This window comes from Papaver somniferum, chromosome 8 (genome assembly GCF_003573695.1).
Source record: "Papaver somniferum cultivar HN1 chromosome 8, ASM357369v1, whole genome shotgun sequence".
Classification (NCBI taxonomy): Eukaryota; Viridiplantae; Streptophyta; class Magnoliopsida; order Ranunculales; family Papaveraceae; genus Papaver; species Papaver somniferum.
In genome coordinates this window covers 150,592,004-150,736,182 of record NC_039365.1, presented here as the reverse complement: position 1 = coordinate 150,736,182, position 144,179 = coordinate 150,592,004, and the positions used below count along the sequence as shown (strand labels likewise).

Here is a 144,179-nt window from a genome sequence, read left to right as displayed (position 1 = left end):
AAAACCCTAATTAGCGTACATAGCATGTAGTATGTGGTGGGTGGTACGTTTGGCATGTGCACTTGGCATGCCTGTTTGGCATGTGCGCCTGGCATGTTTGTTTTTGGCATGTTTGACATGCCGTTAGCATGTTGGCATGGTTTTGGAAAGCCAACTTGGTAGGGTAACCTTTTGACACAATTTCCACCCTTTTTAAAGCTGTGGCAGGTTTAAAGCAACTTGATTGGTCAATGAAAGCAGGAAGTCGTCCAAGCATGGGCGTGGCCACCCTTTTGGTGCGCGTGGCGAGTTTAGTGAGACCTGATTGGTCGATGGGAAATAGGGCCGGCAAGTATGGGCCCAGCCACAACTTATGTGCGTGTGGAGAGTTTAAGGCGACCTGATTGGTCAAGGGAAATAGGGTCGGTTTAGGATGGGGCGTGGACAATGGAAAATGGCGCCGGTTGGCCTAAGGAATGGCCACGCCTCTCTTTGTTGCTTCTCCTATCCTGTGGCTCCTTGTTTTCTGATCCTGGGAAACATTTTGCATCTTCTAATCCATGGCGGATTAATTACCTAGTTTGCTTAGACTTAATTTCAACAAGCAAGGTCTGATATACTGCGCAAGGCACAAAACCCCTAACTTTTGCAATTTAGTCAGGATAATTAATTGAATTCCATGTGTTGACACAAAGTTCTTTTAAGTTCATTGCCAGAGAGCAGCATACTTTCTGATTGAATACCTTATGCAAAGACCTTATCCTTGATACTCGGAAATTCGTTCTACTCTTCTACGAGTGAACACAAATCGTCATGCCATATCAACATTAAGGGTTCAGCCGAGGAACATAGCGCAGAAAGCATTCATAGAAACTTATATTAAGTGAATATAGGTAAGGTGCCAAAATTTACAGAATATCTGGGATTGTTGCTACATGCACCATTCTGGGTAAATTTCATAAGAAAATATTGAGTTGCTCAATGAATGTGCCAGTGAAGAGGTTGAATCACTCATAGCTCCCTCTCTTTGCAGAGTGACAGCATATTAAATGCAGGATTTTACAATTTTAGCCCTAAACTAAAAGCCACCATCAACAGAATCGTAAACAGGTAAGAGCTGAAAGTTACCATTTTTGTAGACGCTATTGTGAGCATCTTTATTCCATGATTCATTGTTTTGTTGAATCATGTGCTTTGTATGAATGATGTGCTGAAGTAGAAATATTATGCATTTGTCACAGGCACTTTGCAAGAATGACTGACTCCCATGATGACACTTCCAGAGACGATGTTTCCAGAGATGACATCTCTACGGATGCAACTTCAAGAAATGGTACTTCTGGGACCTCTGAGTAATGGTGAGAGATCCTGGTTACTTAGTATGATTAATACATGGATATTTCTTTGTGTAAGAGTATAACATTGACAGAGAAGCACGCCAGATGGGCTTTGACCAATGTGTTACGAACGTTCAAAGGAATAAACAATTAGTCGAACAACTTTAGGCTCATTTGGATTACACGTACCTGAATGGTCGTGAATATATGTTTCCTTCCTCTAACTGAGCCTCGTATGAAAATCCGGGTTATATTGGTTTCTGGACCCAGCAACTTGAACGCCTTCACGACTTTGTAATAGCTGCTCGGACTCCCTCAAAAGAACCTCTTACTGTTGAGATGGTCTCCGCTCGTCCGAGATTGAAATATCCGTAGGATGGTCTTGTTATGAGACCTCGGATCGATGTGGAATACTTAGAAATAGCAGTAGGTCTTCGGGGTGGAGAATCCAGAAGTAGGGATTATAGAATGATATCGAACACTGTGAAGTCCCCGGTTGTTTCTTTGGTGAGTTGTTAGCGTTCCCTATACCATGATTTTTTCTTGTCCGTGCAATTAGGATCATGAAATCAATGTATGTTACTTCATCTCAGAACTTTTCCCCATCGAGCCTTGAGGGTCTTCAATTCACTGCTGCTGAATAAACAGTCTCTGAATCGAGCATTGAAGAAGAAGTACCCCATTGTATAATCGTTCATAGCACTCCTTGAATGAAATATTAATAATTATTGCTGATGTATCCAGGAGGAGATGTCGTGGTGATTCCGGCAATATTGATCCTCTGAATGGCTTAGAGACTCCTCAAGTAAGTATTCCCCTATACTTTCTTCATAGAAGTATGAAATTGATGATTTGGGGATGAATAAATGATAACCCACATGAACGAATGAGAAATTTTGCCGAAATACTTCACCAGAAAAATCCAGACTTCAGTCTTTCAGTAAAAACGTTGTAAAATCTTCGTCCGATGTAGGATTTTCGCGATCTACCCATGTTTTTTCATGTCCAGGATATTTCCAATCTTTGGAAGAGAAAATTTTTGAGTTTTGAGCATGTTTAGAGGATGAAATAGTCGAAACAGTAAACTTCCAGGAGACTTCCAGAAATTTTTCAGCTGGCATGTAGTCCAATGTTTTGGCCACATCTCTTTGCTTGTTCATCCAATTGATGTTCATTTTTAATATGTTGTAGAGGACATCCATATGAAGAGAATGACATATAACTCAACCTTATATTTTTCACCAATTGTTCCCAACTCGCCTCCTTGTGCATGACAGTGTAAAATCGTCTCAGACGAGCTTGTTGTAAAACGCCCCTGTTGTGTCTTTAGACCATTTGCTTGTGTCTCGAACGCTTGATGAAGGATTTCAATGCCATTGATTAATTTTAATCTGAAACCCTTGGTTGATACATGATCCTGGTGCTTGCAGTACCATTTTTTGTTTCTGTAAGTCGTAGAAACATCACTTCTGAAACCCTGGTCACGGGACCATAATTGAGGTTGCTCTCAAGAGGGGATGATGTAATGACCATGGTTGCATGTCCCGCTGGTAGCATTCCTTTTATGATGAATGATTAGCACAGGCGAGTCAAGTTCCACGGGTCTTGGACTTGTGAAATTGATTGTCATGATCAGTCCCCAGTATTTTGTTAAATCTCTCCCTTCAGTTTCCCCTTCTTCTGGAAAGACCTAGATAGAGGACCCAGGTAGAAAAATTGATGTCAAGACCTAGGTGGTCGAAGTTGGAGGTTTTTTTTTTTTACTAGGTGCCGAAGTTGGAGGTACCTCTATGAATAAGTTAGTGGAAATACCTGGTGTACACCGATCGATTGTGGAGGTTATGAATCCGGTCTAAGAATTGTTGCTTGCATGTTGTATGCTCTGAAAGTTGTAGGAACCTCATACGCTAACGGAATTCAGTGCTTGACCCCAACTTTTGAAGCTAAGAGACTGAGGAATCATTGATAGGGTGTAGAATACATCCTATTTATTATCTATTGTTTATGCTTTCTCTGCTATTTTTCATGTAAATTATGTATTTTACGCATGTTTTTGAGTTATTAGGTATTTTAGAGTTGCACGAAGGAAAAGAAGAAGAAATCACCCAATTTGTGCGAAATGGGAAATATTGTCATTTCATAGGCGACTCATTTAATGAAGAATTTTCTAGACTCATCTAGACTCATGGGTTTGAATAATTGGGCTTGGATTTGGAAAGAGAAGATGGAAGATTTGAGAAAGACTTGGATTTGGAAGTTGAGCTACAAAGGGAAAGTGGTGTTATTATGGAATGAGGATTCTATTCCTAAGAGGATTGCTAGGAAATTGAAGCCTATAAATAGAGAAGTTCTCTACACAATTTTTACACACCTCTACACACACAACACTTCTCTTTTCTTAATTCTTTGTGTGAACTCATTAGCATGTGTAGCTAATTTTCTTATTGATTAAGGATGAATTCCTAGTTCTTGACATGTTTCGAGTTTTGTTTTAAATCTACTTTGAAGTTTTCACATGATTATCGTTTGTTTTTACTAATAGGAATGTTTACACATTCATGGTTGATTGATAGGTCGTTTAGGATGCATACTAAATTGATTTGTTAGTTGATCTAAAGCTAGTGAAAGTTAGGGGATAAGTAATCGTTTCTTGACTCTTTACACAAGTAGCAAACACGAGACCTTGCGCAGGGATTCCGTGGAGCAATTGTGTGTGGAAACAACGTTAGCAAGTAGACCTTGAGCTAAGAGTCTAACTACTAATATCAACCTAATAAATTCATAAATCTTAATGCGTTTAACTAAATTACATCTTGAGTGAGCTACTACTAGGTGGCTTGGTGAATAGAATCCGGTAGTCGAGAACTTCCGTATCCGGTGATACTAGGGATTTAGGAGTTTAGCACTGAGCTAGATGCTTTACCTACGGTTGGTGATAATCTGTGACTAATAAAAAATGGAAAAGAACATAACTTGAATCATTGTTTTGAAATGAAGAAGGATTCCTTAGTATTGTCTCTCTTATTGATTTTCCTTTATATTTTAATTGCTTTGTTTATTTATTTTACTTTATAAAATCTAAAACCCCCATTTGTGACATTATAATACAACTAAAACCTCTTGCTCCTCGTGGGAACTAACTTGACTACACTATATCACTTGTTAATTAGGTGGAAAAATATTAATTAATTTGTTGTGGTTACGACACGCATCAAATTTTGGCGCCGCTGCCGGGGAGCAGCGGAGCAGCTTTAGTTGTTTTTATTTTCGTTTTATTTTTGTTTTTAACTTTGTTTTCTAGATTTTTTATTTCAGGCACCAGTTTTCCATGTACGGTGGACAAGATCAAGCATATTACAACAATCAATACGGTTTTCAACCTCAACATTATGGCAACTTCCAACCATCTTTAGGATACAATCAAAACCAATCTTTTGGCTATGATCAATTTCCTACAAAAATTTATGGATATTCTCATACATATCAACATCCTTGTAGTAGGTATGTAAGTCAAGCACCAAGGTGGGATAAGTCTACTTCTAATTGGATTCATTCGAGTTGTATGCAGATTATGAAAGAATTGCAAGATATGCGACAAATACTAGACCAACTTGACCGTGATAAAAAGAACGTCGCACAAACCAATTTCTGCAACACTTTTTCTTACCCGACTCTGGATCGTAGTTATGATCATTCACCCATTCAAAAGGAAGAGTCCTGGGAAAGAGAACCTATTGTAGCCAACGGTGGTAAGCGTGTGAACGTCAAGAAACTTGCACAGAAATTATACAAGTTGGAAGATGATGGAACCTCGGAAGAGCTTGTCGCAGAAATTAGTAGGACCATTCATATGGAACTTAAACGACGTCTGGATAAAGGTTATGTAACCGATGAAGATTCTTATTATGGTGAGTCTGAAAGTGAAGATGATTGTGTTGAAAAGGACCAACCTTTGGAGACTTTTGATGACGCTAGTGTAGCTTACTCGAGCCTTGATCTTAATAATGATCAATTACCTATTCAAAAGGTAGAGCTTGAGGAAGATGCAATTAGTGCTTTTAAAAAATTCTTTAGGGAAAGAAATGAGTCCGCGGTAGTGTATGAGCGTTGCAACAAGGATAAAGTTATTCCAACTCCGGATCATAATAACGATCCTTCACCTATTCAAAAGGAGGAGATTGGGTGTGACTTACCTATTGTTATAAACGGTGTAACACCCTCACAAGATCTTACAATTTATACCGATAAAAATCATTTTAGTGAATGGCCCGATTCAGATGATGAGAATGTTGAAGAGATGATGCTATATTATGAAACCAAATTCATTGATTTTGTGGAAGACCCAATTGAACTTGCCAATGATTTTAATGATGCCGAGACTTTGGTTAAGTTAGAAAATGACGAAGAATGGTTGCAAGGTTTGATAGAGGACCACGATATACAAGAGGTAAATAGTTCACTTGAATTTTTTAAGGATGAAGAGGATTCCGTAATACAAGATAGTGTGCAAGGTTTGTCTAACACTTTGCATATTGATTCTTCTCCTTTACCTATTATTGGTTTAAATGTATGTGCTTCGAAAGTATTTTTGGATGATTTTGTTTCTATCCACCAATGGAAACACTTGATGCTAACACTATGCAGGTTTGCCAAGAGGAATATATGGAAGTTCCCAAATTCTATGTTCTTTATGCACTTCCGAGTGTGGACAAGACTAAGTGTGGGGGAAATTTCTATCGAGAGATAACATTATTATTATTTTCTTGTGATAACATTTGTATGGAGTTATTGTTTGCAAAACAGGTACTATGGGTGGATCCCAAATTTTCCGATTGTTCGTATATGGGGACTGAATCTTACAAGAGCCAAGTCGGGCCGTCGACTTTAAAACAAGCGCTTAATGGGAGGCAACCCATAGGTTTTGTATTTCTTATCCTTTTGTTTTTTTTTTGTTTATTTATTTTTTCTTGTTCCACATCATGTTAGGATTTCCCACCTTTACTTTACTTGGACGATTCAATTACATTGAGGACAATGTAAGGTTTAAGTGTGGGGGAGTAATTAAGCATTTATTTAAAAAAAAAATTGCATAAAACCTCCAACTTGTAGAGATTTTAGAGTCACTGGCATACTTCTAGGTATGTTTACATAGAGAATTCTGACCGACATAACTGAACTTGGAAGGGTTAGGGAACTACTTTCAGATTTCTTGCTTGTTAGAGTGTTAAATAATGGATTTAATCATGCCGGTGATGCAGATTAAGAGAAGGGAGAAATGCATTATTAGAGTTGCTGATCAATCATTAGTGGAGACTACCCTATTTATATCATGCGAGGCGCCGACCAGATTTCTTTATAAATAACTAAAGAGCTTTCTTTTGAGTGTGTGCCACCGTACGTTAATTCCGGGTAGAATGGTGAGCTACCCAACCTCACACCAATAGAAGCACTACTTTTTGATCTCTTGAGTGCTAATTTTGTCAATCATGAGGGTGACGTCTATAGATGAAAGCCTCCTTATTGTAGTTCGTTTTGCAGTTAGCACCATTCTCTCTCTCGACAGCAACGGATCCATAGAAACACCATCATCATCAACAAGGGAGCGACATCAAAATCTACAAGGAAAGTTGAAAAAGTTCAAGGTTTACAAGCAACGGAACAAGAAAAGAGCAAATTTCATATCCAAGTAAAGCAACTAGACAATGAGCGTAATTTTATATCCAAGTTGAAGACTTGTTTACAAGAGCAAAGAAAAGCAAAAGGTGAGAATTATTGAAGTTTATGATTTCGAGACGATACAAGTTGTGAAGAATCAAGCGGTAAAGTAGTTTTCCCACGGCCATGGTTTGTTTTTATTTTCACATTGTTTTGTATTTTATTTCTCTTGTCTCTAAAAAAAAAGTAAATTGAAAAAAAAAAAGTGAGACAAGAGAAAAATTTATCATTGGCGTGGGGAAGGAAAATCTATAAGGAAGTTTCAAGCGACAAGGATTTTGAGGAAGAAAGTTACAAATTGTCAAGGAATTACGAAGTTCGAACATTTATCATCAATAGTTGAAGACGACGACCAAGAAGATGAAAACGAGGAGCGAAGACGTTTCTATTGGATGTCGTGAGAGTGGTGTTATCATAATTTGCAATCGGATGTGAAGGTAATTAAGTAATCTCATCCTCGATAATAGTGGTTGATTTCCTTTCTTAGAGATCGTCAGAAAAATGGTTTTTCAAAACGTTAAAAGATGTGGGTTTTTAAAATATTTCGGAAGTTGTCCTTCCCACCATTCAACGTGTTGCGGGAATTCTCTCTTCATTCCTACCTGCACACATGTGAGAACCATAAAAGTACGTCCTTTGAGTGCAATTTCATAAAACCCTTTTTGGTGAGGCAGAAGTCGAGGAGAAATGCTTATTGATCGCTCTCAAACATGCGTTCTCTCATTATGGTGTGGTTATTTCTCACTCAACATTTAAGAATGAGAATATTTTCTTTAGTATTTCTAACTTCTTATTACTAGCATGCAGAAACTCTATGTCCTCATAACTCTTTGGATGCTTGGGACGCTGGAACGCTTTGAAGTTGTAAGTTTTAGTTTGATTTGCTCGAGGACTAGCAAAGTCTAAGTGTGGGGGAATTTGATAGGGTGTAGAATACATCCTATTTATTATCTATTTTTTATGCTTTCTCTGCTATTTTTCTTGTAAATTATGTATTTTACGCATGTTTTTGAGTTATTAGGTATTTTGGAGTCGCACGGAGGAAAAGAAGAAGAAATCACTCAATTTGTGCGAAATGGGCAATATTGTCATTTCATAGGCGACTCATTTAATGAAGAATTTTCTAGAACCATCTATACTAATGGGTTTGAATAATTGGGCTTGGATTTGGGAAGAGAAGATGGAAGATTTGAGAAAGACTTGGATTTGGAAGTTGAGCTACAAAGGGAAAGTGGTGTTATTATGGAATGAGGATTCTATTCCTAAGAGGATTGCTAGGAAAGTGAAGCCTATAAATAGAGAAGTTCTCTACACAATTTTTACACACCTCTACACACACAACACTTCTCTTTTCTTAATTCTTTGTGTGAACTCCTTAGCATGTGTAGCTAATTTTCTTATTGATTAAGGATGAATTCCTAGTTCTTGACATGTTTTGAGTTTTGTTTTAAATCTACTTTGAAATTTTCACATGATTATCGTTTGTTTTTACTAATAGGAATGTTTACACATTCATGGTTGATTGATAGGTCGTTTAGGATGTATACTAAATTGATTTGTTAGTTGATATAAAGCTAGTGAAAGTTAGAGGATAAGTAATTGTTTCTTGACTCTTTACACAAGTAGCAAACACGAGACCTTGCGGAGGGATTCCGTGGAGCAATTGTGTGTGGAAACAACGTTAGCAAGTAGACCTTGAGCTAAGAGTCTAACTACTAATATCAACCTAATAAATTCACAAATCTTAATGTGTTTAACTAAATTACATCTTGAGTGAGCTACTACTAGGTGGTTTGGTGAATAGAATCCGGTAGTCGAGAACTTCTGTATCCGGTGATACTAGGGATTTAGGGGTTTAGCACTGAGCTAGCTGCTTTACCTACGGTTGGTGATAATATGTGACTAATAAAAAATGGAAAAGAACATAACTTGAGTCATTGTTTTGCAAAGAAGAAGGATTCCTTAGTCTTGTCTCTCTTATTGATTTTCCTTTATCTTTTAATTGCTTTGTTTATTTATTTTACTTTATAAAATCTAAAACCCCCATTTGTGACATTATAATACAACTAAAACCTCTTGCTCCTCGTGGGAACGAACTTGACTACACTATATTACTTGTTAATTGGGTGAAAAAATATTAATTAATTTGTTGTGGTTACGACACGCATCAATAATATGCAAAAAGAATCATTCAGTTTGGAGATTTCTAGGGCAGTCAATGATGCATGCACATTCATAACTTGTAATCCCGTGCAAATTTTCAGATTCCATAAACATTAGTGTGAAAGCTATATCTTTCTGCTCGTATGTCCGATTCATGTGCCCTTTTGGTATGTTGTAGTAGAGACATAGACGAACATATTTCATTAAGGAAGCATTGTCCCGTTCCTCGCCCATTGGTACTTTTTTGTAACCCATGGCCTAAAATGCATTGTATCTCATTTGTAGAAGCGATGAGAACATCTTGTAGAAGACTTTTGCTTGTGCCCGTCTGTCGTGCAAGCTTCGGGAAGACGCTCATGTTAACATGTTTTCATGTCTACACATATTGATGTGAATCATTAGTTCTTTGAGAAGTCTACTTCATGTGTAACACTTCAGAGAATGATTAGTTGATGAAGCCATGTCATGAGGATGTTCCTCCTGAGACCGTTGTTGATGCTGAGACCATGGACGGAGTTCCTCCAGATACCGAAAAGGCTAGAACCATGATTATCGACATAGCCTTTGCTCCTCCATCCAGTGAGCCTTTTACATTCACGATGGGTTGAGCATCCCTAAAATGAAGGTGCGCGGGGATTTCAACCTGAATTCTCTTGAAAAGTATGACTGTGAGTCGACGTTGTTGCGGTAGATAGAAGCATCAGTATTCATTCTAGATGTGATTGGTGAAGAAGTTCCTCAGTCGTGCAGGGGCTTGTGATATAAAGAGGTCCCGTTTGATGACGTTTCATGGAATCACATCAGGTTGCAATGACTTGTTGTGTGGACAACATTTATTGAAATATATTTGAATCGATTTCTCCAATAAGATCAAGTACCCAGTGTATGTTGAAGGACTTTGTAGCGTCCATTGATGAATGATGTTGCATCTGCTTCGGAAGTCTTATCATGGGATAATGAAGACTCATCGATTGTAGTTCAGTTACACTTTGATCGTCTTGATGTTGAATCATCATTGAGATATTTTTGTTGAAGCCAGAGACGCCATTATCGAAGGTGTACTCTTTGATTGGGAGTACAATTTGAAGGATTCTTAGATGCTTGAGCATTGAAGCGTCATATCCCTTGAGCATGTCTTAGGTTTGATCGTCTCGGCCCCAACTATCTTCTGTTGATTTAGCATTCCTCTGATGATGGGGTTTCATGCTCGTGCGGTCGAAGCTTTCTGACTTTGTGGCACATATGGACACTCATGCAATGTTACAGGAGGATATCCGAGGTATTCTTTATCATACTTGTTAATCATCTCAGCAATAAAATTTTCGATGAGATGCTCAACTTGAAGAGGCTCCACATTCAACCTTTTAGTAAAATATTGCTGAGGTGAGACTAACCACTCATAGCGTTTGGTGAGTGTTATTAGCAAGATTGAGTCCCTGGACCAGGGTAGCATGTTTGAAAGTTGATAATATGGACGCATTAGGGGAAATAATACTTACCTGAGTGCGGAACTTTTTGATGAAAGCATGCGCATTTTCTTCAGGTTTTTGCATTAATTCCATCAAGGCTTTGACTTCCTCCATATGCTCGAATGATGGAGTATCCTCTATTTCTTCTGAATCGGAGCTTTCTTCAACAGATAAATGTGCGATTGAAGATGTTGGAGTTACTTTTTCAGCATGAATTCATGTTCGTTCAAGGATCATATCATATCTTGGGTCCTCCCTAATTATGTGAAATTTGGTTTCTGCCCAGGTTGAACCAGTTTTCATCTTGAGAATGATGAAACCATATGCATCCCTGGAGACTCCTTCATGATCTCTAACTGAAACAGGAGCATAAGTGGCTTCTTGTCGGGTGATGCCTGCAACTCTGAGACATTGACCAACGCTCGCTTGAATTCATTTCCTTTGAGGTGGACTGTGGTGAGAAGTCCCCAGTCGTACATCTCCTTGTCTATTGTTGGATATTCAGGGAGTGTCTCCTGAATTGCTAGACATTTCCCTGACATGATGTGGTTCAATGCCGCAAACATATCAGTTCTCTGAGATTTTGACAGGTATAGCAACTCACAGACATGCTCAATCAAGGATTGAACTGCTTTCTTGACAGCGGTTCAGAGAACGTGAAGGTCCTGATCGGAAGAGGACTTCTGTGCACCCTTTGAGTCCCCAGTTCTCCTGAATCAGCCTTTTCATTGAATATGCATTTCAAAGTTCTGCAATCACTTGTTGGAAAGACTGATATATCTATGGAAACGGCAGTAGCCTGGATTCTCCATTTCCTCTTCTGTCGGCTCTCTCCTAACGGGAGGTAGTTTGATTGCACCGTCTTGAATCCAGACTTCCAATAACTCGATCACCTCTTCAATGGGAAAAGGAAAGTCTGGTTCTTCCTGGTCATTTTGTTGATGCTGAGCAGGTGCCTGTGTGTTTCGGGCCTGGTTGTCTTTCCTTGGTGCTTTTGTAGGATGGGATGCTAGTGGAACGTTCTTGTGTTGTTGCGCCTCAGCTTTCCTTTTGCTTCCTTCAGCAACATTCATGGAAGGTTGAACATTGTACTGTTTATTGATTAGGCGCCTGGTGGTGCTACTTCGAGTGTCTCGCGGCTCTTCAGCTTTTGCGGTTTTTGTTCTTTCCAGCAAGGCTGGAGCAGTGGTTGCTGGACGCTTGGCCGCCTCGTGAAGCTCTGAAAAAGTTTGGAATCGCAGATTCTCTAGTAAAGCTCTGTAGACAGGGAACATTCCATTGATGCACAAGTCCACTAATTTTTGTTCTGTGACGTTCATATCGTGACAATCCAAAGCTTGAACTCTAAACCTCTTCATATAGTCGTTCGGATGTTCATTGTTCTTCTGAGACATTATTCCTAAGTCATAGAGAGTAATCTGATCGAAGACGAAGAAGTATTTCCTGTAGAAACCATTAACCATTTCTCCACAGCTAGCGATGCTCCCTGGTGCAATGTTATTGTACCATGTGTATGCTCGGCCTGTCAGAGAGTTTGAGAATTCTTTCAGACGGACAAAATGGTCGTGTTCATGCTTGCCTGGTGCTTCCAAGAATCGAGAGACATGTTCTCGAGCGTTTAACATCGGAGAAGTGTAGCCTTTTTGGAGAGGGGTTCTCTACGTAGAAGTAGGATATGGAGGTTTATGACGATGGACAGATGGTGCATTGTCTTTTCCTCGATCCTCCATAAAACCCTCCAGATCTTCACGAGTGATGAAACAGGCAGGCTCCTTTATTGGTGGGTTTTCTGCAACTTTGTGTACTTCATCATCATAAACTACGTGGACTGGAATAACTTCAGGATCAGCAGTTGAATATGTCTCTTTGGATTTTCCTTTCTCCTGAGTTTTTTCTGACATCTTGTCAGTAAGAGTCTTGAGATAATTGCATAACTCCTTCTGGGTGTTAGCCATGTCAATCTGATTTATGGCAAGAGTTTCTTGCACCTTCATGAGATCACCTATGGTAGGTGGATTTCTTATGATTTCTTCAGGAGACCTGCCGAATAGAGGATTGTCTCTGATGTTGGTTTGCGGAGGAGTGGTATCGCCAGTGTCGTTGTTGGAAACAGGAGTAGTTTCTGGAGTACCACCATTGTTGCTAGTGTTAGCGTTGTTTGTGTTAGGATTTGTAACTGAACCTGACCTAAGATCAACCATTTTGTATAAGTTGAGATTGCAACCGAGAGATAAATCTCCCACTGTGGTCACCAATTTGTAGATGGGGAAAAACGATTTGTTGGATTTTTAGGAAAGTGAAGAGATGATCGTGCGGACGAGACTCCTCAACTGATCAAACTGCTTAACCTCACACATATGCACTGCATGGGAGTGCTTTGAGTTCTAGAGATCAATCTGTTGGACTCCTGCCTAAACCAATTCAATGGACGTTCCAGAGTCAATTCGGTCACAAAGAGGGAGATATGTTGATCTGTAGGAGGGAAGCTGAGAATTTTGTGGGATCGATGATGATCAAGGATTCGTGGATGTGTTGTGGGTTTCTGCAAGTTGATGAACTGCTGAGTTCTGGAAATAAGTTTCAATCGAGAGAATTGTTGTGTAGACGAATGTTGTTCTCAGTCATCAATTTTGGACTTATTTATATTGTCAGAATAGTGAACACATTGATCCCAGTAAGTACGACGGTTTCTTGAGTGAAAGAATGGGAATGTGGGAGATCGTGGTAAAATCAGTTCCACGTCGTGTGGAGACTTGGTTGATCGTCCACTCACTACTTTGCTAACTCCCTCAACTGCTTTCACGACTTACTCACATTTCTCATCGTGGATGAACACACGTGTTGTAGGCTGCCATACCAAAACCCTAATTATTATCCCCCATGTGACGTGATTGATGTCTCATGAACGTGGAGTCTGCAAAGCAGACGTGTATTTGATTAGTCAGTCGTTGACATGATTAGACGGTGAGTCTAAGTTTTGTTGAATTGAGCATGATTGACGAATGCTCAGTGATTCATGGATTGAACATGTTATAGTTCTTGAATGATGTTGATATTGCTCGTCTGAGCTAATATTGTAAATTCGATGAATTGTTGAATATTGAGTTGAATCAATATTCGGCAGTAAATTACTGAATATTGATAATTAGATCAATATTCGAGCATTTGAGCGAGTATTGCTCATTCGACAAATTACTGAATATTGATAGTTGGATCAATATTCGAGCAACTGACCAAGTATTGCTCAATTCTATAAATTACTAAATATTGATAGTTGGATCAATATTCAAGCAACTGAGCAAGTGTTGTTCAATTCGATAAATTATTGAATATTGATAGTTGGATCAATATTCGAGCAACTGAGCAAGTATTGCTCATTCGATAAATTATTGGTAACGTGACCCAATAAAATATTAATTAAAATATTGTTAGCTGGATTGAATATTATATAATTAATCAAAAAGTTGATTGCTGGGTCAACATAAATTTATTAGTGTTTGAAATTGCTCAAAATCATGATTTGCAGAGCATTTGTACGAAACCCTAATTTTTGATCAATTGTTCGTCAATTGATGATTACTGAAAATAGGTCACTGAGTGAAGGAGGGACCGACCACATGGGATGATGGATGACCATGTGGTGCCCAAGTGCTTGCATGAGTGTGCACCAGCGTCCTTTGTTGACTGGTTGGTGAAAGGATGATTAAATACTGGTTTAATCATTTATTAGAATAATTCTCGTTTGAGCATAGATAATAAAACCTAATTATGGAAAAGTGAAGGACCGTCCAAGGGAGCATAAAAACGACCCTTGGTGGTGTGGGACCAGCTGACGGTCGATTGAGAAAATTCCAAGTTTGTTGGAAAGAGTTTGGACCCAATATGAGCAATTGAGCAATTAAGTTAGAATTGTAAAGATGTGTGGGACCGGCTCCTTGCAATCCTTAGGGCCGGCCTTGGTCGGTCAATGAGACATGCCCGTGTCACCATAATGTCCATGTCTCAGTCCTGAGAGTTTTGGTATTTTCTGGTGTGCGTTTGAGAAAGATTTTGGATTTTCAGAAGAGTTTGATCTTTGACTGAAATTCCTGATTTTGCTCGAATGAGAAAGTAGAACCTTGCTCGTTTGATCAGTATTTTGAGAATATTAAAATAATAATAATATTTTCGTGAATAGCCTAGTCGGTCATGCGACCATTTGACTTTTTGGCTTTTTCATGGTTTGAGCAATATTTGAGAAAATATGTAAAACCCAGGGTTTTTGCTCAAACGGAGGAGTTTTATGAGATGATGAAATAATAATTATGAAAGACAAGGGATTGCAAGGTGTGGGACCAGCCACGGCTAGGGAATGGTCGACCGGCTAGGTGATCCGGTCCCATGACGACTTCCCCTATTTTATTATTTTTCATCGTTTGAGGAAAATATGGAGAAACCGTGAGTTTTGCTCAAACAAGGAAAGTCGGTTGAAAGAAGGAGTTTTCATGAGATCATTAAAATAATAAAATAAGGAAAAATAAAGGAAGAGGCTTGGGGGCCGGATGGCCGGTGGGTCCGCCCTTAGGCGCCTGTTTTTATTTTTTATATTATTTTCTCTCTCCTATTTTCTGTAGGATTCCTCGTTTGTCCATATTTTTGAATGCTCATTTATGAATTTGGGTGCTCGTTCGTGCATCATTGTTAAGAACACTTGCACCATTTTCTTGGGGATTACTTGGTGATAGTCCAGACGCCCGATTGTTGAGTAATTATTACCAATTCATGAAATTCAGCGGAGAATGATTCATGAAACGGAGTAATAATTATGAATTATGCATCTATTACTAATCCATGAATCCAGCCGGGGAATTCAGGGAACGGAGTAATGAGATATAATATATTATTTTCTAGGAATTCAGTGGACGAATGTAGCGCTAGAATTAATCTATTGTAGAATCGAGATATGAGATAGTTGAAGCATCATACTCGTTCTGAAAGGTGTATAGTCAGGGAACAACGTGCAACGTCGACGTCCTGAAGGCGTTTATCCCTATAACAAACAATTATGTCTAGAGAGCCGCCTGAATCTATACACGGTCTCTCTACATAGTCATGGAACAACGAGTATCGTCGACGTCCTGAAGGCGTTAAGCCCTCCAACAAACAATTATGTCTAGAGAACCGCCCAATCGTTATTCTATGTAGAGGTGGGTCTCTCTATGTAGTCATGGAACAACGTGCAGCTTCAACATCCTGAAGGCGTTAAGCTCTCTAACAAACAATTATGTCTAGAGAACCGCCCAATCATTTGTTCTACATAGAGGTCATGATGAAATGTGCAGCATCGAACGCTCAACCGGGAAGGCCTTTCGAAAAAAATATTCATCATGGCTCTGAGAGGAACGCTCACTCAGTCAGAGTTCGTGAAATGGTTCACGGATCATAAAATATGAATCGTCACATGCATTCCTGAATCCGGGTCAGAAACATGCAGTATCATGATTTTACGATTTTAGCCCTTGTCGAAAATCCACCATTTACGATAGTGATTCTTATCAACAAAAGGTTTCCACTGATGGAAAAATTGAAATACCTTCACCAGCAGTTAAGATTCGAAGGAGAAAAGTATATTAACCTCCAAAACCAGCACGCATGAATCCGGGTAAGAACGTTCCTTATATTTGTCATTATTGCGAAAATAAAGGTCACATGGAAAGGAGATGTCATTTTCGTACAAGGAACGAAAAACTTCATCATATTCTTGTTTGGGTGTCAAATGAAGTGATTAAACCTAGATCATATGTTAAGGATAACACCCTTGACATTACGGGTTGTGAACGTCCAACCTTTAAGGCAAAGGAATCATTGCTGTGATAAACCTAGATTTTCCTATAAACGTTATACGAAGCTTCACAATTGTAATGATTATGAAAAGGATAACTGTGTAAAGACGAAGACGAGATCTGATGCTCCCAACTGGAGAAAGACTAACTTGCAAAAGTAATAGTCAATCCAATTCTCTTTCGATAGATCTAGAATAGAGTAATGGGAATAAGGTTTCGGTTGTTCCTATACACACTTAGAAGTAGGTTCATAAGAAAGTCAATGATGCTTTGAGTATGAAAAGGAATGATCTCCTAGAAAATTCCATGACTATGGAGAATGTAGTATCCATGATGTTGGAAGTTAAAAAGTTCTTTGGAAATATGAATTTGGGTATGAAAGGTTCTATAAATGATCTCTTTCATGATAATTCAAAAGTGAAACATAAGAATCAGTGGAAGAAGAAACGGGATAAGCCAAAAACTATAGATGGTGAAAATTCCATAGTTGCGGAAAAGTCTGTTTCAGTCACTTGTGGTGAGAAAGACATCATTCACCTAAACACAACTTTATTGTGTTGCAAGTGCATCCTCACCAAGGAATGCTCTGTTATGTATACGGTGAGGGAAGCACGAGAATTAGGGCGTACATATTGTGTTATGTAAGATTTTGAATCTTTGGCAAGGCTGAAGAATTCGATTGGATTCCTATAAAAGGGTATGTCTATAAACTTAAGCAAGATTTATGTTTTTATTATTTTCTTAAAGTATTTGTAATGATCCATGTACCTTGTGTATCGTGCATGTCTACCTAACTTGATTTATGTTTAAGGTTTTTAAATGTTTAGGTTTGAAAACAGTAGTTCGGATGTTTGGCCTTCATGGTACACATACCAGGTCTGCATACCATCATTTAAAATTAAAATCCAGGGACTTCAGTTCGTATCCTGTTTTGCAAACATCTCCAGATCACAAAATCTGTTTGCGAACTGGCTTGTAGACGTCGATATTCGGTAAACTTGTTTTGGGCGTACTTCTTCGTCCGAATTCAGAATGACCTCATTCTTTTAGCATTCTCTTCCTATTTGAATTATATTCAAAATGGTGATGAGAATTCCTGAATTTGGATGAGTTAAGGTTGGTCTTTGTCCCGTATTTTGTTTTTGAGTGTTTTGCTCCGTTTCATCGCACTTGTTCCACTTCTCTTGGACTTGGGCACTTGGATTTTTGGAGTACTTCTCTTCCAAGCTCATTTGTAACTTTTTGCATTTTGTTGGTTAATAACAAAAAAAAAAGTTTAAGAATGGGCAGTAGTACATGTTACTCTAGGATTCTTGAATGTTCACAATCCTCTTATGTGAACTACAGTGCATGGTCGATAATGACTTTGTATTTTCTTCTTTGTTAAGAAAATATTTTTATACGCCTTTGATAGTCATTCTTAGTGTAAATTCGTGCGAAAAAGATTGATTCTACCTTATAATGGCAAATCATCTTGTATGTTCTTTACGAGTTTGTTTCTTACAGGTTTGTCTCTTCGTTTTGTTATCTAGGAAACTTCTTATGGGAATTATTCTTATTTTTAAAAAGGATAACTAGGATTTGGAATAACAAATATTGTGATTACACATTTCTATTGCCAACGATTTTCATCTTATAGTGTTTTTAGATTTATTTATTTAAATTCTAAGTTATTTGGAAGAAGATTTTGCAGTATTAATCTTTATTGGTTTTATATATTGCAAAAATATTTTATGGGATATGTGTGTTTACGTCCGTGAACTATGATTATCTCATATATGTTCAAAAGTTAAGTCTATTATGTCTTTCTGCAATATTGATTAAATATAAAATGAACTTGTTAGAGCATTGCTCGGTCGAACTCGCATGCGTTGCTATCTCAAGCATGTTTGTCAATGTTAGTGATCAAAACTATAAGTCTTGATTTCTAGTGTATTATAGCTAAGTCTCGGACTAGGATAGAAAGTGTAATTGAGCTCAAGGACTTCATGGCGATTCATCATACAAGTAGAAGAACGACTCAAGAAACCGGTGGAACTTTGATAGGGTGTATAATACATCCTATTTATTATCTATTGTTTATGCTTTCTCTGCTATTTTTCTTGTGAATTTTGTATTTTACGTTTGTTTTGAGTTTTATGGTACTTTGGAGTCATACAGAGAAAAGAAGAAGAAATCATCCTAATTGATGGATAAAGGCAAAGTTGTCATTTCATTGGCAAACGCTATCTGGAGCCCGGTCAAAGGTTCAGGGGAAACTCTATCTGGAGGAGTACTAGACACAGACCACTGTTGGCTTAGGGCACTCATCTGGGGTGGTTCTTATCTTGGGTGTCTGAATCCTGCCCAAATCATCCCTAAACCCTATATTGAGAGAAACATTTCTCTTGTTCATTTATTTTATCAGCTTCACCTGAAACTGAGAGAGGTGACAATGGAGGCGCAGCCAAAGCATAACTGAGAGACAAAATAATTGAGGATAAATGATGAGGGATGAATAACAGAAGAATTAATGGTTCAAAGTTATTGAAGCTGGTGAATTTCATGGGTTGATGGTGCTATTGAAGGTGATTTAGGGTTTGAGAAGCAGAAGGAATCGAGGATGAAATTGAGATAGGTTTCCTTCAGTGAAGATGATGAATCCAAATCGAACAAGAACTGCAGTCAGAGATGATGATATTGAATATGGGTATACTCGATTCGAGTTTGTGTTGATTAGAGAGAATGGTTGTTGTTGTTGACAGAAAGAAATGGATTTGTGCTGATGTTTATGGGTTCGAGTGAATGTAGACGATGGGGCTTGAAATTGAAGAAACGAAGAAATTAGGGTTCATCTCTGCAATTGAAGAACTACACTGTGATATGATGAAGATGGGTTTAAGCTCAAGTTGAAACCATAGGACGAGATGACGTTCATAGCTCATGGAGAGGAGAAATAAGACACGCCTGTTGTTGCAATCGATTAACAGAAAAAGTTAGGGTTTGATGTTGCCAAGAAATGGAATTTGTGATGAGTTGCTGTTTTAATTGAAGCTAATGGCATAATGGGTTCGATTTGATTTACAGTGATGAGATGCAGTTGTTGTTGGTAGTAGTCTGAGAAGGAAATTTATTGAACTGAAATTGGGGTATGTGTTGCTGTTGAAGACTGATGAAGGTTAAGACAGGGTGGTGATGTGCTGAGTTGATGGTGGTCGCAGGATGATGTTGATGGTGCAGCTGTGGTTAATTGAGGTTGTTGTGCTGATAAATTGCGAGAATGAATGATTCATTAGATGTATGCTAGGTTCTTAACAGGAAAAGACCAAAAAGAGGCCTGAAAGCCGGGAAACGTCCTGTAAACAGCCGAAACTCGGCCGGCTTTCTGCAACAGCGAGTTAACTCGTCAATCGGCTATAAAACGATCTGGGGCGTTGACTGCGAGTCCGATGATTGAACCAGCCTCTAACTCAGTTGAGTCAGAGCCAGTAAGATTGAGCTGACTCGCCTAACTCCTTCCCTTGACTCGAGTGACTAACGGAAGACCGTCAGTTTGACAGTTAAGTTTGACGGCACCTGACAGAATATTCTGTGGACGTAGAAGAAGATTCCAGCGACTGGCATGGAGATTTCTGGCGCCGTATTCCGGTGGTACCAGTGAAGTTCCGGCGACTCAATTAATGAAGAATTTTCTAAACTCATCTAGACTCATGGGTTTGAAGAATTGGGCTTGGATTTGGAAAGGAAACTTGGAAGATTAGGAGAATTGGACTTGAAATTGGAATTAGGCTCAAATTGGGAAAGTGGTGTTATTATGGAATGAGGATTCTATTCCTAAGAGGACTGCTAGGAAATTGAAGCTTATAAATAGGGAAGTTCTCCACACAACTTATACACCTTCTACACACACAACACTTGTGTTTTTGCTTGCTTTTCAAAATTCTTCTTTTAATTATTTGTGTGAACTTTAAAAATTCTCCCTTTAATTATTTGTGTGAATTTCAAAAACATGAGCAGCTAATTTTCTTATTGATTGAGGATGAATTCCTAGTTATTAACATGTTTTGAGTTTTGTTTTTAAATCGACTTTGAAGTTTTTCACATGATTATCGTTTGTTTTTACTAATAGGAATGTTTATACATTCATGGTTGATTGATAGATTGTTTAGGAGGCCAACTAAATTGATTTGTTAATTGATCTAGAGCTAGTGAAAGTTAGGGGATAAGTAATTGTTTCTTGACTCTTTATACAAGTGGAAAACACGAGACCTTGCGGAGGGATTCTATGGAGCAATTGTGTGTGAAAACAACGTTAGCAAGAAGACATTGAGCTAAGAGTCTAACTACTAATATCAACCTAATAAGTTCATAAATATTAATGCGTTTAACTAAATTACATCTTGAGTGAGATACTACTAGGTGGTTTGGTGAATAGAATCTGGTAGTCGAGAACTTCAGTATCCGGTGATACTAGGGATTTAGGGGTTTAGCACTGAGCTAGCTGCTTTACCTACGGTTGGTGATAATCTGTGACTAATAAAAAATGGAAAAGAACATAACTTGAATCATTGTTTTGCAACGAAGAAGGATTCCTTGATCTAATCTCTCTTATTGATTTCAACTTAAACTTTTAATTGCTTTATTTACTTTCTTTTATTTTTAAAATCTAGAACCAATCCCCTCTTTTTGTGACAACTAAACAACTAAAACCTCTTGCTCCTCGTGGGAACGAACTTGACTACACTATATTACTTGTTAATTAGGTAAAAAAATATTAATTAATTTGTTGTGGTTACGACACGCATCAAACTTCTCGACAAAAAGATATGTGAAGACTTGAACTTATCTGTTACTCAAAAGTCTATCTACTCTATCTCCTACTCTTTGAGACAAGAAGTCGTATGATATATATATATATATATATATACTTGGATTATACACATTTGGTATTTTGAGCCGAGTATACCTCGCCTATCTATATCTCGAAATATGTGTTGGTAAGCTTTTCGCTTCGATCAAGTTTATCTTTACCATGTGACGAAAGTCATGATATGTTTCAATCATCTTGAAAATTGCTTTGACGAGAAATGGTGTAACAACTGTATAACGTCCTCTAAGAATGTTTCAATGATTGAAATGAGAGTTTAGATTATATAACCAATGGTGGGCATAAACATTGTTGTGGAAACACATTTATGTATAAGTCCTATTCCTTGAACCAAAGTTTGCGAACTTTGTTGATCAAGAGAACCGGAAGAATGGCATGAGCCAAGTCCGCGAACTGCCGAAGTTATCAAACCCTAGAATTTCTGCTGGAGTTGACAAACTACTTGCGTGAAGCTAAGTCCGCGAACCGGAGAAGTTCTCATACCCAAGAATTTCTGCTGGAGTTTGTAAACTTTCCACGGTAACTTAAGTCTGCGAACTTGAGAAGGTTATATATCTGAAAATGATTTCTGAACTTAAACTTAAAAAGACTAAGGAATGCAGTTTGCAAACCGTGGCTATAAAAGTTCATGAACCAATTCAAGTGAATCAAATCATCTTTGCTTCAATTGTGTCTTGTGTAGTTCATAAGATTTCCTTGCAATTGAACAACTCTCTAACTAGTTCATTTGAAGTCATTTGAACTAGTTATGATGAAGAAGGACATGGTTGATATGAAATGCTCATATGGCTAACCTTTTGGTTAACTATTGTTGAACCAACAAGTGCATATGTTTGGGTACGGTTAACAAACCTAGAAGTGTGTATTGTCAAGTGTGTGTAACAAGCTAAGTTTTCTATCTAACGGTTGAGAAATATTAGCTTGAATCTAAATCAAGTTTTCATCTAACGGTGAATATTTAATGCTTTGTTACTAAGCTAACATTGATTGCAAACCCTGATTTGAAAGACTATATAAAGGAGACATCTATTATTGTGCAAAACTAATCCCCACACCTTACGTGTGATACTAGTTTGCGTGCTAGAGTCGATTCTCCTTTAACCTTTGGTTTTCTTCTTCTAAAACCAGGTTAACGACTTAAAGACTTCATTGGGATTGTGAAGCCATACCTATACTACTTTTACCGTAGTTTTGTGATCTGATCTTGCATCTTCTATCGTACGAGTACAATCAGATTGATTGGATTGAGATTGATATCTCCGATAGGCAAGATATAAAAAGTAATCACAAACATCTTCGTCTCATTGTTTGTGATTCCGCAACATGTTGTTTCGCTACCATACGATTAAGATTGTCGTGAGGTGATTGATAACTCTAGGTTGTTCTTCGGGAATATAAGACCGGATAATCAATTGGTTCCTGTTCACCTTGATTATTATCAAAAGACGGAACAAAACCTTTAGGTTTTATATGTGGGAGACAGATTGATCCTTTGATAGACTTTCCTGTGTGAGACAGATTTGTTCATTGTCAAAGCCTGCGATTTTGGGTCGTAGCAACTCTTAGTTGTGGGTGAGATCAGCTAAGGGAATCAAGTGCACAGTATCTTGCTGGGATCAGAGGCGTAGGAGAATAATTGTACCTTGGATCAATGGGAGATTGATTGGGGTTCAACTACAGTCCAGTCCGAAGTTAGCTTGGAGTAGGCTAGTGTCTGTAGCAGCTTAATACAGTGTGTGTTCAATCTGGACTAGGTCCCGGGGTTTTTCTGCATTTGCGGTTTCCTCGTTAACAAAATTTCTAGTGTATGTGTTATTTCAATTTCCGCATTATATTGTTTTATCATTAGAATTGAAATAATACAGGTTATGCGTTAGATCATCAATTAGAATAATCCAACCTTTGGTTGTTGATTGTCATTGATTGATCCTTGGATATTGGTCTTTGGTACTATCCAAGTTATTCCTTGTATTTGATTAGAACTCGCAGTTCTTTCTTGAGTAAATCAAATCAAGAAGAGAGATATAAACTCGTTGATATACTTTTAATTGATTGAGTCTTGTTGATTCTCTTAAAAGTATATTCGAGTTTGTCCATACATATTGCTAAGAGAAATATTGGGTGGTGTTGTTAGACCCCCGCTTTTTCAGAATTTTTGAAATATTCAGCAGTATTGATCTTTCCCTGATCCACTTTTATGCGAAAGTATTGTATGGCTCCGTAAGTTTTCTAATGTTGAGTATTTCCGATTCAATTAATATATATGGTTCTTTTGTGGTTAATTTATTCGAGTTTATTGGATATAAATTCATGTTTCATGTAATTAGTTAATATCCAAAGAAATCCCTTTTTTCTTGTAAAAGTAAGGTCGCTCATGTTGTTTTTTCGGGAATGACATTTTATGGGGGAGAGTTCTTAATTGAACTTGTGCTTAATTGCCAAATCTTTGTGGGGAGTGCGGTTGTGGAATATTGTAGGAGTTATCTTGTATCTTTATAAACTCCTTGATGAATACACTAAGTTTCGACTATGTGAAATCATCAAAACCAAGTTGATATGTTCTCTTTTAGTCATGAATAATCTCTTTGAGAATTTCATTATGATCCCGCTAGTTTTCGTACCTTTGCCAATTTATATTGACAAAAAGGGGGAGAATTATTTTGTAGTTTACACTACATACATATGGTTTACGGAACATTATATATGGGGGGGTGGTTTTCATTGTGAGATGAAATATTGATTAAGGGGGAGTGATACATGTCAACATAGTATTATTGTCAAAGTTGTGATACAATTGAACTTTGATGTTGTGTAATAATACTATAACACTGTACAACAATAATTGAGAATAACAGTTTTCTTTTTGTTATGGCTACCGATTTCTTCAAAAACTATGGTGCTGAGTTGAACACGTTCAGAATCACTGAAGTACTTGGAGTGACGAAGAATTCAAGGAATGTTGAAGAACCAAGGAAATCAAGCATGTTGGGTGAGAAGCTACAAAGTTTATTTATTTTGTAATCCATATGTATTAATAGTTTTATCACTAAAGTTGACAAAGGGGGAGATTGTTAGAGAACTGCTCGGTCGAACTCGCAAGCGTTGCTATCTCAAACTTGTTTGTCAAGTTTAGGTGATCAAAACTATAAGTCTTGATTTCTAGTCTAGTTATATCTATGTCTCGGATTAGGATAGAATGTGTAGTTGACCTTTAGACTTCACGGCATTCATCGATTGAAGACGAAGATCTAATGAGGAGAGCTTGGAGGAACTTCACCAAAAAAAGGTATGTGGATACTAAAACTTATCCATCACTAAGAAGTCTATTATATTATAACTCCCATTGAGACTAAGTCGTATAGCTATATAGACTTTTACATTATACACATTTGATATTTAGAGCTGAGTTTAACTCGGTTATCTATTTCTCGAAATATGTGTTGGAAGATTTTTGCTTTAGCTACGTTCATCATTATACTTGACGAGTTTAGTCGGAAACAATTTATTTGTTGGAAACTAAATAATGAGTCAAAAGATGATTATGTGAAAATTGTCTTGCAACATCTTACCTGACTTGTGTGAGACAGTCATTTGATGTCGACTCGGAATGTTTCGTATTTATCATTCGATCACTTGAAAATTACTTATAAGCTAATAGTTTGTGTGAGACATCTATTGTCATCTTCTAAGGATGTATCAATGATTGAAATGGGAGTTTAGAACAATTAACCTTTGTCTGGATATAGCACAGTATGCATACCAATATGCAAACTGTTGTAGTATGATTCAAGTATGGAAACCAAGTTTGCACACCAATATGCGAACGGTTTTAACTGTTAAAGTCCGGAAACCAAGTATGAATACCAGTATGCAAACGGTTCTACCTGAGTTAGGCCCGGGATGACAGTAGGCATACCGGTTTGCAAACTGTCGGACAAGACCAAAATTCGGAACATAAGTTTGCCTACCCGTTTGCAAACTAAGTGGCTGAAGTTCTAAAATCGGTTTAGTATGATTTCATACTCATGAACAAATACATTAATAAATTAAGGAATGCAATCTTTGCAAACGGTGGCTTAATGTTCATGAATTGATTCTTGAATAAGTACTTTGTACAATCATGAATCAAAACCGATTTTGCTTCAATTGTGTCTTGTATACTTCTATGAAAATATAAACAATTGAACAACTCTATGAGTAACACAATTAGATTCATTTGATCTAGAAGTGTTAGATGAATGTGGTTAAGACAAAAGTGTTCATATGGCTAACTTCGGTTAACTATTGTTGAGCCAACTTAATATACAAGTTTAGGTACGGTTACCCGTAGCTAAATGAAGGTATATTTCATTTGTGTATAACAAGCTAAGACCATCTAACAGTGGAAAGATATTGATTTTGTTTTAGGCAAACTTAGCTTGAATCTTAAATCAGGTTTTCATCTAACGGTGAATATTGATTGCTTTGTTTCAAAGCTATTGATTTGAAGACCATATAAGGGAGAACTCTAGTAACTGGAAAACCTAATCCCCAGACTTCTGTGTGATACTAATTTCGGCTAGAGTCGATTCTCCATTAACCTAGGTTTTTCCTAAAACCTTATAGGTTAACGACTTAAAGACTTCATTGGGATCTGAAGCCAGACCCAACTATTTTCTCTGTAGTTGCTTGTTCTGATGTTACGTGTTCTATCGTATTGAGTACTATCTTCTCTAATATTTGCTCGAGATTTATCTCTGATAGGTAAGATATAAAAAGTAATCAGAAATCTCTTCGTATCATTCTTTGTGATTCCACAATAACTTTTTCTACTACCATATAGTTAAGTTATTGTGATGCGATTGATATTTCTAAGTTTTTCTTCGGGAATATAAGACCGGATTACTAATTGGTTCTTGTTCACCTTGTATCAAAAGACGGAACAAAACTTCATAGGTATATCTTTGGGAGATAGATTTGTTTATAAGTCTTCGACTTTGGGTCATAGCAACTCTTAGTTTTGGGTGAGATCAACTAAGGGAATCAATTGCGTAAAGTTCTATTGGGATTCAGAGACGTAAGGAACGCGACTGTACCTTAATCGGTGTGAGACTTGGTTAGGGATTAACTACATTCCATTATGAAGTTAACTTGTAGTAGGCTAGTGTCTGTAGCGGCTTAATACAATGTGGTGTTCAAATCCGGACTAGGTCTCGGGGTTTTTCTGCATTTGCAGTTTCCTCGTTAACAAAAATTTTGGTGTCTATGTTATTTTTTTCCGCATTATATTTTTTTATATAATTGAAATATCACAGGTTGTGCGTAGTTCAATCAATTGGTATATCCAACCTTTGGTTATTGATAGAAATTGATTGAAACTTGAACATTGGTCTTTGGTACCGTTCAAGTTATTCCCATACCAATCAGTTCACGGATTTGATCCTGTTGATCTGTTGATTGATTTGAAAAATAGATATAACTTTTGGATATCTTTACTTGATTGAGTCTGACTTTCTAGTTGATTCTCTTAGAATTACATTGGAGTTAGTCCATACAAATTGCCGAACGAAATACTGGGTGTGGTTGTTAGACCCCCGCTTTTTCATATTGTTCAAAGATATTCCTTAATACTCAAGGTGGGATCCCAAACCGAAATGTTTGAGAATCTTTTGAGATTTTTGAATGTATATCTTATTGTCTTACCAGCAAACATAACAAATCTATGTAAAGATATATTAGTTAAGCGCTAGATAATATCGAGTTATCGAAGGAAGATTTCGGTTGTACAGTTTGATATTGGTTGGAATTAAACAAAACCGAACCTAGGTGCTTATTGCATATCTTGAAAATATTTTCGGTGATGGAAATTCCTTGATGTCCAAACTACCTTGTTTATAAATAGTAAAGTTGTTCTTCTTACAAACTTATCATGAGGCAGACACTTTGTTTTGTAGTAACTGTTGTAGATTACTAATAGTATTAATTGTAATACTATCTTGGATACGAGAGTAACCTAATTAGGCGAAATCTCTTACGCCCTCTAGTTTAAAGACTTCTTTGGGATCAAGAAGCATCTACTAGTACCATCAGTGGGAAACTAGAATCTGCATTGTTTTTTATTTTCGATTATTAGTTTGATTGACTAACGATTGTTAACTCTTGATTGCACCTAGTATGGTTATTCTTGAGAGCCTTTTCTTCTGACATAAGGTCACTCAAACTAGATCAAGAGATTAGCGGTAGTTCAGATATGACATTGACTTTTGATCATCTACTGTTAACAGACTACGTTATGTGCGTGATCGATCATAAGTTAGAATCAAGCTTTATTATACAGGTACAGAAGACAATTAAAGACAAAAATAATATCTTATTAGTTTTGTATCTTTCTGACTTGCTTCATGCACAAGCTTGATCGAATTGATCCTACTAGATATCGTTTATCTTTGATAGGCGGTTGATTGACTAGTCGTATTTAGATCGACAACATTTCATTTGGTGGTACTCTTTAGTATCTGAATCCGGTAGTTCTATTTGACTTGATCGGGCTAACTTTTTAATCCATATCTTGGAAGATCTAACCCGACAAAGGAGTTTAAGTGAGTTTCCACATAAGAGCCTTTGTCAAAGCTCAACTATAATATCTCCGATTAATTTCTTTAGATAAGAAGAGTTGTTACCAAACATATTAGTTTTTTACTATCTGGAGGAAGATTTAAAGGGTTGTGTGCTTCAAATCTTCAAATAGACTGAAAGAACTTATTGTTAGAGCACTGCTCGGTCGAACTCGCATGCGTTGCTATCTCAAGCATGTTTGTCAATGTTAGTGATCAAAATTATAAGTCTTGATTTCTAGCCTATTTATAGATGTCTCAGACTAGGACATAGTTTGTGTGGTTGAGCTTAGACTTCACGGCGCTTATGACTTGAAGACGAAGAAGTACTAAGGATATCTTGTGGAACTTCATCGACAAAAGGTATGTGGATACTTAAAATCATTTATCACTTGCAAAGTCCATTTCTACTCTATCTCCTATATTGAGACATAAGTCGTGTTACGATATAGTTTTCTCTATACACATTTGAGATTTCGAGCTAAGTATATCTCGCTTACATATTTCTCGAAATATGTGTGGTAAGCTTTCGCTTCGACCAAAATTCATCTTATATCACGAGAAAATTTCCGAGTAACATCTTACATGGTTTGTGTGATACAATCATTTGGTGTAAGACTTGGAATGTTTCGATAATGATTATTTTAATATCTTGGAAATTGCTTTGATGCTAATAGTGTGTGAAAACGGCTATTGTCGTTATAGAAGAATATTTCAATGATTGAAATAAAGAGTTTAGAATCTTGTAACCATCTTTGGATATAAGCATAGTGTGTTCGCACATTAGTGTATAAGTCCAAAACCGGGAGCCTAAAGTATGCATACTTGTGTCTATACAAAAAGGTTGTAGGAGACTGGGTAAGTATGCGTACCCGTATGCATACTGGCGGAAGTTCACGTCCGTGAATTTCTCCTGAGTTTGAAAACCAAAACCAAACTCATCCGGTTACCTAAAGTACGCGTACCCGTACGCATACTGGCGAAAAGTTCACGTCCGTGAATATCTGCTGAGTATGAAAACTAAAACAAACTCAAATCCGGTTACTTAAGTATGCATACCCATTCGCATAATTAAGTGGTTACTTTCTAAGATCGGTTGTACATGAACCAAAAACATTTATCAATAAGGAAAGCAATCTCTGCAAACCGTGGCTATAATGTTCATGTATTGATTCGAGTGAATCAAACCGATTTTTCTTCAATTGTGTTCTTGTATAAATCCATGAGAATATAGCAATTGAACAACTCTTTAACTAGTTTCATTTGAGTCATTTGAACTAGTTATGGTTAAGATGAATAAGGTTGATATGAGATTAATCATATGGCTAACCTCGGTTAACTATTTGTGAACCAACATGGTGTACACATTTGGGTACGGTTACATAAAATTAAATGAGGGTACATTTCATTTGTGTGTAACAAGCTAAGTTCGATCTAATGGTTGAAAGATAATAGCTTGGTTGAATCAGGTTTTTCATCTAACGGTGATTATTGAATGCTTTGTTACCAAGGTAACTTGGATTGCAAACCCTGATTTGAAAACTATATAAAGGAGAACTCTAACAACTGGGAAACCTAATCCCCACACCTCATGTGTGTTACTAGTTGCATAACTAGAGTCGATTATCCTTTAACCTTAGGTTCTTCTCGAGACCCTGTAGGTTAACGAATTGAAGACTTCATTGGGATTGTGAAGCCAGACCCAACTATTCTTTTTGTAGTTGTGTGATCTGATCTTGCTGTTTCTATCGTGATTGAGTGCAATTGTAAAATTGGCTTGAGATTTATATCTCCGATTGGAAAGATAGAAAAGTAATCACAAACACCTTCGTCTCATCGTTTGTGATTCCACAATAACTTGTTTCGCTAGTCGATTAAGTTTATTGCGAGGTGATTGATAATACTAGGATGTTATTCGGGAATATAAGTCCGGTTTATCAATTGGTTCATGTTCACCTTGATTTATCAAAAGACGGAACAAAAACTCTTGGGTATTTCTGTGGGAGACAGATTTATTCAACCTTATATACTTTTCTGTGTGAGACAGATTTGTTTATCAAGTCTTCGACTTTGGGTCGTAGCAACTCTTACTTGTGGGTCAGATCAGCTAAGGGAATCAAGTGTGTAGTATCCTGCTGGGATCAGAGACTTAAGGAGAGCAATTGTACCTTAAAATGGTGTGAGATTGTTTAGGGTTTAACTACAGTCCATTCCGAAGTTAATTGGTAGTATGCTAGAGTTTGTAGCGGCTTAATACAGTGTAGTGTTCAATCTGGACTAGGTCCCGGGGTTTTTCTGCATTTGTTGTTTCCTCGTTAACAAAATTCTGGTGTCTGTGTTATTTCTTTTTTCCGCATTATATTTTGTTATATAATTGAAATACCACAGGTTGTGCGTTAAAATCAATTAATTAGAATATCCAACCTTTGGTTGTTGATTTACATTGATTGACACTTGAACATTGGTCTTTGGTATCGTTCAAGTAATTCCTCTTGAAAATGCGTGGGTCTAACAACCACACCCAACAATTCGTCTGGCAATCTGAGAGGACTTACTCCAATACACTTTCTAGAGAATCAACTAGACAGTCAGACTCAACCTAGAATAAAGTATATCAAAGAGTGTAATATCTCGATCTCTCGATTTAATTCTTACTCAAGCAAACAACAATCTATGGGTCTAATTAAATACAAGACATATAAATTGGATGGTAGCAAAGACCAATATCCAAGTGTCAATCAATGTAAATCAACAACCAAAGGTTAGATATTCTAATTGATTAATCTAACGCACAACCTGTAATATTTCAATTATATAACAAAATATAATGCAGAAAAGGAATAACACAGACACTAGAATTTTGTTAACGAGGAAACCGCAAATGCAGAAAAACCCCGGGACCTAGTCCAGTTTGAACACCACACTGTATTAAGCCGCTACAGACTCTAGCCTACTACCAATTAACTTCGGCCTGGAAAGTTGAACCCTAATAAATCTCATACTGATGCAAGGTACAGTTGCGCTCTTTACGTCTCTGATTCCAGCATGATACTATGCACTTGATTCCCTTAGCTGATCTCACCCACAACCAAGAGTTGCTACGACCCAAAGTCGAAGACTTGATAACAAATCTGTCTCACACAGAAAAGTCTATAGGATTGAATAAATTTGTCTCCCACAGAAATACCCAAGAGTTTTTGTTCTGTATTTTGATAAATCAAGGTGAACAGGAACCAATTGATAAACCGTACTTATATTCCCGAAGAACAACCTAGTATTATCAATCACCTCACAATAATCTAAATCGTATGATGGCGAAACTAGATATTGTGGAATCACAAACGATGTGACGAATATGTTTGTGACTACTTTTTTTATCTTGCCTATCGGAGAAATAAATCTCAAGACAATTTTACAATTGTACTCGTACGATAGAAACAACAAGATCGGATCACACAACTACAAGAGAAGCAGTATCTGTCTAGTTTCACAATCCCAATGAAGTCTTCAAGTCGTTAACCTACAAGGTTTAGGAAAACCTAAGGTTAAAGGATAATCGACTCTAGCAATACAACTAGTATCACACATGAGATGTGGGGATTAGGTTTCCCGGTTGTTAGAGTTCTCCTTTATATAGTTTTCAAATCAGGGTTTGCAATCCAAGCTACCTTGGTAACAAAGCATTCAATAATCACTGTTAGATGAAAAACCTGATTCAACCAAGCTAATATCTTTCAACTGTTAGATCGAACTTAGCTTGTTATACACAAATGAAATGTACCCTCATTTAGGTTTATGTAACCGTATCCAAACGTGTACACTCATATTGGCTCAAACAGTTAACCGAGGTTAGCCATATGTTTACTCTCATATTAACCTTATTCATCTTATCCATAACTAGTTCAAATAACTCAAATGAAACTAGTTAAATGTTTATAGCCACAGTTTGCAAAGATTGCATTCCTTAAGATTTAAATGTTTAAGTTCATGAAAAGACCGATTTGACAAAATAACCAGCTTAAGTATGCGTACGGGTATGCGTACTTAAGCAATCAGATTTGAGATTGTTAAGTTTCCAAACTCAGCAGAAATTCCCGGTTCGAAAACTTCCGCCAGTATGTATATGGGTACGCATACTTAACGTGATTAGTTTAGGAGTTTGTAATTCCCAAACTCAGCAGATATTTTCGGTCCGAAAACTTCCTCTAGTATGCGCACGGGTACACATATTTAAGGTGACTAGTTCAAAATTTTGTAATACCTAAACACAACAGATATTTTCGGGTCGAAAACTTCTACCAGTATGCATACGGGTACGCATACTTATGTTCACAAAGCGAACACACTATACATGCTTATATCCAAGGATGGTTATATCATCAAATCTTAATTTCAATCATTGAAACTTTCTTAGAGGACGTTATATAGTTGTTGTTCACAAACTATTTTTCGTCAAAGCGATTTTCAAGTTATTGAAATTATCATAATGAAACTTTTCAAGGCTACACCAAATGATTGTATCACACAAACCATGTTAGATGTAACTCGATAATTTTCATATGATCTTATTCAGACTTTCATCACGAATGTAAGATGAGCATGGCTAAAGCGAAAGCTTGACAACATATATTTCGAGAAATATATAAGTGAGATAAACTCAGCTCGAAATCCCAAATGTGTATAATAGAAAACTATATCGTAACACGACTTATGTCTCAATATAGGACATATAGTAGAAATAGACTTTCCAAGTGATAGATGAGTTTAAGTCTCCACATACCTTTTACTGATGAAGTTCCACAAGCTCCCCTTAGTAGTTCTTCGTCTTCAAATGATGAATGCCAAGAGATCTAGTCTCAACTACACTATATATTTCCTAGTCCGAGACATATATAAATAGGCTAGAAATCAAGACTTATAGTTTTGATCACTAACATTGACAAACATGCTTGAGATAGAAACGCATGCGATTTCGACCGATCAATGCTCTAACAATCTCCCTCTTTGTCAATTTTAGTGTCAAAACTATCAATACATATGGATTACAATATAAATAAAAATTGAAGCTTCATCCACATGTTTGATCTCCTTGGCATCTTCAACATGACTCGAAATCTTCGTCACTTTCAAGTACTCCATGATTCCAAAGGTTGTAAGTTTAGTCTCATAGTTATTGAGGATCCGTAGCTATAACAATGAGAAAACAAATTCTCTCAATCATTGTTATACAGTGTCATAGTATTATTACGCAACATCAAATTTCAATTGTATCACAACTTTGACAACAATACTATGGTGATATGTATCATTCCCCCTAGTCAATACTTTATCTCAACATGAAAACCACTCCCCCTTACATAATGATCCGTAAACCATATGTATTTGTAGTATGAACTACACATTAATTCTCCCCCTATTTGTCAATAAAATTGGCAAAGGTACGAAAATTAGTGGGATCCTAATGAAATTTCCACGGAGATTCTTCATGTCCAAAAGACAACAACATACCAACAAATTTAGATGCAATCATAAAGCCGAAGCTAAATGCATTCATCAAGGAGTTTATAAAGATACAAGAAAACCCCTAAAATATTCCACAGCCGCACTCCCCACAAAGATATGGCGATTAAGCACAGGTTAAAAAACAACTCTCCCCCATAAAATATAATTCTCGAAAGAACAACAAGAGCGACCTTACTTTTTACGAAAAAAAAAAGATTTCTTTGGACATCAAAAATCACAAAGGAAATGATTTCGTATCCAAAAATCTCAACTAAACTAACCACAAGAAAAGCCATGATTAATTTAATCGGAATACTCAACCGAATTAACCACAAAACAATTCATGACTAATCTAGTTGGAAATGCTCACATAAGAAGACTTATGGAGCCGCACAGTATATACATAAAGATATGGATCAGGGAAGATCAATACCGCGGAATAGACAAAGATTCATTTTACTTTCATCACTATTTGCATAACGATATATAATAGACATAATCTTTGTAGACAAAAATTCATCCTATCTTCCATCAATTATTTGCATAATGACATAATAGGTACAATTTTTATTTGTCAAAAGTTCATCGATCTTTTATCAATACGTCCATATCGACATATGAAGAGATAACTTTTTACAAAGTATGAGACAATCATAGTTCACGTACGCAAACATACATATCCCATAACAAATTGCAATATATAAAACCAATAAAGATTAATACTGCAAAAACAATCTTTGCCCTTTGAAGGTAGAATCAATATTTTTCGCACGGATTTACACCAAGAGTGATTACCAAAGGCGTATAAAAATATTTTCCAAATAATAACATACAAAGTCATTAAAGACCATGCATCATAGTTCACATAAGATGATTGTGAACATTCAAGAATCCCATAGCAATGCGTACTACTGCCTATTCTTGAACTTCCTTCTTTGTGGTTCACCAACATCATTCTTGTAAAAGCTACAAATAAGCTTATAAGAGAATTACTCCAAGAATACAAGTGCCCAAGTCCAACAGAAGTAGAACAAGTGCGACGAAACGGATCAAATTACTCAAAAACAAGTTACGAGACAAAGACCAACCTCAACTCATTAAAATTTAGGATTTCTCATCACCACTTTGAAGAGAATTCAAAGAGGAAGATAATGCAAAAATAATGAGGTCATTCTGAGTTCGGACGAAGGAGTTACGGCCAAAACAAATTTACCGAATATCGACGTCAAGTATGCATACGGGTTTGCAAACGAATTTTCGTATCCTGGAGCAGTATGCAAACGGGTATGCGTACTTAAACCTCTGGATTTTGATTTTAAATGATGTTATGGACACCTGGTATGTGTACCATGTAGTCCAAACATCCCGAACTATTATTTTTCAAACCTAAACATTTAAGAACCTTAAACACATATCAAGTTAGGTAGAAATGAACGATAAGAAAGTTACGTGGATCATTATAAGTTCTCTAAGAAAATAAAAACACAAATCTTGCTCAAGTTTATAGACATACCTTTTTAGAAGAATCCAGTTGAATTCTACGGCCTTACCGAACATAATTTGTGCGCCCCAATTTTCGTGCTTCCCTCACCGTATACATAACAGGGCATTCCTTGGTGAGGATGCACTTACAACACACGCAAGTTGTGTTGAGGTGAACAATGTCTTGCTCACCACAAGTGACTTTTGGATTATCATGAAAGAGATCGCTTTTAGAACATTTCACATCCAAATCCATATTTCCAAAGAATTCTTTAAGTTCCAGCATCATGGATACTGCCTTCTCCACAGTCATGGAATTTTCTAGGAGATCATTCCTTTTCACACTCAAAGCATCATTGACGTTCTTTGGAACCCACTTATGACTGCATTTAGAAATAACCAGAACCTTCTTCCCGTCACTCTCTTCGAGATTTCTCGAAAGAGAATTGGATTGACTATTCTTTTACAAGTTAGTCTTTCTCCAATTGGGAGCATCGGATCTTGTCTTCGTCTTTACGAAGTTATCCTTTTGATAACCATTACGATTGTGAAAGGGCTTTGTATGATGTTTATAGGCAAATCTAGGTTTATCAAAGCAATGATTCCTTTGCCTAAAGATTGTAAAGTTACTACCTGTAATGTTAAGAGGATTAGTCTTAACTATGATCTTGGTTTCACAACATCTTGTGATGCCCAAACAAGAACATCATGAAGTTTCTCATTCCTTATACGGAAACGACATCTCTTTTCCAGGTGACCTTTATTTCCGCAATAGTGGTAAACATAAGGAATGTTCTTACCTCGATCCGTGTGTGCTGACTTTGGAGGTTGATATACATTGCTCTTGCGAACTTTAACTACCGGTGAAGGTATTTCACTTTTGCCAGCAGTGGAAACCTGTTAGAGCATAGCTCGGTTGAACCCACCAAGCGTTGGTATTTCAAGTTTGGTTGTCATATTTTAGTGAGCTAAAACTCATTTAAAAGCCGCTTGATTATGTACTAGAGTCAACTTCGTATAGGTTAGCTTGAAAATATTAGGATATGAGCCATTACAAGTGAAAAGTGGATGTCTAACAACCACACCCAATATTTCGCTTAGCAATCTGTATGGACTAACTCCAATATACTTTTTAGAGAGTCAGCTAGACAGTCAGACTCAATCTTAATAAAAGTATATCAAAGAGTTGTATCTCTATTTCTTGATTCAATACTTACTCAAGCAAATACAAATCTGCGAGTCTAATTGAATACAAGAGATATCACTTGAACGGTACCAGAGACGAATGTTCAAGTATCAATCAATTTCAATCAACAACCAAAGGTTGGATTTTCCAATTGATCGATTTAACGCACAACCAGTGATATTTCAATTATATAACAAAATACAATGCGAAAAATAAATAACACAAACACCAGAAGTTTTGTTAACGAGGAAAAATGCAGAAAAATCCCGGGACCTAGTCCAGATTGAACACACAATGTATTAAGTCACTACAGACACTAGCCTACTACAAACTAACTTCGGTCTGGACTGTAGTTGAACCCCAATCAATCTCACACTGATCCAAGGTACGGTTGCGCTTCTTATGTCTCTGATCCCAGCATGATACTACACACTTGATTCCCTTGGCTGATCTCACCCACAACTAAGAGTTGATACGACCCAAAGTTGAAGACTTTAATAAACAAATTTGTATCACACAGAAAAGTCTACAGTAATAGATAAATCTGTCTCCCACAGAAATACCTACGAGTTTTTGTTCCGTCTTTTGATAAATCAAGGTGAACATAAACCAATTGATAAACCAAACTTATATTCCCGAAGAACAGCTCAGTATTATCAATCACCTCACAATAATCTTAATCGACTAAAGAAAGAAGATATTGTGGAATCACAAACGATAAGACGAAGATGTTTGTGACTTCTTTCATATCTTTCCTATCGGAGAAATCAATCTCAAGCCAATCTTACGATGTTTGTGACTTCTTTTATATCTTGCTTTGTTAGTAGATAGAAACATCAATATCAGATCACACAACTACAAGAAAAGTAGTATCGGTCTGGCTTCACAATCCCAATGAAGTCTTCAAGTCGTTAACCTACAGGGTCTCGGTAAAAACCTAAAGTTAAAGGAGAATCGACTCTAGCTAATACAACTAGTATCACACATGAGGTGGGGGGATTAGGTTTCCCAGTTGCAAGAGTTCTCCCTTATATAGTCTTTCAAATCAGAGTTTGCAATCAATGTTAGCTTAGTAACAAAGCATTCAATATTCACCGTTAGATGAAAACCTGATTAGATTCAATATAATATCTTTCATCCGTTAGATCGAAACTTATCTTGTTACACACAAATGAAATGCACGTTTATTTAGGTTTGTGTAACCATACCCAAATATGTACATCTAGTTGGTTCAACAGTAGTTAACCAAATGGTTAGCCATATGAGAACTTTCATATCAACCATATTCTTATTTACCATAACTAGTTCAAATGACTCAAATGAACTAGTTAGAGAGTTGTTCAATTGCTTATATCTTATAGAAGTATACAAGACGCAATCGAAGCAAAAATGTTTTGATTCACTCGAATCGATTCATGAACTTTATAGCCACGGTTTGCAAACTTGCATTCCTTAGTTGATATAAGTTTAAGTTCACGAATAATCGTTTTTAGAAAATAACCAACTTAAGTACGCGGACTGGTATGCAGACTTAAGTACCCGGAATAAGTTTGCTTTCATTTCACAAACTCCAGCAGAAATTCTCCGGATGAGAACCTCCGACAGTACGCGGACTTGGTACGCGGACTCTAGTTTCGGTTTTCATGAGCAGCAAAGTACGCATACTTTGGTTCAAAGAATAAGGACTTATACATGTATGAGTTACCACACAATTCTTATATCCAACCATGGTTATATAATATAAACTCTCATTTCAATTATTGAAACATTCTTAGAGGACGTTATATAGTTGTTGTTCACACACTATTTTTCGTCAAAGAAATTTTCAAGTAATTGAAACTTAACATGACTTCCGTCACTAGTAAAGATGAACTTGGCCAAAGAGAAAGCTTACCAACACATATTTCGAGAAATAGATAAGCGAGATAAACTCGAGTCGAAATAGCAAATGTGTGTAATCAAAGTCTATATAACAAAGCGACTTTTGTCTTAAGATAGGAGATAGAGTAGATAGACTTTTGAGTGATAGATAAGTTCAAGTCACCACATACCTTTTAATCAATGAAGTTCTACCAGTTCCTTGAGTAGTTATTCGTCTTTGTATAATGATCACCATGGAGTTTTGAGCTCAACTACACTTTCTATCCTAGTCCGAGACTTAGCTATAAGTAGACTAGAAATCAAGACTTATAGTTTTGATCATTAACATTGACAAATATGCTTGAGATAGCAACGCATGCGAGTTCGACCGAGCAGTGCTCTAACAATCTCCCCCTTTGTCAATTTTAGTGACAAAACTATCAATACATATGGAATACAAAAATAGATAAATAAACTTTTGTAGCTTCTCTTCCACGTGCCTGATCTTCTTGATTCTTCAACATTACTCGAAATCTTCGTCACTTCCAAGTACTCTAATGATCCCAAAGGTTGTAAGTTTAGTATCACCGTTGTTGAAAATCCGTAGTCATAACAATGATAAAACAAGAATTCTCAATCATTGTTATACAGTGTCAAAGTATTATTACAAAACATCAAAGTTCAACTGTATCACAACTTCGACAACAATACTATGGTGATATGTATCACTCCCCCTTAGTCAATACTCCATCTCACATGGAAACCACTCCCCCTTACATAATGATCCGAAAACCATATGTATTTGTAATGTGAACTACACATTAATTATCCCCTTTTTTGTCAATAAAATTGGCAAAGATACGAAAACTAGTGGGATCCTAATGAAATTTCCATAGAGCCATTTCATGACCAAAAGGAAGCACATATCAACTTTTTAGATGCCATCATATAGCCGAAGCTAAATGCATTCATCAAGGAGTTTATAAAGATACAAGATAACCCCTATGATATTCCACAGCCGCACTCCCCACAAAGATTTGGCAATTAAGCACAAGTTCAATTAAGAACTCCCCCCCATAAAATGTCATTCCCGAAAGAACAACAAGAGCGACCTTACTTTCATAAGAAAAGAAGTATTTCTTTGGACATAACAAATCACATATGAATATGAATTTGAATCCAAAAATACTCAATTAAATTAACCACAAGAAAACCCATGATTAATTCAATCGGAATACACAACTAAATTATCACAAGAGGGCGATTAATTCAATTGGACATGCTCGACATAAGAGAACTTACAGAGTCGCACATTATATACATAAAAAAATGGATCAGGGAAGATCAATACTGCGGAATAGACAAGGATTCATTATATTTTCCATCACTATTTGCACAATGACATACAATAGATATAATCCTCGTAAACAAAAGTTCATCCTATCTTCCATCAATATTTGCATAATGACATATAATAGGCTTAAAACTTTTGTGATGTCAAAAGTTCATTCATTCTTTTATCAATACAAGCATATCTACATACGAAATACTTAACTTTTGACAAGGTATGGGACAATCATAGTTCACGGACGCAAACACACATATCCCATAATAAGTCTGCAATATATAAAATCATAAAGATTAATACTGCAAAAATCATCTTCCAAACAACTTTTTAGAATTTAAACAAATAAACCTAAAAACATGAAGATGAAAACGTTGGACATAGCTATGTGTAATCACAATAATGGCTATTCCAAACTCTAGTTATTCTTCCTAAAAACACAAGAATAAAATTCTCATAAGAAGATTTACTAGGCATTGTAGAGCTTTCTCAGAGCATCTACCGAGAATTCCTTCTCATTATTGAAAAACCCATTGATAATGGTGTCGTTCAATTTCTTTAAATCTTCAGAAATATCAGTCAACTCACTAAGTTCTCTTTTTAGCTCACGCAAGGTGTTCTTTGTTAGAGACAACATATGTTCATAGTGAGTTATCTCCTCTAAAGACGAAACAATTTGAGATTTTAAATCATTTCTTTTGTTGATGAAATCATTCACCAAACCTCTAAAGTTATTATCAAGATGACAAACAGATAAGAGGTAGTTAGAGGAAGAACCTTCTCCATTATTTGTAACTTTCACTTTCTTCACCCTTGAGGAAGAGATTCCTTCACACATATAATCATTAACTGCTTCAACTGCATCCTTACTTGTGGTGTTTATAGTTACATGAGCCATGAAACTGTATCTTCTAGGGAGAAAAAGAAACTAAAAAAGATTATAAATAGACTTATGAGTGCCCAAACCCTAGAAGAACAAGTCTTTCGTGATTTAATGATCCAATATCTGTAAGACTAGGAGATATTTTCTTAACAAAGATAATACACCACTTGAGACACATAGACGCAAACCTTATTTTTTCAAGTTAAAGATGAGGATGCGAACGTCACTGATATTAGACAGTGACGATGTGAGCCAACCGCTCCTCTCTTTTATCAAGGTTTGTTGTATAAACAGATTTCCTACCTCTTCTGACTCTGGAAGCACTGGTTTTAGGAAAACCGCGTTGATTATCCATATTCATCTCTTGCATGTTCTTTTGAAGTTTGGAAATTCTTTTGTTGTTCCTTTTGAATCTCCAACACGTGCTTTGAACATGATTTGCATTTCCACAAAACGAACAAACCAATAAAGATTCTTTGTCTTGTTGAATTGCCTTCTGTTTATCACAACCATCAACCTTCATTCTTCCATGATCAATATGAGCTATGGGGTTGATTATGCCTACAGTTTTGCCTTTAAATCCTAAACCATTTGTGTTTCCATAGGATTTCTGACCGAATAGCATTGCTGAAATTTTGTCAGAACTTCCAGATAATCTCTGTAGATCATCCTTAAGAGTATTAATCTATTTATCCTTTAGAGATATGGTTCTGGTGAGCTTATCATTAAGACAATCTATCTCAAGATTTTTCACCTGGACTGATGATTCAAGTTTCTTCAATGAAGCTTTTAATTGAAGATTTTCTTGAAGAACCTCTCTATTAAAGAATTCAAAAATCTCCGTGTTAGACTCAAGTTCTGAATCAGAAATTGAGTAGGTGGATGTTTCTGCTGCAAGAGCTGAAGGTTCATTACATCCATCAGACGTATCCAAGACGTTGACACTTTGAAGAGATTTTTCTTCTATTGAATCATCTAAAGAAAAAAATGAGAAAAGATGTTTATCACATCTATTGCTTCTTTTTACAAATTCTTTGATTCTTTCTATTATCAATGATTTATTGAAACCAACACTATTGGAACAACATGCATTGGCCCAAGACAAGTTAGAGGCTTCACTTTTGATGGAAACAGCATTAAATGCAGATGTTCAAACGGAATCTTGATCAAGAATTTTTAACTTTCCAACAAGAGTATTTCTGAAAGAGTATCAAGGTTTTTTCCCTCAACGATGGCATGCTTCTTAGAATCGTATCTAGACGGCAACAATCTGAGAATTTTCATCACAATGTCCTTTTCAGGAATGCTCTTACGCAATGCAAAAGATGCATTAACAATTTCAGACAATTTGTGATTAAACTTATGAAATGTTTCTTCATCTGCCATACGAAGGTTTTCCCAATCAGAAATTAGGTTTTGAAGCCTAGATTCTTTCTCACTGGTATTTCCTTCAAATACGGTTTCTAAGATATCTTAGGATTCTTTAGAATTAGTGCACGTAGATACATGGTGCTGAAGATCTGGGGTAATGGCATGTATGATAGCATTTAAGCCGTCGAAATTTTGCTTTGCAGCAAGGATTTCTTCTGGACTATATCTACCAATATCCTTGGGTATAGATACATCGCCTTCTGTATTAACCAGAGGATCATGGACATTAACAACTCGTACCCATGTTTGAAAATCACGAGCTTGAAGGAAAGCATGCATAAAAATTTTCCACCATAGGTAGTTTGAGCCATCGAAGACTGGTGGTACGTTTATGGTGATAGAATTCATGTCCATAGAGTCAGGTCGCTACAAACACAGACTTATAAGGTCTTTAAACGTGTTTGCATGCTCTGATACCAATTGAAAAAGTGGGGATCTAAAAACCACACCCAATATTTTACTTAGCAAACTGTATGGACTAACTCTAATATACTTTTAAGAGAATCAACTAGACGGTCAGACTCAATCTTAATAAAGTATATCAAAGAGTTATATCTCTCTTTCTTGATTCAATACTTACTCAAGCAAATAGAAATATGCGAGTCTAATTGAATACAAGAGAAATCACTTGAACGGTACCAAAGACCAATGTTCAAGTATCAATCAATTTAAATCAACAACCAAAGGTTGGATTTTCCAACTGATCGATTTAACGCATAACCTGTGATATTTCAAGTATATAACAAAATACAATGCGGAAAAGAAATAACACAGACATCAGTAGTTATGTTAACGAGGAAACCACAAATGCAGAAAACCCCCAGGACCTAGTCCAAATTGAACACACACTATATTAAGCCGCTACAGACACTAGCCTACTACAAACTAACTTCGGTCTGGAATGTAGTTGAACCCCAATCAATCTCACACTGATCCAAGGTACAATTGCGCTCCTTACGTCTCTGATCCCAGCAGGGTACTACGCACTTGATTCCCTTAGCTGATCTCACCCACAACTAAGAGTTGCTACGACCCAAAGTCGAAGACTTTAATAAACAAATCTGTATCACACAGAAAAACGGAACCGTGCAACACGTTTTTATGCAAAGGGGAACCGATCCTATGGACATGTGCAGCAAGTACAAGTTAGATACCAAATATATGTAGGAAACCGATCCTAGTACCTAGTCAACCGAATTATGGAAAGCTAGTATGACTATGCACAGTACTCACATGGAGGTAGAACCGAAACTTGTTTTGGTAGAACCGTGAAACCCATGATTTGTGATTGAGTGTTCTTGATCAATCACATAGTTCTTGAAAGTCAGATGAACCATTTCTAAACTTGTTTGGAAGTGTGGCAAATCGGTTTCAAGATTCTAAGTATGAAAGAGGACTTACAAAATAAAGATGTCGACATACTTTGAACATGTGCAGTAACGCTTATCTTTAATTATTCAAAGTTATTCCTTAATAGATAAAGGAAAAAAATCCCAGATCGAATAAAATAAATTGACAATTTTTTATTTAAGGTTTTTAATTTTATTTTAGGAAAATGAAAATTAGTAATGTGCATTTACTAGTTGGAGATTTTCCAAGAGATTTTCGGTCAATATTTGGACAAAGCATTTCCAGAAATTATGGAAACCGGATCTGGAATATATTGCATATCTTGAGAATATTTTCGGTTTTGGAAATTCCTTGGTGTCCAAACTTCCTTGGTCTATAAATATGAAAGTTTGCATTTCGAGCAAACTAATTCTCGTACAGCAAGAACTATCTCAGTTGTGCTGCTACTGGTGAAGCCGTCTATTCGGAGAGGAGAGTAACCTAATTAGGCAAAATCTCTTACGGTCGCTCAGTTTAAAGTCTTCTTTGGGATTGAGAATCTATATTGGTACCGTTGGTGGGAAACGAGATAATTGCGGTTGATGTTTTGTTTTCGATTGATTTGATTGACTAACGGTGGTTGAAATTTGATTGCACCTAGTTTGTTAATGCTAGAGAATCTTCTCTTCTGATATAAGATTCACTCAAACTAGATCGAAGTTTCGACGAGAATCTTTAGACCGTTTGTAGATCTAAAGACGTCTTGTGATAATCCCTTGTTAACAGACTATGCGTGATTGCTCACAAGAGATTCAAGTTTATTGTGTGCAGTTGTTTATTGAAGATCTAAGAAGATTTGAAGACAAAGAAGACTTTGAAGATTTCTTATTTGGGATTCATAATCTTTGATGTGCACAATACTTGTTTCGGTAAAAGAGGATCCGACTATAATCGGTTTATCCTTGTGGTAGATTAGATTGATTAGTTGTGTAGATCGACATCAATACAATTCTTTATGATTAAAAGTATTGATTGCAAAATCTTAACAGTTACTTCGCTAGTGGATAATAAGATAGATCTAAGAACCTGATGAAGGAGTTTATTGAGATAAACAGAAGAGCCTTTGTCAAACTCATATCACTTGGTTGAAAAGAGTTGATACCAAACAGATTTGTTGTTCTTTTACTCTTTGGAATATGAACAAAAAGAATTGTTCCAAGTACGTGACTTATTATAGGGGAATACAAACGGAACTAGGTGAACTATAGGTTTAGTTGCTTGGTCTCGACTATACGAAGTTGGTTTGATTTTGTATAGCGGCTTAATCCTGAGAGTATTCAATTCTGGACAAGGTCCCGAGGTTTTTCTGCATTTGCATTTCCTCGTTAACAAAATCTTGTTGTGTCATTTACTTTTATTTTCTGCAATTATAATTGTTGTTATTATAATTTAAAGTAAATTATACAAACGTTAATTCCTATTTAATTGATAAGCAATCCTAATGTGTTTGGTTAAGACCGAATCTTTTATCAGGTAAATATACTTCGTTGTTGTACTGTCTCGATCCCGTGTCCATAGACGATCACACGAAGTGTTAACCGATTTGTTGTATTGTCTCGACTCAGTCCATAGACAATCACTTTCGGAGAAAGGACTTATAGGTGGAAAAGTTTTAGATTGAGGTATATTTGGGTACCCTCGTCTTTTCAATTGGTATCAGAGCATTAAACAGGAAAAGATCTAACAATCTGTGTTTGATGTGATCCAACCTGTAAGACATGAGTCAAAAGAAAGTTAAGCGAGAGCGAAAACTAAAGAAAGACTCAGTTAACGTATCACAAGACATTAGAAGTTTTGATTTTAAGAAATGTTTAAAAGGGGCTTCTTCATCAAGTTCTACTTGCTCTTATGAGAATAAGTCTGAAGGTTCTCTAAAGGAGATTAAGTTAAGCCCTGTATTCACAATCAATGATTCAGATTTTGAAAAATCTCTTTTTGATGACGAGAAATTTTTGAGTTTTATGCTTGATATTTCTGTTGAAAGATCAAGTGTAAAAACTTCTGAACTAAAGGAATTGAGCAAACAATTTCTTACTTGATCTAATGAACTTCTTTCAGCACTTGAAAGAAAACGAGATTTAACTTTAAAGTATGAAAATCTCGATGAAGAGCATAACTTGCTGAAAGAAAAATTATCATAACAAATACAGAGTCTTAATGACAAAGTATGTGCTAGTCTTTCTCAAGCTGAGAAAGATCGTAATGCGGCTCTTGAAAAAGTACGTTTGTTAGAAGAGAAACTTGTTGAATCTGATGCAAGGATTAACTCTCAACAAAAGGACTTTGAAGAGAAAAAATGAGAATATCTCTCACGAGAAATACGTCTTGAGGCTTATCTAGCTAGTGCTCTTGATAAAATCAAGACGTTAGAAGAAGAAAATTTGGACCTTAAAAAGTTCAATGTTAGCTCAAACAGTTTAACCTCAATGTTAGAAGCAAGTAGAAATCATCGTGATACGCGAGGATTGGTCTATAAGGGAATAGATGCTTCAAGTATTAGCAAAGAGGTAAAATTTGTTAAAGCTACAAATTCTTCTAAACCAGAGGCTTCCACTGAGGTAAAAGATGCACGTATTCCTTGTAAAGAAGTAAAACTAGTCAAGCCTAAGAATCATGTTCAACCATACTCTTCAAGAACGACAGTCAAAGAGAGCACGTCTGCTAATGTCAAGAAAGCAACAAATTTGAACAAAGAGAAGAAGAAGAAGAAGAAGAAGAAGAAGAAGAAAAATCGTCGAGCTCCAATGCAAGAGGATCCACAAAAATGTAACATTAAAACTCAGACTTCGTATGTTACTAAGCATTGTTGTTATTGTGGTAACAAAGGGCATGTGGAATGGGGATGCAATATTCGTAAGATAAAAGATACACTTTCTTTAGTATCAAACGAATTGGCTAAGATTGCTCCCCAAAGGAACTCGGATTGATATTGTCCAAAGTTTAGGCAAAAGAATTATTATAATGATAGTTCAAATCGCTCGACAAGGTCATCTTATAAAAGACCCGAATATATAAAGAGAGATGACTGTGTAAATATTAAGACAATATCCGATGTTCCAAATTGGAGAAAAGTTGTTCCGCAAAGTATTAAAAAGGAAAATCGTCCTAATAGTATGAAGGAGAAAGCTGCTCTTACGAAATCCTCCTCTAAATGGGTCCCAAAATCCTCCATAGCCAAAAAGGGAACAAAAGTTAGTCATAAGAATGACTCTCAACTGTTAATTGTTAGTGACAATAATTACAAGAGTTTTCTTGAAAGACTAAAGAAAGACATCATATATGAATTTTCTTGTACTAGTGGATGTTGTGATATGACACTCTTCATCACAAGTCAAATAAGAAAACAAGAGATGGAACAAGAGAAAACAAACCAAGAAAGAGGTCAGGAATGATGATTCTGTCTTAGTCACTCGTGACGAACAAGACAAGGCTCAACTCAACACAACATAGTTGTGTAATGTGCATGCTCACCTTGGTGATTAATCTTTTAAAAAGGTTAGGAAGCACATGAAAACTAAGCACATGATCTCTCGGTTATTACATGTCTAATTAACATCTTTAGGGAGATTTCTTGTCTTTTATTCTCATACTCTCTCTATCTATATTTAAACTTTTGATAGAAACGGTAATCTGAACTTTATTATGTTGATATCTACTGATCATATATGTGTATCTCTTGTTTTTACGGTTAAAACGAGCCGAAAATCACTAAATTCGGACATTGTATGCAAAAGTTATGTCAAAAACAGTTTAGTATTGTGATCCTTCACTAGCAACACATGGGTACCGATCCTAGTGAGAGGTGCAATACGAAGGAGTGTAAAATTGTTTTGCCTATAACTTCTTCGTCCGAACTCGGAATGACCTCCTTATTTTTGGTTGTTTTCGAAATTCAATTCCTTACAAGATTGAGGCAATTGCAATACTTGATTTTATGTTGAATATTTATGGTGTATTGCAAATTGATTTATGAGATGTATTTTTTCGGTTTTCTAACCTTGATATTCGATCTCATATGTTGTGAACCCTTATGGTTTGGGTGACTTTTTGATTTAGCAAGATTAAGTTCTAGCCCATTTTGGTAGGCTTTATCAAAGGATCATGAGGGGTTCTGATAGAAACAATATGTGAAAAAGTCACAATATGTTGAATCGGTTTTGGTTTAGCATAAAAGCATATGTGTTTCGGGGTTTTCAACTTTTGCTTGCAATAGTTAAAAACCGGTTTTCAACCTTTCTCTGGTAAAAGTTGGTTGTTGTTATTCTTTTGTTTTGCATAAGGATGACAACATAATGATATTTCGATATCAATTCTTCCTGGAAGAAGATGCAAACATATTGGAGAAGAGGATGCGAAATTTGAGGTAACAATCTTGTTAGTTAATTGTTTTCCTGTTTAAGAAAAGCCTGATTTTATTGTGTATAATTATTGCCTTTGCTTAACAAAATTTCAGTACAATTGATGTTTTATTCCATTATTTGTGTATGGGTGTGTGTGTGATTCAATTGGTTCCGGTTAAGAAAACTATTGTTATCTTGCTTTATTGTGTGGTATCAATTGTTTAGGCTTACAAAATTTTGGTGCAATTGCGGTGCTTTAATGTTATGTTGTTTCAATTGCTTCCGGTTGAGGTGAATAATTATGCAAGTTGATTTATTTGGTTTGTATGAATTGTTTATGGCTTAACGAAAGAAAAGGTTTACGGGATGAATTGTTTAGTCAAATTCGATTCCGGATGAGAGAAACTAAGTTAATTCTGATCTTACTTAGACTTATCAAAGAGGAGGTTTCGGTTATTCAAGTCCAATCGAATGCCTTAACAAGAAATGCTAGTTAACTAACCCAGTACTTGTCATGTTTAAAATTTAAAGGTCTAAGTTATATGGATAATTAGAGCCTGATGAGAAAAATAGAGTTATCTTTATTTTGGTCTTTTCAAACAAGCGATTGTATTTGTACAATCGGTTTAGCAAAGGAACTAAGGTGCTTAGTTGATTTTTGGTTTGCTAAACTATTAGGGAAAATTGCTTCGGGCAATTGTTTCCTTGCTAACATATAAAAAAAATTACTTTGTAGTTTCGGTTTTGATATTGGTTATCAAAAATGGTGTGTGGAACCCTCGTGCTTAACTCTATAGGTTTGCAAGTCTATTTTGAGATTTGTAAGATCCTTACGGTTTGTTCTTTATTTTTTCGTTTCTTTGTCATTTTGTGACAAAAAGGGGAGAAATATATGGAGTAAACAAGTGATACTGGTATTGATTTATATTGATTGGTATTACTAAGGGAAAGGACATTGGCGCTTAAACGTTTATCTAACGAAAGAGTGAAAGCATAGACTAAGGGGGAGTAACATATCATATACTTGTAGTTATATGGACTACAAAGGAAATAACAAAGACGTGCGGATTGATAAAATCTACCTATCTTACCTTTAGGGGGAGTATTAACTTTGTTATTATAATGTCAACAGCCGCATTTAAGGATTGAATGTATACAAGTTAGATACCATATATATGTGGGGAACCGATCCTAGTACCTAGTCAACCGAATTTTGGAAAGCTAGTGTGACTATGCACAATACTCACATGGAGGTAGAACCGAAACTTGTTTTGGTAGAACCGTGAAACCCATGATTTGTGATTGAGTGTTCTTGATCAATCACATAGTTCTTGAAAGTCAGATGAACCAATTCTAAACTTGTCTGGAAGTGTGGCAAATCGGTTTCAAGATTGTAAGTATGAAAGAGGACTTACAAAGTAAAGATGTCGACATACTTTGAACATGTGCGGTAACGCTTATCTTTAATTGTTCAAAGTTATTCCTTAATAGCTAAAGGAAGAAAATCCCAGATCGAATAAAATAAATTGAGAATCTTTTATTTAAGGTTTTTAATTTTATTGTTGGAAAATGAAAATTAGTAATGTGCATTTACTAGTTTGAGATTTTCCAAGAGATTTTCGGTCAATATTTGGATAAAGCATTTCCAGAAATTATGGAAACCGGATCTAAAATATATTGCATATCTTGAGAATATTTTCGATTTTGGAAATTCCTTGGTGTCCAAACTTCCTTGGTATATAAATATGAAAGTTTGCATTTCGAGCAAACTAATTCTCGTACAACAAGAACTATCTCAGTTGTGCTGCTACTGGTGAAGACGCCTATTTGGAGAGGAGAGTAACCTAATTAGGCAAAATCTCTTACGACCGCGCAGTTTAAAGTCTTCTTTGGGATTGAGAAGCTTTATTAGTATCGTTGGTGGGAAACTAGATAATTGCGGTTTATCTTTTGTTTTCGATTGATTTGATTGACTAACGGTGGTTGAACTTTGATTGCACCTAGTTTGTTAATGCTAGAGAATCTTCTCTTCTGATATAAGATTCACTCAAACTAGATTGAAGTTTCGACGGGGATCTTTAGACTGTTTGTAGATATAAAGACTTCTTGTGATAATCCATTGTTAACAGACTCCGTTCTGTGCGTGATTGATCACAAGAGATTCAAGTTTATTATATGCAGGTGTTTATTGAAGATCTAAGAAAATTTGAAGACAAAAAAGACTTTGAAGATTTCTTATTTGGGATTCATAATCTTTGGTGTGCACAATACTTGTTTCGGTAAAAGAGGATCCGACTATAATCGGTTTATCCTTGTGGTAGATTAGATTGATTTGTTGTGTAGATCGGAATCAATACAATTCTTTGTGGTCAAAAGTATTGATTGCAAAATTTTAAAAATTGCTTCGGTAGTTGATAATAAGATAGATCTAAGAACCCGACGAAGGAGTTTATTGAGATAAACAGAAGAGCCTTTATCGAACTCATATCACTTGGTTGAAAAGAGTTGATACCAAACAGATTTGTTGTTCCTTTACTGTTTAGAATACGAACCAAAGGAATTGTTCCAAGTACGTGACTTATTATAGGTCGGAGGTGTGGGAATACAGACGAAACTAGGTGAGCTATAGGTTTAGTTGCTTGGTCTCAACTATACGAAGTTGGTTTGATTTTTTATAGCGGCTTAATCCTGAGAGTATTCAATTATAGACAAGGTCCCGGGGTTTTTCTGCATTTGCAGTTTTCTCGTTAACAAAATATTGCTGTGTCATTTACTTTTATTTTCCGCAATTATAATTGTTGTTATTATAATGTAAAGTAAATTACACAAACGTTAATTCCTATTTACTTGATAAGAAATCCTATTGTGTTTGGTTAAGACCGAACGTTTTATCAAGTAAAAATACTTCGTTGTTGTATTCTCTCGATCTCGTATCCATAGACGATCACACGAAGTGTGAACCGATTTGTTTTATTGTCTCGACTCAGTCCATAGACAATCACTTTCGGAGAAAGGACTTATAGGTGGAAAAGTTTTAGATTGAGGTATATTTGGGTACCCTCGTCTTTTCAAAACCTTTTGTTGAGAAGAATCACTAGCCTTGACAAATTTTACCTCTTTTACTTGGAGCATTTATTCCCTTATAGCCCAATCACGATGATTTTTACGTGCTTCTAGCATAGTGGTTAATTTTCTTGAACTAGCATTGAACTTTTTCAAGTCATCTTCCAACATCTTGTTTTTATCAAGAGTAACAACTAAATCAGCCTCAAGGCGTTTTTATCGAGCGAGATAAGCGCTTTCTCTGTCATCAAAACTTGTTTGTTGAGAGTTAATCCTCGCTTCATATTCTGCAAGTTTCTCTTCCAACAAAAAATACTTTTGATAAAGATTTTCACATTCAAGTGACTTTATACGTAAGTTTTCCTCAGAATCCTTGAGGATCGATTCGTTAGAATGATTTGAAACATAAACACCTACGTAACATCTTCTCAATTTCTTGTTTTCTCGACAGAGAGGATTCAGAAGAGGTGTGACATGAGAAGTTGTCATCTTCTTCTTTTCCAATGAATTCAAAACCTTAAAATACTCTGAGACTTCCTCATCAACATCTCTAACAATATCTGAATCACCTTCATCAGAAAGTTCATCCAACTGTTCTTCTAGGCGTATTTACCAAATTCAAGAGGTTCTACATTAAGAGAACACTTAAATACTGAACTAGATGTGACATTTTTCTCAGGTGAATCCAAGCTTTGAAAATCATCTGGTAATTTATGAACTTGTACGTTATTAGAGATAGACTCGTCCATAAAAATCAGATTGCTTCAAACACAGACTTATGAGGTCTTAGCGTGTTTGCCTGGCTCTGATACCAATTGAAAATCCGGGGGGGGGGGGGGGGTCTAACAACCACACCCAACAATTCGTTTGGAAATCTGAGAGGACTTACTCCAATATACTTTCCAGATAATCAACTAGACAGTCTGACTCAATCTAGAATAAAGTATATCAAAGAGTGTAATATCTCGATCTCTCGATTTAATTCTTACTCAAGCAAACATAAATCTGCGAATCTAGTTAAATACAAGAGAGATAACTTGGATGGTACTAAAGACCAATATCCAAGTGTCAATCAGTGTAAATCAACAACCAAAGGTTGGATATTCTAATTGATTGATTTAACGCACAACCTGTGATATTTCAATTATATAACAAAATATAATGCGGAAAAGAAATAACACAGACACTAGAATTTTGTTAACGAGGAAACCGCAAATGCAAAAAAACCCCGGGACCTAGTCCAGTTTGAACACCATATTGTATTAAGCCGCTACAAACACTAGCTTACTACCAATTAACTTCGGACTGGACTGTAGTTGAACCCTAATCAATCTCACACTAATTCAAGGTAAAATTGTGCTCCTTACGTCTCTGATCCCAGGAGGATACTACGCACTTGACTCCCGTAGCTGATCTCACTCACAACCAAGAGTTGCTACGACCCAAAGTCGAAGACACGATAAACAAATCTGTCTCACACAGAAAAGTATATAGGATTGAATAAATCTGTCTCCCACAGAAATACCCAAGAGTTTTTGTTCCGTATTTTGATAAATCAAGGTGAACGGGAACCAATTGATAAACCAGACTTATATTCCCGAAGAACATCCTAGTACTATCAATCACCTCACAATAATCTAAATCGTATGATGACGAAACTATATATTGTGGAATCATAAACGATGAGACGAAAATGTTTGTGACTACTTTTTTATCTTTCCTATCGGAGAAATAAATCTCAATCCAATTTTACAATTGTACTCGTACGATAGAAACAACAAGATCAGATCACACAACTACAAGAGAAGTAGTATCGGTCTGGCTTCACAATCCCAATGAAATCTTCAAGTCGTTAACCTACAAGGTTTAGGAAAATCTAAGGTTAAAGGAGAATCGACTCTAGCAATACAACTAGTATCACACATGAGGTGTGGGGATTAGGTTTCCCAGTTTTTAGAGTTCTCCTTTATATAGTTTTAAAATCAGGGTTTACAATCCAAGTTACATTGGTAACAAAGCATTCAATAATCATCGTTAGATGAAAAACCTGATTCAACCAAGCTAATATCTTTCAACCGTTAGATCGAACTTAGCTTGTTACACACAAATGAAATGTACCCTCATTTAGGTTTATGTAACCTATCCAAACGTGTACACTCATATTGGCTCAAATAGTTAACCGAGGTTAGCCATATGTTTACTCTCATATTAACCTTATTCATCTTATCCATAACTAGTTCAAATGACTCAAATGAAACTATTTAAAGAGTTGTTCGATTGTATAAAATACACAATTGAAACCAAATCGGTTTTATTCACTCGAATCAATCATGAACATTATAGCCACGGTTTGCAAAGATTGCATTCCTTAAGATTTAAATATTTAAATTCATGAACAGACCGATTTGAAAAAATTACCAACTTAAGTATGCGTACGGGTATGTGTACTTAAGCAGCCAAATTTGAGTGTGTTAAGTTTCCAAACTCAGTAGAAGTTCTCGGTTCGAAAAATTCAGCCAGTATGCGTACGGGTACGCATACTTAAGGTGACTAGTTTAGGAGTTTGTAATTCCCAATCTCAGCAGATATTTTCGGTTCGAAAACTTCCTCTAGTATGCGCACGGGTACTCATACTTAAGGTGACTAGTTCAGGAGTTTGTAATTTCTAAACACAACAGATATTTTCGGGTCGAAAACTTCTACCAGTATGCGTACGGGTACGCATACTTATGCTGTCTCCTTCACCAGTTTTGTATACACACATATGCATACACTTGGTTCCCGGTTTATGGATTTATACACTAATGTGCGAACACACTATATATGCTTATATCCAAGGACGGTTATATCATCAACTCTTAATTTCAGTCATTGAAACTTTCTTAGAGGACGTTATATAGTTGTTCTTCACAAACTATTTTTCGTCAAAGCGATTTTCAATTTATTGAAATTATCATAATGAAACATTCCAAGGCTACACCAAATGATTCACACAAACCATGTTAGATGTAACTCAACAATTTTCACATGATCTTATTCGGACTTTCGTCACGAATGTAAGATGAACATGGCTAAAGCGAAAGCTTGCCAATACATATTTTGAGAAATATATAAGCGAGATAAACTCAGCTCGAAATCTCAAATGTGTATAATATAAAACTATGTCGTAACACGACTTATGTCTCAATATAAAAGATATAGTATAAATAGACTTTCCAAGTGATAGATGAGTTTAATTCTCCATATACCTTTTCCTGGTGAAGTTCCACAAGCTCCCCTTAGTAGATCTTCGTCTTCAAATGATGAATGCCGAGAGATCTAAGCTCGGATACACTATCTATGTCCTAGTCCGAGACATCTATAAATAGGCTAGAAATCAAGACTTATAGTTTTTATCACTAACATTGACAAACATGCTTGAGATAGAAACGCATGCGAGTTCGACCGAGAAATGATCTAACACTTCTTATATTCAATCGGGCTCGCAGATTTCTATTTGCTGATTGCGGATTGAATTAAGAGTTAGAGATATTGAACTCTTTGATATACTTTATTCTAGATTGAGTCTGACTGTCTAGTTGAATCTCTAGAAAGTGTATTGGAGTAAGTCCTCTCAGATTGCCAAATGAATTGTTGGGTGTGGTTGTTAGACCCCCGCATTTTCACTTATGATATTGGACTCTATTTTAGGATTCACATACGTTGTCCATATTGGTTGTAGGCACGGGGATACCGAGGAAACTAGGTAACTAGAGGGTAGTTTACTTGGTCTCAACTATACAAAGTTGATAGGGGTATTTGTATAACTGCTTAATTATGCGAGTATTCAAAAGTAGACTAGGTACTGGGTTTTTCTGCATTAACGGTTTCCTCGTTAACAAAATCTTGTTGTGTGCTTTACTTTCTTTTTCTGCATTATAATTGTTTAAGTTATAATTAAAGTAATTGTACTTACACGTTAATTCCAAACACTTTGGTTGATCCATATAGTTTAAGGTTTAGTTTCAGACGTATACTGTATACCAAGTGTATACCTTTTGGTTTGCTATCTTCTTGACAGTCTCTGTCTACATTAGATCACTCAGGGTATCATACTTATAGGTTGATATCGAAAAGATTGTGGTGTACATGATACCCTATTCATTTCATATGTTCTCGTAATCTTTTTCATACGACAAATAAAAATCACAAAGTTCTCTTCATCCCAGACTTTGTGATTCCTCAAGATACATATTTGAATTGATTAGTTCACGATTGTTCTTCAGAGGTGGTTTAAAAAAATCCAAATTTCTCTTCTAACTGAGTAGAAGTGTTTCGGATTTGTGAGGTTTGCTAACATTGTCTATTGCAAATAGATTTCCAAGCCTCAATCTTTGATCTAAAAGGAAATCAAATAGGCGTATCTTCTAGAGGCAGGTTGGCATCAAAAGTCTTCACTTAGGTTGAAGCAACTCTTAGGTTGTAAAGGCCGTCAGCTAAGGTATTCAATTGCATAGATTCTTGTGAGGTTCAAGAGATGTAAAGAGCTTGACTATAACTGAATTGCTTGGAGGGTGGATTCGGTCTCAACTATATTTTAGTATGCAGTATGATAGTAGGCTAGTGCTTGTAGCGACTTAATATGGCTTGGTGTTCAAATCTAGACAAGGTCCTCCTGAGGTTTTTCTGCTATCACGGTTTCCTCGTTAACAAAATTTTTGGCTTCTTGTGTTTTTTCTTTTCCACATTATATTGTTTATCTTTATAATATGATTTACATAGTACGTATTCAATTCTAGCAGATACGTTCATATAATTAAGATCGATACATGAGACTCGTTTCTTGTAGGATTCGTATCTTCAAAGATAAATCACAAGTTCAATACTTGGCAGAATTCAAATATGAATATTTGGATACGACTAGATTGATCTTGGATATTGATATTTTGGGATCGTCCAAGTACTATTCTTAACAATCAGGTTCATATACTCCATTATCAAGACCTTTTGATTGAGAAGAGATAGAGATATAAACTCTGTATATATTGTCAAGGATCATTAAGTTGGTATACTTGCGGTTGCATTAAGTTTTGTCCATATAGATTTTCGAACGAAATAGTTGGTGATGCACTTGTACCCTCTCCTTTTTCATTAAAATATCATGACCAAGTCATATTTTCTCAGAAATATGAATTATTTTCTACCATAATAAAAAAAGCTAAAACTTATAAACGTAATTTTGTATGTTCATCCGACTGTTCTCGATGTTTTAAGTTTCAGAATAATCTCTTACAGATCTCAATCTCAGTTACACTGGCTTTCTCCCTCTGTTGGACGAACCACTCTTAATACCAGATGCAAAGGAAGTGAACGATGGAAATAAGTATTACAAATCACAATTCACAAAAAGATAGCTAGCTCAGCTAGTCATCCCCGTTCCTCAAAGGTTTGTTGCGCTCCAGGAGGTCCTAGATTCGAGTCCCTGATGGCATAATACTGCAAATTTGACATGGAAGGTAGAGTTAACTTTCCCCCTGCGACATAATCAGTCCCCCATTCACTTCGGCTCCCTTAGCTTGTTCCTCATAAGACCCGCTGGTAGACTAACACGACAACCTGTTCAACAAATATAATAAACACGTTGTTGGAGCTCAGCTTGCTACGCTTCCAACTAGTTTCTTGTAAAGTTACTCATTATCAAAATAACAAAATAATCACATTATCAAAAAAAAAAAAGAAATACTACACAAAAAAGAAAAAGATCCAACATGGTCTAACATGGTTGACTAAAATCACAAGGATCATTTTAAGATAATTCTAAACTTGTGGATGAAATCGAGAAACAATTTTTTCTTTTTCAGTAATTTATTTAGTGACCACATTTTTTATTTTCTTACACCGATTTCGTGATCCTGTTAATAGATATTTTTCCTCTTTTCTTCCTCTCAAGCCCAAACCAAAACCCTCGAAACACAAAAACCCTACACCCCTCTCCCCATCTCCCACAGCAGAAGAAGAAGAACGAAGTACCTCCATTCTTAAACCTCTAATTCTCATTTCTCTCCACCTCCACTAAACCCCTCTATAAATCTTAGGATGTCTCTGACGACCACTGAATTTGGTACTGTATCACCGTCACCATCGTCATCGTCCTCGTCGTTGTTCCAATTTCACATTCTCCAACACTGAAAAATATCCAGAGAGGTGAGTAGTTAGTAGAGGTGAAAACGACAGAGAGTTACCGGTTACGGCACTGGCTTAGTTTATTGTGCAGGTGAGAAATTTCAGTATCGGAGTTAATGATTAAGATACTTATTTACTGTTCGGCTTCATTTTTATTTTTTTTTGGATTAATTGGAGAGTACTTGATCTGATGTGATTTTTGGTGAATTTTGCAGTAGGGTTTAGGTTTTCTTGTTAATTTGGGGTTTATGGGAAATGATGATATGGTTACGACAAGTGAACAAGATTATGGAATTAATAATCATAATAGGAGGAAAACCCCTTTCCAACTTGAATCCCTTGAGAACTTTTATTCAGGTAAATCCATTTCGATTTTTATTTTATTTTTTTCTTCATTTTATCTGAATTATGTTTTTGCTTTTGGTTGTGTAAAATTTACATTTTTTTGGTATCAAGTGAGCTTTTTGGGGATATTCAGTTTTGTGTTTGTTTTTGCGAGGATGCACATTTTACAGCTATGTGGTGACTGTTGTATTGATTCATTGTATTTTCAGTGATCCAGTTCCAGAAAATGTACATTTGTAGGTTGAGGTGTTTTTGGGAATACCACAGATTGCTTAACTTTTGGTTTTGTATACAGAGGAACCGTTTCCAACACAAGAGACATTGGAGGATTATGCATTTGTTCTGAATTTGACATATAAGCAAGTCCGAGGATGGTTTGCTGAGAAGAGGAGGAGGGATAAAAAAGGAAGGGAAGGGGTAGAATTGCCTAGTAAGAAATCTACGAAGGGAAGTTGTATTAAAACTGGGAGATGTCCTGCAAAGAAGAGAAATCTTCGAGATTGTGTAAGTAAGAAACCAAATGCTCATTTGTCTACAAAAACTAGTCGATCAAAGATGTTCAAGAACGATGCTGGGAAGTCCAAATATTCCAATATTAGAAATCATGGAGAAGAGAGTCTGATAGACTTTTTTGGGAAAAAAAATAAGAGTAACCAGAAAAAACGGAAGCTTAGCTACATTCAAGACATTTTGCCTCCTGACTACTTACTGGAGAAGGTGTTTAGAAAAGATGGTCCTCCTCTTGGTGTAGAGTTCGATTCTCTTCCTTTGGGAGCATTTTCTCATTCTGCTGTCACAGGTATAGTTTATCATCCTTCTTTAGTTATTTTTGTCCGTCGTGGCCCAATGTTTTACATGTCATATCTCTCCACCTCATGGGTGTAGTATGTTAGGAATATGTAAAACAAACAAATGTTGCTTGTACATGGAACTATAGTATGGCGGTATGAATACCTTTAGCTTTAAATGTATTCTTTTACGGATTGCCATATTGGTCTCTTCTATCACTCCAATTGAATGTATCAATTATACTCGTGCTTTTAAAGGGAATTGTTCTGATTTGTTCAGCAAAGTATGCAAACTGATAACCTCTTTATCAGTTATTATGTGAACTCTGGTTGAGAACATTGTCTATAATGTCCGAAAGGAATTTCCATTGTGAAAGACTGAAGTATGCTTGATTACGTACGGGAAGCAGTTCTAGTTGGTTTGGTTCCTGCGTTTATGTATGCCTTTTGGTTTGGTCACTACTGAAAGCTTTCTTATTGCTGAAGTTTTTTCTGTTTTGTGCTTTTATCCATTCTCCTATCTTATCTTACGGTTCACTTAAGCAATTTTAAATATGGTATTTCCCAGATGCTTGTAGCTTTCGTTCCACTTGTGCAGACAACCAAAGAGCACCTAAAAGGAGAAAGGTAACATACATTACTTTTCTCGAAGTTAATTTTGAGATTGGATTATAAATTTGTAATAAGTATACATCTCCTTGCTTCTAGAGATATTCGGAAGGAGTGAATTCCTTATGAAGTGTATGATCAAGTCGATGTTAATTAAATGCATTACTTCAGAAAGATTCCTCCAGAGTTTTTGTTTTGTATGGTTTTTATGCAAAACAGCTTTTATTCTTGTGTCTGTCACATAAAGAGATAGTGTTAATTTACAGGTCTCCAAATCTCTCATTTTGCAACCGGAAGCCTGCAAAAACAAGAGCGTTTTAGTGAAGCACGGAATAGGCAAAGGCCTGGTGCTAAGACATGGTATTGGTAAAGGCCTGATGCTGAGACATGATATGGGGGAAGCTTTGATGATGAGGCATGGGATGGGAAAAGGTTTGTTGATGAAACATGGTATCGGAAAAGGTTTGATGATGAGGCATGGTATGGGGAAAGGTCTAATGACTGCGCGGCATGCAGTGAACCCTAATAACATAGATATATTTTCTACTGATGGCCGAATCACCGCTAGGAAAGGTAACAACTTGAAATTGTTGAAATCGCAAGAAGCTACACTTCAGAAAACAAGAAAGTCGGTTCACCAAAAGCTTGCTGAGGTATTATGTTTTAACTATCCCTATATTTTTTCTGCTGGTGTTGGGGTTGCGTTTACATTGTTCTACATGTCTTGATCAGTTATCAGCTTCACACTTTAAAATTTGAAATATTGGTCAACCAGGTACACGTATTTACTGACATTATATTGCCTGTTATAGAAGCAGAAGAATTTACGAAATAAGGTGCAGGAAAGAAGGAAACGGGTGGTTAGGAAACCAAAGGTGATTAGGTTTCTGTTCTATTCTTCTGGTACAAATTAATGTTCAAGGCTCTGTAAGTTAAATTTTGACTACAATTTATAGATGCAAAGTCGAAAGAATGGAAATTCAAATAAGTCACACCAAGAAGAGTGCAAGCTCTGCAGCGGGGAATCGAGAGATGAAGACACCTCTAGTGCGTTTGCGACGTCGCTGGATGATGAGGAACTAGAGCTCAGGGAATTACAAGAAGGACCAAATCCACCAATGTGTTCTGCTAAGTTGGCTTCTAATGGAATTCATAGTTGTTCACTTTGCAAAGGTTTGGAAATGATCTGATTTTAGCTAGTTAGATATATATAATTGCTGTTCACTTTGTAAATGTTTGTTTAAACTAGTTAAGTTCTTATTTTCTCATACAGTAGTGTGTTAATATTTAACAGCCTCTTTTCTATTTGTCCAGATTTGCTGCCTAGATTTCCTCCAATTGCTGTAAAGATGAATCTACCTTTTCAAATGCAACCTTGGGTTTCTTCGACGGAACTTGTTAAGAAACTGTTCAAGGTTTGTGTTTGTTTCGCACTTTCTGTCTTGCCATTTTTAACTGTGTTTTTTTTTTTTTACTGTAAACCTGCACGTGAACAGGTACTGTTTATTTTACTTTACAAACTTGATGATCTCTTGGTTAAATACAACATCTATAATAGTTTTGTGTATAAACGTATTCAGCACCTAGCATTCGTTCATAAATGATCATATTGTACCTGGCATTGAAGCCGTTTACACACATCTATAATCGAAGGTAGTTAACTTCAACTGACCATCATGTTCAATTCTTCGGTATTACGGGTTGTACAGCACCATAATGAATTTTTTTTTTTACCTGAGATTAGTTTTATGTACAGAAATAAAGTTAGTCAACAATTACCACATAATTGGTTGTGGTGTTAGCAGTACCTGTGATGGCAATGAGAATAGTGACGGATAAACTAATTGTTTGGATTATTTAGTGCTGTGTAATCTGATATGTTCTTGTGATGTACCTTCTTTATCAATTGATGGGGTTTCAGCTAGTATTTTTGTTCATGTTACATTTAGTCACTGTTCTGAAAATACTGAAACACACTGCTAATCTAAAGGATTTTCTGTTTTGTCCTGAACAGGCTATTCGTTTCTTGTATACACATGCAGTTACAGTTGACATGAGCCCGTTTACTCTTGATGAGTTTGCCCAGGCATTTCATGATAAGGTCTTTCCATACTCTCCATATAACCAAAAATCTTTGTCAGCACTTTCTGATTCGGACTTGCAAACTCAAGCGTTCTTTAATTTTTAGGATTCCTTGTTACTTGGAGAAATGCACGTGGCTCTTCTCAAGCGTCTTCTATCAGATGTTGAGGTACAGCTTAGTAGTGGGTTATATTCCCATGCAAGCAAAGACAGCAGGTTTCTAGCATTTCTTCACTATGTAAGTTTACTCTTTCTGTAGTCGCACACTATCAGAATTACTTCAGTCGACTTATTATTATACAATACCATTTAGACAGGGCTGCAAATTAATATTTTGACTATGTTTATTAGCTTATATGTTCCTTTCTTAAACATACTACATGGACTGTGTTGTACTAAGATTCAGTAGAGAATTGTCTTAAAAATAAGGTTTGTGAGCACAAGAGGATAAACAATTACCCATTAATGATGCGTGCAGTAAAGGTATCCACTAAGTCTAGAACTGGTCAGTTGCCGTTGTGTTCTATTTTTTTAAGCCGGAACTAAAGAGTTGGTGTTAACAAAAGAACTCTTTAGGCTGATTTTCCTGGGATGGAAACATAAACAGGAAGAAACGAGTCTACCGAAATATTCGATTGGCGGACACCTTTTAGGTTAAATCTGAAAGTTCAGATCAGTGGGTGCAGGGACCAAAAGATCTTTTGCAGTATTAAATATCAACAACTATCTTGTGCATACATAATTACTTAGACAACTTCTATCATTGCTGAAAGAATCTCTCTTCTATCTGGTATCTTCTCCAAGTTCTAGGTTCATTTTAGTATTTTACGACCTGTCTCAGATAGACTATATGATTTTTTGCATTTACTTTTAGTCGTATAAATGGTTTTTAGTGCAGCAGGTTCTACTGTTATAGATCTGTAAGAACAGTTATAGATGGAGAAACTCTTGAGAGTAGGAATGTGTGATAAAGAATTCCCCTATATATTGGCAGGCCAAAGATCAAGAGTTAAGAGTGAAGTTCTGGAATAGATCTTTGAATCCTCTTACATGGACGGAAATACTGCGCCAGGTGATGATTGGAGCTGGTTTTGGTTCCAAACATTCAGTGTTGCGAAAAAAACAGCTTGAAAAGGTAAAAATGTTCTACTTGATTTATGTAAACATTATTACATAGATGATTTTTCCATACATGGGCATTTGGGCCAGTGTACTTCATAATGCATTTGCAGGTAAAAAGATTTTTCACATGGTGAAATCAAATTAGCACATGCTAGTCATATTTCATTCATAAGAAAGTTGCTGGGAGTGTTGGCCAAATTTGTTACGAACTCTATTTGCTAAAAATCTTATAACATGCTGCTCGTTATAGTTTGTAACCAAGAGTTATCTTAACGCAGTAGGTTTTAGGGAAAAACATTGTGGAGAACCAATGCAGGAAATTTGCATTGCTTCCAGTTGCATCTTCTTGTAATATATGATTCTGGTTAAAACAGTCTTACTCATCCTATGAAGGACCTACATAAAAAGTTCTATAGACATAAATTTATATATGGTTTACCACAACCCCATGTCTCAAACCTTTCTTGTCAATTTACAGGAAGGGAATGTTATGATAAAATATGGTCTGTTTCCTGGTACTATGAAGAGTGAATTATTCAGTATTCTTTCTGAGCAAGGAAATAATGGGTTGAAAGTACCTGAGTTGGCTAACTTACTCCAGGTGAATTTGTTGATACTAATTTCATGTTCTGAAGATATATGAGACCATTTTTTTATTAAATATAAATGTCTATATTTCTTATATCTAATTGACGAATACTGGGATTTTGTTCTGAAGATTTCCGACTTAAATCTCGCTGAAACAATTGATGAACTGGAAGTTCAAATATATTCAACTCTTTCAAGGGACATCAGTTTATTTGAAAAGATTTCACCTTCCGCATATCGCGTCCGAAATAATCCGCCAAGTACAGAACTTGCTGGAGAATCAGATAGTGAAGACTCTAAAAGTGGTGATGCTGATGATTCTGGTGATAGCATTACAAGCAACAGTAGTGACGATGATTCCGAAATAGATTCAGGAACCAGCAGTCTCAGTATAGTAAAGTATAAAAGGCATAGGAAGAGGAAAAATAGCACAGTGGTTGCTAACACTGAAATTGATGAGAGCCATCCTGGAGAACTGTGGGTTTTAGGGTTGATGGAAGGTGAATATTCAGATCTAAGCATTGAAGAAAAGTTGGATGCTCTGGTTGCTTTAGTTGATCTTGCAAATGCTGGTTCTAGTCAAAGAGTGGAGGTACTAAAAATTCTCATTCTAATTTTCTAGTAGTTTCTGCACAGTTAGATGTATTCTTACACTCTTAGCCCTGCTGAAGTTCGGTAACCGCTGAACACCTGAACTTAAACTGGGGGAGTTTTCATTCCTACAAACTATGTTGTGAAAGGCGCCCTAGGCGCACGAGTCGTGCAAGGGGCGCCTAGACAATAAAACGTCCAAGTTGCAAAAGTGTGAGCAATATTTTTTTTTTCAATTTTTTTCTGGCTCCTAGGCACTAGGCTAGGCAAAGGGTTTGGCGCCTCGACTAGCGCCTAATACAACATAGGCTAGAAACATCATTTTTATTACTGATATATTACTTCTTAGTCTTAGTGGTAGTCTAAGACTTGGAATCTGAGTTGATAATTCACTATTTCTCTGGAACTTACTCACGTTGAGAATGATGGCTTTCTGGACTAGTACTTCTGTATAGTAAACAGTTTCTCAGTAGTGGTTAACTGAATTTCCTTTTTGTATAGGATCCTTCGAGAATCACAACAGAAAGGGTTCCTATTGTCAACCATCAAGGTGGAGGAAAAATAAAAAGATCATCAACAGCCCAGCTAAATGTGGGAAACTCATTTCAGGGTTGCATATCAGTTGATCCTCTCACAACCATGATGGAGTACCCCTCCCGCAAGGGGAAAGGTTTGTGCAGAAAAGATGGTCGTTATACAAGTGAAGCCATAAGAGTGGATGCAATGGAGTTGAATGGACATCCATTGTTATCCGTTTATTTGGGATCTGATCGCAGATACAATTGTTATTGGCTTTTCTTGGGCCCCTGTAATGTTAAAGATCCAGGGCATAGGAGGATTTATTTTGAGTCTTCTGAAGATGGTCACTGGGAGGTCATCGATACGGAAGAGGTGATCCAATAGTTCTTAAGAGTACATTGAAAGTTTAAGCATGCATCCCCTGCTTTCTTTGTCTTTTTTGTTCCTTCAATGTAGAAATTCATTCATTAATCTATAGCTACCTGCTCCCTAACATAACCGATTGCAGGCTTTATGTGCTTTGCTGTCTATTTTGGACAGCAGGGGAACAAGGGAAGCTCGTCTGGTTGCATCTCTGGAGAAGCGAGAAGCTCTTCTTTCCCAGTCTATGTCAGCAGCTAAAATGGCTGATAAAGATATCAATGGACAAAGACAAAGTGATCTATCTAGCCCAGACACCCATAGTGGTGAAGGTTCTTCCCCAATCTCGGATATAGACAACAGTCAAATTTTAGGGGAGGCCTTGAATGATTCACGTTCATCTTCTCATTCTGTAATTTCCCACTATGTGAAGAAGAAAGAAGACCAGAAACAAAAATGGGATCGCCTTCAAGCCTTTGATGCATGGATATGGAATTCATTTTACACCAATCTTAATGCTGTAAAATATAGCAAGAGGTCTTATCTTGATTCACTAGCTCACTGTGACAGCTGCCACGACCTTTATTGGAGAGATGAAAAACATTGTCAAGTGTGTCATATTACCTTTGAGTTAGACTTCGATCTAGAAGAACGGTACGCCATCCATGCAGCCACATGTACGGAAAAGGAAAGTCACATATTCCCGAAGCATAAAGTTCTTTCATCGCAATTGCAATCACTCAAAGCTGCTATTCATGCTATTGAGGTAGGTCCATACATTGCTATTGATGTCGTGTTAGACCCTTTTCGGTGCAGAATGTTGGTTTTACTGATCCCTGTGATTTTTTTCGCCTGATATTATGATTTATCTCGTGAACTCAGAAACCAATGTTATTGTGTTTGAATCCAGGCTGTGATGCCCCCTGGTGCTTTGGTCAGTTCTTGGACAGTCTCTACTCACCAGCTTTGGGTGAATCGTCTAAGGCGCACATCATCCACTGCAGAATTGTTCCAGGTTATTATATTACCTTGTTGTTTCCACAATTTTTAGAAACGGACTAGTCTGAGGCAAAAGTAGTGATGTACTCTCTCTGTTCTGTTTGTCAAGAATTGCATTGTTCAAACTAGTTAGCATTTGGAATCCTGGAAAAAAAAAGATTTAATATCCCATTTGAAGGTACAATATGAGGAGATATTCTGTGAAATTAGCTACTTGGGTGTCTCCATTAAATGATCTCCGATATAGTTTGCTTACTTTGTTGATGTTGCCAAAAATGACATGTTGTCACTGGAAATATATACAGGTACTCTCTGACTTCACTGGAGCCATCGATGAGAATTGGTTGTGCCAATGCAGTGGTGATCTGGGTTCCAAATTAGTGTTGGACGAGATTGTTGTGTTGTTTCCGACTATGCCACAAACAACATCTGCTATTGCACTTTGGTTGGCTAAACTTGACACTTTGCTTGCTCCTTACTTGGAAAAAGTTAATTCTGGAAAAGCCCAAGCTAAGCAAAACACCAGGCAGACCAGTACGTTCTCTCCTCCTGCCACTTGTTATATTCCATTATTCCCGCTTTCCCTATCGTTCATGGACTTTGTTCTCGTACATGCCAAGTTTCAGAGTAACATTTTGTACCTTATAGCTCTCTATATTTGGATGTACATCACATATCAGCGTTTTGATTAGGCAAATGTTGGCTTCAATTAACGTTAGGACATGCTCTGCTATTTTCAGGACGATCTGCTCTTAGATGACAGTATATCATCAACTTTCTATTTAGTGAGAACTGTCTGAGGGGGGAATTATCAGATCTTTTCGTTCTCACATCTAAATAAGAGACAAAAAATGGACTGTTTTCCTCCAGCTGCTACAGAGATTTTTTTGATGATTACCGAGGAGCTAATTGTCAGTTGTTCTACTATGGCTAGCTTCAATATACATCTTGTGGTACGGAGGATTACTGCGATGAAGATCTATTGACACCCAAAAGAGTATTTCTTAGGGTTAGTCTGGTAGTGCAGCTTGCACTTCTATTCCCATTTTTGGCCTCAGTCAGGAAAGCTCTCGGATGATTGGAGTAAATAGGTTTGTACAGCATAGAGTTAAACACTTGAGTAAATTTTTTCATTTTCCTACATCAGTTAAGAGCTCAAGTGGCTCTGAGTAATAGTGGGGGTTGTAGAGCTTTTAATAAGGAATTCTGAGGCAACTGATTGTAGCAAAATCATCTTAAAGTAGAACTTGGTTTGGTGTTCTTGTGTAACTTGTAACATGCAGAACTATATTGTTGTCTCCGCACTCTTGTTCATAAAAGATGGCACTCTTGATTTTATGAGTAGGGCATCCCGCATCCGTGCATATAACAAGCTCGTTTTTCGATTTTGAGCATATTGCAGCTGTGTATGTAGAATGGTTTGTTCATTATATGGGGAGAAATCCTGTTAGATTTATACAGGGGAAGGCAAATCACCTAGGGTCAGACTAGTTTGCCCATGCTATCTTCCTAATGTCTCAAGTTGTATTTTATACGTATATTTCATGTGTCCATGTCAAAATAGCAATCTGACATTCAGTATTTTGTTTTTTTCCTTTCTTTTTTACCCGATGGCTGGTGCTACTGCTGATGTGCTAATGGCATCAGGCCATAACCTTTAGTTTTTTGTCCACTAACCCACGAGTCACAACCACGTGGATCCTAAGAAAAGAAAAAAACGAAATGAAATAGAATCATATAATGAAGGGGATCAATCAATCCTAATCCAAATAAAAACTATCCCATTATTATAACAAGGGTAATACAAAAGCAAAATCAAAGATACCAACCCATCACACTGCACTTCCTTCTTGATTGTTCTTTCTGAAGATCTATTCCTCTTTCATTCAGGTATTTGTCTCTCATTTCTCCGTTTTCAACTCAGATCTGCTCTCACTGCTGATAGCTGTATGATTCATATTTATGGATTACTGCCTTGTTGAGAAATCTGTCTTACTATTATCATGTTGAATCAGATGGGGAAAGATTTTTTTTTTTTTCCAGAGATATTAGTATAAATTGTTGGTCTGCATAATTGAATTTCTTTAAAATCAAATCTGATTTAAGGCATGTAAGGTTTGTTCCACATACATAATTGGAGAGTGATATGATAATTTAGTCAATCATGGATCCAACTTGTTTAATAACTACTATGCTTGGCTACAGTACAATTTAGTATCTACCCTTTTTGGCCATACAAGGAGATGGTTAGATGGATGGCTTTTGAAGTGGTGATCCTCATTTAGAATCACCTTTTAAACAAACAATCAAATGGGTTTTTGTAGTTTGTAATGTATTTGGACGGCCTGTAATTTGTCAAATTTTAGAGGCATTTTTGAATTTTTGTTGGTGATCAATGTGGCGGTGAGGAGAATACAATGCTGTTTAACAGCGTTTGAGGCTCCAATTATATTGTTGCGCTATGAGGTTGAGTGAAGTTAAATTTTTTAAGAATTTCATAGAATTTCCTTGTTCGGTCATAACTTGGAGAAAGCCATGTCTAGTGTGGTCATGGTTTATGCACTTCAAACGGCATTCGACACTTGTGTTAAATAATGCTCTATGTGAACTCTTGGTTTATTTCCATGTTTTACTCCTACTGTTAGTGTAAACATACTTTTCCTTTCCTCGTAGGTGTTTCCAACAACATGTCGATGGTAGCGACAGCTGAAGTTTGTGACGCAAACCCACCACTCATTCATAGTGGTGAGCTTAGAGCTCTACAACCTGTTTTCCAGATATACGGGAGACGTCAAGTGTTTTCTGGACCAGTAGTGACGCTCAAGGTCTTTGAGGACAACGTTCTTGTTCGTGAGTTTCTTGAAGAGAAAGGTAATGGCAGGGTTCTGGTTGTTGATGGTGGTGGAAGTTTGAGGTGTGCGATTTTGGGAGGTAATCCTGTTCAACAAGCTACTAACAATGGATGGGCTGGCATATTGATCAATGGTTGTATTAGAGATGTTGACGAGATCAATGGGTGTGATATTGGAGTTAGGGCTCTGGCTTCACATCCAATGAAAGCCAACAAAAGGGGAGTTGGAGACAAGCACGTTCCCGTCATAATGGCTGGAACACGTATATTAGATGGTGAGTGGCTTTACGCAGATACTGACGGAATTCTTGTGTCTAAGATGGAGTTATCAATTTGAATGAGTAACTTAATCTGCAGGCATTTTTACGGAAAAATCATGTCATTATTACATTCTCTGCCCTCTCTATAGTCCTGTATGTCTTCCTATTTGAGTTGTTGTTACCAATTGTTGATTATAAACTACTGACTGGTGCTGATTGTTTTCGTTGTATATCGACCAGCAAAAAACTTTTTGCAGCGTCTAAATCCCTTTCTCAGCCAAGACATTTGCATCCTATCGTTTATATTATGTCTAAACAGTTGATGTACTGGTTTCAGCATCTGCAATATATGAAAATTTACTACTACTCTTTTATCTCCAGCAACTGCATGGGGAATACTTGCTTATGCAGAGATTTTGGGTTAATTACCACTAAAATTCATTTGCTTAGAAGGCCACTCGCAAATCCGGTGTTGCACCTCCTAACCCCCAACATCAATTGGAGTTTCTGGGAAGTTGGAACTTCTTACTTCTAGAATATTCTTGAAAAGATCTGTCATTAGCAAGTTTTTATTGGTTAGCAAGAATGGTCCCCGACAACCTAGTGAAGCACCAATGAAATAACCCGAAGTTCTTGAAAACAATTTGTCTCTATTAGTTCCAAAGATTATTAAGGGATTCCTTACTGGGAATCAATACTTCTCCTTATAAACGCACATGCTCACGAGCTTCAAAGAAGGCAAACCACTTGAGCGCAACATACTGAGATTTATAGAGCAAGGAAAATGGACTTTAGTATGGAAGCATGGTGGTTTGCTCTAGTTTTTGGTGGTGCACCATTGCTCTTTTGGGTACTGCTAACATGGTGGAATGAAATCTGGTACATAGGTCCTCTTAAACTTCGCTACGGTGGTTACGTTAAGCTTCCTCCAGGTACTATGGGTTTGCCTTATTTTGGCGAAATGCTGAGTTTTCTTTGGTACTTCAAAATCCTTCGCCTACCTGACGAGTTCATTGAAGCCAAAAGGCAAAGGTCAGTTTTAGTGCTCATTTTATGTTTAATACTGTAATATATACATGTTGCCACGGCTTATGTTAAATATAGCCCACACTCTTATTAGTCATAGCAAAAAAGTTTTAGTTAAAACGAAAAACCAAATAAGTTTTTTTTTTTTTTTTTGCTAACAATTAAATTTAAATCCTTCTTCCTCAAAATCATGATAAACCCTAATTTTTCTTTAATCATATTTAAAATTAATTATAATTGTTTTTTTAATATTCTCACAAATTGAACAAATATGTATAAACCCTAATTCTTATTTTTTCCCAAACACGAAATAAACTCTCTCTAAATAATTTTTCTTAATCATGATTACATTAAAATTATGGGATGTTTGGTAACCATTATTTTAATGGATTATCAACCCATAATCCATTATGCAAATTATAATGGATTCTATATGTGTTTGGTAACCATTATAATAATTGATTATTTTAATCATAATTTAAAAAAACTCATTATTTCCATAGACGGAAAAAACTTGTTTTGAATATTTATTATAATCAATTATTTTTTCTAACACACTCAAATTAAAAAGTTTCATTCTTATTTTCTTTGAACCATCAAGAGAGACACAAAAACAATATAGGACTAAAAAAAACTCCTAGATCATTGTTCTTTCCTCTCCTTTTTGAGATCATCATTCTAAGATAATTAATTATTTGAAAAAAATTGTTTGGGAAAAATTATTTTAAAAATGATTTTATTAAAATCATCTATCAATTTATGATTATCGATAATCATAAATAAATAATCATAAATTTTACCAAACAAGGCCTTACCTTCAAAATTTCACAACAACGTCAATCAAAATGAAATTACCTAAGATTTTAATTCTTGTCCTAAGACCATTCTCCTATGAACTCCATAAACATAATCTATAAAAAGAAAAAATCTATAAGATAATGTTTTTTTTCTTCTAAATCATGATTATTGAGGGTGTTGATTATTCTTAAGAAAAAAATATTAATTATGTTAAATATCTTATATAAACTTGATTAGATAATTAACTTTTTTATTTTTGTTTTTATTGATGTTGATCGAGGGATTTAATGGTTATCTTATTATTATGGGCTATATATAATAATTATACATAATTTTGTGGGCTATGTCGAATGATTATAAAAGTTTGTTTGGTTAACTTAAGCATTTATTTTAAATGGGTTATGGTTAATAAATGTGTGGGCTACATTTGAGAGAATCCTATGCTAATTCAGATATCAACTCAATGTTCATTAGATATGGTGAAGGAGTAGGAGTGTACCGGACTTGCCTCTTCGGGATACCATCTATCATCTCCTGTTCTCCGGCTTCGAACAAGTTTTTCCTGCAACGAGACGATATTTTTCCCATCAATTGACCTTCAAATGAACTTTTAGGTGAATCGTATGTTGCTGTGGTGAATGGAAAGGCTCATACTAGACTAAGAAGCTATGTTTTTAATGCGATCAACAGTCCTGACGCTCTTAAGAGAACTGTTCTAGTTGTGCAACCTAGAATTTCATCATCTCTTCAGTTGTGGGACGAAAAAGGCACACTCAATGGAATGAAGGAAACCAATAAAGTATAGTTCCCATTTTTTCTCTAGATTTCGTAGAGTAGAATATGTCCAAATATTTTCCAATAATTTTGAAATGAATTACAGGTAACCTTTGCAAATATTGGAAAACTGTTTGCTAACATTGAGCTAGGCCCTGTCGTGGATTTGCTTGATGGTTATTTCGCTGGCATTATCGGAGGGGTGAGAGCTTAACGCATTAACGTTCCAGGAACAACATACCACCACGCTCTCAAGGTGCATATCCTGGTATGCGTTTCTTGAAATTAATTGTGGCCTTGATTGATTGCATGACATGTCCATGGTGAACTCGGTAAATTTCTTGAAATTGTTTTGACAGTGTCGTAAAAGCGCGATAGACATATTTAGAAAAGAGCTAGAAAGTCGTCGATTGCATGCGAAAAGCCATATTAAGGAGAGAAATGATCTCATGGATGGATTAATCAATATGAAATATGAACAAGGGAAACAATTAGGTGATGAATAAGTTCTTGATAACATTGTGTCTCTAGTAATTGCTGGATACGAATCTACTTCTCTCGCATCAATGTGGGGTCTCTACTACTTGGCGAAATTCCCCGACGTTCTCCAAAACCTAAGGGTAAGTGATAATTTAGATGTGAACAATAGTTGGCCTAGTTTGAAATGTGTTTCACAATGTAACTCGATGCAGGATGAGAACCTTGCAATGACTCACAAGAAGAATGGTGATTTCATAACTGCAAAAGATATTTCAGAATTGAAGTACACAAACAAGGTATTTCACCGGAACGAGAACTTTTGATGTTTGATCAATGACAAAACCATATACAATACCATAAATTTCAATGCTGAATGAAATTGCAGGTGGTAGAAGAAACTATTAGACTTTCCAATGTTGCACCATTCATTTTCAGACTCGTTAAAGAAGATACAGAATACCAAGGTAGAAAATTAAGCTTCATACTTACAAAATTAGTTTAATGGGTTAAAAGAAGATACTGAATTTTTTTTTGTTGTTGTTGCAGGTTATAAAATACCAAAATATTGGAAATCATCATTTGGCTACGACATCTTCACACAGACCCAAGGAATTATAATGATCCAATGTCCTTCAATCCAGACAGATGGAATGTATGAAACCATGCATTAAGAGCTAGCTTAAGAAAAATGGTACTAAATTTTGTTATGTGATTGCAAGAATAAAGAACACTAAATAACCCCTTAACTAATGATTTTTTGTAGGGTCCTACGAAGCCTGGTGCATTCCAAGTTTTTGGTGGAGGAGCAAGGATATGCGCAGGGAATATGCTTGCTCGAGTTCAGATTGCAATTTTCCTGCATCATTTGGCCATTGGCTACAAGTAAATAAACCATAACAAAACTAAGAATGAATATTGTTTTTTTTTTTTTTGAAGCATTAAATTGGTTATGATTGTATTTGTATATTGCATTATTGTTTCAATCTTTTTTCAATCTTTATGTGTAAATAACTAGTTTTTTCTATTTTTTATTTTGTTTTGTTTTTATGGTTTGTAGGTGGGAACTAATAAAACGCATTTGAATATTGTTTTAGTTGAAGGACCACTTGGCTATAATTTTTTCTTCTTTCTTTTTTTAGTGGATCATAAATAGCACTAGTAATTAGTAATTACAAGTTCCAGAAATTAAACCCCTACCTTCTCCAAGTGAGTGAGGATGAGAACCATATCATCCATTTATTTATATAATATCGTCTTAAGTTGTTTTAGAAATGTTTTTGTTTTATTAGAGGTTGTTTGAGTTGTGTAGCATCATCTTTGTTTTACACGAATTTTTACTCAACAAAAAGAACTAAACATAGATTGCTGAAGTTTTATTGTCAGGCTGGACACTTCTCAAAATAGAGGTTCGAACTTGTTTTCGTTCGTAAAATTTGCTTGACATAATATTATTCTTTAGAGGTTTAATCCTTTTTTTACCGCAACTATATTCGAAATTTTGTTGTTACAGGATCGCTACCATCATCCAGTATCAAAAACTTGAATTTTGACATAATTAACGCATATACCTGAATATTCTCAAGTCTTGATTCTTCATTTGGTTGCTCAACGATTGCATTACAAAGAAACCAAATTTTATTTCCTCGATTACAGAAAGGGTCGACTCTCATTCAAACTGAATGACTTGGATTAAAAAAGATCAAATTAGGCGCTGCTATGGGACGTGAACTAGTCCACTTTCAACCAAACTTATTCATATGAAAAGATAAGTGAAAGTGGTACTGAGAGTTTCAAGAGCAGCCGCTTGATAAAAAAAATTGGATGAGAAGTTGACCATATTGCTTTCAAGAAAATTTTTCGGGTTCTTCATATTTAACGGAGCAATTCAGGTTTTATTATTAAAAAAAAAAAAAACTAGAACAACTAATGTTCTGTCGCCTTAGTTATAATTCTTCTCTAAGCGGCTGACGACCAACCTCCTAATGTGTTATATTTGCTCTACCATGATCCAAAAATCACTCCCCCATTTAGTCTCTCACTGGATTTGAAAGTGGATGAGCCATAACCCTTTCTCTTAAAAGCATTGAACTATTAAGTTTTTGCTACACAAAATATTTCTATAGGTGGCGTTGCACAGGTCAAAAAAAAAAAAGCTATCATGGGAATAATAAAAAATTATGCATGAGAGACACTAGTAAATATTTTGGAAACAATTTTTTTTTGGATTTCATCGTCATTTTTCTTGTTAATCCCTTTTATCTCATTTCCCAAAACAATAAACATTAAATTGTTTGTGTGATGCTCATACGTAATAAATAGGGTAACATGTGGAAGAAATCATCTTGAAATTGGAAATCCACCTATCTGATGAGACAATCAAAATCCACTTCGCATTCATCTGGAGTATTAGATACACGGTCTCTGAACAAGCCTTTCTCGAAGTTCTTCTCGTAATTCTGAAAGGGGATACAGATTTTGTCTTAACTGCCAAATAGCATACCAAGAAAAACATAAGATGCTTAATGAGAAAAAGAATATAGTGTTTCATTATGTCACAAAGTATTCTTCAACCAAAATCTGAAAAGGAGTATCCATACTAAAACACGCACTTACATATATAAATACCCGTTTTATCCCTAACCGTAGTTAGCAGTTGCTACATGGTAAGGAAGAACTTGGCATCGATATAATTAGGGATGTCAAGAGTTTTGTTTATAGAGATATACTCTTGGATAAACATATTCGTTACTGATTCCTCAACAATACAATTGTGTATTATATCCACCAACTCGTTATAAATATTTGTAATAATGGTTTTGTTATGTATTACATCTCGTAATACCAACACCAAAACAAGAAAAGGATAAAATATAGAAAGATGATCAATCTAAAATACATTAAGCAAAAGTTATTTGAACCGAGGCGAGTAATATCTTTCCTTAAGATGTTATTTTCCCTTTATTATACTGTAACAGTTTCATAACGGCACATCTCCTAAGATACAATGGTTCCATTTATCATTAACACGACATTAGAATAATGACGAATACGACTAATACAATCTGATGAAATACAAACTATTATTTGACCCTTGATTATGAATGCAAACTACAATTTTGTAATACTAGTTTAGGATTCTAAAAACCCATATATGGGATGAGAATGAGTGTGGTTTATATAGATTCAAGGAGACTTTTGGAGAAATCCTTTCGCAGAGAGTCACATCCTTTCATGGAGAGTCATATCCCTTAAGATAATACTTCAAAATGAAAATGTTTAAGTGAGTGGACACGTCCATTCACACAAGTTATGTCAATTTGAATTTCGACTAATTAACTAAATGATATTCTTATTCAAAAATTCCAAAAATCCCCCACATATTGAATAAAAATTCATGTAAATTTAATGTAGACACTAGAAAGAATTTGTACACGGAACATCACTGTACCGAGATAGATAACTTTTGGCTATGAATCTTCCGTAATGAATAACTACCTGGTTTACTAGTTGTTCAGAGAACGCGATGTCTCGAACTTCCCAACTTTATGATGTAAACTGATGTAATAGATTCCTCCCAACTTATTTCCTTACATCATTGGTTCTCGGTTGTGTTCATTTCGGTCTTGAACGTTCTCCTTTTTTCGTGAGTGCTCTACAGTAACATAGCCTTATAGTTATCATAGAAGCGACCTCGCTTCTCACTCATATAAGTGATTTCCTATTTGAAAGTATACTGCCATACTTTTCTTAGTCAGACTAATCTATAAGAATTATTAAGAGAAATTATCGACCTCTTACTTGACAGGCAACACCGTTTCATCATAGAAATGGGAAAGAGAGTAATCTCTCACCGTGCTTCTGGTAGGTATAAATTTATAAATTGGTTGTCCCCTTTGAACCTAAATAACCATGGGATCTCCAATTGCTAGGTTGGGTTTCCGTTGTAAAACTACTCTATTTGTCGGCTTGATATAACTCACATACACTATTTCTTTAAAATGCGCGTATTTGAGAGCAATTGATTTATGGTGATTTGACACTGATTTATTTTCCGTGATACCGTAATATCTTAAGCTATGTTTTTTTTTTCAAACAATCGTTTGATCCGAACAATATATTTATTTCTAGCATGCATGCACTTTGTCCCTGAGTATATTGTTAGAGCAGTGCTTTGTTGAACCCACAAGTTTTGCTATCTCAAGCTTGTTGTCAATGTTAGATGAACAAAACTTGATTTCTAGTTTACCAAGTCAAGTTTTGGACTATGTTAGAATTTGGTAGTTTAGTATCAGACATCACCCTTGAGGATAAAGCATCGACGAAGACATTTGGAGAACTTCATCAACAAGGTATGTGAAGACTAAACCATTCTATTTTACTTACTATCTTACCATTCTATCTTATGAGAATATGCCGTATTACTTCTAGTAGATTTATTACAAATAAGAAATTTTGCGTCAAGCTTGTCTTGTTAAACATATCAAAATATGATTCGAGCATTGGATCTTCAAATGTCCTTAAAAACATTAGTAAGAAACAATTTGAAACGCAGGGGTACCAAGCACACCACCAAATTTTTGTCCTGGAAACCTATATGGACAAAAACCTAATACAATTGCAAGTAAATTCACTGAATGATCCTTGAGAATATGTATATGGCGTTTATATCTCTAACCTCTTCTCAATCAGTATGTATATAGACAAAAATACGTGAAACTGATTGTTAAGAAGAGTACTTAGCCGATCTCAAAAATAAATAACCAGGATCAATCTAGTCTTATCCAAATAATCCAACCGGAATTATGCCAAGTAATTAAACTTGTTATTTCTCTTTCAAGATACGAATTCTATAAGAAACGAGTCTCGTAATCGATCACAATTAGATGGATGTATCTACTAAGATTTAATACGTACAAATTGCGTAAACACAATTATAATGATAAATTATATAATGCGGAAAAGGAAAAACACAAGAACCATAAGTTTTGTTAACGAGGAAACCACAACAGAAAAACCCCGGGACGTCGTCCAGATTTGAAAACCAAACTGTATTAAGTTGTTACAGATACTAGCGTACTATCAGACTTTTGAATTAAATATAGTTGAGAGCGTATCCACCATCCAAGAAATTCAGTTAGAGTCGCGCTCCTTACGTCTCTTGAACCTTGCAAGGAATTACACAATTGATTCCTTTAGCTGACGTCCTTTATAGCCTAAGAGTTTTGAAAAGACGAGGGTACCCAGATATACCTCAATATAAAACCTTTCCACCTATAAGTCCTTTCTCCGAAAATGATTGTCTATAGACTGAGTCGAGACAATGCAACAAATCTGTTCACACTTCGTGTGATCGTCTATGGATACGAGATCGAGGCAATACGACAACAAATAACTTGTGTGGTTGACTATGGATACAAGATAGAGACAATACAACAACGAAGTATGTTTACTTGATAAATGGTTCGGACTTAACCAAACACAGTAGGATTAATATCAAGTAAATAGGAATTAATGTTTGTGCAATTTACTTTAAATTATAACAACAACAATTATAATTGCGGAAAATAAAAGTAAATGACACAACAAGATTTTGTTAACGAGGAAACCACAAATATAGAAAACTCGGGACTTTGTCCATAATTGAATACTCTAGGATTAAGCACAAGTAATCCCAACGTGGGTGGATTTGTTCAGGGAGACGCAGAAATAGTACTTCAAGATCCATCACGTGTCCAAGGCCATTTGTTCTTCTTGGCCGCTATACAAAATCAAACCAACTTCGTATAGTTGAAAGCAAGCAAATAAGCCCATAGTTCACCTAGTTCCGTCTGTATTCCAACGCCTCCAACCTGTAATAAGTCACGTACTTGGAACAATTCCTTTGGTTCGTATTCCAAACATTAAAGGAACAACAAATCTGTTTGGTATCAACTCTTTTCAACCAAGTGATATGAGTTCGACAAAATGCTCTTCTGTTTATCTCAATAAACTCCTTTTTCAGGTTCTTAGATCTATCTTATCTTTAACTACCAAGGTAATTGTTAAGATTTTGCAATCAATACTTTTAATCACAAAGAAACGTATTGATGCCGATATACACAAGTAATCAACCAATCTACCACAAGGATAAACCGATTATAGTTGGACTCTCTTTTACCGAAACAAGTATTGTGCACACCAAAGATTATGAACCCAAATCAAAAATCTTCAAAGTCTTCTTTGTCTTCAAATCTTCTTAAATCTTCAATAAACACCTGTACACAATCAACTTGAATCTCTTGTGATCAATCACACATAAAACGGAGTCTGTTAACAATTGATTATCACAAGACGTCCTTAGAACTAAAAACGGTCTAAAGATCCCCGTCGAAACTTCGATCTAGTTTGAGTGAATCTTATATCAGAAGAGAAGATTCTCAAGCAGAAACAAACTAGGTGCAACCAAAGTTCAACAAACGTTAGTCAATCAAATCAATTGAAAACTAATATCAAACCGCAATTATATAGTTTTCCACCAACGGTAATAATAGAGCTTCTCAATCCCAAAGAAGTCTTTAAACTGAGCGGCCGTAAGAGATTTCGCATAATTAGGTTACTTTCCCCTCTGAATAGGCGGCTTCACTAGTAACATCACAACTAGGTAGTTTTACTAGCTCTGAGGATTAGTTTGCTAGAAATGCAAACTTTTATATTTATAGACCAAAGAAGTTTGGACACCAAGGAATTTCCAAAACTAAAAATATTCTTAAGATATGCAATATATTCCAGATTCGGTTTCCATAATTCCTGGAAATGCTTTGTCCAAACATTGACCGAAAATCTCTTAAAAAAACTCCAATTAGTAAATGCACATTACCAATTTTCATTTTCCAAAAAAAATAATTAAAAACCTTAATTAAAAGTTGCTCAACTTATTTTTTCGATCCGGGATTTTCCTTTAGCTATTAAGGAATATCTTTGAACAATAAAAGATAGGCGTTACTGCACATGTTCAAAATATGTCGACATCTTTACTTTGTAAGTCCTCTTTCATACTTACAATCTTGAAACCGATTTTTCACACTCTCAAACGAGTTTAAAATTGGTTCATCTGACTTTCAAGAACTATGTGATTGATTAAGAACACTCAATCACAAATCATGGGTTTCACGGTTCTACCAAAACAAGTTTCGGTTCTACCTCCATATGAGTACTGTGCGTAGTCACACTAGCTTTCCAAAAATTCGGTTGACTAGGTACTAGGATCTGTTCCCCACATACTTATGGTAACTACTTTTATTTGTTGCACATGTCCATAGGATCGGTTCCCCTTTCACTAAAAACTTGTTGCACATGTTCATAGGATCAGTTCCCCCATATACTAAAAGCGTGTTGCACCTCATACAAGGATCGATTCCCCTCTTGTGATCGGTTGCACCTCTTCATAGGATCGGTCCCTTTTCCTAGAGTTGGTCATACCAATAACACTAAATCTATCATACCATCTCAGGTGATTACTTAAGATCGTTTTCACTAGTAAAAGTCATACCAATACAAAAGTCAGGCACTTGTGAATAGTTTTACCAAGAACATAAACAAGTCATGAGAGGTTATACTAATCACATATATTGGTAGTTCAAAAGATGTGCAATGAATAAAAATACCAATAAAGCCTAGCGGTTTCCCTATCGATCCACAAAACAAGTTCACGAATTTACTTCCTTTAAACAAATGTCAAACATTGTTCCTAGGATGAAATCTTCACCTTATACCCATACATAATCACAATAGCATTCAAACGATTATGTCGATGTCTTATATACAAAATTTAATGGTTAAACAGTAAACCTCTTATTGTATTCCTTAATAAGTGTAATCATTCATGCTTCGCAGTTATGTTTTCAATATGCACGACTTGAAAGATACCTTAGGGAATGAAACAGTTCAAGCCAAATATCACTAACCTCAAGTGGAAGGATGATGTTTTCGTTGTAACTCCTTACTTCTTCACTTTTTCAAGTCTTCGCAATACTTGTAATGTCTCATATCCTAATACTTTCAAGCTAACCTATACGAAGTTGACTCTAGTACATAATCAAGCGACTCTTTAAATGAGCTTTGGCTCACAAAAATATGACAACCAAACTTAACATATCAACGCTTGGTGGGTTTAACCGAGATATGCTCTAACAATCTCTCCCTTTGTCAATTTTAGTGACAAAACTCTTATATCATATGGATGAAAAAATTACAAGAATTCATTACACATACGCTTGATTCCTGAATTCAACAACACAATAACCTGTATACATTCAATCCATAAATGCCGTTGTTGACATTATAATAACAAAGCTAATACTCCCCCTAAAGGTAAGATATATAGATTTTATCAATATGCACGTCTTTGTTATTCCTTTGTAGTCCATATAATTACAAGTATCATATGATATGCTACTCCCTGTCTATGCTTTTACGGTTTCGTTAGATAAATGTTTAAGCACCAAAATCCTTTCCCTTAGTGATACCGATCAATATAAATCAATACCAGTATCACTTGTTTACTCCATATATTTCTCTCTATTTTTGTCATAAAATGACAAAGAAACGAAAAAAATAAAGGACAAACTGAAAGGATCTTACAAATATCAATAGACTTGCAACTTATAGAGTTAAGCACGAGGGTTCCACACAACATTTTGGATGACAAATATCAAAACCAAAACTGCAAAGTAATTTTGTTTTGATATGTTACCAAGGAAACAATTTCCCGAAGCAATTTTCCCTAATAGTTTAGCAAACCAAAAATCGACTAAGCACCTTAGTTCCTTTGCTAAACCGATTGTACAAATACAATCGCTTGTTCGATAAGACCAAAATAAAGATAACTCTATTTTTCTCATCAGGTTCTAATTATCCATATAACTTAGACATTTAATTTTTAAAAAGACAAGTACTAGGTTCGTTAACTACCATTTATTGTTAAGGCATTCGATTAGACTTGAATAACCGAAACCTCCACTTTGATAAGTCTAACTAAGATCAGGATTAACTTAGTTTCTCTTATCCGGAATTGAATTGGACTAAACAATTTATACCGTAAACCTTTTTGTTAGAGCGTTTCTCGGTCGAACTCGCATGCGTTGCTATCTCAAGCATGTTTGTCAATGTTAGTGATCAAAACTATAAGTCTTGATTTCTAATATATTATAGCTAAGTCTTGGACTAGGATACAAAGTATAGTTGAGCTCAAGTACTTCATGGAGGTTTATCATACAAGTAGAAGAACTACTCAAGGAACCGGTGGAACTTCTCGATAAAAAGGTATGTGAAGACTTGAACTTATCTATCACTCAAAAGTCTATCTACTCTATCTCCTACTCTTTGAGACAAGAAGTCGTATGCTATATATATAGACTTTGATTATACACATTTGGTATTTCGAGCCGAGTATACCTCGCCTATCTATATCTTGAAATGTGAGTTGGTAAACTTTTCGCTTTAACCAAGTTTATCTTTACCATGCGACGAAACTCATGATATGTTTCAATCATCTTAAAAATTGTTTTGACGAGAAATGGTATAGCAACTATATAACGTCCTCTAAGAATGTTTCAATGATTGAAATGAGAGTTTAGATTACATAAACAATGGTGGACATAAGCATTTTTGTGGAAACACATTTATGTATAAGTCCTATTCCTTGAACCAAAGTTTGCGAACTTTGTCGATCAAGAGAACCGGAAGACTGACGTTAGCCAAGTCCGCGAACTCAATGCGCGAACTGCTGAAGTTCTCAAACCAGAGAATTTCTGTTGGAGTTGACAAACTACTTGCGTGAAACTAAGTCCGCGAACTCAGTCCACGAACCGGCGAAGTTCTCATACCCGAGAATTTCTGCTGGAGTTTGTAAACTCTGCCCGGTAACTTAAGTCCTCGAACCTAGTCTGCGAACTTGAGAAGGTTATATCTCTGAAGATGATTTCTGAACTTAAACTTAAAAAGACTAAGGAATGCAGTTTGCAAACCGTGGCTATAAAAGTTCATGAACCAATTCAAGTGAATCAAATCATCTTTGCTTCAATTGTGTCTTGTGTAGTACATGAGATTTCCTTGCAATTGAATAACTCTCTAACTAGTTCATTTGAAATCATTTGAACTAGTTATGGTGAAGAAGAACGTGGTTGATATGGTATGCTCATATGGCTAACCTTTTGGCTAACTATTGTTGAACCAGCAAGTGCATACGTTTGGGTACGGTTAACAAACCTAGAAGCGTGCATTGTCAAGTGTGTGTAACAAGCTAAGTTTTCGATCTAACGGTTGAGAAATATTATCTTGAATCTAAATCGGGTTTTCATCAAACGGTGGATATTTATTGCTTTGTTACCAAGGTAACTTAATTGCAAACCCTGATTTGAAAGACTATATAAGGGGAACTCTAGTATCTGTACAAAACTAATCCCCACACCCCACGTGTGATACAAGTTTGCACACTAGAGTCGGTTCTCCTTTAACCTTTTATTTTCTTCTTCTAAAACCAGGTTAACGACTTAAAGACTTCATTGGGATTGTGAAGCCAGACCGATACTACTTTTATCGCAGTTGTGTGATCTGATCTTGCATCTTCTATCGTACGAGTACAATCAGATTGATTGGCTTGAGATTGATATCTCCGATAGGCAAGATATAAAAAGTAATCACAAACATCTTCGTCTTATTGTTTGTGATTCCACAACATCTTTTTTCTCTACCATACGATTAAGATTGTTGTGAGGTGATTGATAACTCTAGGCTGTTCTCCGGGAATATAAGACCAGATTATCAATTGGTTCCTGTTCACCTTGATTATTATCAAAAGATGGAACAAAACCTTTTGGGGTTTATCTGTGGGAGACAGATTGATCCTTTGATAGACTTGTATGTGTGAGACAGATTTGTTTATTATCAAGTCTTCGACTTTGGGTCGTAGCAACTCTTAGTTGTGGGTGAGATCAGCTAAGGGAATCAAGTGCGCAGTATCCTGCTGGGATCAGAGGCGTAGGGAGTACAACTGTACCTTGGATCAGTGGGAGATTGATTGGGGTTCAACTACAGTCTAGTACGAAGTTAGCTTGGAGTAGGCTAGTGTCTGTAGCGGTTTAATACCGTGTGTGTTCAATCTGGACTAGGTCCGGTGTTTTTTTCCTGCATTTGCGGTTTCCTCGTTAACAAAATTTCTGGTGTCTGTGTTATTTATATTTCCACATTATATTTGTTTATATAATTGAAATAATACAGGTTGTGCGTTTGAATCAATCAATTGGAAATCCGAAATTTGCTTGTTGATTGATATTGATTGATCCTTCGATATTGGTCTTTGGTACCATCCAAGTTATTCCTTGTATTTGATTAGAAGTCGCAGTTCTTGCTTGAGTAAATCAAATCAAGAAGAGAGATATAAACTCGTTGATATACTTTTAATTGATTGAGTCTTGTTTATTCTCTTAAAAGTATATTCGAGTTTTTCCATGCAGATTGCTAAGCGAAATATTGGGTGGTGTTGTTAGACCCCCGCTTTTTCAATTGGTATCAGAGCAGGAAAACACGTTCAAGATATTGCAAGTCTGTGTTTGTAGAAATCTGAGTTTGAGGAAAGAATCTCTTACGCATACCAAGATGCCTCCTAAAGCTTTCAATTATGTCAGTTGTCTCGGGAATACCTCAAAGGATTGATCCTTAGTTGATTCTTCCGAATCCCGAGGTAGGAATACTGTCTCATCTTGTGTTGACCACTCTTCCTCCAATCAGACATTGAACACAATGGAAAAAGCTGAATTGGAGCTCACCAGAATCGCAAAAAATTCTACTGAGTTTGTTGATCTTCAGAATCATGATCAACTCATCGATGAATTTGAAAAGTCTATTGATCGAGAACGTGTACTCTATAACATTATTGAGTCCTTCTCTAAGGATATTGAGAAACTCCTTCAAGAAACTAATTTACAACGTGAAAAATTAGTGTTCTTGAAAGGATGGTCAAAGAAGACTCAATTAGAGTGAAACGTTTGATCAAGACGCATTCATCTGATCTTGACAGTCTTCGTGTTGAAAAAGAGAAACTAGAAGCATCCCTTTCACTAGCCCATGAACAGTTCAAAGTCCTTGGAAAAGGATAACTCCGTCCTAAGGAGAAATTCTTCTGTTCAAACTATTCCTGACATACAGTACATAAAGAAATACTCTCCAGGAGAAGATTGTGTCGAGAAACGTTTTCATGACTTACCATCTTCTCACAGGGCTGTGAAGTTAAAATAGATGCCGTTTTTTGCTTCTCCTCCACGAACCTGTACTTTCTGTGGAAAAAGGAATCAATATGCTATCCATTGTTTTTCCAGGAGGAAACAAATAGCTAAACTTCACAATTTGCTTCGTTTCACTGTCAATGGAACAAACAGTCAGTCGACTACAACAGCGAACCTTATGTCCACAGGAAACCAAACAACTTATAAAAATGATCTCTTCCCTATAAATCATTACAGGACGCTTCTAGTGGCATAAATCCTTGTGCTGCTAATGAAAGCATTTTCTGTGCTTATAAGAACAACTATGGTAAGTCTAAGTATAGAGTATGGAGACCCATTTTGGAAAATCCTTTAGAACCGGTTTATAGAGGTCCTAGACTCAGTAATCAGAAAATTTCTTCATCGGAGCTTTCAAGAAGGGTTGTGAGAAATTTCTCTAAAATTGGAAGAAGTCAAGGGAAGACAAGAAATATTGAGGTCAAATATCCAGGTGGAAATCACAACTATACTCTCATCACCTATGGTGACACAACGTCTCCCTTTGCTATCTAGTAGTAGAAGGATCCATCCTTGTATCTAACTTGAGAGACACAAGGATGATGTTTGAGAGACACTCAAGTATTTAGTTGTTTTTCCTCTATGTGTATCTTACGATGTAAGTTGTTAGTATTTCTTTTGTGACCCTTCTCTTCGGTTGAAAAATTGTATGTGCCAGTTTGCAATTCTTCCTTGTTGGGTCCTTTCTTTCTTCCTTGACGATTGGTTTAGTTCACGAACGTCCATATATCCTCAAGAAAATTTAGGGTTTCTATCTAGGGTGTACTTTTGAACATATATATATCTTATATGTGCTCATTAATCTTCAGAAAGGAACTCTATGAATACGGTTCCCAAAGAAGAAGTTAACCTTACTAGGGAGAAAGATCTCAAAGGTAGTAATTCAGCTCAAGAGTTTATCCTGAAAAAGATGCTTGAAAAGAAAGAGTACAAATCTTGGATTGAAGAATCTGTCAAGGATTTAATTCTCGTTCAGAAAGAAGAGCGAAATTGCTAACCTTCAACCGTAGTTAAACCAGCTCATTGATGGACATGCAAGAATCCTTGGTACTCAAAATATCTTGATCAGGAATCAGAAGAAAGTTATTCTTGATTGTGCTAAGGCTCGACATTTTGCTCGCATCGTTGATTGAAAAACTAACGTTCTAAATCATGAACATGGTGTCTCTACGGTCAACAAGATCAAGGATATCAGTGATTCCTATTTCGATGGACCATTCCAGAGGTATAAAATCATCAAGTAAAACTGAGCTTTATTTATGTTGCCTAGTATGTCTTCTTTTTGGTTTACTTGGAAGAATAACTAGTGCCTTGAATAGCAATGATTGTGACTACATATAGCTATCTTTTCATTTTCTTGTTCCTTTATTTAGGTTTATTGTTTTACATTCTAAATTTTTTTGGAGGATGATGTTTTGCAGTATTAATCTTTATGATTTGTTATATTGCAATTTGTTATGGGATATTTTTGTTTACGTCCGTGAACTATGTTTGTCCGATACTTTGTCAAAAGTAAAGTCTTTCGTAAGTCGATATTTACGTATTGATAAAAGAATGAATGGACTTTTGACAAATAAAAAAGTTAAGCCTATATTGTCAATTCATTAATGGAAGATAGGTTAAAATCTTTTGCGAACAAGGATGAAGTCTATTATTGTTATGCAAATAATGATGTAAAATAGAATGAATCCTTGTGTATTCCGCAATATTGATCATCCCTGATCCATATTTTATGTATTACTGTGAGGCTCCGTAATGTATCCTATGTTGAGCACTATACAACCAAGTTGATTTTTTAGCTTAGTTGTTGTTCCGTGAGATATGTTATGTCGAGCATATTGAGCTAAATTAATCATCTTGTTTGGTTATTTATTTATTGCTCCGTAAGTTTTCTTATGCCGAGCAAAACAAACGACAATTAAATTGATTACTTTTGTGATTAGTTTGGTTGTGTATTCCAATTAGATTAATTATGGGTTCTCTTGTAATTAATCTAGTTGAGTATTTTCGTGTCTCCATAAGTTCTCTTATGTTGAGCACTTTATGTGTTTAATTTGATTGCGTATTCCGATTAAATTAATCATGGGCTTACTTGTGATTAATTTGATTCAGTTTTTGGATATAGGAAATCATTCTCATGGTGTTTTGTGTCCAATAAAAATCCTTCTTTTCTTTCGAAATTAAGGTCACTCTTGTTGTTCCTTCAGGAATGACATCAAATGGGGGAGAGTTCTTTTGAACTTGTGCATAATGGTCATATCTTGAGGGGTGTGCGGCTGTGGAATTTTAGAGGAGTTATCTTGTATCTTTAAACTCCTTGATGAATGCATTTAGCTTCGGCTTTATGATTGCATCTAAATTAGTTGGTATGTATTTTTTTCCTTTTGTCATGAAATGTCTCTCTCGGAAATTTTATTATGATCCCGTTCTTGTACCTTTGCCAATTTTATTGAAAAAAAGGGGGAGAATTAATATGTAGTTCACATTACAAATACATATGGTTTTCGGATCATTGTGTAAGGGGGAGTGGTTTCCACGTGAGATGGAGTATTGACTAAGGAGGAGTGATACATATCACCATAGTATTATTGTTGAAGTTATGATACAGTTGAACTTTGACGCTGTGTAATAATACTATGACACTGTATAACAATGATCAAGAACTATGTTTTCTCATTGTTATAGCTACGGATCCTTGAAAAAGTGGGGGTCTAACAACCACACCCAACAATTCGATTAACAATCTGTATGGACAAACTCCAATATAATTTTTATGAGAATCAACTAGACAGTTAGACTCAATCAATAAAAAGATATATCAAAGAGTTTATATCTCAATCTCTCGATTTAATGTTACTCAAGCAAACAGAGGGTCTCGATTAAAGAGAGATAAACTTGGACGGTACCAAAGACCAATATCCAAGGATCAATCAATATCAATCAACAACCGTTAGGTCGGACTCTCAAATTGATTGATCTAAACGCACAACCTGTATTATTTCAATTATATAACAAATATAATGCGGAAAAGAAATAACACAGACACCATAAGTTTTGTTAACGAGGAAACCGCAAATGCAGAAAAACCCCTGGACTTAGTCCAGGTATAATACACATTGTATTAAGCCGCTAAAGACACTAGCCTACTTCAAGCTAACTTCGGACTGGACTGTAGTTGAACCCCAATCAATGTCCCACTGATCCAAGGTACAGTTGCACCCCTACGCCTGTGATCCCAGAAGGATACTACGCACTTGATTTCCTTAGATAATCTCACCCACAACTAAGAGTTTCTACGATCCAAAATCGTAGGCTTTGACAATAAACAAATTTGTCTCACACAGACAAGTCTATCAAAGGATCAATCTATCTCCCACAGAAAAACTCTAAAGTTTTAGTTTCGACTTTTGATATAAAATCAAGGTGAACAGAAACCAATTGATAATCCGGTCTTATATTCCTGAAGAACAACCTAGATTAATCAATCTCCTCACAACAATCTTAATCGTATGGTAGCGAAACAAGATGTTGTGGAATCACAAACAATGAGACGAAGATGTTTGTGATTACTTTTTATATCTTGCATATCAGAGAGATTAATCTCAAGCAAATCAGTCTGATTATACTCGTACGATAGAAGATGCAAGATCAGATCACACAACTACGATAAAAGTAGTATCGTTCTGGCTTCACAATCCCAATGAAGTCTTTAAGTCGTTAACCTGGTTTCAGAAGAAGAAAACCAAAGGTTAAAGGATAAACGACTCTAGCACGCTAACTAGTATCACACGTAAGGTGTGGGGATTAGTTTTGCACAAGACTAGATATCTCCTTTATATAGTCTTTCAAATCAGGGTTTCGCCTTGCTCACCAAGCCAACAATATCCACCGTTAGATGAAAACCTGATTTATATTCAATCTAATATATCTCAACCGTTAGATCGAAATCTTTGCTTGTTATACACAATTGAAGTGCACGCTTCTAGGTTTGTTAAACGTACCCAAACGTGTGCATTGTTGGTTCAACAATAGTCAACTAAAAGGTTAGCCATTTGAACATTTCATACCAACCATTTTCTTCTTCACCATAACTAATTCAAATGACTCATATGAACTAGTTAGAGAGTTGTTCAATTGCAAGGAAATCTCATGTACTACACAAGACACAATTGAAGCAAAGATGATTTGATTCACATGAATCGGTTCATGAACTTTATAGCCACGATTTGCAAAATCATTCCTTAGTCTTTATAAGTTTAAGTTCAGAAATCATCTTCAGATATATAACCTTTCTCAAGTTCGCAGACTAGGTTTGCGGCCTTAAGGTACTGGAAAGAGTTTACAAACTCCAGCAGAAATTCTAGGGTTTGAGAACTTCGCCGGTTCGCGGATTAGGTTCGTGGACTTGGCTCACGCAAGCAGTTTGTTAACTCAGCAGAAATTCTCGGGTTTGAGAACTTCGGCAGTTCGCGGACTGAGTTCGCGGACTTGGCTACTAGATATTCTTCCAGTATAGGACTTATGCACATATGTGTTTCCACAACATACTTATGTCCAACATTGGTTATGTAATCTAAACTCTCATTACAATCATTGAAACATTCTTAGATAATATTGTACAGTTGTTACACTATTTCTCGTCAAAGCAATTTTCAAGATGACTGAAACATATCATGACTTGCGTCACTAGGTAAAGAAAAACATGGTCAAAGCGAAACGCTTACCAATACATATTTCGAGATATAGATAGGCGAGGTATACTCGGCTCGAAATACCAAATGTGTATAATATAAGTCTATTTATATAGCATACGACTTTTGTCTCAAGAAGTAGGAGATAGAATAGATAGACTTTTGAGTGACAGATAAGTTCAAGTCTTCACATACCTTTTTGTCGAGAAGTTCCACCGGTTACTTGAGTAGTTCTTCCACTTGTATGATGAATCGCCATGAAGTCCTTGAGATCAACTACACTTACTATCCTAGTCTGAGACTTAGCTATAATAGACTAGAAATCAAGACTTATAGTTTTGATCACTAATATTGGCAAACATGCTTAAGATAGCAATGCATGCGAGTTCGACCGAGCAGTGCCCTAACAATCTCCTCTTTTGTCAATTTTATTGACAAAACTATCAATACATATGAAATACAAAAAGATAATGAAACTTTAGTAGCTCCTATTCCATATGTCTAATCTTCAACATTCCTCGAAATCTTCGTCACTTCCAAGTACTCCAATGATCCCAAAGGTTGTAAGTTTAGCATCACTGTTGTTGAAGATCCGTAGCTATAACAATGAGAAAGCATTGGTCTCGATCATTTTTATATAGTGTCATAGTATTATTACACAACATCAAAGTTCAAATGTATCACAACTTCGACAACAATACTATGGTGATATGTATCACTCCCTCTTAGTTAATACTCCATCTCACATGGAAACCACTCCCCCTTACATAATGATCCGAAAATCATATGTATTTGTAGTGTGAACTACATATTAATTCTCCCCCTTTTTGTCAATAAAATTGGCAAAGGTACAAGAACGAGATCATAATGAAATTTCCGTAGAGATATTTCATGACTAAAAGAAACAATACACATCATCTTATTTAGATGCAATCATATAGCCGAAGCTAATAGCATTCATCAAGGAGTTTAAAGATACAAGATAACCCCTCTAAAATTCCACAGCCGCACACCCCTCAAGATATGACCATTAAGCACAAGTTTAAAAGAACTCTCCCCCATTAGATGTCATTCCCAAGGGAACAACAAGAGCGACCTTAATTTCGAAAGAAAAGAAGGATTTTTAATGGACACCAAAAACCATGAGAATGATTTTCTATATCCAAAAACTCAATCAAATTAATCACAAGTAAACGCATGATTAATTTAATCGGAATATGCAATCGAATTAAACACACAAGGTGATCAACTTAATTGATTATGCTCAACATAAGTAAACTTACAGAACATATGACTAACATAACCATTAGAAAATGATTAGGATAGCCGTTCATATACTCAACACAAGGAAACTTATGGAATATATGAATACTCAACTAGACTAATTACAAGATAACCCATAATTAATCTAATTAGAATACAAAATTAAACTAATCACAAAAGTATATAAATTTAATTGACATTTGTTTTGCTCGACATAAGAAAATTTAAGGAGCAATAACTAAATAACCAAACAGGATGATTAATTTAGTTTATAAATGCTCAACATAAAATATCTTACGGAACAACCAACCAAGCTAATCAGAATTAATCAACTTAGTTGTATCGTGCTCAATATAAGACACATTACGGAGCCTCACAGTAATACATAAAATATGGATCAGGGATGATCAATACTGCGGAATACACAAGGATTCATTCTATCTTCCATCACTATTTGCATAACGACAATAATAGACATAATCCTTGAAAACAAAAGATTTTAACCTATCTTCCATCAAAGAATCGACAATATAGGCTTAACTTTTGTATATGTCAAAAGTCTAGTCATCCTTAAATAAATATAAGAATACTGATCATGGACGACTTTACTTTTGATAAAATATGGGACAACATAGTTCACGGACGTAAACACCAATATCCCATAACAAATTGCAATATATCAAATCAAAAAGATTAAATACTGCAAACCATCATCCTCCAAATATTTTTAGAATTTAAAACCAATAAACCTAAAAAAAATACAAGAAGATGAAAATAATATCTATGTGTAGTCACAATCATTGCTATTCAAAGCACTAGTTATTCTTCCAACTAAACCAAAAAGAAGACATATTAGGCAAAATTAAGCTTATCCAAAGCCTCTTCAGAGAATTCCTTCTTGTTGTTGAAAAAGCCATTGATGACAGGATCATTCAATTCCTCCAACTCTTTGGATCCAATTGTCAGCTTACTAAGTTCCTTTTGTAGTTTTCGTACGGTTTTTGTTGTAAGTGACAACATCCGTTCATAGTGAATTATCTTTTCCAAAGATGAGGCGATTTGAGAATTTAAATCGTTCCTTTTTATGATGAATTCTTTTACCAGATTCCTGAAGTTATTATCACTTTGATAAAAAGACAAGAACCAGTTTGAGGAAGAACCTTTACCATTAATTGTTGCCTTCACCTTTTTTATTCTTGTGGAAGGAATTCCAGCACACCGACGTACGTTAGCTACTTCAACTGCATCCCTGCTTGTGGTGTCTCTAATTACAGGAGCCATGAAAACACAGAGTTTATGAACGAAAAAAACCCTAGACAACAAACCTTTTGAAATTTTTTAAGGATACATTATTTTATATAGTTAGAAGAACCTTCTTAACAAAGGAAACAATTCTTGAGCCAATAATACGCAAACCCCATTTTCTCAAGTTAAGGATGAGGTTGCGAACGTCTACGAATTAGATAGAGACGTTATGAGCTAAAAGCTCCCCTTGTTTATCACATTGTGAATTATCAAGGTTTGTTGTATGAGCAGAAATCCTCTTTCTTTTGATTCTGGCATTGTTACTGACGGTTGTGTCAAATACATCAGACATATTCTTGACTTTCCATTTAGTACTACCAATAATAATATTGGAAGAATATCGTACTAAATACCACGCAAAATGTCCTTGAATTTGATTTAACTCTTCATGCATTGCATTTACCCAGAAGGGATCGTTCAGAGTTTCATCAAAAAATCCTGATTCTGCTCGCCAAAGAAGACAACTAAAATTGCTATTTTGAAGTTGTTCTTTAGATTTGCCCGTAAAATTCCTTCCTCCTACACAGTTTATGGACACAAACCATTGAAGAGGAGACAAAGGTATCCAAATTATTAGTACTTTTCTGTTTAGAATTTCCTGATAATCTTGTATGCCTTTTTAGAGTAGACAAGAGTTGTTTAGTTTTCCTACAAAGAACACTTGCAACATTCAAACGCTTTTGAAGAGGCATACAAAGTTGTTGAAGGTGAAAATCACAATAACAACATGGAACACCTATTTTGTGTTTGTCTGAGCGGTTCCTAGTCATATCAGTTTTCTCAACATCCGGTCGTCTATTATCATCTGAATTACGACTATTCTTTAAAGAGGAACACATGGAGTTTCTCAGATTCACAGAGGGACTATTAACAGATATCAAATACTTAAGAATTGCAATTTCTGCAACAATACCAGAGTTGATCTGGATTTCTTCATCCAACCCCCTTTAAAAAGTAACCAGTTTATCAGACCTTTTTCTACGGTTGATTTTTAAACCTGGTGAAGCGTCAATTGAGACTTTATGGTCCATATAGTCAGATCGCTACAAACACAGACTTTTGAGGTCATTAACGTGTTTGCCTGCTCTGATACCAATTGAAAAAACGGGGGTCTAACAACCACATCCAACAATTCGATTAGCAATCTGTATAGACAAACTCCAATTTTCTTTTTATGAGAATCAACTAGACAATTAGACTCAATCAATAAAAAGATAGATCAAAGAATTTATATCTCAATCTCTCGATTTAATCTTACTCAAGCAAAATGCAAGTCTCGATTAAAGAGAGATAAACTTGGACGGTACCAAAGACCAATATCCAAGGATCAATCAATATCAATCAACAACCGTTAAGTCGGACTCTCCAATTGATTGATCTAACCGCACAACCTGCATTATTTAAATTATATAACAAATATAATGCGGAAAAGAAATAACACAGACACCATAAGTTTTGTTAACGAGGAAACCGCAAATGCGAAAAACCCCGAGACCTAGTCCAGATTGAATACACACTGTATTAAGCCGCTACAGACACTAGCCTACTCCAAGCTAACTTCGGAATGGACTGTAGTTGAACCCCAATCAGTCTCCCACTGATCCAAGGTACAGTTGCACCCTTACGCCTATGATCCCAGCAGGATACTACGCACTTGATTCCCTTAGCTGATCTCACCCGCAACTAAAAGTTGCTGCGATCCAAAATCGCAGACTTTGACAATAAACAAATCTGTCTCACACATACAAGTTTATCAAAGGATCAATCTGTCTCCCACAGAAAAACCCTAAAGTTTTTGTTTAGTCTTTTGATATAAAATCAAGGTGAACAGAAACCAATTGATAATCCGGTCTTATATTCTCGAAGAACAGCCTAGATTAATCAATCACCTCACAACAATCTTAATCGTATGGTAGCGAAACAAGATGTTGCGGAATCACAAACAATGAGACGAAGATGTTTGTGATTACTTTTTATATCTTGCCTATCAGAGAGGTTAATCTCAAGCCAATCAATCTGATTGTACTCGTACGATAGAAGATGCAAGATCAGATCACACAACTACGATAAAAGTAGTATCGGCCTGGCTTCACAATCCCAATGAAGTCTTTAAGTCATTAACCTGGTTTTAGAAGAAGAAAACCAAAGGTTAAAGGAGAAGCGACTCTAGCACGCAAACTAGTATCACACGTAAGATGTGGGGATTAGTTTTGCACAAGGCTATATGTCTCCTTTATATAGTCTTTCAAATCATGGTTTCGCCTTGCTCACAAAGCAAACACTATCCACCATTAGATGAAAACCTTCTTTAGATTCAAGCTAATATATCTCAACCGTTAGATCGAAATCTTATCTTGTTATACACAATTGAAGTTCACGCTTCTAGGTTTGTTATTCGTACCCAAACGTGTGCATTGTTGGTTCAACAATAGTCAACCAAAAGGTTAGCCATTTGAGCATTTCATACCAACCATTTTCTTCTTCACCATAACTAGTTCAAATGACTCATATGAACTAGTTAGAGAGTTGTTCAATTGCAAGGAAATCTCATGTACTACACAAGACACAATTGAAGCAAAGATGATTTGATTCACATGAATCGGTTCATGAACTTTATAGCCATGGTTTGCAAAAGCATTCCTTAGTCATTATAAGTTTAAGTTCAGAAATCATCTTCAGATATATAACCTTTCTCAAGTTCGCAGATTAGGTTCAAGGACTTAAGGTACTGGAAAGAGTTTACAAACTCCAGCATAAATTCTCGGGTTTGAGAACTTCGCAGGTTCGCGGACCGGGTTCGCGGACCTGGCTACTAGCCATTCTTCCAGTATAGGACTTATGCATATATGTGTTTCCACAACATACTTATGTCCAACATTGGTTATGTAATCTTAACTCTCATTCCAATCATTGAAACATTCTTAGATAACGTTATATAGTTGTTACAATATTTCTCGTCAAAGCAATTTTCAAGATGACTGAAACATATCATGACTTGCGTCATTAGGTAAAGAAAAACATGGTCAAAGTGAAATGCTTACCAACACATATTTCGAGATATAGATAGGAGAGGTATACTCAGCTCGAAATACCAAATGTGTATAATCTAAGTCTATATATATAACATACGACTTTTGTCTCAAGAAGTAGGAGATAGAATAGATAGACTTTTGAGTGACAGATAAATTCAAGTCTTCACATACCTTTTTATCGAGAAGTTCCTCCGGTTCCTTGAGTAGTTCTTACACTTGTATGATGAATCTCCATGAAGTCCTTGAGATCAACTACACTTACTATCCTAGTCCGATACTTAGCTATAATAAACTAGAAATCAAGACTTATAGTTTTGATCACTAACATTGAAAAACATGCTTGAGATAGCAACGCATGCGAGTTCGACTGAGCAGTGCTCTAACAATCTTCAACAACGGTGATGCTAAACTTACAACCTTTGAGATCATTGGAGTACTTGGAAGTGACGAAGATTTCGAGGAATGTTGAAGATTAGACATGTGGAATAGGATCTACTAAAGTTTCTTTATCTTTTTTGTATTCCATATGTATTGATAGTTTTGTCACTAAAATTGACAAAGGGGGAGATTTTTAGAGCATTCCTCGGTCGAACTCGCATACGTTGCTATCTCAAGCGTGTTTGTCAATGTTAGTGATCAAAACTATAAGTCTTGATTTCTAGTCTATTATAGCTAAGTCTCGGACTAGGATAGAAAGTGTAGTTGAGCTCAAGGACTTCATGACGATTCATCATACAAGTAGAAGAACTACTCAAGGAACCGGTGGAACTTCTTGACAAAAGGTATGTGAAGACTTGAACTTATCTATCACTCAAAAGTCTATATACTCTATCTCCTACTCTTTGATACAAGAAGTCGTATGCTATATATATAGACTTTGATTATACACATTTGGTATTTCGATCTTAGTATACCTCGCCTATCTATATCTCGAAATATGAGTTGGTAAGCTTTTCGCTTTAACCAAGTTTATCTTTACCATGTGACGAAAGTCATGATATGTTTCAATCATCTTGAAAATTGCTTTAACGAGAAATGGTGTAACAACTATATAACGTCCTCTAAGAATGTTTCAATGATTGAAATGAGAGTTTAGATTACATAACCAATGGTGGACATAAGCATTGTTGTGGAAACACATTTATGTATAAGTCCTATTCCTTGAACCAAAGTTTGCGAACTTTGTTGATCAAGAGAACCGGAAGAATGGCGTGAGCCAAGTCCGCGAATTCAGTCCGCGAACTGCCGAAGTTCTCAAACCAGAGAATTTCTGCTGGAGTTGACAAACTACTTGCATGAAACTAAGTCCGCGAACTCAGTCCTCGAACCCAGACCACGAACCGGCGAAGTTCTCATACCCGAGAATTTCTGCTGGAGTTTGTAAACTCTGCCATGTAACTTAAGTCCGCGAACCTAGTCTGCGAACTTGAGAAGGTTATATATCTGAAGATGATTTATGAACTTAAACTTAAAAAGACTAAAGAATGCAGTTTGCAAACCGTGGATATAAAAGTTCATGAACCGATTCAAGTGAATCAAATCATCTTTGCTTCAATTGTGTCTTGTGTAGTACATGAGATTCCTTGCAATTGAACAACTCTCTAACTATTTCATTTGAAATCATTCGAACTAGTTATGGTGAAGAAGAATGTGGTTGATATGGAATGCTCATATGGCTAACCTTTTGGTTAACTATTGTTGAACCGACAAGTGCATACATTTGGGTACGGTTAACAAACCTATAAGCGTGCATTGTCAAGTGTGAGTAACAAGCTAAGTTTTCGATCTAATGGTTGAGAAATATTAGATTGAATCTAAATTGGGTTTTCATCTAACGGTGGATATTGATTTCTTAGTTACCAAGGTTACTTAATTGCAAACCCTGATTGGAAATGACTATATAAGGGGAACTCTAGTATCCGTGCAAAACTAATCCCCACACCTCACGTATGATACTAGTTTGCATACTATATTCGGTTCTCCTTTAACCTTTATTTTCTTCTTCTAAAACCAGGTTAACGACTTAAAGACTTCATTGGGATTGTGAATCCAGACCGATACTACTTTTATGTAGTTGTGTGATATGATCTTGCATCTTCTATCGTACGAGTACAATCAGATTGATTGGTTTGAGATTGATATATCCGATAGGCAAGATATAAATAATCACAAACATCTTCGTCTCATTGTTTGTGATTCCGAAACATCGTGTTTCGCTACCATACGATTAAGGTTGTTGTGAGGTGATTAATAACTCTAGGCTGTTCGCCGGGAATATAAGACCAGATTATCATTTGGTTCTTGTTCACCTTGATTAATATCAAAAGACGGAACAAAAACTTTTAGAGTTTATCTGTGGGAGACAGATTGATCCTTTGATAGACTTGTATGTGTGAGACAGATTTGTTTATTATCAAGTCTTAGACTTTGGGTCGTAGCAACTCTTAGTTGTGGGTGAGATCAGCTAAGGGAATCAAGTGCGCAGTATCCTGCTGGGATCAGAGGCGTAGGGAGTACAACTGTACCTTGGATCAGTGGGAGATTGATTGGGGTTCAACTACAGTCTAGTACGAAGTTAGCTTGGAGTAGGCTAGTGTCTGTAGCGGCTTAATACAGTGTGTGTTCAATCTGGACTAGGTCCGGGGGTTTTTCTGCATTTGCGGTTTCCTCGTTAACAAAATTTCTGGTGTCTGTGTTATTTCTTTGAAAAATGTCTCGAAATATGATTCTAAGCAATGGAAAAACAGACACCAGAAGTTTTGTTAACGAGGAAATCGCAAATGCAAACTTCTGGTTTTTTTTTTTTGCATTTGCGGTTTCCTCGTTAACAAAACTTCTGGTGTCTGTTTTTCCATTGCTTAGAATCATATTTCGAGACATTTTTCAAGACAAACTTGAATCAAAATTTATTCTTTGAAATATTAAATCTACTAAAATCATACAACATAGTCTCATAAGATAGAATGGTAAATGCCATGAGTAAATAGGGTTGTTTACTATTCACATATCTTTTGTCGATGAAATTCTTTAAATGTCTTCTTTTGATCTCCTATCTGATACTCAACTACCAAGCTCTAATCCTAACCCGAGACTTAACTTTAATAGACTAGAAATCTAGATATATAGTTTTTTGCATCTAACATTGACCACAAGCTCGAGATAACAAAATTTGCGAGTTCGGCCGAGCAGTGCTCTAACAGATTAAATGGTGGAAAAACAAAAATACCCAGAAAGAATAAATAATAGAATTGCTAACCAGTGAAGTGGAGAACAATACCTCCAGAAAAAAGGAACTATACATGTTACCTGCCAATTTCATATAATAACCTTCATAGTTTTGCATAATACCAATATTATTTTTAGGATCCAGTGTCTAACGGATGATAATATGAGAAATTTGTTGATTAGTCCAGAAACCCGCGACCCGTTTAATCTACGGTCCATCCATAAAAAATATTTAATCAGTGGTTCAAAAATGTTTTAGTCTTACAAAAAGACCCGCCTTCCCTTTTTATTGCACGTGCAGATATTGTAGAAATAACTTTTCTCTTTCTTTCTTCCATTAAAACGAACTCAAAATAATTTATCTTTCCAGGAAACCTCTCATTTTCTTCTACCTTATTCTTCTCCGTAATCAATCTTCAACAAAATTGAAGAAAATAAACGAGAAAAACCCTAGATTCGGTGAAACCATTACAAAAATCAATTGAAACCATCACAAAATCAACTGAAAAACCATATCTAACCAAAAAAATTGTGAAAAGAAGAAGAAAAATATGTTGATACTCAATCAACAACAAAGAAGAAGAAGAAATCTGTTGGTATTCAACCAACAACGACGAATAGAAAAGAGGTATTGCTTCTAATACAATGAAATACAAATCCAATATATGTAATGTTTTTACTCCTATTTTTTCATTTCTTATACCAATTTCCTTATATGATCCTACATTAGATATTAGTATGTACTGCTAAAAACCTTGATATGTACTGCTTAATCCTTCTACTGCATTTTGTTGTGATATGTATTGTATGTATGTTGTGTATGATTCTACAGTACGTATCAATATGTACTTCTAAATACCCTAATTTAGATTTAATATGTACCGTTGAAAGAAATTTGTTCTCCAATTAGTACATGTCAACATGTGCTGATGGATAAATATGATAAATACATGTTATTTTTATGTTATATATCAACATGCACTGGGTAAACCCCTTTTATCGGTATGTACTAGTTAAACCCCTAGTACATATTGACATGTACAGATGGAAATTTGTGTTTTCTGATGTATAAATACGAACAATACATATTGACAGTATCTTCATTATGTACATAACGTAGTGCATGATGTTCAGATAAAAGATGGAGATAATGTAGTGCAAGATATTCCATTATAGCCAAATCAGCCTGTGGGTATCAAAACACTGTCTCATTTCCTATCAATATGTACTATGGAAAACCCTTACATGCCAATATGTACTGTAAAAAACCAATTTCACTTTTATGCTTAAATAAGAATCAGTACATATTGACATGTGCAAATGGAAAATTGTGTTTTCTGATGTTTGAATACCAACATTACATATTGACAATATCTTCATTATGTAGATAATGTAGTGCATGATGTTCAAGTGAAAAATGGAGATAATGTAGTACAGGATGTTCCATTATAGCCGAATCAGCCGGTGGGTATCAAAACATTGTCTCATTTCCTATCAATATCTACTATGGAAAACCTAGTACATGCCAATATGTACTGTAAAAACCAATTGAGTATAAAACCCATATTTATGTTTGAATATGACAAACTGAGTTTAAAGTTTGAGTATAAAATCTGTATGAATCACAAATTGAGTTTAAAGTCAAGCCAACAAGGGATGAAGTCTGGTAACAGTAACTTTCTTGCAGGTTTGAGAAACTACAGTTCTCCTTATTCATTTAATATAATATTTACAAACTTTTTTCTTAGGTATAATGTTGCAACATTTCTCCATAGGCTTTTTGAGACATAGCTCCCTTATTATTTTTCTGATATACATTTTTATTCTTTTGAAGTGCAAGATGGGTTCTATCTCTCCAACATTTTCGGTCCTTGCTATTTCAGGAAGTTTGAGTGCGGTTCGCAGGATCACTCCAGATGAGTATGAGTTGCTTAATGTAAGGAAGCATGTAAGGCATAGCTCTATCCTTTATTTAGCAGCAGAATGTGGTGCACTACTTCCTGGAGACTTGGTACTCCGTTTTCTGAAAAAGCAAGTCCAAGCTTTTTACTTAGATGCCCATGTACTTAATGCACAAAGATGGAGACACGATGTTCGTGGATGTTGTTGTAGATTTCTTGTGCATTATGATCATGACCAGTTTGTAATGGTTTATGATCAATATTCTTCTCAACGCAAAATGTCGACTTATGTACTGACTGTTTACCTAGTAGACATAGATATGTACTGGAGCATTTTGTTTTGCTGGAAAAAGTTGCAAGTAATACAATTGGTTTAGTACATTAACGTCTCTAATACTATTTTCTCCGTCATTATTTTGCAATATTGTACTATTTTTCTATATCGTTAGTTTACATTTATATTTTTGAAACATACTGAAAAAGGGGTATCAAGCCTTAAATATAGGCATTACATATTTTCATGTGCTATAAAACCTTGCAAAACTTAAACTCATAACTTATATTATTACAAAAGGGTCTGCAGAAAAAAATTAGTGTGCTTCGGTTCTTCTTATAGTACTGCTACATACTAATTATATGCACTTAATATAAAAATACTCTACCGGCGGTACATATCTTCCTGTAGTATAAAATCTGGCTAATAACATAACTTAGCCAATTTTAGTATTGATATGTGTCGGGTGGTGACCCAGTACATGTTGACACTTCAAATCGATGAGATAATCCTCCGCATCTTTCTCATCCTTGATGCCTGCAAGAAACCGGGATAAGTAGTCCTTTGCCGTATAAGAATACAATACATATTGATATGTACTGGGTGAAACCCTAGTACATGTCGATATGTACCGAGTATATAAGACTCTTCAAGTTGATTTCTCCAGTCTCTTTCTCTCATCCTTGATGCCTGCAAGTCCTCTAACCTCAATGACTTTTCTGCTGCATTGCCATTGGCCATAACTGCAGCTATTATTTCTTATTTGAATTTGAGCTTTTTCTCAGACCCCGTACTTTAAAAACTGGTATACATAATAAAATTTTGTAAGAAATATATATAACTTAGCGAAATTTAGTACATATTGAGCAAGAACCGAGTACAGATCGATATGTACTAAGCGAAAATGCAGTACATATCAATATGTTCCGAGTAAAAACAAAGTACATATGTATATATACTGAGTATCATACTCTTCAGTTTTATGAGTATCATACTCACAAAATTTAGTATGATACTTAGTATATGACATAACAAAGTACATATGTATATATACTGAGTATCATACTCTTCAGTTTAAATGCGCACATTTGTCAGTCTTAGAGAAACTTTTGAATCTTTTAGAGGGCGAGAGTACTACCTTGGGCCTTGGCTTCCATTCCTGATTTTCCTTTCTCTTCTACAGCTGTATTATCCCATAGATGATCTTCATGCCTACCAGTCTATATATGTTCAACATAAGTTTCAAAATCAAAATAGAAAATCGGAACCCGATAAATTTCTGCGGAGATCAAACACGGTGCGTATGCACATGTAGTGAAGATAACAAGTACTAAAAACCTAGTATATACTGATACGTACTATGTGAATACCTAGTACATATTGATATGTACTGTGTGAAAACCTAGTAGATGTCATAGTACCAATACAAATGTACTGCAAAAAAACTAGAATTGAAAATTTACAAACCCCACTACATATGTGTTCCAAACAAGAATTGTTATTAGAATGCTTCAGGAGATGTTTCTATCACATGCCCACTATGCCGGCAACAACAAGAAAAACTATTTATTCTCATTTTTATTAAAAAATATATAATGTTCATCGATTGTCCTACAACACGATACATCATTCTTCACCTGAAAATGGTGGTAAAGGTATTTCTGCTCTTATAAACACATACTATAAGGGTTTATCCAATACATATTTATAAATATTGCATCAATATGTACTTAATGAAAACCTAGTACATACTAGTAAAAACCTAGTACATATTCATATGTGAGGAGTGAAAACCTAGTACAAACATATACGGTTGGAAACTTAGCAGATATCACACATTTGATAACGAAGAAACCCAATTACTACTAATATCCCTTATACATTTGATTTTTCGCAGTACATATCAATATAAAGTAATTGGGCCAAAGAAATCTTAATCAAACACAAAACCTACTTGCTGACACAATGAAACTAAAGAATGGGAATCAGACCTGATATGGCTGGAGTTAAGATCCCATCTCTAATAACATGATACAAAAAGAGACGTGCCCAAGTCTCCGTAGACCACTCCAAGACTCTGAAATGCTAGTTTCAATACCACTAGTGATGAAAATTTCTTCACAAACATAAAAATAACAACACATCAACACTCAATCCAAGTATCGAACTCCCAATTCTCAATCTACAACTAGTCTGCATCTTAATCTACTGATCAAAATACAAGGACACTGTAATACCAACTCTGGATCAATCAAAATTTGGTTTAGTTAGACAAGTAACTGGATTTAAAGTGTCCATAAATGATCAATTAGAAATATACAGAGGTTAATAAAGAACAACAATAAGAAAATAAGGGGGTGGGTGGGGGTATAAATGAGATCTTTCTTTCTGTACATGTTCTTGAGATTTCCAGTATCTTCTTTCATTCGGGTTACCCTAAAACATTAAATCCTAATATTATCTATCTACTAATTTATCTAAAGTCTAAAACCTATCCTAATTATTATTCTACAAGATATGCATGAAAAAAACCGACAAATCAAAAGCTACCCCAACTCAGTACACAAAGAAGAATCAAAATTAAAACTAGTGAACCCTAAAACTCCACTGAAAGATATCAATTCATAAAGCAAACAACAAAAATATCAAAATTTTCATAAAGTTAGATATATTCAAATTTCAAAATAAAAACCTAAAAATGAAATTATCTAATCAGTCTTATAAGCAAGTATTATATCCTCACCAACATATTTACATTCATCTCCGATTATGAATTTCATTTGTTAATTAAGAATGAAACTAAAAAATATTAATAAATTAATTAAAACCAAAAATAGAAAATTGAAAATCAAACTAACCGGAAACAGAAAGTACAGTAACCATCAATTTAATCGGTTGAATCATATTGTTTGAATAGACAAGCTTCGTCTTCCAACATTAAACATCGAAATCCAGATGAATAGGAAGAATAAAATTTTTAGAAAAGCCCAAAAATGATGCATCTATATCTTTTTTCTTGTTTTCTTTGACTGATTCATTATCAAATCTTCTTTATCTTCACTATCACTTGCTTCTTCTCTTCTTTCCTCCATCACAAAGATTCACTCGAGAGAAAAAAAAAAATCTCCGCCAAAACTTAGGTTTAGAAGTAGAAACCGGGAAAATGGAATTTTGGGCGTTTTGGAAATTTCGAAAATACACCTTCGATGATCCGCACGTGCACTGGACCTGAGAATAAATTTTCTGGTCCAAAAACATGTTCTTGGACCGATGAATAATTTTTCTCTGGAGCTGGACTACACAGTAACCGGTTCTCCTAATATTGGATTAACCAGTAATTCCTAGTGATAATATTCCATCGATATCCAATCCGTGAATTGGATATCCGCCAAGAAGGGAATGGGATATCCATTTGCCAAAATACGGATTGAATCGGGTAAAGTCGGTAGATCAGGATTTTGCTCACCCAGAATCGGAAGAGACTTATTCGTCAGAGTTGGGCTTAGGTTTGTACCCCAAAGTTTAATACCACATCTAAATCACAGAGATTTAAGAATCCCGATCAGGGTTTAAACTTTTCAATGCACCTACCGCATATTCCATGCAACATTCACATGATCAACACCAGTACATACACGTAACACCTTACACCACCACCTTTGTTCTCCCTCAAAAGGAAATATTTTTTGTCTTCATCACCAGAATCTATCCCGATAAGACACACGTTATTACTTACTCTGATTCCCAGATAATATATTTTATTCTCAAACCAGCAACCCTTAAAAACAGGAGTGAATTAGACACAGAGAAAGCAGTTGAATCATCATCATCAACCATCCAAGCAACAAACACCAGATGGGCAAGAAAGAAAGTTTAGAAGATGGAGTTGCAGTTCCATTACTTGAACCTAGTTATTCAGATATACGAGGAGGAACATCTACATCTATTCAAACAATTGGAAACATCATAGTTTCTATAGTTGGTACTGGTGTTTTAGGTCTTCCTTTTGCTTTCAAAATCTCTGGTTATCTTACTGGTGCTATCGGTGTTATCATTGCTGCACTGTCCACTTTCTACTGCATGAATCTCCTTGTAAGTTTCCCTCTTTCACCTGCACCTTAAATTTTATGTTATTGTGTTTGTGGGCGAGCTTGGAACTCAGGCCGTTAGCATCAACATTCATCTTAAGGTGAAATTCTGCTTTCATTACAGGTTTATTGCAGGGATAGTATAGAAAAAGAAGAACCAGGACAAGTAAAAACATATGGAGATATAGGGCAAAAGGCATTTGGATTACCAGGGAGATATCTGACAGAAACCCTAATTATAATATCACAATGTGGTGGTTCAGTAGCTTATTTAATCTTTATTGGTCAAAATCTTTCATCAATTTTCAAACACCAGAATATACCCGTTTCTTGGTTTATAATTGCATTAATACCCATGGAAATTGTTTTATCATGGATTCAATCGCTTTCGACTTTGTCGCCATTCAGTGTTTTTGCAGATATTTGCAATGTTTTAGCAATGGGTATTGTATTTAAACAAGACTTGCAGTTATTTGATGGAATTTCTGAGAGAAAAGCAATTACAACTGAGGGAATTATTAGTCAAGGTTTAGTGTTTTCATGTGGAATTGCAGTGTTTTGCTTTGAGGGTTTCGGTATGACATTGGCTTTAGAAAGATCAATGAAAGATAAGAAGAAGTTTAAATGGGTTTTGGGTTATGCTTTTTTAGGGATTACATTTGTGTATATTTGTTTTGGAATATTCGGGTACTTGGCTTATGGTGATGCGACGCTAGATATTGTTACTCTCAATCTTCCTGATGACTGGTCTTCTACTGCTGTTAAGGTATTTTTCCTTCTTTTTTCTTATGTTTGTTAAGTTACTGTAAGGATGAATTTTCAGTTAGTGTATGGATGATTTCTGATCATTAAGCTAGTGGTATGGACGAATGTATACCTTTTGTCTGTAGAACTACAAACATATATTCTGCCTCATAGAAACGATTCATACAAAGTCTTAAAACCAGATAGATATAAACAAGTAAAATGCATTGCAGCTGTGGATCAATAGGAGAATGTTATACTAACGTGTTATGGTTTGTCGTGGAACAGATCGGACTGTGCTTGGGGTTAGCATTTACATTCCCGATAATGGTTCACCCGATTCACGAGATTGTGGAAGGAAAATTGAAAGAAAGTATGTGGTTTCAGAAACTCTGTTATTCAGATAAGGAGGAAGTATTCGAAAAGAGAGAAAGGTATGGACTGTACCTGTGTAGGGCTTCCCAGGTGATTGGACAGGCCCTGATAGCATTATGTGTTCCTGGGTTTGGTGTTTTTGTTTCACTGGTCGGAAGTACAGTTTGTGCACTGCTAGCCTTCGTTTTGCCTTCTGCATTTCACCTGATATTCGTTGGATCATCTCTGGCATTGTGGCAGAGAGCATTGGATATCATCATTCTGTTTTGTGGATTCTGTTTTGCTGTTTATGGCACTTACAATGCCATTGTTGGTGGTTCAAGTTAGGGTTACAGTACCGACTACTCTACTCATGTACATCTTAAATCTTGTCTGGTGGAGAAGGTTATAGAATACTGCTGCTCTGGTGGGTTCCAACTTCCAAGTAGATTTCGTGGGCTGATTATCGTCTCTAGTTCTGCACCCTGTATCTGAAGGTTCCGTGAAGTACTTCGTAGTTCTTATGTACTGTTCTTGGATTTCAAAAGGTTATAGAATACTGCTGCTCTGGTGGTTCCAACTTCCAAGTAGGTTTCTGCACCCCATATCTGAAGGTCCCGTGAAGTACTTCATAGTTCTTGTGCACTGTACATGGATTTCAAAAGGAAGGAGTATCAGAATGATATATTTCTTCACTCATATACCTTATACATAGTCTACAATCTACATGGAGTGTTACAGTTGAACATGGAAAGGTTAAAATTACAATGACTGGATCACGGCACTAAATATTTTTTTTTATGCATATCAGTTACCTGCTAGTTAAATATTTGTTTTCAGTAATTCGCATCTGCTATTGGTTTGTCTATACAATCTACTGAAGATATCGATGCAACAACGTTATGGCTGTTAAAGGACTAAAAGAGAATACTTACATTGCACCATGAGAATCTTACCTGTGGCCAGCGGCCACCACCCTAGTTTGACTGCATTGTCATTATCCCAAGAGATGAAAACGACCCTTTGTTCCCTTTACTCGGGTTGGGTGGTTTTGGGCGGTAGCTAATCGCACCGTTCAGACCGTGAGTGCTGCAGACATTTGATGTCCCGCCTGCAGGATCAGACCGCCTAAGCGCCCTTGTTGTCATTAGCCAAAGAGACCACCACTTTTTTTTCAGCTTGCATCATGGAATATGGAGTGGACTCTCAGGACTTGCAAGGCTCTTTTCAAAAAAAACAAAAAAAAAGAGTTACAAGGGCTCTTTTGTCTTTATTCTTGCTCCTCTCCAAAAGAACAACAAAAAATTTCCATAAAATAGGCCAATCTCCCACAAAAGAGTACTAGTGCCTAGTTAGTAATTCGGGATTCGGCAAACGTACGGAACGGCAAACGTACGAGTATTATACGGTTTTGTAAAATTCAGATTCGGTCCAAAATTCGGTCAACGAGACGTGATTCGTCAGTAATTCGGAACGGCATACGTACGTGTATGATTCGATTTATAAATGTGAGTTCGGCTCTGAAAATTCGGTATCTATATATAACAAATAATTTGTATTTATAAGGTCATAGACCAATTTTTATGCATATGTGTGAGTTATTTAAAGAAAAAATAAACTTAATATGATGATATTAATAATATATACAACATTAGTTATCCAAGAGGACGTCATATGGTGGTTTAGATGCTTGGTTAGTGAGTTTGAGATCTCTCTCACCTTCACCTTCAAATCTCTTCAGTCGTTTTTGTTTCATAAAAATCACAACACGTCTACTATTCGGTCGTGTATGCTCGGGAGGCAGTAAATCCCAAAAAATGGAGTCTTTGAAAAGTAAAAGCTAAAGAATTTATGGCGAATTAAGCGGACGTATCATTCGGGATACGTAAAATTCGTGAACGGTTCGCGAATAATTCGGAAATGCCACATAATACGCGACTTGGGTTCGGAGTTGCAAACGTACGCGAATAAGACGGTAAAATTCGTGATACGGAAAAATTCGCGAATGATTCGCGAATCATTCGCGAACTTACTAACTAGGTACTAGTGTACTCCTTGAGGCGCAAAACTACATGGTCAAAGTCAAGCATAGGACTGATCACGTGTCATAAGCCCAACAAAGCAACAAAAACAAAAAGCGTCCTCCTCACGCGCCTAGAACTGTTCACCACTACTGTACCTAGTTAGTAATTCGGGATTCGGCAAACGTACGGAACGGCAAACGTACGAGTATTATACGGTTTTGTAAAATTCAGATTCGGTCCAAAATTCGGTCAACGAGACGTGATTCGTCAGTAATTCGGAACGGCATACGTACGTGTATGATTCGATTTATAAATGTGAGTTCGGCTCTGAAAATTCGGTATCTATATATAACAAATAATTTGTATTTATAAGGTCATAGACCAATTTTTATGCATATGTGTGAGTTATTTAAAGAAAAAATAAACTTAATATGATGATATTAATAATATATACAACATTAGTTATCCAAGAGGACGTCATATGGTGGTTTAGATGCTTGGTTAGTGAGTTTGAGATCTCTCTCACCTTCACCTTCAAATCTCTTCAGTCGTTTTTGTTTCATAAAAATCACAACACGTCTACTATTCGGTCGTGTATGCTCGGGAGGCAGTAAATCCCAAAAAATGGAGTCTTTGAAAAGTAAAAGCTAAAGAATTTATGGCGAATTAAGCGGACGTATCATTCGGGATACGTAAAATTCGTGAACGGTTCGCGAATAATTCGGAAATGCCACATAATACGCGACTTGGGTTCGGAGTTGCAAACGTACGCGAATAAGACGGTAAAATTCGTGATACGGAAAAATTCGCGAATGATTCGCGAATCATTCGCGAACTTACTAACTAGGCTACTGTATCAGAAAACCAAGAAAAAGAGGAGGAGCCTTTGTTCTCATTCTCCTTCTTTCTTTGTCTTCTCCAAAGAAAATCTCGTATCTGATAAATGTTTGAAGATATGAAGGCAATTAATAAGATCAAAGTCTCGTTCCATCTTCTACAAATTCTCATCGCCTCGCTTTTCTTCCAAGCTGGTTCTTCTTCAGTGAAAGTGGAACCTAAAATTGTTTCTCGTATCTCATTTGGTTCTTGTGCTAATCAAAGTGCTCCTCAGGTTACTCTTTTGTTCAACTTCTTAGCCTGTTCTATTCTTTATCGCGTTTCAATATCTACTATTTAGGATTGGCTTGACATTCTTAATTTATGATGTTTCTTTAGATCTTTAACGAATTTATTTTCTGTCTTTGACATTGGGAAATGTATTCTCTAAGGGATAATTGGTTTGTTGAATCGTAAACCGTAGAATTCTAGGTATTGATGGTATTCATGAAGGTTTTTGAGATAAACTAATGTATGTATGCGCGAGGTATAATTAGGAAGCCTAATGCCATGAATAATGCATTCGGTTGACTGTGCACTAATTGCGATGTTGTTCCACAATTCTAGTGGATTGTAAATCAAACTTGTGTTAATGATTTTGACCACAAATTAATATAAACATAAAAAAAAATATGATTTAACGGTTTCAAATTTAACTGTCCAGAAAGAATCTAATTTCTCGCTCTAGAGAACACTAATCTACAAGGACATTGTAGTTTATAGTCCAATATTTGCGGACACTTCTGCCAGTACTGGCACAACGCGAAGTTCGATGTTTTTTGAATATCTTGTGTGGTATTTCACCTTACCTTGTCTGAACAAGTGAACATACATAAAGCCAAAAGTATAATTATTTGTGTGTGTTCGTTTGTTTGGACAGCAATTTGTAGATCTAATTGAACTAAATATATCTAAAAAAATGAAAAACATCATTACTGATACACGTAAATACGTATGCGATGTCGCGGCTACTTGTGGCTCATTGTGTCCAACATTTTCGTATCAGTGCTCGTCACTGCTACTCGTACTCACATCATTGCGTTATGCAGCAAAATACTTTTCTTTCATCCTTTAGTTTTCTTGGAATTACTTAATATAATGTCAGGACTTGTGCTTCTTTGCAGCCCATTTGGAATGCAATTGTTGACTTTGATCCCCAACTTTTCATTTGGCTGGGTGACAACATTTATGGAGACATCAGGCGTCCCTTTAGAGTATTTGGAAAGCAAAGGACAATTGGCCCATGGAAGAATGTTCCTAGGTTCGTCCCTGCATCTAAGGAAGAAATGCAGTTCAGGTATCAGTTGGCGAAAAGCAATCCAGGATATTCTCGTCTTAGGAAGAAAACACAGGTATTCCGAATTTCCCACTTGCAAATTTGTTTAGTTTGGGTTATTCGTGCAGGTCATCTGTGTCAGAGTGCTTCAATGTGAAAATCTGCGCCCTATGCTATTTTCTATGATGTGCTGCTTATTTCTATTCATGAGTTTCGCCTTCTAACAACATTATCTTAAGTTTGAGTTTTGCAGGTGATTGGCACATGGGATGACCATGATTATGGATTAAATGATGCTGGAAAGGAGTTTACTGGGAAAAACACCACTCAACAGCTAATGTTAGATTTCTTGGATGAACCAAAAAATAGCCCAAGGTGAGGGATATTCTTTGTCATTTTTTTTAAAGGAGAAATGAGTTTGGACGTAGTGCTGATTCAGAAGGATGACAGTGGGATTAGCTGATTTTCATCTAGCATGCTTGTCCCACAATGTGTTATTATATTGGATTATATACTTAACTGATCATGGCTTTACAAGACCTCTACTTTTTATAAGTTGAATATTCCAAACAGGAAATTGCCATTCTCATGTTTCTTAATTAATATAGTAAGTCTTTTCATCAAAAATAAATAAAAATAAAGCTTATCACGGCTTGTTATTGCAGGCGCAAGCAGGCTGGTGTCTACGCCTCATATATGTTTGGCCCTAAAGGGAAACAAGTCAAGGTTTGTAAGTGGCCTTTAATATTTAACCACTTTATTTTACTGATATGTTCCTTCAAGTGCTGCTCTTTACCCTTTAAATTGCCTTGCTGCAGCATATTTATGCTTTACTATTACAGAGCATTTATCAGAATTTTGTAGGATATTATGGGGAGAGATAACAACAGCTAAAATTCAGTTTGTGGTTGCATTTCCTCAGGTGATTATGCTAGACACCCGATACCACAGAGATCCATTGTCAAGTGACGGAAGTGTTTTGGGAAACTCACAGTGGGAATGGTTAGCAAAAGAGTTGAATGGGCCAAAGTCAGAATTTACCATTATTGGATCTTCCATCCAGGTACGTCAAAAACAAATAGTTAACAGTAATTCCCAATGTTTATGTCACTATGGACCATGTGTTGCTGAACCTAGGGGACTGGTGTTTGTAACAAAGGATGCAGTATCTAGGTATTACTTTGTATCTTTTAGCTACATATAGGTTGAAGGGATAAGGTTCGCCTTTATGTGTTGTATTGTTTGACAAGCAACCAAGCTTACAGTGAGTATCATTCCTTGATTGAGAAACTTAGAAACATGAAGCCTACTTTGGGGACTGAAACTTTCATGATTGTATTACGTTTCTTTATATTAGTAGGATTTCTTAGCTTACACTGAACATAAGTTATGTTAGGCTTGTTCTGGCTACTTTCATGAATTTATGTTAAGTTTTTGTCTGTCCTTTCTATTTCATTCGTTCTCTTTTTCCTTTTGGTGCTGCATCGGCCATATTCCTTTGCAATTATCAGGACCATATCGTAGAATGGTTTCATCGGAGACTTGTTTGACTTTGTGCTGCTACATCGGGTTAGAAGGATTACATCTTTTCATAGAGGACATATATGCTTTGAGGCTTGAACACACCTTCACTTAACATGGCACTTTAACTCATCCATGTGTTAAAATCACAAAACAAACTGTCGATGATATTGACTTTATATGCTTCTTTTGAGCGTCTGATGAACAACCACCTGCTCAAAATCAAACATACTTGTTTATTGTATGATTCAGGTTATTTCGAATATTTCTGCAACTACTGGACCCCTGTTTTATCTGGAATCTTGGGGACGATTCCCGAAGGAGAGGAAGCGCTTGTTCGAACTAATAACAAGGAGTAAGGTATTGGATACTTGCAATTTGTATGTTTGTGAGAAATGGTAACAGCTTTGCTCCAATAACACTTAGCTTGTATTGAGCAACTTTTCTTCTGGTTTTATACAGCTAGTGTGACCAGCTGATCTTATGATTTGAAGGCCTTTCTATTGTTTTATATCTTTTGTATCATCTCTACTCATGCAGAGAAATGGTGTCTTCTTTATAAGTGGCGATGTTCATTTTGGGGAGATAACTCGATACGACTGCGGCACTGGATATCCACTGTATGATATTACATCTAGCGGGATCACCCAATCTGTGGAGAAGGCAATCCCACGGCCATTGGCATTTCTGGTGAGAGTTGTAGCATGGTTAACACCAACAACCATGCGAGTTACTGGACCGCAATGCCGATTCAGGTCATGCACATATGGTAAGTATCTAAGTTGGCAGACTTTCTTTTCTCTGCACATATTTGAAATTTGACAGTTTATAAAAAAGCGAAAAAGAAAGATCGGAAGTTGGGTTCCAACCAGTGTTCAGGAAACATCCATTTCGAAGTTGATACCGTTTTCGTTGTCTGTGGATCCCACCGATTTTCGATGACACAACAGGACTCTAACTTCAACTTGATGATCTTCTTTTCTTTCGTTCAGGGCAGTCAAATTTTGGGGCAATTGAGATAGACTGGGATGCTAACCCAGTGACTATGAAGATTCAAATAAGAGATGTTAACGGAATTCCTGTTCATGTTGTCAACATATCAGTCTCAGATTTGCAAAACCAGGGTGTAAGCCATCCAACCGCAGAAGCAGGAAAATATTTGCGTCACTGCTCTCTTGAAACTAGTCTACCTTGGCTCGACAGACATCGCTTGATTATTCTATTCGCATGTAGTTTAGCAGGTAAAAGAAGTCTCAACCTTTTGCCTATATCCCATTTTTGTTTGTTCGCAGCATCATACTAGGCATCCAGTAAGCTCTATCTCAGCTGCAAGGCCCACAAAGTATTGAGATTCTATACAGAGGCTAGTGGGCTCGCTGTGTATGTCATCTCAGACGTTAGCTCTGCCTAAGAAGGTGCTGCTGCTTCTCCCAGCAGTATCCTTCAAAAAGGGACCCCAAAAGTCTACATAGCTACAAAAGTTTATCAAAAACAATAGATTTATGCCAGCAGTTTCAGTCTTAGCTTCTCCTTCAGTTTCAAGTTTACAAGGCCTAACCACTGCTTTTTCTTGCAGGCGCACTTCTTCTTGTTATTATTGCTGTTTATGCATCAATATTGTTAAGCAGCAAATTAGTTCGCAAGTGCAAGTTCGATTAACAAATGGTCGGCAGACATGAATCAGGTGTAGACAGTATAGATTAATGTAATATTGATACATGAACATGATTTCGTATTTTTAAATTGATAATAGTTGAATATTTATTCGGCTGTTATATTAGCACCACATAAAGAAAAGAAAACCCAAGTTATTACAGGTTGCACGTGAAATACTTGTTTACCTTCTTCAGTGCAAGATTCAATTGGTGAAGAACATTGAGAGATTCTCATCAATTTGTGGTGAGATTGTCACATTTATTTCAATTGGTGAGTGTTGAGAGTTTCTCATGCTTCTGGTGGGATTGTCACATCTGTTTTTCCAGGGTCGGCCAATAAGTCTGCTGCATTTTCTTCCGAAACTGTCAAGTGAATCAGGCCTTTGAATGGCAGTTAACTGTCCCAATAGTTTCCATGCTTAAATTTGGTAGACATTTGTCACCGGAAACCATTTAACTGCCATCCAAAGGCCTGATTCACTTCTGGAGGGAGATATAAACACAATTTGCCTACCTTCTTATTTCTTGTAAACCAAATGGATTTATAATGATTGGTTTCTGATAGTTTTAGTGTTGCAGCATTTCAATACCAGTAGTTGATATCAGCTACTACCTTGCTCCAAATTAAAAACAACAACTTTTTTCTAACCAAAAAAGGATCTGAAGCTAGGTTTTGACAGCTTAAGCATTTCAAAACAAGTAGCTAATCTAAAGATGGGTTTCCAAAGGCTAAATGACTACTAGCAAAAAAAAAAAAAAGCTAAATAACTCTAAGCAATGAAATTCATGAGTAAGAACAAGTATTACAAACAATGAGATACTTCTGTTCCATTCAAATTTTCAAACACAATAATCAAAGTTCCACCAGAACACATAAACAGAAGAGCAGAAACCCTATTCAGAGAATGTGATCAGGAATGTCATTCATCATTCATTCATTTTACATTAATGTCTATGGCACCCAATTCCCATTCTTTTTTCATAATTCTAGTAGATCTCAATTTCATGGAATGGATAAACACAAAATTCAGCTAAAATCTATTCAAAAGCAAACAGAAACATTCCCAGACAGAAAAAGAAAAACTAAAAGAAAAGGGTATGTAGATTGTTTTGAGGGGGAACAGAAACAACTTGGTAACAAAATCATACTTGGGTCTTGATGAGTTTCCTTCTAGCCAAGAATCTTGCAATTGGAGGAGTCAGACCAACAGTAATTGGAACCCTAATCGGAAACAAAGCTTTGTTACACAAAACAGCCAAAGCAAGAGCACCACCACTTGAAGCAATCAATTCAGCAGTTTTGTTTGTTTCCTTTGGTGGTAGTGATTGGATTTGCTGGAAATCAGATTGTTGCTGTTCTTCAGTAATCAAACCCTCAGATGCGGTTTTACCAAGTTGGGGTTGTTGATTTCCTTCTTCTCCTTCTTTATTAGTAGTTACACCAGAAGACATACCAACTTTACTGAGAAGATTTTCGACATCCACATTGTTATTGATGGCGAAATACAAACCAGTGACTGAAGCTGCAGAGACACCCAGATGTACACCTAATGCTACCTTCCCATACTTCTTCATCAACTCACGGAATCTACCAACGAACGCCATTTTCCACTGTAGTTGTTTTGAGAGAACGAGATTTGGGGCTTCTAGGGTTATAGAAGAGAGTACTAGAATTTTGTACTGAGGTGTTGTTTGTTTAGAAAGTCAAGAGGTTTCCTTATATTGGCACCGACGTTTTAGTTCGGGCACCCTTACAGTAATTTGCCATCTCCTTGTGCAAGTCTAGAGAAAGACCGGCTTTGCCGGTCCTAATACTGGTTAGTGGTTACCAAAAGCATAAGTAGTGTGAAGTATATTCGATCTGCTTCAAGAAGCTGCCATGTCAAAATGTGCTAAATACATTACAATGGTGCAGCAAAAGTACAGAAGATGCCAAACAGAAAACAGAAATCCTTAACAGCTTAGCTTATATGTAAGAAAGATAACACAGAGAACTGAGATTACAATTTTGTGTGCATAAAATCCATGAAATGAGTGAGATTACGGACTTCTACTTTGCGTATTTAATGTAAACAGTAGACAGTTTGTTACTCCCTAAATCGTCACTGAGCTTCATCAGGGTATAAAATTGGGAAGTACGCAAGCACATAGAACTATCCACTCTGTAGAAGAAACCGGCACATTTGCAGTCATCGCTGCATTTCTTCATACACGCATCGACCTTCATTGGTCCTTCAGCTTCAGTACTAGCAGCACTCATGAAACGATCGACACCTTCAAGTTTGTAATAGCCAACCTTGGCTGCACTAGCACCGCGAGAAGGTAAGCTTGATGGTTTACATTCCTTGTTCCAACCAGTTAGTCCTTTTGGTGTAGGACAGGCCACGCATTGGTTATTGCTGCAAAGACCAAACGACCCACACTTCTCTGGCATTAAGCATTCTTCATTGGTTCCATTTTTAGAAAAAGTGGCATAAGTTTCCTCCCAGGCATCCCTTTCGTTACTCTTTTCGAAGTAAGTATAGATATATGCATTACCATCCGCACCCAACCGAAAAATTGATAATGTACTATTGTATTTAGGTTGAGCTAGAATGAATCTGGTACTCGGAGAGGTATAAAGTCCTAATTCATTAGCGGATTCGGCTCCGAATGAGTCCGGGGCGATGTTGAAGGTGACACTTTTCAAAACAGAACTTTGAAGAACTGGATCTATCAAATTGAAATAGTTCAATGGGTTGGATGATGATGATTTTGAGATGGGATTGAAGAATAAACCGAGCTGTTTGCCTTGTAAAACCAGACTATAAGCCCCATTAACCAGCTTATTAGTACTTGAACTTCCAGGAATAAGAGCTTGTCCTACCAATAGAGTATTAGTAGGATGATTAAAACTTTGCCAGACAAATTCACCATTTTTGTTGACAAGGACAAAGTTGCCATTAGGGAGTAGTTTAATATCAACTACACCCTTGTTTGCTGTGCTAGTTTGCCAAGCAACTCGACCATCTGTATCGATTAAGGCGAGATTTCCAGTGCTGTTAAAAACGAGATTAGCATTGTTGCCAACAGGGTGATTAAGATTAGCTGCCCAAACCCATCGTATGCGCGTGTTTCCGCCATTTCCCAAGCCAATAGCTAGAATGTAAGTATCGGCTAAGAAGGGTTTGTAGAAACAAAGACGAAATGGGTAGTTTGCGAATCTTAATTGGCGGAATTCTGCATTGAACTCAACAATTCCAGAAAGTAATGCTCCTCGATTGACAATATTGAATGTCTTTGAGACAGGCACCACTGCACTGGCTAATATTGATGAAGAACACAAAATGAAGAATAAGAAGAGGAACAGAAATTTGGTCATTTTTGAAGTATGAGTGTTTTGTTTGTAGAAGTACAACCACAATGCTTTTAAGAGGGATTTGTGATCTCTATATATAGATGTAGAGATTCAATAGGTTTCATTTTCAGATTATCTCATTACACAGGCTTTGAAAATCCATGTGCTGAAGTAGGAGTATTTTATATTATATTGATAAGTGTAGGCGGATATGGTTCCTATTTATGAAAGTCAAATTTCAGGAAGAATCAAAGTCCACAGTGGTGTGCTAACTTTCAATTCAAATACCGACAGCAGAGTTGGCTGCCGTTGCAGATAAGGGATATATTAATATTTAATTTAAAATGCTACATTGCTGTTAAGAGAGTTGGATCATAGTCTACACAGAACATCAAGCTATGAAAGGCAATACCTTTTATAGGCTGAAATTGGCCGATACTCCAGTAAACTGATACCTAGTTAGGAGTCTTGGGACATTTGCCTCCGACACCAAAAGGGGAGGAGTCAATTATCCGGCATTCATAGCTATGCAAGTGCTGGAGGAACAAAACAATCCGGAACCTAAGGTATAACTTACTCCGCCAACATTCACGATCATCCCCTTTGTACTAGGAAATAAAGTTGGAAGTAAGCAGTTCGTAAGGTTAAGAGTTCGATTGATTGTGTAGTTTGTTATCAAATTAAGACATTTTAAATAAAATTTAGTGGGACTCATTGTAATGTGGATAAGGTTCAAACTTTTAAGGTTATATTGTATTTTGATTCTGGTCGGTGACTGTTTGATGAAATTTCTGAGAGAACTTTTTCCATTATAAATCTTTGTTTTGGAATTCAACTTTTTGGTTCTGAAATAAAACTTGAGTTTATTTTGGAGAAAGCATATCCTCACCTTCATCAGATTCTTAAAAAGTACCCTAGCCTTACAAAGTTCTATAACTGTAGAAGGTTGTAACTAGATCAGTTTTAACCTAAATGTGAAGAACAAAACAAAAACAAAAACAATTCAGAAATGATATTCAGTTAGTGACTAGTGAGGTTATGACTCACTCTTAACAAACTCTTTGTAATGCGTGTTGAATATAAATAACATTTTAGCTAAGGTTGTAACTTCAGATAATCTTTATAAATTTCAAACTCTAACTCATCTTTTATGTAAAAGTGTTCCACTCATCTCATCAGTCAAACCAAACATGAGCTTCCGGATCGGTTTCATATCTAATTCATTAGATTTGAAAGTCACTTTTCCAACAAAAATTTAATCTGTTAAATATTCAGTTGTGCAGAAACTAGTATAAAATTTCAAGGTGTTAGTCTGATTATACGCGCAGTGCAACCTCGAAAACCCATTGAGCTAATAGCTTATTACTGTTGGCACACCTCCCACTCATTTGCGCTTCATTTCCAAACTACGGACATTAATTAGAGCTCTTTCTGCAAATAATTAGATTTCTAAGTTATTCTAGATTTTCTTTTGAATGTGCTTTAAGTGATCATTGATTAGTGCATCAATCAAGAAATACAAGAAAAGTAGTGTATAGAGTTAAATAGGCAGCTAAATTGATCTGCAAGTGCTAATCTGTTGCGCCTAGTAGTACATTTAGTTATTTATTTAATTAGGCAACTAAGATTAGTTTACTATAATATATTTATTAATTTGATCACAAAGTTAAATTATTCATCCCACATACACTAGCTTGGAGAGATCATATCTTCTGATAATATATATTCAATGCGTACATGCGTTTGCTGCACCATTGACTTCATTTTGACATTTAGGTTGAAAATTCTCTATGTCGGGTATGTTTTTCTGATAGTACGTAATATTAAAATGTTAAATTAGTGTTCTTATTATCATTTCCTTTCATCTGTTTAAGGGTTTACTTATTTCCTCTCTCATATGTAAAAACCTTCCAAAATGGCACTTTGTTGTACAGTGAAGAGACCATATTTATCTTCACCGTCACCTGCTAATAATCTGCTTTTACTACTCAAATTTATCTTCTCTAGTAACCTTCTATTTACAGTTTTGCTCTGTTGCTCATTCTTCATTAAATTATCTTCTTCAGGTGACATTAATGTTTATGGAAGAAGACATCTACTTGACAATGGCCTCGGAAGTACACCGCCCATGGGGTATATACATCACCCAATCATTAAAACCTTCCTTTTTTTTGTCTTCTTTTATGCAACCTGCTTAGACTTACAGATATCTACGATTTTTTAGATGACAGTTGAGCATGCACGCCCTGATGATACAATCTTTTCACCAGTGAAATCTGGAATCAGAGATAATTATAAAGATTAAGAAAGTACTTTGTTCTTTTTTTTGCTTTTTGATTGTTTATTAGGCCAACCGAGCGAAGCAACGGAGGATGGTGATTTTGTGTTAATGTGGAGTGTGACAATTTTTTCCAATTAAACAAAAACGATTGGATTTGGTTCAGCGACCAGGACCTCATTGTCTCTCCTTGATTTTTTTCCTTCTTTAAACAGACGTAGATGATTATAATGGTGAGGACATTATTGTAAAATGACAAAAATCAAAAACACGGAATAGTGTTAGAGGTGCTGGGGTCGAATCCCGGCCACCTCCAAAATTTTCTTTTTTCCTCCCTTTTCTTCTACTCTTCTTCCAATCCCTAATCTATTCTTTCTACCAAACAGGTTTCTAACAGCAGCATAAATCTCTCTCGAATCCTTTCTTCTTCGTCGAAATCGAAATCCAGTTTCATCTCCATCAATTTCACACCCTAAATCTCCATTAATCTTTACTCAATTTCGACTTTATTCTTCTTCTTTCTCTGTTTATCATCTACCGCTGGTTTGAGAAACAAATCCGAGGGTCTCGAGATTCAGAAAAGAGGAGTTTGGCTAAGGAGTGAGAGTGACGGTGGTGGTATCGTTTTAGTAAACGACTCAAACTCAGGTAAGGTGGATCAAGCAAACGATATTAGGGTTTCTCTTAGAATCAAAGAAATCGATGACGGTGATGAAGAATTTGATCGTGGTGGTGTTTCTGGTAGGAGGTTTGAATAGGAATTGTGAAGGAGAAAGTGATGCAGATGTGAATTGAGAATTAGGTTTTTTTTAAAGATGAAGAAATCAAGAGAAGGTTGAGATCGAGAGAAGAGGATAAGTATTAAGGAAGAGTTGATGGTGGTATTGGTTGATTTGGTGATTTCAAATTCAACAGAGAAGGTAATTCAGATAGTTAAGCTATGATTTTGTTTTAATTTTAAGATTACTTTATGAGTTGATTCTTTATTAAGGTTGTTTTATTGAATTGAAGTTGATTGAACTGTATGGGGTTCTGATTTTGGTTAACTGTGAAGAGTGAGAATCTCAAGATTTGGGTTTCATATGTTCTTCCCCAAATTAGAGATTAAGGTTCTTGAAATGGAGATTATAGATGAAGAAGATGAATTGAGATTGTGATGATGTTTATTAATGGTTTTGTGTTTGATTGAACTGCAATTGATAATATTGAAATGAAATGAAATAATTTATCAATTGGCTACAGCTCTTCAGAGTTAAATTGTAACTGAGGATGAATTATATGTTATTGCAGGTGGTTTTGGGTTGAGAATGAGATTACAGTTATGCTTTGTTGTTGCGAGTAGTAACGGGTTAGGTTTATGCTGATCCTTGAGTGGATTTGAGTTGAATTACAGAGGGAGGAGATGAATTAGATAAGTGGTTCACTTAAGTGACTGATGTTTGGGTAGTGTTTAATTTTTGATGCTGAACTGCAGATAAGAAGAGTATGAATGAGATATTGGAGTTGATGGTGTTGAAACTAAACTTGGTTGTCCTATACAGTACAGGGAGGAGGCCTGAAATGCATATCAAGGTGACAATGAAGTTGTTTGTGTTGGTGGTAATGTTTATGTACAACTTAGACCGAATAGACCGAACCATAATGGTGAGTGATTGCATTGATGGTGGAAATTGGCAGTTAACCGATGATTGTCGTGACACACTTATAGCTGCAGGTTTTCGAGAAACATATCTCCCCATTCCTCTTGGTGGTTTAAATATTTGCATTTGGAAGCCTAGTTTGGAGGGTTTGTTTACTGTCAGCTCTGCCAAGGAGCTAATCCACAAGAAGTATGTGAAGTTTGATGGAGCTCAGCTGATATGGAGACCTACAATGCATCCTTCCCTTGCTGATCGCAACTGGAAGATCATGAGAGGGGCCTGCGCTACTTTGGATAAGGTAAAAGTAGGTTTAAAGTTAGCAAACAAATGCGTGATGTGTAACGTTGAAGAGGAATCGCTGGAACACTTGCTTTGGCACTGTTCTTTTGTGCAGAAAGCTTGGTCTTGGTTAGCAGATATTTTCGATTTACAACCTCATTCAAATCTGGTGAGAGCTTACGCTGCAGCCAAAAATTCTAGCCGTATGGTTAAGGATTTATAGCATCTTTCACATTTGGTGGTAAGGTCTGAAATCTTATGCCTTTGCTTAAAGAAAGGCAAGTTACATTGGGGGAATTCATTTTGTGTCATTGTTTTCATGTGCTTTCTTAGCGTCTGCTGAAGATAATGTTCCCTCTGTCTTAATTTTGTGCAGCGATCTTGAAATGGCAGGAATCCCTCGGGGATGAAGGATTCTAATACTTGACCACATGAAAGGTGATGCCCGAAAGTGGCAATTTCTTTTGTTTTTATTTTATTTTTGTGGGAGTAAAATTAAGGTTTTCTCTTTGTTTCTGTTAACAAAAATATCCAGGGATCCTGATATGCAAAAGATGCGTGGAAGCTGAAGACTGAGAAAAAGTTTTGCTCTTTCACATTTGATGCTAACTTAGAATTGTGACTTCAATTTCTCTTTTAAGTTTTAAATTTTTTGTAGTTGAAATACCACAACACTGACATGTTAATCTTAATAAGGTTTCTAATGAATTTGGGTTTGAGAAGTGTGCTGGTTCTAACTCTATATAATTAACAAGAAGGAATGTCGTAGTAATTTGATTTGTTTCCTGATTGATCGACTTTTCTTCCAGTGAATTTCAGATGATGGAAGATCATTTCCTTAAGAACTGAATTTGTAGGTTGTGCTTTTTGTTGCATTAAGAACTCTGCAATTAGCAAACATTTCCTGTAATGGGCTCGTTGACTTAAAGTTGGAATCTGCTTATTAATACAATTTGGATTTACCAAGAAAAAAAAGGAGGCAATGTTTATGTAATTGCGATTGGGTGGCTGTGGAGTATGAAATCGCAGTTCAAATGGTGGAACTAAATTGTGAGGAATTTTTTTTGTTTTGCCTCAATTTTTCGGTCGGCCGTCCCACCGTGGCAGCGGTCATCTAGTTTATTCTATCTTAACTTGTGGCTCATGCAGGTGGAATAGTTGGAATCAATTCAATTGCAAAATTGATGAGAATATCATTAGACAGGTGAGTAAATTTAGTTCCTTGTATCAAAATGTTTCTATAATATTCAAACAAACCAGTAAACACGTCATCCTAATTAACCTTTGATTCTTTTGATTGTTGGACCAATTACAGCTGATGTGTTGGTATCAACAGGTTTAGCCAAGCTTGGGTATGAATATGTTAACCTAGGTAAGCTCATGAATATATCATCTTTTCAGTACGTGCAAATTCATTTTGCGTCCTAAACACCAACTATGCATAGTTATCTAATCTATCTTTTCATCAGATGATTGTTGGGGTGAATCTGATCGTGACTCAGAGGTTGGTATTTGTCACTTCCATTTTTATCCCCATTTTTTTATACATTCCACGAATGATTCAATATGCAGTAATTTTCGCGGCATTTAATATCCATGAAATTACATTTCAGGGTAATTTGGTCGCAAAAAAATCAACTTTCCCATCAGGGATCAAGGCTCTTGCTGATTATGTTCACATCAAAGGTCTTAAGCTAGGAATTTACGCGGATTCAGGGTACTTATATTTAAACATTAAAAATCTGGTAATCTGTAGGCATGGTCAATCCTTCAATGTTGTTTATTTCTTACTATATCGTGCGTACCGCCAAATTGATATTCTTGTCTTTGAAATTGAAGAAATGTATATATATCTTGCAAATGAGATGAGTGATGTTGAGGTCCTTGGCAATTAATGTATGTATGTCTCGTTCGGGTTTGAAGCAAAACAAACATTTGTGTATAAATAAAAGTAGGGAGATTTGTAAGATGTGGATGAATTTTCCTTAAGCCGGGCAATCATAGATGGGATGTGCGAGATAATTTCTAAATCCTGCTTCCAGGCGGCGGACATGTACTGGAACAATGCCAGGTTATCTTAATCATGAAGAACAAGACGCTAAAACTTTTGCTTCATGGGTATGGTTGCGTTACCTTTTGATTATTTTATGTAAATGAACAGTTTTCTTTTTATAATTTGATTTGATATGGCTATATCCTCCATTGAGCAATTAATGAAATTTTGTGTTACATACACCTGCAGGGGATTGATTATTTGAAGTATGATAACTGTTTCAATGACGATATAAAGCCAACAATAAGGTTATTAATCATAACAGAAACTCATTTAGCTTGCCTTTTTTGAAACCAGTTATATAAATTTTCTGTCAGTATTTTGTAACATAACAAGTGGTATATCTTGTCAACAGATACCGTATAATGAGCAGAGCTCTTAATCAGACAGGACGTCCTATATTCTTTTCTATATGCGAATGGTAATACAAAAATAATAATTTCGTGACAAGTTGAGTTTCCAGTATTACCCAACATGATGTTCAATGCTGTAACTTAGAATAATTTGTATCAGGGGAGATATGCACCCGGCTTTATGGGCTGGTGACTGGGGAAACAGTTGGAGAACTGCTAATGACATCAGCAATCCTTGGATAAGGTCTGTAAGAATTAACAAATGATTTTCTTTTTAAATTCTTAGTTAAGCTAACAAAAATTGTTTGTCGACCAGCATGCTTTATACAGCGGACATGAATGAAGTGTATGCTGATTATGCCAAGCCAGGAGGTTGGAATGGTTAGTTTTATCGCCGTCTCTTAACATCTTACACGATTATATGCTAAAGTACATTGATGTTTGGAAAGGTTATGATTTCTCGAAGATCCGGATATGCTCGAAGTAGGAAATGGAGGAATGAAGTTTGGTGAGTATGTGGTGCATTTCAGCATTTGGGCGATTTCTAAGGTACAGAGATACATATACATATGAGTATATATTGTTACTCTCTCTGATTTCTGTGCAATCAACTTTGGATTAATGGATGAACATCGCACTTGTATGCAGGCACCCCTTCTCCTTGGATGTGATATATGAAACACCACAACTGAGACCATGGTGATCATTGACAATAAAGAGGTCATTGATGTTAATCAAAGTATGTTTTAAAAGAACTAATTAAGCACCGGCTTATCTAGGCAATTTTATTGTTTGTTAACATGAATGATATGGTGTTGAATACTCATTGTGAGTAGATCTGCTGGGTAAACAACGCATTTCATGAAAGTCTGCATTTACATTTCATATGGATATGGTTCTATAGATATGGGCTGGTCCACTGTCTTGTAGGTTAAGATCGGTGTTTAAGTTTAAATAAGTCAAACTTGTTTTTGGGTCGGTAAGTTTGGGTTTGGGAAAGTAGGAATTGACGTTTAATCCCATTTTTGGTTGGGATTTAGACTGTTGAGTCCTGTCACTCAAAGCCTAGTACTAGGAGGTCCTCATCCACCAAATTTAAAACGGGTTAGTCCATTTTTTGACGAATCAATCCAAATCCATATTCTCTACTGCCAAAAATACCCACCACTGATATAACTTCTTTTTTTTCAGTTTTACTTTTTCCTTTCCATGTCTCTCTCGTGATGAAAAATCATAAACCTAATATCGATTCAATGAAAGTTGAATCTCCAAACATAAATCCCAGAATGAACTTTTGATTCAATTAGGTTCGATTTGAAAACCTAAATCTTTACCATCGGTACTTTTTTTGAAGATTAATTAATCCAGGAGAAAATTTGATGAGATTCAATTTCAACATCGAAGAGCTCATGGTTCAAAGAGAATGGAAAGGTAAGTGTAATCTATTCTTAACATTTAATTTGGTCGCAATTGTTATATGACTTCGAATGGATTTAACAATTTTTTTTTTTACGATTTCGAAAACCTAAATTAAATGAAACTGGGAGTTCTCAAGTGTTTTCTCCCTTTCTAGTTAGGGTTTGACTGTAAATCTATCTTCATCGTATACTTTAGAGAAGCATGAAGAGGTCACATTTGGTCAACCTCTTAAATTTTCACCTCTACACTCATTCGGTCTATCTATTTTTTTTTTTCAGTTTTAATTTTCTCTTAGATGCACCCGTGTGGGTTACTCATTAGGCTTACTTAATCATAGAACTATATTTTTTATAGTTGGTATATCTACTGCCAACTAAGTGGGTCATGAAAAATGATGTGTAAGGTAGTCTGTGAACCTTTTGGACAGATGAGAAGAGAGATGCTAGTTGAGATGCGTTTAAATTTTATGAGGAAGAAATTATATATGCAGTTAAAATTCAAGTAATAGGAAAAAACAGTACGGTTTAATTAAGTTAATTATATCATAGAGTTTTTATTGCATGGTTGATTTTCTGTTATACTTGGAATACACTGTCTAGCTTATCTCAAACTTGTCTTTTATGAAGCTCAAGAGTCATCCTGTGTGCAGTCTGTCTACAATTAAATATCGCTTGGCTATAAAAAGTCAACAAGGACCGAGTTGTGGTGAAGGCAAGACTAGAAATTGATGGTGCAACCTGGAATGTGACATGTGTTAGCATGGGAAATCCTCATTGTCTTACTTTCTCAACAAGTGAATGCAAGGTACGCATTTTTGGAGGAAACTAGTAATACCAAATTTCATGCATCATGCCCTATGTTCGTTTACCATGTTACCATTGATCTCCGAGAATGCTCCTTAGCGCTCCGGCCTTCTTTAATGTATCGGTGCAACATCTCATAATAGTGTTTGAAATAGTTGTACACCTACTCATTTTCGATGTGTACATAATTATACACCTATTGTCAATGTGCACATAGTTGTACACTCGTTGATCGTAATGTCTACATAATTGTACACCTGTTGATTGTTAGTACCTAATGAGTCTTGTGGGCGTGTATGCTGGAATTTATTAAGTTTCTAGAGAGGTGTACGTATTTGTACACTAATATGTTCTGTAATCACTTGTGTTAAGTTTATTTTTAATTTTGATTGTATACGTGTTTTGGGTGTACATAGTTATATACGTATGCTGATTATTAATGTGTACGTAGTTGTACACATGTTGATTATTAGTGGTACAGAAATTAATGTCTTGTACGGATATTAGCCATGGTTCGATGGCTATGTAGAGGGGTGTATGGGAAGCAAATAGGACTTGACTTGGAATCCGATAGGAAAAAAAGACATTGTTATCAATTTGCCCCAGTGTTTAGAATCCACTGACTGTAAGTTAATAACCTTCCGGAGCTTCACCACCTAATTGATGGATGTGTACATCGTTTGTACACCACTGTAAAATCTCAATTTATTTGATTATTTACTCCCTCATTTTATTAGAAATCGTATTTGTTACTCTTTCCCTTGAAATTTTCTTCGGTTACGTATTGATCAGAATCTTCTTTTTTTGCAGCAGCGATATTCGAACTTCGAAGGTCGGAAGAGAAACTAAATATTATTGATCAAAGATTAATTGAAATGCAACTAATGTGGAAGAGGGGTGATGGTACTTGACTGGATTATGTGGTTTTTTGTACACATAATTGAAAGTATAATCCTTGTACATAGTCTTTTAGTTAACGTTGTTTTTTTCTTTTCACACTATCATCGCTGTGTTATTAATTTGATATTCTTTGTGCCGGTTAATAAGTGTGGTTCATTGGCAAAAATGCATTTTCCTGCATGTAAATATATGAACAGCTGCCACAACTAGGCGAAAAAAGTAGTAAAAAGTGTGTCCGATGGCAAACACTATTTGCATCCTCTTAGTGCAGTGACTAATAACTTCTTTAAATTCTACAGTGATTAATAACTTCTTCTGATTTGATTCATTGTAAGCCATGAAAGATAATCGGAGGGAGGAATTATCAACTTCAAAGTTAATTTGGCAGCAATCTCAGCATGGGGATAGTGTTCATTGAGTTAGTTTCTTAGTTTGTTTTGTATATTTTATAATTTTAACTTAGAATTATAGCAACTATTATACATCTTCACGTGTTTTCAGTTTGCTCTTCTTTGCACCATACATTGTTGAACTGATTGATCTTTTTCGTACATGATAGGTTGCTTGCTGGGAACTCCAAATGAATATCAATGTCCAGGGGTAAGATAGCTAATGGATTGAGATGAATATCCACAATGGTCTCCCCAGAAGTTGTTGGTGAGTTGAACTCAAGTTGTCATTGTCCATTGTGACGAATATCACATGAAATTCTAATCATGAACCTAAGCTTTGTATGTGTTAACAGAAAAATAAAGGGCCACTTGAATTGGTTTAGGAAATCATGTATAGCTGGATTAGTGCTCAACTGCTATTGAAGAGTCACTTCATGTTGGTTATGATAGAAATTAGATGTGTACGTATTTGTACACTTATGATATAAGTGTACATTGTTGTACACATGTGACAGAAATTGCATGTATGCAAAATAGTCTACTCTAGGACTCTTAATCAAATTTTACTGAATAATCTTTTTTCATTTCTTAGATGTCGAATCAGTGCTGCTATGAGTCACTGAATGTTATAACGGAAACTACATGCGTAAAATGTTAGTACACTTACAATATAAGTGTATATTGTTGTACACATGTGATAGAAATTAAATGTGTACATAATAGTGCACCTGTAATACGAGTGTATATTGTTGTGCACCTGATAAAATTTACCTGAAACTTTAATGCTGTGATGATAACTTGTAAAACAGATATGAACAACAAGACGCACAGAAAACCAGGGTGGTGGAATGAAAAATTTATCAACGCAGACATAGACAGCAGTGGTTGTCTCAATTTTACAGAATTTAACGAGTATAACGGATACTTCTAGTTATCAAGTTGCACATTATATTAAGTTGTAGTTTTTTCTTTTTATTCACTGAAAGCTTTCTTATTGCAGTTTCCTTCATGTACCCCGAAGAAGGTGACAGTGAAAATATTCAAATGTGGGATAATGGTGTCGAGAACCTTAATTGGCTGCTGCTTACTTGAGTTTATCCCACTTGTTTCTTTTTGCTGGAAAAGGTTCATGTCTCTTGGCATTTATGTTACCATCCTTCTATACGTGTACATATTGGTGCACCTATAATATTGTGCATATTGGTGCACCTGTAACAAGATGAGTGCATGTGAATTTCACTACCATTCTCATCCTAGAAACAATCCTATTTTATTTTTCTTTGACCAAACCCAAAATAAACATGCTTATCATTTTTAGTAAACTCTAAATAGAAACTATGCCTATCTTTATGATTGTGAAACAGATTAGTGCTTAGTTCTATAAGATCTTGCAACTAGTATTATGAAGGTGCCTTTGTATTTTGGAATTGTTAAAAATAGGTTTGGGTTTGTTTGAATTTGTTTGTTCTGGGAACTAATCTGATTACCTTTACTTGTTATGAAGAAGGAAGAATTATTATAACTGTTTCAGTGGGCTAAGATATAAGAACTCATTTGGAACAAATGCAAACACATCGACTTTTCCCATGATTAGACCTAGTAATTCATGCGCAGGTGGCAGCAAAGTTAGAGCTGCAGTTGTTTCTGGGGATGAACATGTTAAATCATCAGGAGCATTTGAGACACTGGCAGCAGATATGCTTCCTACAACTGATGATTTATGTATGCACAAGGATGAGCCTGATTGGGATACACCAACGGGGGAAGTCAGTTCCATAGGTGATGCAATTGAAGATATTCGTCAAGGCAAGGTTTGTTCTTTCTTAGTTCTGATCTACTCTTCCTACCCAAAAGTACTAGTGAAACCGTGAAAGTGATGATACCCACAACTCTTTTTCTTTTCTTTTTTGATCAGACAGTGCACCCATAACTCAGAACTGGGTTTGATCTGGCGTGATCATGATGTCCATGATTTAATTCAAATTTTCTTTTGGGTCTATCTTACAGAAGGCGGTTGTTGTTGATGACGAAGACGATAGAGAAAATGAAGGAGATTTAATAATGGCAGCAGAGTTGGCAAACTTGTCATTATTGTGGATGATTCCAGTTGTATATGGTGTATGTGGTGTACAAACTGGTCATGAGTCTTTGGATTTTCTTGACTACTGTAGATGTGTACATGTTTGTACACTAGTGTAAACTTAGATTTCAAAAAAAATAAGAATTATATAGTCAGATGGTACTCTTTTTTGTAGCTCTCGGAAAGAGCTTTCGTAATATATAAAGTTTACGAATTTTCAACAAATGCTTCAAAAGATAAATTGTTTTTTAATTATTTAAAATTATCGACGTCATCATGAGTCATTTTGGACTAAACTGTAAATATTTGGATTAAATTGTAAATTAGGAAGGTTATATATGTATTTTTCATATTTTAAATAACTTTTGGACTAAACTGTACCTAGTTAACTCGGGATGGATTAATCTATATTTTTTGATACGTTTTTGGACTAAACCGTTTTTCCCCTTTGGGAAAACCTAAACTTGGTCGGTGATTAATTAAGCTTAGGGTTAAGAGTTTGTGATAAGCTCTTAGTTTACTTGATCCTAAATTCTAGGACCTTAATAACTAAGTTAAGGAAACCCTATTCTTATAGGATAAGTAATATACTCCTATAAAAGGAGGTCTAGGCTATGGAATTCTTAATGAGTTCTCAAGGAAATTCTCGTTAGAGATGTGAGGAATTCATCCCACCTCTTGGGTGGTATGTGAGATACCTAATGGTGGAAGGAGTACATCATTATGGTGCTTGTGGAATACTTATCGATGTTGGAAGATATCTCGTTATGGAGTATTCATATGGAGATGTTGGTAAAACATCTTGTTAAGGAGAAGATCATCTTGGTGGTGCTGGATTAGATTATTGGTGTTGAGCTGAAGGCGTCCATGGTAATTTATATCAGGATGTGCAGAGAAGATCATCTCGTTGTGGTAGATAATGTGGTAAACAATGTCTCGTATGGGTGAAAACACTACTTTGGATTTATAGGGCGTTTGTGAGAGTTGTTCGGTCACATTGTGGTGAGTCGATAATTGATTATTCAATTCTTGTGTAATTCTCAATTGGTTTTATAATAAAGAAAGAGGTCGTACCCGTTTGGTGGATGTAGGCAATATTCACACATTGTGCATATTGTTGAACCACGTTAAATCCGTGAGTACTTTATTTTTTGTTGCTTTTGTTTATGGCTTACATTTGTATGGTTCTCTTTCTCTTTTTTTTATCCTGGATCATAATGAGGTTCATGGAGCAATCCGAGAGATCAAGTGCTTGTTAGCTATTTTGTTTCCGCAGTAATAGCATGTAGATGGCTCTGAACCCCAACAATTGGTATCAGAGCCCTAGGTTGGATAGAAGATTTGAAGATGAAAGTTTTGGGTTTTCTGGATTCGTAGAAAATTTTGAAGACAAAGGATTTGGTTTCATCAAGTATGTGTGGATTTGATGTTGCAGCTTCCGAAGATGTAGAGTTTGATGTTTTCAAGTATATGTGGTATTTGATTTCATCAGTTTTTGGGAACAAAGCAAAGTAAAGTGCGCTTCTGAAGGAATGGGATTATATCAAGTGATCTGCATTCAATATTGTCAAGATTTATGGTCTTGATGCTTATGGTGCTCTACATTGGAGATTTGACATTGATACTTATTGGAGCGTAAACCCTATGCATGGCTTCAAGTAAGTTTTATTTATTCTGTATACTTCGTACCATATTCTTGTGAACTTTTGGAAAGACCTACGTAGATTGGTTTTCAATTAATCGGTGTTTGCTTGGAAAGAAACAATAAAGCAAGAATATCGCAGTTGAGATACAAATATTGATTTGTATGTTTGTGGAAGTAAAGATGGAATATAAGCATGTCAAAGTCTCATTATTGTTCCAAACCAAGAAAACAATAATTTGGTTATCAATCGTCATCAGTTGGATTATGTTGATTCTTGTCTTTAACCTGAAGTTGAAGAATGTGAAGATAGATTCATACTCATTATGCCTTAGTTGTTTGTTACAATAAGGATATGGGAAAATCTTGTTGTAGGTTTCGTTTTGGAAAAATTGTCCATTGGCCAGGGTTTGATATGTTCCAGAAGTGAAGATTTTGATTTCCAATCTTAGTATTTGAAGCATGTGGCTACAAATAAATTGCAGGATAGTTATCGTTGGATGAGAAGTGATATTGGTTGTGGTGGAGCTATGGTTTCTTATTTTTATATAAGAAGAAGTTTTTCGACACAGTTTGTAGAGTTTTTTTGTCTGTGTTGAGTATGGCATTCTGTCGGGTAGAACAATGTTTTTGTAGTTTCTCTCGTACTGTTTCCGATGGAGAAGCTAGATAGTTTGTGATCTTTTGATTCTTGTTGATGACGTTCTAGTCGAATATTTGTTAATTTGGTTGTACACCATTTGAAGTCGATCGGAGCTGGTTGAAGTGCAAGACCATTTGGAGAAACAGGTTGGTCTATTCGTGTTGCGGATACATTCCTATTTTGGTAAAGACTCGTTGTGAGGAATTAAAAAGGTATCGCATGGACACTTCAAGGCTACAATGAGTATGGTAGTGTGGCTACGAGATAGCGTATACTATTTAGGAGAAAACACGGTGCATGAATTTGAGTAGGGCTACAATTTGGACGCGTTTTTCCCGATAACCTTTTATTTTCATTGGCTATTTGATTTTCTGATGATCAATGTGAGACTTTCTGGTGGAGAGACTACATTATATCAATGGTAATATTTGGAGGTTTGCTCGTCTGCTACAGTTACTGAAATTGATTTCAATAGTGACAGATCCTGTAGAGATGAAGGTAGAGATTTCTATTGAGAAATTTGTTTTAGCAACGATATAGTTTCCGTCAAGTTATTTTCTCTAAATAGCATGAGAAGATAAACACAACAGCGCCTTGAATTGCTTGGATCTTGAGGAAGTTGCTAAAGGTTTCAGATTATGGTTGTGTGTCTGATTGGGTCTTCGTGTGAAGGACGGATTATCAATTTTCGAAACGTTGGTGTACGTTTGGAGAAAGATTAGAAAAGGGATATTCACAAGAGAGAATGTGTGACATTATGTATTGTTACAAGGGTAACGGTGAATTCTTCGACGATGGTCACAATTCTATCCGAATCCGAATTGAGTTGTGGTTTGACTGTCATGAAGTCGAAACTATATGCTTGCTAAGAAATTGATAAAAGACTAGATTGACAATTAAGTAAAAGCCCGTTGAGGTTGCTGAAGTGGTGAAGATGATTGGTGTGTCATCTATCGAAGTCTCTGTGAGATGGACACATGTTTTGTATGTATGTAATTGTTCAATATATGATGATCTTTTTGAAGGAGTAAAACTCAATTGGGAAAATATGGTCATAGAATCATGATCCAATCGAGGATAGGCTCGTAAAGCAAGATTCGTAGAGATGAGCTCGAGATTGGCACGCAGTGGAAATGATCTGTGAATTGGTTGTATTTGGTGCGCGGTTAGAGTCATGCTCAATATGCTTTGGTACATACAAAATGGTTAGTTTCTTGGAAGCTAACATGGAGGTTGGTTTGTTACAAACTAACGCAAAGTATCTCGTTAACTCGCTTTGGAGGACATGCTCGTGGAAAAAAGCAAGTGTATGATTAGTTCTTTGAAAAAGCAATTGACTTGGATGGAGTTTAGAGACAAAAATGAATATTGTGGTTTCTTCTAAGGTAATGCTTAGGAAGACGAACGGAGGATACTATGGTAGTTTTATTTGGTGATCGAGTAGTTACGGATGTCAACCCTAACGGATGTGGTGCGCAACTTGGAGTTAGTGGCTCGGAATAGCGGAACATTAACTCAGGTGAAGCAAGGCCAGTCAAGACGGAGTTGTGTTCGTAGTATGAAACAAGTTCGAAGGTGGCAAAGTCTCAAGTGCAAGCTAAGTTCGATGGTAGCATATGGACAACAATCGTGTATGATCTGATTGAGTTGGCATGGAATACACCTATAATGATGCCAATCAATGTGGAGTTGTGAACATAAAGGAGTAAGGTGTATTTTCTCAAGATGTTGCATAACGGGTGATCATATGATGATGGTTGGTGAGATGGTCAAGTTTTTTCGCCTTGGTGGAGATTTGTACAATCACCGATAGGTTGGATTGTTAAGTCTTGAGTTGTTGAAGTTCAAGTTTGGTTTACTCTCTTATGGTGCAATTCTACAGAAAAATTTGGGTGAACTACATTTAGGTTTGATTCCTATTGAGGATATGTAGGCATTCAGTGATGGTGCAATCGATGTTCATAAGATGGAGGGAAAACAAGTTGATCGTCTCATGCATAAATGCATGATCCGAGGTGGAGAATTGTAGGTTTTAAGATCGGTGTTTAAGTTTGAATAAGTCAAACTTGTTTTTGGGTCGGTAAGTTTGGGTTTGGGAAAACCTAAACTTGGTCGGTGATTAATTAAGCTTAGGGTTAAGAGTTTGTGATAAACTCTTATTTTACTTGATCCTAAATTCTAGGACCTTAATAGCTAAGTTAAGGAAACCCTATTCTTATAGGATAAGTAATATACTCCTATAAAAGGAGGTCTAGGCTATGGAATTCTTAATGAGTTCTCAAGGAAATTCTCGTTAGAGATGTGAGGAATTCATCCCACCTCTTGGGATGGTATGTGAGATACCTAATGGTGGAAGGAGTACATCATTATGGTGCTTGTGGAATACTTATCGATGTTGGAGGATATGTCGTTATGGAGTATTCGTATGGAGATGTTGGTAAAACATCTTGTTAAGAAGAAGATCATCTTGGTGGTGCTGGATTAGATTATTGGTGTTGATCTGAAGGCGTCCATGATAATCTATGTCAGGATGTGCAGAGAAGATCATCTCGTTGTGGTAGATAATGTGGTAAACATTGTCTCGTATGGGTGAAAACACTACTTTGAATTTATAGGGAGTTTGTGAGAGTTGTTCGGTCACATTGTGGTGAGTCGATAATTGATTATTCAATTCTTGTGTAATTCTCAATTGGTTCTATAATAAAGAAAGAGGTCGTAGCCGTTTGGTGGATGTAGACAATATTCACACATTGTGCATATTGTTGAACCACATTAAATCCGTGAGTACTTTATTTCTTATTGCTTTTGTTTATGGCTTACATCTATATGGTTCTCTTTCTCTTCTTCTTATCCTAGATCATAGTGAGGTTCACGGATCAATCCGAGATCAAGTGTTTATTGTTAGCTATTTTTATTTTCGCAGTAATAGCATGTAGATGGCTCTAAACCCCAACATGTCTGACAATAAAGTTGTTGTACTTTTTGTTAATCAAAGTCCACGGCCTACATCCATGACTGCCCATTGGGATGACATTGGTATTCTATAAAACATTGTGGTAGAAGCAAGAGATCGTTGTAAGGTGAATATTGTTTCCAGTTTCTTTTCTGTTCTACTTTTATATGTTATGCTTATGATGTTCGTATATGCTATATCCTAAGGCATACATCAAAGAACATTTGTAGAAGTGACGTATAAATCTTAAAACTTATAACGTTTTAGTTTGAGATAGTAAAATAGTACACAGATAAAGTAGCATTCCAATAACAATAAATCTTCATAAACAAGTTCACTAGGTTAAACTCATCAAAGCTAGTATTAAAATAATTCAGAATTTAATGAAGCCAAAATCAGAACTAAAATAGCATATCTATCTACTCAAGTTATGATATAGCTCTCAAAACTTCACTCATATGCTAGTGATCCTAAAATTCCTAATCATGTATAAATTATATGTGGTTTTATGATAATTATCTATTTTATATGATTAATTGCATCACGTCTGGAGACTAACTTCAGTGATAAATTGACAACGGCAAGCATAACCCCACATTCATGTATGATGTTCATATGGAAGCCTATACCTTTAAAGATTTGTACTGCCTAGTGAGTTCATAGAGACAATTGACAAGATTCACATCTCGAAGAAAAAGAAGATCAAGGTGATCACCGAAAGAATTTCTTGGTCAGTAAGTTGAGTTTTGCACTCCATTAGTGAGTAGTTTACAGTTACAGTTAGCAGAATTTGCTGCTTTATGCAAGTTTTAGTAATTCAGAAGTTTTTGTATCATTTAGAGGTTCTCTTTCAAATTGAGCATTAGTGGTCTTGAAAACTTGTTTATTACGTTAAGTAGGATGTATTCGTGCAAGAAAAATTACAGATTCATGGATAATAGTAATACTCTAAAATTTCTCTTGTTTGTTTTTTCGAGTTTAACTTTGTTTTCTCAAGTTAAAATTAATTTCTGCTATATTTTATTTTGAATTTCCATTGTTATAGTTTGGTATCACAAAAGATTTTCCTACCTTGGCAGACCTGATTCGCAAGAATGAATGTGAATACTAAACTGGGCAACTAGTATCAATACCGTAAGAGGCCAAGGAGTTACCAGAGGCCAACCCATCAACACAACACAAGACAATATCCATAATATGTGGATAATTTAGAAGATTTAGAGAAACATTAGTAGACATACAACAAGGAAAAGAATCTCAACTAAAACGGTTTTCAGAATTTGGTGTGATTCAACGAATTTGATTGTTGAGGTTTTGGGTATAACTAAGGGTGCAAAGAAATTGAGCCGAAAACCCGGACCGGCTCGGAACCGGTGGAACCGTACCTGTTTTTGTACCGAATCGAGAAAGGGGGTACAGGTACCGGTCCAAAAAGTAGGAACCGAGGCTAAGGAGGTACAGGTACACGGTCCTTTCCAAGTCCCGTACCATCCCGGACCGAATGTACCGAGTAGTAATAGCCATTAGATTTAGTGGTAATAAACTAATAATGGCCATTAGATTTAAGGGTGGTATATATAGAACAATAAGGCTAGGGTTTCTCATTTTCCTTTTTTTTTCCCCGTCTTTTCTCTCTGCGAAGGAAGAACTCTAAACTGAACTCCATTAGATTTAGTGATTTACAGGGAAGAGTTTTCAACTCCACAGAACACCAGTGACCAATTACACTTACACCACCTCTCGTCGCTCTCGATCCAGAATAAGAAGGAGAAAAAAAATTCAAATTTGAGTCCATCAATGGTGCGCTTGTTACTTGTTACTCCCTTCGTTCCGATTTACTTGACGTTGTAGAGTTTTTCACGGAGATTAAGAAATATCAGATACAGTAAAATCTTTCCAATTCTACCCATATTAATTCCTTCCTAGAGATTTAAATGACCTAGTTTTTAGTTCTTAAATTCTAGGGAAAGTTATCAATCCCATAATAATTTATCAATCTCATGGTAATTTACTTGGAATATACTACCAAATTCTCAACACAATAAATATTAGAGTAGATTTAAAAATTAGAATACTGATTACAACAAAAATTAATGATACTGTGTGATTCCAAAGGAAGGGCAAATCAGTGAGATTATGAGAAAAATATTAAAAATATCATCTATTTTGAAACACAAAAAAAACCTAAAACGTCAAGTAAAATGGAACGGAGGGAGAAGCTTAATTTTGTAAATTAATCAAAACCCACTTCAATATTTTAGATTATTAATCATGGGTTGTTTGTGGTTTTTGATGATTTGCAGTATTAGAAGAGGAAAGCTCAACAACAACTTTTTTGAAGCTGTAATGAGAATCAAAAGGGTAAACGGTAAACCCCTTATCATCTTTGTAACCTTTTCTCATTAGTTGATTCAAGCATATAGGTTATGATTGATAGAGGTAATGAAATCTTAAAGATTTTTGCATGTTGTGATTTTACTGAATTGATGCTTGTAGGGTTCAATTTATTCAATCTCTAAAATCTTTTAGGATTCATGTTGTGATTTTTCTGAATTGATGCTTATAGGTTATGACTGTTTTAATTTGATGTATTTGATATGCAAAGCGATGTTCTTAATCTGCTTATGTTCAGAATATGTTTAATGATGTACGATGAAAGTGTACTTTGACACTTTATTTGTTGTTGTGTTTTGTGTTCATGAACATGTATAGCAAATCATTCAATTTGATGTATTTAATATGCAAAATGATGTTCTTAATCTGCGTATGTTCATAATATGTTTAATGTTGTACTATGAAAGTGTACTTTGGCACTTTGGTAGTAGTGGCACCTGTGGGTTGATGTTCTTATTCTGCTTATGTTCAGAATATGTTTAATGATGTACTATGAAAGTGTACTTTGGAACTTTGGCTTGTAATCTGCTTATGTATTTTATATGCAAAGTGAAAATAGCATCCTGAATCTGCAAAGTGATAATGGTTGTTGTTGTTGTTGTGGCTAACTTTTTTTAGTAATAGTTACTAACTGACTAACTTGATATTAATTTTTTTTTGCAGAGTTACTGGATCCTATCAACAATAATGCCACCACCAGTGAAGCCATGGAATAGATCTCCACAACCACTTTACCACCAAATGTTACAACTTCAACTAACTTGCTATTAGCTATTAAGACAGTGAAACTTAAGAATTAAGACTACTGTAGTATTGTTTGTGTTGGTCAGTGTGTGTGTTTGAGTGCTACTGCTACTTGTTATTTTTTCATATTTTCAAGACTTTGGTTGTTTGGCACTTTGGTTTGCTAGTATTATTGCTACTTGTTAGTTGTTACTTTGTTCTTTGATTGAGATATTGCTTAATATATTGAAAAACAGGTAAAACAGGTACTTAATTTGTCTGGAAAACTGACAGGAAAATCTGTCTTGAATTCTGACAGACGGAACCGTACCTGGTACCGTACGTGTACCGAATGGTACCAGAACCGAAGTACAAGGTACATGTACCGGTCCAAAATTTTGGAACCGAGGCTAGAGAGGTACAGGTACTCGGCCTCAGCAAGAACCGAGCTGAACCGTACTCTGTGCACCCTTAGCTAGTATTATTGCTACTTGTTAGTTGTTCCTTTGTTCTTTGATTGATATATTGCTTAATATATTAAAAAACAGGTACTTAATTTGTCTAGAAAACTGACAGGAAAATCTGTCTTGAATTCTGACAGAAAGTACCGATTGGTACCGGAACCGTACCTGGTACCATACATGTACCGAATGGTACCGGAACCGAGGTACAAGGTACAGTTACCGGTCCAAAATTTTGGAACCGAGGCTAGGGAGGTACAGGTACTCGGCCTCGGCAAGAACTGAGCCGAACCGTACCGTGTGCACCCTTAGGTATAACTGATTGCTCAAATTCCACGGGATTACTCTAAGAAACCAATCAATCCCGGTTACTGGATCCACTAGATATTGGTAATGCATTGCGGAATTTGGTAATCCCTATAATAACCTTCTGCACTTTGGTGGTTGGAATAATTCGATTGAGGAGTATCATGAACGAGCTACCGCACGTTAAAAATGTGCCCGAAATAAACTAATCTAATTGTGGGACTTTCTTTTAGAAAGCTATTATTGGGGCGTTATATTCCAATAGAGGCGCTTCACATGGATTCCTAGTAACTAAAATATTGGTTATGGGGTATCTTGATGCTAATAGCAAATGTCTAATCTGCACTCCATCTAAATTAAAAACCTAAAAACTAAAATCAAAACCTAATTCTAATTCATCCTTCCTTCTTCATTACTCCGTCCGTTTCTAAAAAATAGGCTTGTTTAGTTTTCACAAAAATTAAGAAAACTAATCATTGGAGCCACTTTTCCATGTTTTTTCCTAATCTATCTTTTGGTCCTCACTCATTTGTTATTAGAGAAAGAGAAGAGAGAAGTGGTCCCCTTTTTATTTTAGGAGAGAAAATTGAGAGAGAGAAGTGGTCCCTCTATGGGTATAGTAGTAAAATCATAACATTTGACTTTCCACATATGGAAACAAGCCTATTTATTTGACATACCTATAAAAGGAAACCTGCCTATTTTTTAGAAACGGAGGGAATAGTTCTTTTCTTTCTTTTTTTCCAATCTTTATCCATAGAGAAAATTAGGTTTGCCAGTTAGGTATTCTTAATTTCCTTAATTTAAATTTGTTCTTTGAAGGTGTTATGATTAGGAAACTAAGAATCCTAACCGTAGATTAAAAATAAAAGATTTATATGTGTTGTTACGGTTTGGTTCGACACCAAACCTAACCGTAAAACTTCCTAAACTACAACTTTTTCAAGGATTACGATTAGGTAAACCAACCGTATTTTCTTGCGGTTGATTTTTTTTTAACTTATCGTAAAAAGGTAATGTGTATTAATATGGTAATAAAAGTTTTGAATCACGGATAAATAATTAGGGAAAGTAAACAAGGGAAATCGTTGAGATTTTCTGGGAAGAGAAAATCGCGGCAAAATTTATTCACTTTCAATTAAATATTCTCCAAATCTTTACTTACCAACCTTAATTACTATATTAAACACGTATTCATTAAACACATTAAAAATCTTAATATCCTTTGTAATCAACTCAGCTTAAAATATTCACCCTTTAAACCGACTAATTGGGTAAGTTCCCAGAAAATAAACTCTTTCTTTTTATTTTCCAACATTATGTGCGATATTTACGGTTGATAACATTAACCAAACTGGCTGTAACAAAACTTACGGTTGGTTTTCTTTTTATCATCCATTTGTAACTATTTTAAATTTTTCGCCCCAAATTCCAGTTACGGTTAGGAGTTCATTGTCACCTAACCGTAATTTTTTCTTACGGTTGGTTGCGAAGAAAAACTCAACCCTAAAATAAAAATCTAGGGTTTTCTTTAAAAAAAACAATTTTTTCTCTTTTTTCCTTCTACTTTCTTCCTCCAAAAATACGAAACACTAATTTCTAATTCTATTTCTAACTAAAATCAAAATCATTAACGAATATTATATTAACTAAATAAAGGTTTTTTAGTCATTATAAAATTATTTTAGATAAGGGATTTTTGAAATTATTTATGAGTAACTCGTTTTTGTCTTATTAGGTGACGCCCCTCTATTGGAATGTGACGTCCCAATAATAGCTTTCTTCTTTTAGGATTCACATGTCCGTACAACCTTTACCTGCATCCCCACCAGTATAAAGTTTAATGTGAAAATTTCTGAGTAACCCAAGTATGGTTTCTGTCTCTTCTAGAAACCCATCATTTAGATGGTATATATATGTAGCCCAAAATACATGATGTACAGTTAAGATTACTAGTTTTAGATTAGATTTTTAATTTAGCTGGACTTAATTAACCTTCATTAGTGGATGTTTAAATAACAAATTCGTTAATCTAGATTTAAGTTAGTTGGATGTTTAAATGACAAATTTGATGATAAAAATAATTGGCACATTTCACGCCCATTATTTTCGGTCCATTAGTTACGGTTAGTCACCATTATTAGGCCGATTTCTTAGTCTATCTAGAAACTTATGTTCCTTTCACTATCTAATATGCTAACTCTTTTTATGAACATATTCTCGTCGTTGTAAGACATCTCTTCTACACAAAAATGATTTAAATATCTCATCCGGATCGAGCTCATCAATCATCATGAAACATATCATTAGTAAATGTCTTCACCCAATCAAAACAAATTTTAGTCCTCTTCGTCACGTTATGCTGTTGATTATTCATCCACCAAAACCTACCCGATCAGTGATTATGCCTCCTTCTAGAATCATCTTCACTTAAACGCCGTACAAATATCATTCGCAAGAGATCTTTTGTTATTCTTTTTACGAATCTTCTTTTATTCAACTATTCATCCTTTCATTATAATCAATCGCGACTAATACAAGAATTTTTCATCGTGATTAATAAACTATCATGTAAAAGGGTATTAATGACAAACTCTAACGTGATGTTGTTAGTCGCAATTATTCCAACCGGCAACCGGTAATAACAACGACTTTCACTAGACAATTTTAAGTAATAGTTAAAAAATTGCGATTATCACTAATTTTATACCGTGAAAACTTGAATTTTCATATGCTTTAAAAGTGTGAAAATTGAAATTTTCACAGTTTATTTCAACTGAAAACTTGACTTTTCACCGGTTTTTGGTGAAAAGTGGATTTTTCACGTATCTCTCGCACATTAATACGAGTGAAAACCCTTATTGGAACTGATCTCTTACGTGATAATTGGAAATGTTTAGGAGTTTTTGTAGGGACTAGTCGAATTGAGTTATCTGAGGGAATCGTTTTAACTTGGGAGAGTTATTTTAGGGCATTTTTAATATTTATTTTTTACGTAAGAAAAATATTTCTTCCAAACAAATTAATTTAGGTGAGTTTTTTTTAAGAGAGTTAATTGAGGAAAGTATATTGACGGGTGTTGTAGGAATATGAGTGGGGAAATGTCTGACCACCACATGTGGAGACATGCATGTAAACTTCACTCTTTCTACTTGACACATGTAAGGTTTAGTCTTTACTAACCAACAAGTGTACCACATAACTCCCACTAGTGCATGTACTCTTTATGTATATAAAAGAGGAAGTAGACAAGTAATAAGAAGTACTGATTTCCTTCTTCTCTTCTCTTTAATACTATATTCTCTCCTTTGTCTTACCATTTTACTTTATCACGTTATCAGCACCTTTCCTAACCATTTGAGTAACAATTCTTCAAACAAAAACCAAAAGAAAGTTGTTGGCTTTATTTTCAAATCAAGTAGAATTTTTTTTCCAAAAGAAGGTATAACTCAACCACTCTTTCTATTATTATGTATCTATTTACACTTATTGAAAGTGATATATTTGTCTCATCTATCACATGACATGATAATATTAGCTTCTACTCTTTATTTTAGTTACACCAAAAGTTAAAAGAAAATAATCATTTGGATTTTTACTAGTTGATTTAAAACTTGATAATGATAGCTAATTTGTTTCTTTATAATCACATGCTTGTCTTGTGACATGAAAGTGACATTGTTCTCTATAGTTTAATTAATTAAAATCATGTGATACACAAAAATATGGTTTGTTTTACTTATACAAAAACAAAAAGAAGGGGGTCATCTGATTTTGTTCCAAACTCCCCATGTGATATTGTACTTTCTCTTTTATTTATTTTTGAAAATAAAATAAATAAATAAATAAATACATGCATGGATATTACTATTTAAAGATATCATATCATTCTACTTGTTAGCAAAATATATTATACCCATGATGCATATGTATGTATGTTAATTATTTTCTTTTTATCTCATGAATATTCTAGTATTTTATTTTTATCAATATTCATCATATATGTACACATTCATGATGTTATCCCCACCATATGTTATAAGTTACCATACATATTTTCTTTAATATGTTATACTATTTTTATCCCGCAAACGTTTTGCTACTAAATATGCTAACAAATTGCGACTTACATTCCAATAAATTTATATGCATATATAAATGATAAATTGGCATGTAGTTTTTTTTTTTAACAGACCTATTTTTTAGTTGACTATTTTGTCAACCTTATTACCAAATTGTTTGCAATTTTTAAACCATAAAGAAATTTGGTTTGCAAACAGAGTTCCCTTGTTAAAAACCATAAAGAAGCTTGGTTAATTAATTTTGTGGACTGGGTTATGATCAGAGATCGGACTATATGACATATCCGATATTACCCACAAAACCATAAAGAAATTTGGTTTTGGTATCCATCTTGGCCATAAAGAAATTTGGTCACGGGAAAATAATACCAGGATTTGTCGTGGACTCAAAAGGACTTGAGCACCATATTAATGTCCTTTATTTTGTCTATGTAGATGGACCCAATTCGACCAGAATTCGAACTTTTGGACTCAGCAGGACTTGAGTACCACCATTGGGTAGCTGATGTGGAAACCACCTTTGTGGCAAAGGACTTCACCTCCACTATCAAGCCATCTGCCGACGCTGCTCCGGCAACTGAGAAAGACAAAACTCATGCTCTTATGTTCCTTAAGAGACATATCGATCCTAACCTACGTTGGGGTTATCATCACTTTAAAACGCCAAAAGAACTATGGGATGCTCTAGATAGCCGTTTTGGGAACATTCGTGGTTCCTTAATACCACAATTGAACGTCCTGTGAAACGAAATCTGCTTCCTCGATTATGTAAAAGTGAATGATTTCCAAAAGGACATGCTGCAAATTCAGGCACGTATGAACTTTTGTGGAAATAAACTTACTGATGAGGAAATGATTCAGAAAACCCTATCGACCTTTCTCACCTCGTCCATGATACTAGCGAACTAGTATCGTTTAGAGGTCGACAATAAAAGAGTCACCACATTCAGTAGGTTGATAAACCTACTGCAAGTGGCCGAAAGGCACAATGAGATTCTTGTCAATAACAATGCCAGAGTTGTCGGGAAAAAGAAAGTTCCCGAAGATAACCATGGCAAGGTAAATAAGGGTAAGAAACCCAAAGGAAAGAGGGATCGACATTCTGATCCACACCCTCATGATCCATACCCACGTGGAGATAACACCTCTCATGGAAGAGGACGTAAGGGAAATAATCGAGGTCGAATACGTAAAGGTCACTCTAAAGTTTGGCACAGAGAAGGAACTTCTGGCCATAGTGGTGGTGATCCTAAGTTCGAGAAAACACCTAAAACTCCCATTAACAAAAAAGCCGCAGACGAAAGTGCGCCTTGTTTTAAGTGTGGAATTACCGGTCATTGGTACAAGCATTGCAACGCTAATGCCAATATAGTTGCGAGCTACAAAAAGTACCGGGAAAATATCGAACAAGAGGCTAACTATATGGAAGAAAATGATGTAACCCCTGACGTCAACCTCACAATTTCATACTTCCTAGGCAATAAGGACTTTGCCCCAACAATGGATGTTCCTGACTTTGCTTGGGCCTAAGAATTTAGTTTCTTGTTTTATGGCTTACTAGGCTCTGTCTACTTTTAAATTCTTTGAAGTTTTCATGTTATCTTAGACTATCGTTTGTTTAATAGTTTGAGTAGGTGTTACTTTTTTTGAACATGTTCTTAGTTTTTACCATCTTTATGTTATCTGTATGGATTATATATAAGTACTTATTTTCTATTATGTTTTATAGAATTTTACTTTATTTATGATAATCTGTTGTTTAGTATGAACATTAGAATGGAAAGGACGTCATTCTAGTGGAACAGATTTCTCTAAATAAAATGAGATAAACTGTTCATAACATTCCTTCCTAATTTACTTGTAGGAATGTCTCCAGGAGAAATTGAATGTCTAGTTGATAGTGCAACCACTCACACTATCCTAAGAAATATACAATTATTTGTCGATTTTACTCCTTATAATACATCTGTGACTACGATGATTGGATCATCGCAGGTAATAATTGGGCGGGGTACTGCTCAATTCTTGTTTCCAAACGGCACAATGATTAAAGTCACAGAATATCTATATGCACCAAGAGCTCACCGCACTTTGTTAAGTTTCAAGGATATCCATGCAAATGGTTATCACTTAGAAACTCATTGTGAAAATGGAATTGAGTACATATATGTGACCTCTAATAAATGCGGAAGGAAGCGCATCTTAGAGAAACTAATGAGTCACTATGGTGGATTGTATATCACCACTATTAGGATTATCGAATCCCATGTGGTTGCCAACGATGAACTGTTGGCCAGTGACTTATATAGGCTTTGGCATGATCGACTAGGGCACCCAGGTCGTGATATGATGATCCTTGTTTTGAAGAACTCACACGGACATCCGTTCTTTCGAATGAAAAAGAAAATGGGACAAAAGATTGTTACAATGCAGAGTAACAATGTGCATTCTAAAGTAAATGATGAACATTTTATGCCTTCTAAAGTAAGAGAAGTGAAACCTTCATCTTACAAAGTAATTGAAGCGCACCCACTGTCCCATTCTTCTTCGTTGTCCTTATCGAAGGAACATCGCTCATTCTGCAAAGCTTGTTCTTTGGCAAAGACAGGATCGAGACCATCCTATGCAAAATATACCAAACAAAATATTCCATTTTTACAAAGAATACAAGGTGAAATTTGTGGACCTATACATATAGAATGCGGACCATTCAGGTATTTTGTGGTTCTGGTTGATGCTTCGACCCGTCGGGCACATGTTGCATTGTTGTCCACAAGAAATGCTACATTTGCAAAGCTCCTAGCACAAATTATACGACTAAGGGCTCACCATCCTGATCATCCAATCAAGTCTATCAGACTTGATAATGCTGGAGAATTTACATCTAAAGGATTTGATGATTTCTGTATGTCTAATGGAATTGACGTAGAGCATACCCTACCCCATGTACACACTCAAAATGGTATCGCAGAAGCTACCATCAAAAGGTTACATATGATAGCTAGGGCATTGGTTATGCATTCCAACCTGCCCATTACTGCCTTGGGGTACGCCATATTGCATGCAACATTACTTATTCGCTTTAGACCCACTGTTAGCCAACCATTTTCTGCGTACCAGTTGGTGGCTGGATATGAGCCTGATATTTCACATTTACGCATATTTGGTTGTGCCGTATACATGCCTATTACGCCCCCAAAGCGTACTAAGATGGGTCCACAAAGACGAGTAGGTATTTATGTTGGATACGAATCCCCAACAATTATCCGCTACTTAGAACCTTTGACAGGAGATCTCTTTACCGCTAGATTTGCGGATTGTCACTTTGATGAGACAACCTTCCCGTCGTTAGGGGGAGGTATGGAAAAGGACTTCCAAAGGGAACGACAGGAATTATCGTGGTATGTTCCCACGTTATCTCATCTTGATCCCTGCACTCCACAATGCGAAAGTGAAGTGAAAAGAATTATCGATCTTCAGAATGTGGAAAATTCAATGCCTGATGCATTTACTGATATCGCTAAAGTGACGAGATCACATATACCAGATGCAAACGTTCCTGCAAGGTTGGAAATTCCCGACAAGGGAAAAGGTAACATAGATATAGGTACCAAGGATGCACTTGGTGGAAGTTGTAACTGAGGCCGTGTCCCCAAAAAGGAAGAGGGGAAGACCACTTGGTTCGATCGATACTCAGCCAAGGAAGAAAAGGGCGAGTAAAGCACAAAACGATCCATATATTATCAATACAGATAATCCATCTCATGAGATTGTCTCTAATTACAGTTATGTCCATGAATCATTACTGGGAGCCCGAAGTTTGAATTGATTCCAGAGTACAAAGAAATCTCTATGGATTATGAAAGTGCATACATGTTGATGGAAAGATCCTCCACGCATATTGATGATATATTCGCATATACTGTTGCTTGAGAGATTATAGAGCACGATGATATCGAACCACGCTCTATTGCAGAATGCAAAAAGATAGCAGATTGGCCTCAATGGAGAGATGCAATCCAGGATGAACTAGATTCACTGGCAAAAAGACAGGTATTTCGTGCGGTAGTGCTAACCCCACCAGGTGTAAAGCCTGTAGGACATAAATTGGTTTT

The 144,179-nt window shown here is 35.9% G+C and overlaps 7 protein-coding genes, 1 long non-coding RNA gene and 1 pseudogene across 8 annotated transcripts; 7 read left to right on the top strand and 2 right to left on the bottom strand.

Annotated features, from left to right (window-relative positions):
- The first annotated feature begins 56,325 nt into the window (after positions 1-56,325).
- On the top strand, positions 56,326-65,985 carry LOC113303500 (homeobox-DDT domain protein RLT3-like). The gene is made up of 18 exons (XM_026552537.1): positions 56,326-56,679; positions 56,804-56,945; positions 57,229-57,732; positions 58,290-58,348; positions 58,597-58,983; positions 59,143-59,205; positions 59,287-59,503; positions 59,645-59,745; positions 60,345-60,431; positions 60,519-60,650; positions 61,407-61,547; positions 62,013-62,135; positions 62,253-62,714; positions 63,215-63,604; positions 63,741-64,358; positions 64,503-64,607; positions 64,897-65,125; positions 65,332-65,985. The coding sequence occupies exons 2-18, from the start codon at positions 56,837-56,839 to the stop codon at positions 65,349-65,351; spliced, it is 3,747 nt and encodes a 1,248-aa protein (XP_026408322.1). The 5' UTR covers positions 56,326-56,679; positions 56,804-56,836; the 3' UTR covers positions 65,352-65,985.
- A 322-nt stretch (positions 65,986-66,307) lies between these two features.
- LOC113303499 (putative 4-hydroxy-4-methyl-2-oxoglutarate aldolase 2) lies at positions 66,308-68,068 on the top strand. Its single transcript, XM_026552536.1, has 2 exons — positions 66,308-66,481; positions 67,265-68,068. Exon 2 carries the CDS (start codon positions 67,279-67,281, stop codon positions 67,777-67,779), a length of 501 nt encoding a protein of 166 aa, XP_026408321.1. The 5' UTR covers positions 66,308-66,481; positions 67,265-67,278; the 3' UTR covers positions 67,780-68,068.
- A 418-nt stretch (positions 68,069-68,486) lies between these two features.
- Positions 68,487-71,862, top strand: LOC113306199 (annotated as a pseudogene).
- Positions 71,863-102,430: 30,568 nt separating this feature from the next.
- On the top strand, positions 102,431-104,779 carry LOC113304711 (amino acid transporter ANT1-like). Its single transcript, XM_026553852.1, has 3 exons — positions 102,431-102,880; positions 103,001-103,642; positions 103,909-104,779. Exons 1-3 carry the CDS (start codon positions 102,644-102,646, stop codon positions 104,320-104,322), a joined length of 1,293 nt encoding a protein of 430 aa, XP_026409637.1. The 5' UTR covers positions 102,431-102,643; the 3' UTR covers positions 104,323-104,779.
- A 2,076-nt stretch (positions 104,780-106,855) lies between these two features.
- On the top strand, positions 106,856-111,541 carry LOC113303494. The gene is made up of 9 exons (XM_026552532.1): positions 106,856-107,109; positions 107,999-108,226; positions 108,404-108,525; positions 108,816-108,876; positions 109,073-109,213; positions 109,924-110,031; positions 110,212-110,440; positions 110,664-110,912; positions 111,248-111,541. The coding sequence occupies exons 1-9, from the start codon at positions 106,942-106,944 to the stop codon at positions 111,328-111,330; spliced, it is 1,389 nt and encodes a 462-aa protein (XP_026408317.1). The 5' UTR covers positions 106,856-106,941; the 3' UTR covers positions 111,331-111,541.
- Positions 111,542-112,129: 588 nt separating this feature from the next.
- On the bottom strand, positions 112,130-113,001 carry LOC113303496. The gene has a single exon (XM_026552534.1). It carries the CDS (start codon positions 112,929-112,931, stop codon positions 112,470-112,472), a length of 462 nt encoding a protein of 153 aa, XP_026408319.1. The 5' UTR covers positions 112,932-113,001; the 3' UTR covers positions 112,130-112,469.
- A 203-nt stretch (positions 113,002-113,204) lies between these two features.
- On the bottom strand, positions 113,205-114,757 carry LOC113303495 (EP1-like glycoprotein 4). Its single transcript, XM_026552533.1, has one exon. The coding sequence runs from the start codon at positions 114,685-114,687 to the stop codon at positions 113,377-113,379; it is 1,311 nt and encodes a 436-aa protein (XP_026408318.1). The 5' UTR covers positions 114,688-114,757; the 3' UTR covers positions 113,205-113,376.
- A 2,489-nt stretch (positions 114,758-117,246) lies between these two features.
- Positions 117,247-119,137, top strand: LOC113303498. Its single transcript, XR_003337543.1, has 3 exons — positions 117,247-117,861; positions 118,232-118,879; positions 118,976-119,137. It is a non-coding gene; the product is annotated as an uncharacterized LOC113303498 (long non-coding RNA).
- Positions 119,138-120,175: 1,038 nt separating this feature from the next.
- Positions 120,176-127,081, top strand: LOC113303497 (alpha-galactosidase 1-like). Its single transcript, XM_026552535.1, has 17 exons — positions 120,176-120,232; positions 120,330-120,364; positions 120,474-120,577; positions 120,903-120,978; positions 121,103-121,161; positions 121,269-121,334; positions 121,427-121,510; positions 121,583-121,647; positions 121,716-121,815; positions 121,915-122,005; positions 122,621-122,697; positions 123,312-123,489; positions 124,299-124,806; positions 124,948-125,045; positions 125,590-125,692; positions 125,781-126,591; positions 126,788-127,081. The coding sequence occupies exons 4-9, from the start codon at positions 120,925-120,927 to the stop codon at positions 121,751-121,753; spliced, it is 366 nt and encodes a 121-aa protein (XP_026408320.1). The 5' UTR covers positions 120,176-120,232; positions 120,330-120,364; positions 120,474-120,577; positions 120,903-120,924; the 3' UTR covers positions 121,754-121,815; positions 121,915-122,005; positions 122,621-122,697; positions 123,312-123,489; positions 124,299-124,806; positions 124,948-125,045; positions 125,590-125,692; positions 125,781-126,591; positions 126,788-127,081.
- Positions 127,082-144,179: the final 17,098 nt, after the last annotated feature.

Excerpts from the sequence above, each read along its gene's own strand:
- LOC113303500 (XM_026552537.1), top strand. The coding sequence starts at position 56,837 with ATGGGAAATGATGATATGGTTACGACAAGTGAACAAGATTATGGAATT. Across the intron at positions 56,946-57,228 it reads CCTTGAGAACTTTTATTCAG|AGGAACCGTTTCCAACACAA; the intron begins GTAAATCCATTT and ends TTTTGTATACAG. Across the intron at positions 58,984-59,142 it reads TTCACCAAAAGCTTGCTGAG|AAGCAGAAGAATTTACGAAA; the intron begins GTATTATGTTTT and ends TGCCTGTTATAG.
- LOC113303499 (XM_026552536.1), top strand. The coding sequence starts at position 67,279 with ATGTCGATGGTAGCGACAGCTGAAGTTTGTGACGCAAACCCACCACTC.
- LOC113304711 (XM_026553852.1), top strand. The coding sequence starts at position 102,644 with ATGGGCAAGAAAGAAAGTTTAGAAGATGGAGTTGCAGTTCCATTACTT. Across the intron at positions 102,881-103,000 it reads TCTACTGCATGAATCTCCTT|GTTTATTGCAGGGATAGTAT; the intron begins GTAAGTTTCCCT and ends CTTTCATTACAG. Across the intron at positions 103,643-103,908 it reads GGTCTTCTACTGCTGTTAAG|ATCGGACTGTGCTTGGGGTT; the intron begins GTATTTTTCCTT and ends GTCGTGGAACAG.
- LOC113303494 (XM_026552532.1), top strand. The coding sequence starts at position 106,942 with ATGTTTGAAGATATGAAGGCAATTAATAAGATCAAAGTCTCGTTCCAT. Across the intron at positions 110,441-110,663 it reads ATTCAGGTCATGCACATATG|GGCAGTCAAATTTTGGGGCA; the intron begins GTAAGTATCTAA and ends TCTTTCGTTCAG. Across the intron at positions 110,913-111,247 it reads ATTCGCATGTAGTTTAGCAG|GCGCACTTCTTCTTGTTATT; the intron begins GTAAAAGAAGTC and ends TTTTTCTTGCAG.
- LOC113303496 (XM_026552534.1), bottom strand. The coding sequence starts at position 112,931 with ATGGCGTTCGTTGGTAGATTCCGTGAGTTGATGAAGAAGTATGGGAAG.
- LOC113303495 (XM_026552533.1), bottom strand. The coding sequence starts at position 114,687 with ATGACCAAATTTCTGTTCCTCTTCTTATTCTTCATTTTGTGTTCTTCA.
- LOC113303497 (XM_026552535.1), top strand. The coding sequence starts at position 120,925 with ATGCCAGGTTATCTTAATCATGAAGAACAAGACGCTAAAACTTTTGCT. Across the intron at positions 121,162-121,268 it reads GATATAAAGCCAACAATAAG|ATACCGTATAATGAGCAGAG; the intron begins GTTATTAATCAT and ends TCTTGTCAACAG. Across the intron at positions 121,511-121,582 it reads ATCAGCAATCCTTGGATAAG|CATGCTTTATACAGCGGACA; the intron begins GTCTGTAAGAAT and ends TTTGTCGACCAG.